Source organism: Calonectris borealis, chromosome 1, assembly GCF_964195595.1.
Source record: "Calonectris borealis chromosome 1, bCalBor7.hap1.2, whole genome shotgun sequence".
NCBI lineage: Eukaryota > Metazoa > Chordata > Aves > Procellariiformes > Procellariidae > Calonectris > Calonectris borealis.
In genome coordinates, this window is record NC_134312.1 from 45781356 (window position 1) to 45925534 (window position 144179).

General features: G+C 37.7%; 2 protein-coding genes across 6 annotated transcripts; one reads left to right on the forward strand and one right to left on the reverse strand.

Annotated features, from left to right (window-relative positions):
- Positions 1 to 38712: 38712 nt before the first annotated feature.
- On the reverse strand, positions 38713 to 45750 carry CCDC59 (coiled-coil domain containing 59). Its single transcript, XM_075150586.1, has 4 exons — positions 45421 to 45750; positions 43797 to 44019; positions 41726 to 41825; positions 38713 to 39096 (listed from the first exon to the last, which is right to left on the reverse strand). Exons 1-4 carry the CDS (start codon positions 45548 to 45550, stop codon positions 38935 to 38937), a joined length of 615 nt encoding a protein of 204 aa, XP_075006687.1. The 5' UTR covers positions 45551 to 45750; the 3' UTR covers positions 38713 to 38934.
- On the forward strand, positions 45683 to 108402 carry METTL25 (methyltransferase like 25). 5 transcript variants are annotated; one of them, XM_075150546.1, is made up of 12 exons: positions 45683 to 45956; positions 52666 to 52830; positions 57636 to 57736; positions 63291 to 63923; positions 66816 to 66960; positions 85586 to 85680; positions 88204 to 88233; positions 89338 to 89411; positions 91927 to 92020; positions 105790 to 105864; positions 106484 to 106555; positions 108133 to 108402. In XM_075150546.1, exons 1-12 carry the CDS (start codon positions 45698 to 45700, stop codon positions 108229 to 108231), a joined length of 1842 nt encoding a protein of 613 aa, XP_075006647.1. In that variant the 5' UTR covers positions 45683 to 45697; the 3' UTR covers positions 108232 to 108402. The 5 variants fall into 5 exon arrangements, with proteins under 5 accessions (XP_075006647.1, XP_075006654.1, XP_075006660.1 ...); XM_075150566.1 differs by lacking the exon at positions 45683 to 45956 and adding an exon at positions 45983 to 46969; XM_075150553.1 differs by lacking the exon at positions 105790 to 105864 and having other exon boundaries at positions 45698 to 45956.
- Positions 108403 to 144179: the final 35777 nt, after the last annotated feature.

Here is a 144179-nt window from a genome sequence, read left to right on the forward strand (position 1 = left end):
TTGCAGGACTATGTTCCAATGTAATGGTCTCAGTGGTTTACTTAGCATGCTACATTAGTAGGAAGAAAGCAGTATGAGCTGTCTTCAGAGAGGTGGAACTGGCTAGAATGATCCCAGGTGGATTAGAGATAAGGAGCTACCAAAATCAAGATCCTAAGGCTAAATCAGATGTCAAAACTCAAGGCATCAAGTGAGACCTGTGCTCCGCAATCAAAACCGGAAGGAGCCACACCTATTAGCTGGAGGTAATGTTCATAGCAATAGACATTTTACAGCAATAATAAAGGGAAAAAATTGAAAAGAGTATTAAGTGCTGTAGAAAACCAACCCATTAAATAGAATATAATTCATTATTGAACAGACAATTTTCATTTTAGTTTTCACTCTAGATTTAAGGAACTGTAACAAAACATTAATCTTCAGCCTCAGAGTTACCACTTTGAATATTTAGATTTATACAAATGCATCTTTGAAATTTTTTCAGCTTACATATCCATAAGTGCACAGTTAATTTTGTGTCTTCTGAGTATAGGAAAAAAAAAAAAAACCAATGCTTTTAAGACAACTAGGACTCTCATTCCTTCAAGCTACTTCCCGAAGCGATCAAAAGGGACTTCAGGGCACTGGGGCGACTGGTGGAAGGATCAGGAGCACAGGTAGTGTTTTCCTCGATCCCTTCAGTGGCAGGGAGGAACACTGAAGGGAACAGGAAAACTCATTGGATCAACACGTGGCTCAGGGGCTGGTGCCATCGGCGGAATTTTGGCTTCTTTGACCACGGGGAGGTTTACACGGCACCGGGCCTGCTGGCGACGGACGGAGTTCAGCTGTCTCACAGGGGGAAAAGGATTCTCGCGTATGAGTTGGCGGGGCTCATCGAGAGGGCTTTAAACTAGGTTCAAAGGGGGAAGAGGATAAACCCAGGCTCACTAAAGAAGAGCCTAGGGACCGCACGCCAATGTCGGGGGAGAAATCGGCAGCCCAGCTCAAGTGCATCTACACCAATGCACGCAGCATGAGAGGCAAACAGGAGGAGCTGGAAGCCATTGTGCAGCGGGGTAGCTATGACTTAGTCGCCATCACAGAAACATGGTGGGATGAGTCGCACGATTGGAGTGCTGCAATGGATGGCTGTAAGCTCTTCAGAAGGGACAGGCGAGGAAGGAGAGGCAGAGGGGTAGCCCTGTATGTTAGGGAGTGCTTTGTCTGTCTAGAGCTCAATGGTAGTGATGATGAGGTTGAGTGCTTGTGGGTAAGGATGAGTGCTTGTGGGGAAGGCCAACAAGGCAGATATCCTGCTGGGAGTCTGTTATAGACCACCTAGCCAGGACGAGGAAGCAGACGAAATATTCTGCAAAAGGCTGGCAGATGTCTCACAATCGCTAGCCCTTGTTCTCGTGGGGGACTTCAACTTTCCGGACGTCTGCTGGAAATACCACACGGCAGAGAGGAAACAGTCGAGGAGGTTCCTGGAGTGTGTGGAGGATAACTTCCTGATGCAGCTGGTAAGCGAGCCTGCCAGGGGAGGCGCCTCGCTTGACCTGCTGTTCACGAACAGAGAAGGACTGGTGGGACATGTGGTGGTTGGAGGCTGGCATGGGCTTAGCAACCATGAGATGGTAGAATACTCAATACTTGGTGAAGTAAGGAGGGGGGCCAGCAAAACCGCTACCATGGACTTCCGGAGGGCGGACTTTGGCCTGCTCAGGACACTGGTCGAGAGGGTCCCCTAGGAGACAGTCCTGAAGGGCAAAGGGGTCCAGGAAGGCTGGACGTTCTTCAAGAAGGAAGTCTTAAAGGTGCAGGAGCGGGCTGTCCCCATGTGCCGTAAGAACGGTCGGGGAAGACGACCGGCCTGGCTGAACGAGGATCTCTGGCTGGGACTCAGGAAAAAAAGGAGAGTTTATCACCTTGGAAGAAGGGGCAGGCAACTCAAGAAGAGTACAGGGATCTTGTTAGGGCGTGCAGAGAGGAAATTAGAAAAGCAAAAGCCCAGCTAGAACTCAGCCTGGCCGCTGTCGTGAGAGACAACAAAACATGTTTTTACAAGTATATTAATGACAAAAGGAGAGCCAAGGAGAATCTCCATCCTCTATTGGATGCGGGGGGGAAAGTTGCCACCAAGGACGAGGATAAGGCTGAGGTACTCAGCGCCTTCTTTGCCTCAGTCTTTAGTAGTCAGAGTGGTTATCCTCAGGGTACTCAGCCCCCTGAGCTGAAAGACAGGGACGGCGAGCAGGATGAACCCCCCATAATCCAAGAGGAAGCAATTAATGACCTGCTATGCCACCTGGATGCTCACAAGTCTATGGGCCGGATGGGATCCACCTGAGGGTACTGAGGGAGCTGGCGGAGGAGCTTGCCAAGCCGCTCTCCATCATTTACCAGCAGTCCTGGTTAACTGGGGAGGTCCTGGACAACTGGAGGCTTGCCAATGTGACGCCCGTCTACAAGAGGGGCCGGAAGGAGGATCTGGGGAAGTACAGGCCAGTCAGCCTGGCCTTGGTGCCAGGGAAGATCATGGAGCGGTTCGTTTTCAGGGCGCTCACGAGCCATGTCTGGGACAACCAGGGGATCAGGCCCAGCCAGCACGGGTTCATGGAAGGCAGGTCCTGCTTGACCAACCTGATCTCCTTCTATGACCAGGTGACCTGCCTAGTGGATGAGGGAAAGGCTGTCAATGTGGTCTACCTGGACTTCAGTAAAGCCTTTGACACTGTCTCCCACAGCATTCTCCTAGAGAAACTGGCGGCTCACGGCCTAGACAGGTGCACTCTTCGCTGGGTAAAAAACTGGCTGGACGGCCGGGCCCAGAGAGTTGTGGTCAACGGAGTTAAATCCAGTTGGCGGCCATTCCCCACAAGCGGTGTTCCCCAGGGCTCAGTTTTGGGGCCAGTCTTGTTCAGTATCTTTATCAATGATCTGGATGAGGGGATCGAGTGCTCCCTCAGTAAGTTTGCAGACGACACCAAGCTGGGCTGGAGTGTTGATCTGCTCGAGGGTAGGAAGGCTCTGCAGAGGGACCTGGACAGGCTGGATTGATGGGCTGAGGCCAACTGTATGAGGTTCAACAAGGCCAAGTGCCGGGTCCTGCACTTCAGCCACAACAACCCCAGGCAACGCTACAGGCTTGGGGAAGAGTGGCTGGAAAGGCTGCCCAGAGGAAAAGGACCTGGGGGTGCTGGCTGACAGCCGGCTGAACATGAGCCGGCAGTGTGCCCAGGTGGCCAAGAAGGCCAACGGCATCCTGGCCTGTATCAGAAATAGTGTGGCCAGCAGGAGCAGGGAGGTGATCGTGCCCCTGTACTCGGCACTGGTGAGGCTGCACCTCGAATACTGTGTTCAGTTTTGGGGCCCTCCCTACAAGAAGGACATTGAGGTGCTGGAGCGTGTCCAGAGAAGGGCAACGAAGCTGGTGAAGGGCCTGGAGCACAAGTCTTATGAGGAGCAGCTGAGGGAACTGGGACTGTTTAGCCTGGAGAAGAGGAGGCTGAGGGGAGACCTCATCACTCTCTACAATTACCTGAAAGGAGGTTGTAGCGAGGTGGGTGTTGGTCTCTTCTCCCAAGTAACTAGCGATAGGACAGGAGGAAATGGCCTCAAGTTGCGCCAAGGGAGGTTTAGACTGGACATTAGGAGAAATTTCTTTACTGAAAGAGTGGTCAAGCCTTGGGAGAGGCTGCCCAGGGAAGTGGTTGAGTCACCATCCCTGGAAGTATTTAAAAGACGTGTAGATGAGGCCCTTAGGGACATGGTTTAGTGGGCATAGTTTGTTGGGTTGACTCAATGATCTTAGAGGTCTTTTCCAACCTTAATGATTCTATGATTCTATGAAAAGATGGCAAACCAGATTTAAAAGAAAAAAACCAAAACATAGCTGGTATCGTATTCCTTGAATGTTCAGTATAGAATTACTCCCCAGAACTCAGTCCCTTTCTCCTGTGCACCAGTTGTATAATTCCAGCGTCCTCAAGGGAGTTTTTTGTGGTATACACACATTTATGGGAGCAAAGAGAATTCTGATTTCAGAGTACTTGCTATTACAAGACAGATTGGTTTGTAATTGTTTTTGTACTTCAAACACACACTTCTCTCCACATACTGAGAATTCACTGTAAACAGGAAAATAACCATTAGGTTAGGTTTGGGATTTACAATAAACTTTTCAGAATTTTGAAACTTTCAATCATCTAACGTGGTTAAATGAGCTTGCGTGCGACATAGGAGAGCTAACTGTTTTACTGCAATATCTACTACCTGAATTAATACACTACTGAATGTATATATGCATTGTTTTCCAGCACATCCACTTTCTTTGTGGACATTAAAGGAAGACATATTTTCACATAAAACCATATTTTGCATTGTCGTTTAACACCTTAACACCTCATAAAGTGGGGAGTAATGAAAATTAACTGCTAACACTCAAAGAACTATAACCAAAAATGGTCATTTATTTCCTAAATATATGTTATATATTTAAGCTCGTATCTTTAAGACAACATTGAGCTCAGTCTTATCTGACCATAGTCCGGTCATCTCTCTACAGATGTTTAAGGAACTATTAATAGCCCAAGAGCCAGCTATCTAAAGACCAAAGCTCAGTCTGTGAATTAGGGAGCCAGTTCTGCTCTCCTATGACACTTGCAATCACAAAGTCCATATGATGGTTGCTAATAAAATGTTCTTGACTGAGAGGACAGATTCAACTAGGTCAAAGCAGATCAAAACTGAAAGAGTTCAGTGATTACTTACATCACAGGATTCTGCAAAAATATGGTCTGTGAGGTCTACTGACTTTAACTGGAGTTTAACTAGAAAGCACAAAATGTTAAAGAGAGGGAAGAAAAATAATATGACAGTCATTAACTTAATACCCTGTAGTCTGATTTCAATTTTATGAAAGATATTAGAACAAATTATGACAGCAGGAAAAAATAATACCTGGAGAAAAATAAAACAACATGCAGCAGATGATATGCAGAATTAAATTATGCCAAATTAATCTGAGAGAGAACTGTTTTTTTAAAACAAAAGAAATGCAGTGAATCCCTTCTGTCTGAAGTAAACCATGGAAAAGATTTCACATCACTTTTAAGATCTGAAATGTACATTGTATTGTAAAAGTCATGCACTAGTTAAGGAACTACCTTAAGAGGTGACTGCAAATAGTGCTGAAAGGAGAATTTTCTTGGTAGATTGAATGTTAAGAGGATACAACACCTTAAATTCACAAGTCCCATTGAGTGTGATGTCCTGAGTTTCTAAGATTGAGGTAAAGGGAGAAACTTTCAAATGAAAGAAAGTAAATCTAAAGCACTGTGCTTTGCAGAAAAAGCTACAAAATCTTCCTTGAGAAAGCTTTTCAAACACAGCAAGACATAGTCTTCACAACATGAAAATCTTCTATATGCTACCCGCTATCTGAAAAACTAGCAATAAAAAGATAGTAAATCAGTCAAACTAAACATGCAATCCTAATATAGCAAGAGTATACCTTGAAAAAGAGGCAAGCTCAAATACAAGTATAGAGCAAATACTGATAGAGGTACAGCAAACCAATTTGCAGTGGGAGATATAGGCAAAATCTGGTAGCATAGAAAAGTAAAATCAATCCATTACTATTTATAGTTTTCAGGTCTAAACATGAAAGAGTAGAAAAATTCCTTTACATTCATTTCTGAAGGAACAAAACACTCTCTTTCCTCTCCAGAATGACTGGAACAAGAAATGGATATTTTTCTACACTGTACACCATGATAATAGTCAAACGAAATGTAATAAATGCAAGTTGAAAAAAAAGAAGTCTAAAACCTTGTCATTTTACCTTTTCCACCTCCACTAATAGCAGTAACCCATTTCAGAGCTGCATAAAGCTTAATGATTTAGGACTATCTACAGCATAGAAACATTCTGCTCATGTGCATCTTTACCTCAGCCATATTCCCTTTCCCATGCTCTGACAGATGAAGTAGATTTGTGTGTTTCAATATTGGCTTTGAACTATCAGAACAGAATTGATTTGAAAGTGAGGTCTTTCTGCCAATGATCAGTTTTGTCCCTGGCCAGATTCAAGAGGCAGCTTAGCGCACAAGAACAGGACCTTGGCTTCTTGCATACAAACACACTTAACTCACTATTAAACAGAACTACATCACCTTCAGGAAGCCGCTGAAAGGAATTTTGCCTCTAGCAGTTATTTATTCAAGAATTACTATAAACTGCCCTTGCCTGTATGGCATGTTCCTCCCAGTGACAGCATGTCTCACTGCCCCATTTGAGGAAGTTACTGCGCTAAAATATACATGCATGATAAAATGTGTGGTAAAAGTGTACAGACCTGTGCTGAACAAGTTTTAAAGCAAGGAAAATACAAAAAATGAATCATATAAATGGTTCTATTTGATCAATCATTTCTTCATTATTTTCCTGGAGTTTCATCCATTTTTTAAATAACATGTTTGTGTTAAAACTGTAATAATCAAGAATTGGTCACTAAAATTCTAAAACCTCATCACTGGAGAATATTAAGCACTGAAATACTTTAGCACTCTGTTAACTTTATAACTGTGAAGAACCAAGATTAAAAAAATAGGTCCTAATAACTATAAAAAATCCACCAGCAGCAACAGCCAACAATGAAAAACCAAAGCAAAAGTATCCTTTTGAGAGCTACATATTTCCAAGAAACCACTCAAAATACAAATGGGAAGAAATGGTGTCAGTATGCAATACCTGTTTGTAGCCAAGGTAAAGAGAATAAAAATCACATTAGATGATCATCCAGAAACTGACAGGGCTACTCACAATGAGAAGACTGCAATGTGTTCTTTCAGCTGATTAAGGAATGCTTTGCATACACTTTTACGTAGAAGCTATTACATTTCATTGCACCATATGGCAGTAAGGCAGAGTACAACATATGGAAATCCAGTCAGGCAAAGAGAAACATTAAAGAAGGAATAATAAGTGTACGGTAGCATTGTAAATATCTGTACGTAACGAATAATTTTGAATCACTTGCTGTCCGTGCCAACAGTACACAGGCAGGTTAGCACTGCTCTTACATTTGATGGATTTTTTTGTACTTCTGTCAAGTTCCAGTTTCTTGTGGCGCTCGGCACAGGCCATTCATTATCACTGCTCTGAGGATGCCAATGGAAAATTGATTGGTTGGGATATTTTGTCTTCCTTTTCTCCTCTCCCATCTTTTCTCTCTGATCTCTCCCTTTTCCCCTCCACTGGTAGCAGCTGCCTTTCCTGCACCAGCCTTGTACCCAGTCCCTACCCCCACACTCACATGCACACTAAAGAGATGAGGCATTTCAAGCAGACATGTTTTAATGAATGTTTTATACATGTGATAATGCCATGTTATACTTTAAAGAATTTCAGCTTTCAAAGTGAACTGGTTAGATATTTTGCAGGTCTTCCCTGCTCAGTCACTGTCCAAATAATATTGAACAAGAGTTATTTTAAAATTACACTTGCAAATATTGAAGTCTCCACATCCAAAGGCTGCTATTTGAATACCTGTGAATATGAATTTTATTGATGAAAATGGCAGCATTTTAATTGATAGTATTAAGAACGTTTACTAAGATATTAGATATAATCTGTATTTGGGTCCAGTTCTTCCAGCTATTCTTATTGAAATGGAACTTCATACAGCTGCAAAAACCCAGTTAGTAGACCCCTGTGTAAGGTAAAAGTTCTTTTTCTGTGCAGCGGCATTCTCTGTTGGGGACAGTGTAATGAATAAATATATTATTCATATTATGATAGCGTTGAAAAGCAAAAAGTCCATCCACAGCCAACAAAGCTTCCGTTCCTGCTGAAGGATTTAATCATGCTCACTCACATGAAGGATGAAATATGGGAAAAAATATAAGCAAAGTGTCAGTAGTGTCAAATGGAATGTATTTTCTCTATTTTCATATTTCTCCAATTCCTTTAAATACAGTTTTAACAAGAAAATAAAGAAAAATAGGAAGAATTAGGAAGTAAGGAAAAATTATGTTGAAAAAGAACAAGTTTGATAAATTGAACATAGGAAATTTTAGCATAAAGTAATCAGAGGAGAGATATATATACATAAAATCAAGGAAATGTTCTACTGGACTTACTTCGGCAATGAAAACTATGCCCCTGATTCATTCAAACATGTAAACATTTGAACAGCAGAAATCATCCCACCATGTGTTATAAAATAGAGAAACCTGGGTAACAGAAAGTGGATAGGAAGGAGGGAAGGGATTGAGGGAGTGAGGAAGAGGAGAGAGGAGGGAGCGGGGAGGAGGAAGGAAGAAAGAATGGGAGGAACTGACAACAGGAGGGAGGGAGCGAAACAGATAGCAAAGTATGGATCATTGGTCCTGATAAATAGTCCTTTTAGATTTGACTACTTTAAAAGCAAAACATGTACGTGGGGCAAATCTTGACCAGATTTTTTAGTCATAAAACTATCCATAGGTGGCAGAATCCATATTTTTCCCATGTAAGATTTACAGGAACAAATTTTCAAAGCCTATTTCAACAGCCCAACCTATTCATTTTTACAGTTTGGAGATTAGCCATTTCCTAAGATTGAGCACTATATGTAGGGATTACCTCACCAATGTTGACAAGCAGCCAGCACTGTTGGTAAGAAGCCACTTCATGACTGCAAAATATTTTTAAGATGGGGAAGGAGAGTAACTTTAAATCTGACACAAGCAATTCCTTTTCTGTATTGGCAGCACATAAGTACCTTAGTTTGAAATTTGGCCATGACATTTGTGGCTCCAAAGGAGAAATTAATTGTTGTTGCCAGGTCCATATTAAAGAAATGAGGGAGAAAAATATCCAGGATTTATCGATTATTTCTGTACACTTCTCGTATTCCACAAGCATTCAAAGAGCTCTTTTTCAGGATCAGGGGAAAATATGTACACACAGCAGTCACCAGTATGACTGCCACACATGTATATATAGGAAAGCTCATTTTGAATAGAGGAAGCAATAACACTGATAACAAGGACTTCACCATATCTCGAACTGTGAAATAAGAACTCAGGATCTGTGATGGCTTTTTACTGCCCTCTCTTCAGAATCCTCATCTTTCATTTATTTTGGTGTACAAATTAGTTAGATGAAAAGTAGTCCAGTTATATCAACTCAGGCTACAATTACAATTCCCATGTCTATAAAAGGGTTTGAGCTTCTGACTGGCAATTATTAAAAAAAAAAAAAAAATTAGTTCATGGAGTAGTGGTATTTGGGGGACGGGAAGAAGTGAGACAGCTACAGCCCAAGAGAATGTTTATTTGCTCTCAAATCTCTGATGGGTTGCATTAGAGTCTGGAGGTAGCCTCCAAAGAGTGATTGCTCCTGGCTTTCTGAAGCTGGTGTGTCAGCTTCGCCTGGCTGGGTTCTGGCCAACCATCTGTCAACAGAGCTTGCCTTGTTTAGCCTAGCAAAACAAAAGCTGAGAGGCAATACAGTCATTCTCTATAAACACTTTGGGGGTAAACAAGGGAGAGGAATAAGCACTATTTAATCTAAGGGACAATACTGGCATAAAAACAAATAGAAACAAACTGGCCATGAATAAATTTTGGTTAGAATTAAGAAGGCCTCCCGCAGAAGTACAGTTCCAGAATAACCTTCCTACGGCTGTAATGGGAGTTAAATAACTTCAGGATTTTCAAACTTGGAGTTTACTCCATTAATGAAGAGAATTTTTTAATATTGTCTCCAAAACCAAAGTAAAATGAAGGGGCTTCCTTCTAGACTATTCCTTCAATAACATTGATTACAAACACAAGCTTATAAAAAAAGTGTAAGTTCTTAAAATAATCATGCCTACTCTGTATCAAAATATTCACCACTGATCATTACTTCCATTCACACTGCCACAAAACAGTTGGCTTTGCAAAGCCATATGAGTATTAGTTTCATAAGACCATTAACTGGATGCATTTCTGAACATACAGCTTTGAACTTTGCATAATCTATTTGTTTTAGTACAAATTCTGGGGAGCAGCTGAAGCAAATTAAAATGACTTTGGCTGCAAGTATGAATTGTGTCAGGTATGTGGCATTCCAGTTCTCCTTGCAAAATTGGTGATGCTGTCACAAGTAACTAAATACCACCTTTAATGCAGATCCTGTGGGGCTTTAGAGGAGCTTCTATGTCATATGACCAAGAAATATATGCAGCATGATCCAAAATAATGACTATGAGGGACTGGAGCGAAGATGTACACTCCATTAACTTTCTAAGTAAATCCTAACTCAACTATATGAAACCTTGATATAACTCAGTAGGTAAATCCATGCTCGGATAAATCTACTGTTAAGGTAGAACTCCAGCACACTCTTCACAGAAGTTGGCTTCGGCAAGGCTGCTGGTAGATTCACATTGCAAAACTGAATGCATCTATTAGTCTTGTGCTTAGCAATAATGTTGCTGTGGTAAAGGTTGCTGCTGCCTCTAAGATTTAACAAGGATTTGAGATTATTTCAGCTAAAAAAAATTGTTTCATCATTATTAATATTGATTTATACCATTTGTATTATTTGTATGATATCTGTATCCCTGTTACTTTCTGTTCTTCTCCAGACCTTTCTCTTGCTGTTTAGTGCTTAGTGTTGAAGAAAGGAACTCGGTACGCAGGTAACTGCACACAAAATCACTGTGAAAAAATCAGAGGATGAGACCAACACATCAACTTAAGAAATGATGTTATTAATTCAGCAGCCATACCCTTTTCCTTCAGCAATATTTTGTTATAATATTAATCTGAGTTATCTAGGATCAGCCTTATGTCCATATTTTATTTTCACTATGCATGATTTGTTATATTTCTCTAATAGAAATATAAAAGTACCAGTTGGCTTATTGTTACTGGGAGTTTCAACCTACCAACCCCAAAGCTTAATTTCCTAATGTGTCCCATCCAGTTATGCTTTCCTGTATTTATTACAGAGTAGAATCACTGCTGTTGAATCATCTATATTAATAATTTATATTAACAGGGCATGACTATAATAGATTAGCTATGGTGACACTACCTTAATTCAAAGCTTATGATGAAACCTTCTTATGAAGCCAGTTATTTCCAGACCGTGACTGAATCATCATATGTGTCACATACATACACATACATGTATATATAAATCCAATACATATGCAGACTATATTTGTGTATAAGTATAGCTAAGAACATAACACCCTTGACACTAAGAAATGCAATCAAAAGCCAAAATGGCCAGGGAATAAAATGTTGTACCAAGTTCTTCCACTTGATAAGCTGTGCCATTTCTCCTACACATCTCGCCACCATTCTGGGAGACCCTGAATGCAGAATTGCTTAGGTGAACAGGAATGGACGTTTATAAACGTCTTATAATATGCCTGCACTTATTCTACAATATGCCACCTATGTTAGAAGAAATAAAAAGGAAAACCACAACACTTTTTGGGGGGAAATGTAAATAGGAATATTTAGAGTCATTTTGACATACCTGTTTTCATACTCCTCGCTGAAAAAATCCGATTTCCTTAAAATTTAGGAATTCAAGCAGTATGCATTCAAATAGAACAATAACATTCCTTAAAGTAACATAAAATGGCTTCCACACACAGGACCGTCACCATCCTGGGCGAAAACATGGACGTTACTGGGTAGTTTGGAATCTCCACTTCCAGTTACCAGCCTCCTCCAGAAGACAGTCAGGGTGTGCTTTCTTTGCCTTGGAGAAAATAGTAACAGATGCAGACCTAAATCTTACCTGTTCTTGGCATTGGGCTAGAACAGGAGGGAAGGAATTTTTACAATTAGTGATGAATGTCTGAAACAGTTCAAAGATTTGGGGTGCTGTGATACATCCAAAGAAGGTATATTTGTGTCCAGAGAGGGGCTGAGAAAGTCAGATGTACATAATTGACTTATTTGTGATAAGTTTCTGTGATCTTTCATATAGAAATCATCTTCATGCATGAGCATATGAGAAATTCTTTCATATCCTTTTTATTTACTCAGTATAGAGGTATGGAAGAACGGAAGACTTGCAGCTTTCATAAAATTAAAAAATAAAGTGTTCTTCATATGTGTAAACATTGTTTTGTACCTATCTTTTGCAATCTCTTGTTCTGATCCTGAAAAGGCATTTTCGTAGAAAAACCTTGCAGCTGACTAGATTTCTTCTCTTACTTTACTTACTGTGACAGTCGTCTTGTAAAGTTGCATTTCATGTACGCATAACACTATTCTTGAAGGAGACAGCAGCCACCGGTTAGATACTGGTGCAGACAGCACTGAATGTAGGGAGAAAATGATGGCCAGCATTTCCGGGGCCAACCTGACCTCTTAATGGAAATCTGTAATAGCTCTTCAGAATTTAAGTTTAAGCCAATGTTTCTATTTAGTTATCAAATCAGATATACTTTAGAAAAGTCTTCATCTGCTGTACTACTACTAATTACTTTTACAGCTGGCAGGCAAAAGTTACATTGCTAATACCAGTAAGACTCCAGTTAGAACTGCTAGAATAAAAAAGATGAATTAGAGTTTGACCAAAACACTTTCAGATATGAGTAACTCAATCCAGCATGACTATTCCTCATCACACTTAACACGTTTGCTGTTGACCTTCATCGGTGAGTCACAAAAATGCTCTAATTAAGCACTGTGGAACTCATAGGAGCTAAAAGAGTTGGAAGCTGGGTTCAGTGATGTCGTCATACTCGAACATAAGTGAACTTGAATTTACCTATAGGTTTCCCGTTTGGAAATACAAGGGAAATCACTTTTTGTTGTATTAATTAACATGCAGCTATTTGAACTCATTATTAAAATTTGAAATATCATATAGAAAACAGGTGCTTAATGGAGCTAAAGGTGCTGTGTGGAGTCAGTTGAAAACATCTGACATTTCAAAGTGACTGATGAAAAGGTCAAAATAATCTTTAGCACTGTCATGTGCATCCCACTTTTACATATCTGATCTGATCTCACAAAGATGCTCTCATTTTCCCGTGGTGATGAGATGCTGCTGACAATCCAAGCTTTGGAGAACATGCTCATTGTTAATGAATACTATTTTTTTTGCTTGCACAGTCATTATGGAATGAAAAAAATGCAAACACTGCATAAAGTGTAGTAAAAGGTCTTTACTTTTTGTCCAGAAATTCAGTATTATAAAATAATCCAGACACAGCAGTGAGAACATGTGACTCTCACTAAAGATGTTTACCAACACCACTGTCAGGGAATTGGGGGGACCAGGGCTCCCTCACCCTGCCCATGGCCCAGGACCTCATGTCAGCCCCCTGGGGCTCCCCCCACCCTGCCCACGGCCCAGGACCCCATGACAGCACCCCAGGGCCATCAGCACCTGCCCCAGCGACGCCACAACAGGGCCGGTCTCCAGCTCCCCATAGCCCTGCCCGCCTGGCCATGGGCCCTGCCGAGCTGGGCCTGGCCTGGCCTCAGCCCATCGCCACCCCCATGTCCTTGCCCAACCACCCTGGGGCCATGTCTGCCCCTGGCCTGATGTCCTGGCTGGACCTTGGACCCACCCCATCACCATGATACTGCCTTATGATCTGGGCCCTTGGTTGGGCCTGGCCATGATGTCTGGGTCTGCCCCACTCCCCCGCTCGGCTGTGGGGCTGAGCCCTGGCTTCAAGCCCCTGCCCGGCCGGCACAGGGAGTCCTGGGCTCCCCTGCTTCCCATCCCTGCTCTGGCTGCTCCCTGACGGCCATGTCCTCTCTCTGGCCAAGCTGTGTAGGAAAATCCAGAAAATTTACTACTTGGCAGCTCTTACCTTTTAAACAGAGGAGATATTTTATTTGGTCATTAAATAGTTAAGATAATAGTTTTCATTCTACATTCAGTTTAATCCATATGTACAAGCTACATACACACAAGAAACTGGAAAGGACAAATGCCGTTGCTCAGCAACAAGAAACTGGCAAAAGCTCAAATACTCCACATTTTCAGCAGACAATGGCTCTCTGAGCTCAGCAATCAATAGCATTTAATGCAAAGGAAATGCCCAGTTTATCACACTTGCCATCTAATAACACCTCAAGTGTATTTGTGGCTGACATACATAAAAACATATCTGAACTCCAGCTGTTTGAATAATGTATTGAAAATTTCACCCTTTTATTGCTTGAAAGCCAGTTACAACAAATGAGTTTGTTATTTGTAGGTATTCAGTGAATAATTTATAGAAACAAATGTCACTCTATAGGTTATTCAAGAGATTCAGTTTAACTATTCACAAGCCAGGCTGTTCAAAGATGACTTAAGTCCATCATAAAAGTAAAATCTGAAATATGTCTCCTTCTTTGTTCCAACAAGCCTCTTCCTCCATGGTTCTTTGTATATCACCTTGTTTTCATGCATACACAAACAAGTCCCACATTTTTTTTCTTATGTTACAGCTGTCCTTTTCCTGTTTCTCCATTTCCCTTCAGGTTTTTTCCTTCAAGTTCTCTCTTGGCCCTTCCAGAATTTCTCCTCTCCCCTTAGGGACTACTGATATCTGCTTAGAAGCCAACTTTGTGTTATCCCACCCCCATATGCAGCAGGTTGCTCCTTTGAGGCAGCGAGTTCCTCACTTGGCACCTGGCAGAGGCAGGCATGGCCCCACAAGCTGCGGCAGAGGTGGAGCTGGGAGCTGCCGGACTGCAAGGAGGAGAGGGGGTAGCAGCACCAGCAGAGAGGAGCTATGGAGCTAGGAAAGGTGCCCCTCCAGTGCCGGGATACAGCACAGAAGCATGACTTACAGAATCTGAATTTCCTGGTGTTGAAATACTATGGTGATGAGAACTTAGTTACAGAATGAGATTCATTGCCCTGCATTTTACTGATAAAAACTTACTGATCATCTGCTTAATGCTCATCATCCAGATACCACCACAGCCAATTGCGGGAGAAAGGGAGCCGTATTGCTAGGAAGCACACTATCTGTTCTGCCTTAGACACCTAACTTAAAGCAGGAGGACCCAGTGTCTGGCACCACCTGTTTTCTTCATGGGATATAGAGGGATCCTAAACACTTAACTTAGACTAGGTGCCTAAATTTAAAAAATTGAAAGTTGGAAGAGATTAATCACCTCCAATTTTCAGAATTGCGCTAACAGTCCACAGGGTTTAATTAATTTTTCCATCATATCACATAGTAGTATTTGAACGAGAGCATACACTTTAAAAAAAAAATCTTGAATTCAGAATGTTAGTTAGTGATGAACCAGAATTGCAGGTGTTGAAAAAGATATTAGATACAGGGCTAATTCTTTCAGGGATCCTCCTGGAAACTTACAATGGTGGAGAATGAGCTTTTGTAAAATGCTCCAGTGGTTAAACATAGCTTCTTCATCTGATCTGAGATATGCTGACATTGCGAAGATACGTTTATGTTTAGATGTATCGGTATATATTTAATTTAATTTCACCCCAGAATAGTGGAAAAAGTTATGTCAATGAAAGAAGAAACATGGGAGAGTAGAAGGTTGGCTTTGTGGGGATTATATTTTAACGTTGTGTGTATAATGGTCTTAACAAACATGTTAATGTTTAAAAGCCCCCTTGTTCCTTTTATCTCTAAAAAATGTAAGATTTCCAAGCTATTCAACTTTTGGTTATTAAATTATCAATATTAGTGATAATATTATCCTGTCAAAAATAATTATATGCGGTCATAAGTCAAGCACATTTTGCGTTGTGGATAAACAGACTGCCTAAGGTAAAAGAGTATCTTTTAAAATTTGCTACCTTCATAAATTGTCTGGAAAGTGCAAATTATATGCAGGATGTAACCTAAGTTAGCACTTCTCATGTCTTCATTCTTCCTAAGGTTAAACAAAAGTCTTGTTTCCTTGCTTTTATAATGAAAAAAACATTCATATGCAAGATCCAGGGAGTTTTTGGTTTCCTTTCACTGAAACAAAATTATATATGTCTTGAAACACATAGTTGTTCCCTACATGTGTCTTGAGATTTTGATCCTATATCACTGAAGGTATAACCTCAAAGAGGCTAGGTCACAAAGAACAACTATAAAAAGAACCCTTTGAGGTTAATTTTATTTGATTTCTGCAATGTGCCTTTATGGGCTTTTTAAGTCATATTTTCTAGTTTTTATCTGCTTCTATAATGACAGGATGCTTAATAAAGAAGACACACAGAAAAACCTTGCAGCTGAAACTCTTACTTAACTACACAAATCCAGGAGATGGTTCTGGAAAAACAATGTGATTAAACCAGGAGATTTGGCAAAGGTATGATTTAAGGAAAGCACTCAAACATGTCCTTCAAGTAATCCTGGCTTTAGGTTTCAATGACAAAGAGTTAAAGTTGAGCATGATTTGAATACGGATGAACAACCCTGAATAAAGTCAAAGTGAAGTCAAAGAAGAACCTCACAAAGCAAAATCCTGACTTCTCTGAAAGCAACACAAAACTCTTATTGATATTAACTGATTTTTCTTTTGCACTTCGTATATTTTTAATTCATTTCTAAATAACCTATCCTTTTTACAAAGAATGAATGGAATGGTTTTATTTTTGTGCTATTGTTCCTATATTTTATCTGCTAATACTACCATTTGTATTTTCATATGAAATACTATTTTCTTGGACTGCATGAGAATACCTTTTAATGGATTTTTAGTTTATGCAAGTTATTTTTAAGATTCAGAAATTGAAACGATACATTTTATTGTATTGTTGTATCTATTCTTATCTACTTCATTTTTATGGCAATCATTAATTTAGTACTTGAGCAAGTCACAAGTTATAGGCTTTTTCTAACAGTATCTTTGTGATAGCAGTGAAATATAACAGTAATATCATCACTTAACAGTGCAAAACTAAAGCAGAAAAAAATGAGGGTCATATTCAATAACAGATTTAGGTACATTAAACAGACACTATTGATATTTGAAAATAATAAAAAAAAAGCTTTGAATTAAGCACTTTGCTTATAGAGTTTCTAGGACGAGTCAGACACCTGAGATGGCCAGTGCAAACCTGCCAGCACAGTCAGGAGACAGCTCCCCAGACTCATTGGGAGGCAGAAGGCACAGACCCTAGCACAGCAACCAGAAAACAGAGGCGTGCCTTGTGGCTAGAACCCTCCTCTCAGAAATGCTTCTGCCATGTATTCAAAATCTTTTTAATGAAAAGTGCAATCAGTCATAGGAGTAGAGGGTAAAAATCTTTGATTACTCATTCACATGGGAACACCCAAACCATCGTGGTCCATCACAGTCCTGCTGTCCATTCACTATTAAGAGAAGAATAAGTTAATTGCTGCAGAATGCACAGCTTCAACAGAAAAACTGGAGGGTATTTTCACCCAGCCTCTAAACAAGGAGTTAAATGACTTGCACAGAATGTATCTTAGTTTAGATTTGAATTGCTTTAAGTGGAAGAGGAGAATTAACCCAAGATGTTAGCTATGTATCCAGTGCTCTAACCATTAATTTACTATATAGAAAGGGGTATCACATGCTGGTATGTTGTAAAAGGTGGGGTTCATCATGATTTTTAAGTACTAACTGTATCAGTTATCAGTTTGCAAGGTAGTGAAAATACGTAAAATTAAATTTGTGGAAAGAACTGTCACTACCAACTTCAGAAAGCCAGTGGTTATGCCTGGATTTCTATTCCCTCTCTTTTTTCCTTTGTTTTTTTTTTTTGTTTTTTTTTTTTTTGAGCTGTACATAACTATTTAAGTAGTAGTTTTCAGAATAATTGAAAAGAATCCATGGATAAATCCCAGATCCTTTAAGATTATTAAAATAGCAATTGTAATAAACTAGATTTTGCTGGTAGTCTTGGTGAGAAGTCTATGAGGGTTGGGGGCTGGTTTTCATTGAAGAAAACAGAAATGGGATGTCCAATATTTGCTTACAAAGTTTCCTGTGACCAACAAAAGAGAATAATTGTCAAATCAACAAGAAAAGATAAACCAGAGTTAGGATTTGGATTGATGCCCAACAAACATCTGTATATTTCAGGTGCAAAGTACCTCTGATTTGGTGATTCTCTGATGATACAAGATACCTTCTTAATAAAGAAGTTGATCTAGATGATTACCAAAGTAAAATACCCATGTTAATGAACTGTGGGAGTACTCCAAAGTACAGGATTTTTTTCAGAAGCCAGTTATAGATATAATTAAGACCATAGCTATAAACTGGCTATACCAATTGACCCAGAGGATTTTGCTGGGCTGATCCCACAAGACGGCTCTTTTAAACAAAATACATGCTTGATTTTGTTCAGGTGATTCGTGTTGTAGGAGACTGCATTGCTTTTTTTTGGAAGAGTTTTGTACACTAACCTTGTGGAAACAACAGTTGAAGAATGTTGTAGTCCTAGAATAACTGCCAGTTAACCTTTAGAAAGAGATTAATTCCCAATGGTGGAAACTCCCAGGGACTTGTGGAACAATAATTCCTCATCACTTGGATCAAATTCTGTGGCTACTGCTTTCACTGGTAAATTTTGACTAACTTCACTGGGATTACAATTTGTAATATTCTTCTGTAGTGTATTGATTAACAAGCATTAGTATGCTCCAGTTATGCACGTAAATATTCAGTTACTTTTCAACAAAACTCCGTATTGTTCCATCTTTTGCTCCGAAGTATTTAGAAATAATTATCTGTGTTAAGGAACATTAACAACTCCAAGAGTTATAGGAAAACTATGGGAGACATCATCGGCTTCTTTCATTCAATTTTTCATAACTTACTTTCATAACTAGTTTCCATGACAACAAAGAAGGCAATTCCACAAATCCAGCAGCTCATTTTTTGAGACAGTTTGCTATTTTCTCTGGAGAAGTGAGACACTGTTTTTTTAAGTCTCTTGTAAGAAATTCATAATTCAATGGATGAAATCTGAAGCAAAAATAATTAAAGTGAAGCCCCTCTTTGGAAACAGGGTATATTTTGTGAAGAACACTTGCTGAGCCTTATATTGGTTCTTTCTTCACTCCCAACTCACTGACTTATGTTACAAATATTTCTTCTATTGGTTTTCTGTGACAAAATCTGACATAATTTGAACTCTCACTAAAAAAGAAATACTTGTAAGGTCAGGAAGAAATTGTTTTCTATTTTTTTTGCCTAAAACACAGCATCCAGAAGAACTCTGCAGTTTCCCAGTCAGTGACTGAAAGCACTGTTGATCTCAGTCATGTGTGAACTGTCACTGTGTTAGGAAATATAACCTTTTAAAAATGCAACATTTTATTACTAAGCAAGGTTCCAAGTTCTGCTAAGAATCGTTTATACTTACGTGTTACATTTGAGGAATCCATGTAAAGGAAAGCAATTGTCTAAAGAAGGCCCAAATCAGGTTTGTTATAAAAATATAGACAGTAAAACAAGGTTTCTTTGTCAGTTCTATCACTGGAAAAATATCCTCTTAGGAAGGGCGTAATTGCAGTGAAGAATATAGCATGCCTTCCATATTTTTCACTAATTTTCTAAATGTTCCACATGCAGGCAAGGCAAGAGAGAATATAAACCAACATGAACATTTGAATCATGAAATGTAAGCAGAAAATCCTTTAGGAAGAAGCATTTCTTGCTATTATCAGCATTTAAAATGCAATACCGTAATACATGATATCCAATTTCAGGATTTGGTTCCAAACAAATTCTTCCATGGGTTTTAGAATGTCACACTAGCAGTGATCCTGATGGAATCAGATCTTGTAGGAAATTGTTATATTCTTCACAGTCTTCATACATGATTATTGAACAACCCTTTTTATAGCATGAAGATAGCCTTATTATGACAACTTTACAAATGTTGAAAGCCTGACACTATTGTTGAGCAGTAAATGTATTGCTTGCAATGTAGCCTGCATTTCCTAGTTTAAAATAAAATCGGATTAGTTGCGCAAGTTCAGGTCTGTTAAATCTGAATTCATCAACAGCTTGTGTTTCCTGATATTGCATGACGTTCTTGGATCCTGGAAGTTTTAGCCAGAAAAAGGAAATCGAAAGCTTCACCAAAGGAGAGGAAGTGTCAAGTATCATATAGTGGCACAGCAAGGTCTTTCAATCAAAAAAACATTTGGTAAAGAGGAACGGCCCATGCAAATGGCGGGACGGTCTTAGGTAAAGCAGTGCAGAGGGATGTATGAGGGAACCAACTCTTCCCCTTCTTCAGCAAAAAAATACATGATGTTCCCCTGCAGACTTCCCAGACTATTTTCTGATGTGATGAAGGACTCCTAAAGCATATCCAGCTGTCTGGTTTTGGCTGGGATAGAGTTAACTTTCTTCATAGTAGCTAGTACGGGGCTGTGTTTTGCGTTTGTGCTGAAAACAGTGTTGATAATACAGAGATGTTTTCGTTATTGCTGAGCAGTGCTTACACAGAGTCAAGGCCTTTTCTGCTTCTCACACCACCCCACCAGCGAGTAGGCTGGGGCTGCACAAGAAGTTGGGAGGGGACACAGCTGGGACAGCTGACCCCAACTGACCAAAGGGATATTCCATACATATGACGCCATGCTCAGCATATAAATCTGGGGGAAGAAGAAGGAAGGGAGGACGTTCAGAGTGATGGCGTTTGTCTTCCCAAGTCACCGTTACGCGTGATGGAGCCCTGCTTTCCTGGGGATGGCTGAACACCTGCCTGCCGAGGGGAAGTGGTGAATGAATTCCTTGTTTTGCTTTGCTTGTGCGTGCGGCTTTTGCTTTACTTATTAAACTGTCCTTATCTCAACCAGTGAGTTTTCTCACTTTTACTCTTCTGATTCTCTCCCCACCCCACCGGGGGGGAGTGAGCGAGCGGCTGGGTGGTGCTTGGTTGCTGGCTGGGGTTAAACCACACCACCAGCTCTTCTTCTTTAGACTCTGTTCCTTATCATCGTCATGTGAATGCCCATAAATAAATCCTCCTACCTGGAAGTGACTTTCCCTACTCTAGGTGACCTGAATGGCCTCTCCTTAGAAAATTCTGACTACTGTATTAGGGCAAAATGTTGTTTATGAAACCACTACATTAAGAAAAGGCTGATTTAAAAGGGATCCATCTGGAAAGACTTCTAGTCAAAAGATGTAGCTAAAAGTCTGATATACTGCCCTGACTCTTTATTTTCTCTCCTTCCTGAATGTGATTGGTAGCTGCTGGTTTCCAACCCTCAGCTGGTCCTGACTGGACTTTAGCATCCAGACCCCAGTTATGAGGAGGATTGCTCAATAGCAAAGACTGCTTTTTGGCTTGTGATCCACCCATTCCTGAGGTTCCATTAACTACTTCTAGGGAACTAACAAAACATGACTTAAAAAACCAGAGGGCCATATATTGTTATGCAGCAATCTGTGTGTCTGGGCAGGTTTTCTAAAGTATTCTACACCATCACTGGAAAAATTCATGTAGTCCACAAGTGGACACAAGAACACACCCCTTACACCTCCCATAATGCAATGGTATGCTATAGTAGCATTGTAATAAATGAAAACTGATGACATTAGAGGATATAAATAACCTAGACATATTATTATTTTTGACTGAACTTATGCTTCATTTTACACTAGCATGAAATCCACTGGTGAATTTAAATCCATGAGGTAAAATTACAAAATACATAAGTATTGAGCTTCCTCTGTAGAAGTTTGCAGTTTGTTTTTATAACTGAGTTTTGTAAATGTTTTATTGATCTAGTGGTTGAATGCAGAGACCCGTGTTTATTCGGACTACACATTTGTTAACAGTGCTTTGAAATGTCATTTTGGCTTTCTCTCAAGAAAATGTTGTTTGGAATGCGCAAAGGAAATCTTGAACCATACGATTTCTGCTAAGATTGTACTTTATAGTTTCTGTAAAGGATACAAGAAAGTTTCATTCATCTGCCTCTGAAGTGAACTGGGAGTTGTTGGAATTTACTTTCTTTCCGAAATGCCCTGAAATGCCCTCTGCGTGCTGCATGAAAGCAGCAGGTTCTGCAAAACGCTTTCCTGTGCCGTTGTCACACCACCAAACAGATTTGCCTTTCAAAGACATGGCCCTGGGTGCACATCTGAGATGAGGCATTTGTTCCTCGACAGCAGCGCGAAGGTGACTTGTGCTTGTTACAGGATGTACTACTCCCCGTGCACTGATACATGGTATTTCCAAGCAGAGGAAGAAGTCTCTGGCTGTAGCTCTTCGAAAAGGCGGGGAGTAGTGAGAAATCAGTGGTTTGACAGGAATTGACTGCATTTTTCTTTGAGGTCATAAAAATCTGTGTGTTCTCTATCACAGAGACAGCAAGGTCTTGAGGCACTGTGTTGGTGTTACTATCCTCAGACACTAGCAAAAAGAAATAAAATATGTTCATCTGGAGATCTGGCAAGCTTGCTTTTACAGCTTGAAAATTACTGACACATGAAATTAAGGGCTATGGTCCACAAGATCTATCAGGTCTTGTGATCAGATCTTTGAACTCTATCATTTCAAGAAATGAAAGACTGGAATGGGGGCAAAAAAGGTTAAAGAAACAGAGGGGAGAAAATTTGGCATGCTGGAAACACAAGATGAAAATCTGATTGCCTTCAATAGATCAAAATTTTACTCAAGGAATAAATTAAATACAATAAAGTTAATACAAGCTGCTTCAATTATGACTAATCATCACACCTAAGCGTATGCCTATTTTTTAAATATTGAAGTATCTGGATAATTTTACTATTACTACTACTACTATGTCTTTATGACAGAAATTTAATTTTTTTTAGCAAAACAAACTTTGAAAAAATCTGACATTTCTCATTAGAATAGTTCTAATGAGTTTAAGGACAATAGAATTATTTTTTGTTACTTTATTTTCTGGGAGATATCATAATTGTTATACTATGTTAACATATAATGTGATAAACAAGATGCCGACTCCACAGGGCATTGCTACCTACTATGACTTTTACAGTGTCTGAAGTCTACCCGTTACAAGTGATGTCCTGATCTCACATTGAGACTGCAGCCACTACAGACTCCTCCCTTGATCCATGTGTCTGTACAGAGGAGCGCTGGTGGGTCCGGCAGTGGAGACTGAAGCCAGGGAGGTTACTTCACAGCACTGTTTTTTCAGTCTTTTTTTTTTTTGCAAGGATCAGGCTGCACACCAGTAAATTGCAAAGCTAAAATTGTAACAGGGATCGATTTCATATGAGTCTGCTTCATTACTTAGAGATTTCTCTTTATTCCATGTTGAAAAAAGGCAGAGGCCAAGAAGGCAGGCTTTGCTGACTTGAAGAGGAACCAGGAAGAAAGCTGTTCAGTCTGGAAAAGACGTATTGTTTTCAGTCTCTCTGGGGAAAATATTGTTGCAAAGCTCTGTGGGAAAGAGCTATTAATAGGAAAAGTAGAAAAACGTTGGTGTTCCTTCTCTTTTACCTTGGAGGCCAGGTAAAACCCCAAATCAAGAAGCATGATCAAGATATTGACTTGGAAAGAATACTCTATTCACTCAAGAAAATTGGCCAGCTATCAGAAACATCACATAAAATTATTGGTTTCTTTTTCCGTTCCCCAGGGGCTAGCCTTTGTTTGACAGTTACTTTTCCTTTGAGACAGGCTAAGAAAAGGTTCAAAATAGTTCTTCACAAGATGGTCAGAGTGTAAAAGCAGTATCTTCAGTCTTGAACATCAGTTTTCCTGATTTCCAACAGAACAATTCCAGGCTATGACAAGCCCAGCTGAAGCAATCTTACCTCCAATTTTCACATAGTGAAACAAATCACCAGTATAGTATTAGAGGAAAAGGAAAAATATCCAAATATTATTAGTATCGAGTATTGCAACAAAAATAACAACAGCCTTCAAAATAGATGGGCAAAGAAGGAGATCAAGTACTTCAGTGATACGGCTTCAACTCTATCGCAGTTTCTCAATATCTGTTTTAAAACTTTATTTTATCCCTTTGTGTAAAGAACACGATTACTTCCCTGGAATTGATCATTCTTAAAACAGATTAATTACTTTATGGATCCAGGGTAAAATCAGACAGTGGCAGGTATGTAACAATGCTGAGTATGTTAACATTCACATTTCACATTTTAAACATGTACACACACACACACATACACGCACACACACAGTGCCTTTTTAGTCTCTCTCTCTGCAGGTCAAAACTGCAGAGATGTTGAAGGCTGTAGAACATGTAATGCTACAGATAATCCTAAAATACTCATATTCATTTTATGAAGGTACACCAGGAAAAAAAATCACTGCTACCTATTACTTATCGATCTTTCTGCTATTGCAAATGTTTTGGTAGAACAATCAGAATATAAATATATAATATGAGATTCAATTGCACCATGAATGGAAGAAGATGTGCATAACGTGCAGGCTGAATTGTGTTTCCATAAAGCATTTGGTAAACAGTGATGAATAACTGATAACACAAAAAGCAGAAGAGTCACTTATTATTTGCCCCACTGTCTCCTGCTGCCCACTAAAGGACAGGTACTGCTGGATGCTGTTCAAAGACAAAAGGAGTATCTACACCACGCAGGGGAGAGCGGTGCCAAGTCAGCGTCATTCCTACCTATTATGTTCACCCCTTAATGTTAGCAGGTAGGTACTATCTTTCAGGGAGGAGTTTGCAGAAAGGAGCTGAGATGGCAACTACCTTACCCTCTCCCCTGTTCAAACTGAGATGACCCTTCAAGCTTCACATGACAGACACCACACTGCCGGGTTGGGTGGGCCCTCTTCACCATGCCTCTCTCCAGCTCTGCATGAATTGCTACTTTACTTCTTCAGGTATGGCTCTAGCCTACGGATTCCCACCACAAATAAGCATAACTATTCTGAGTGGTTCAAAGAAATCGCAATCCCTAGAATTCAAATTAAATGGTCTACCAGGATTGTGTTTTCAAAAGCCATCTGGAACGAAACCTGACATTTTAAAAATGCTCCCCATTGTATAAAATATTCCCTGTTGTACATACACAGTTGTTGTTAGAATACTGCTAGAGCTCCAACACACAAAATAATCCCTTCAATTATGCTTTTCCCCAGGAATCTTTTCACGGTATGTGAGTAATTGTACTGAGGTGTTTGTCAATCAAATTATGTAAACAAGCTCTTGGTGATGAGTTCACTTGGAAAACATCCATTTACCCATAAAACTCATGAGAAAAATCAAATTTGTAAGTTCCCACCGTTTATATATACTATACATTTTGTCTCAGGAGAAGAAGAGTCAGGAAAAAATCTGCATAAATGCACAAGGGCACTTTTTCTTGTAAATTTCTGGATTGGCTTAGTTCATCGTAAATCTACAAGATAAAAGTATCAGAAATTATAAATAAGCTATCTAGTTATTTTACAACCTTATATTACAATAACCTTATATTATTTTGCTAGAATTGAGAGATCGTTGAATAGGAAGTGTAGTCAGGGTAGTACTTTATCTTTTGAAGTATTATAAGCTTACTGCTTCCTCAGCACGTAATTTGCACATAACAAATATAATCAAGTCATGATCACTGAAACTAAGCTACAAAAAGTTATAATTCTGGGATGTAACTCATCATTTGTCAGGATGAAGGAGAAGACCTAATATTACTGAGCTGAATGAAATTATTTCCAAATTAATTATATAAGATTTTTAGAATAATCTTGGCAGAGCAGATAACATTGGTTTTAAAATCTTCAGTGGAAAGGCCTTTTTTTCCCCCCTAGGTACTATATGTTTAAAGCTCTCCAGGGTGACATAGTGGATTTTAGAAAACAGTAAAAAATTCTCTTGAAAATATTCTTGTACTTTAGGTTTGTTAGGTGTTACAAGTATAGCAGCTATTACTATTTTTATGTGGAGTATCACTGCCTCTTTTATGATGCTCATTATTTTCAGTAATACTAAATGGGCTGAATTTATGCACATAAATTAGTACTTGTACATTTTCATTTTTATTACATATATACATCACAGAGTTGTACAGATTAATAAAAAAATCCTTTTTATGTTCAAGAGAGCAGAAGAAAAGAAGGATAGTGAAATGAATATCAATAAGAAATCGTAGAAAATCAATAGAGGAAATTAAAGGATAGAAAGGAAGCTCTATAGCTGGCACTAAGAAAAATAAAACTAATTTAAGGTCTATTTAGGACAAAAGGAATCCTATCAATGCTATTTCAGGAACAAATGGATTAAAAAAAAATCATAAAGGGCCTAAATTTTCAATAAATATTTCTACTCAGTACCTGGGGAAAAAGCAAAATGAGATACACATTGCATATTTCCCATTCAAAAAATGACTACTAAACAGGTTACTAGATGGGTAAAAAGCTGCTGAATGGCTGCACTCAGAGGGTCGTGGGATGCTACCTGGAGCCGGTGACAGTGGAGTACCACAAGGGTCTGTCCTGGCACCCGTCATATCTAATACCTTTATTAGTGACCTGGACACCAAATTGGGGATAGCAACAGACACACTCAAAGGCAGGGCTGCGATTCCGACCTAGGCAGGCCGGAGGAATGGGCAAATAGGAACGTTAGGGGCAAGGATAAATGGGATTTCTGGACCCGGGCTGGAAGAACCTGATACCACACCACATGATCCACTCCCAAACTTGAAGGCAGAGCACCCTGACCTGGATGAAGATGCTGCTTCCATGATCCAGAGTGACTTCAAGCAACAAGAAATTCGCAGTCTTTTTGTAATTTACACTGGGCTCTGAAGAGCAGCAGCAGAGTAGAACCAGTAATACGATTAATTTAATTCTCCAGAGGAATGAACTCCTGCCCACCTTTCCCTGGGTCAGTGCACAGGCTGAAACCCTCCCTCCCTAATCCCATCCGAAGGCTGCCCCCACTCTCCCCATGGACCTGGCATGCAAGACCCAGCTCTCATGTGACGCAGCAGAATGACCTGGGCTGAAAGTGCTGTGAGAAGGTCTATAAAGAGACAGAAAAGACAAAAGCCTCACCCAGGGGTAGGATTGTTGAGACAGCATCTTTAGTAGCTCAAAGATACAAGAGAGAAAACACCAGCACGGAAAGGTTTAAAGTCCTAATGGGAAAAAAGCAGGGAGGCTGGTCAGGCTGGTCTGTTCAGCTGGGAACAGCTGGGAACTTCAGCTGTGAAGCATTGGGTCAAATTGCCAGCATCGTCAGGGTTGATGCAGCTGGTGGCAGACAGCAACTTGAAGCATGAAGGATGTGTGGTGGTGTCCAACCCTTCCCCCTCCTGACTGATGCCAGCCTCTCAACAAAGATTCTTCATACCAGAGGTAGTGGGCACACTGATGCTTAGACTAACAGCTCATTAACTCCTAGCTCTCTCCTATATGTTAACCAATAAATTTTTGCTTTGTATTTTAAAGGTGCATATATGCTGACTGCAGACTGCCTTTGTGCCTGGCTGAAGATGTATGAGTGAACCAACTCAAAGAAGGGCCATAACAATACTGCAGTAGCACAGCAGTCACTTGGGTTAACCTCGGGGCACTGACTTGTCTCACAGAGGGGTCAATATTTGCCAAGACTCCACTTACTAATTGGAATTCCTCTGGAGACCTTCTCCAAGCATTTTCCAGGAAAAAGGAGCACAGAATAGGCTAGAGACAACATTACGAAATCTGACCTTGCAGTACTTGTGCCTCCATTAACTAGAGCTGACTATGAGGACATTTGTCAAACCTCTAACTAGGTCTCATTTGACTTTGTTTTTTCTTCCCACACAGTTCCACAGAGAAAACCTCATACAAAGTTGCTTTGAGATACGTCAACAGAGAAACAGTCAATGGCAGATGTCACTGTCATTACAGCTGACACAGGTCCTGGGCTGAAACTGTGTCCAAGGCTCAGGAAAACAGATTAGGCAGAGATTAGCAAATGCCAGTACCTCACAGCGCTCCATTAAAAATCCTTGTATATGTATGAAATGGATGTCAATAGACTGCTTCTGGCCCTCCACCCCCAGTTCTGTCTGCGAGGTCACCAGCCCTGTTGAAAACTCCTCCAGCTGAACTACTGCAGCAGGATGCAGGCACACCCTCTGTGTCATTTCAGGTTGGTCCCCAGGAGCAGAGGCTCACCTAGCTAAGAGCATTTCAGCTGCCTGTGACACCAGGGCCACCGGAATGTGCAGCCACAGCTGGCAGCAGCTGCAGGAGAAAGCTGAGCCCAGGGAAGCTGTGGAGTTGTGGTTATCGTCTGGTACTGCTCTCAGTTTCTGTTGCAAGAAGGGTTGTTTGTTGATACTATTAGCCGGGCAGCAAGTTCAGATGAGAAATTGAGGGCCAAGTCTCTTACTTAGCATGGGATAAGTGTATAACGGAGTGGAAAATAAGGTGTTGTGCAACCTATAATGGCTTGTGGAACAGTTAGCCTTGCTCAGCTTTGATGCCCCGGTTAAGAGAAAAGTGTTGATAAACTAGCAATTAGCTCTCAGAAGAGCCAAAAAGTTACTAAAGTAGACACTAACCTGCAAGACTTCAGGGTTTCCTTCCATGTAGATTAGGAAGTGTAATTACATATGTAACTGTTACGGTATTGTTCAACCAGCAAAGCTAGAGCAGGATACGGCCAAAGTTGTAACTGGAGAGCATAACATTAAAAATAAGGGATACATCTGGGTGGTTCACAAAAGTTTTCCATGGATCCTCTAATGCCAGAAATAATTTCAAATTGCGATTGGTGAGTTTTAAGGAAGGTGCGCCCAACTTCAACTAACGATCAAGTCTTACAGACTTCGTTAAACAAGTCTACCAGTTTTTGATCTTAGTGTCCCTTCCTTTTTTTTACGTTTATTAATCTATGAATTGCTGTCTCCTGATGAAATTCAGCTCCATGACTCCACCCAGTGGGCTTTTCTTAACCAAGAACAAAAAGAGCCCCTGGAAAGTGCTTGCACACATGCAGTACCAGTGGAAGCATGGGTGCCGCAAATTATTTTTCTCCATCTTTTCTGTGGAGTGGCTCAGCTGAAATGTAGACAGGCATTTGATATTACCTTCTGAAGCTAGATAACCACAAATGTGAGATGTTTAAAAATGTTTTAAAGTTATCTTCATAATATGTTTGCTGTTGCTATAGAAACAGTCATTGGGAAACATCCAAAGCCAGTTGGCACCAGGGAAAACTTAAATTTCAGAGTGTTGTGTTTTTTTTTTTTTAAATCTAAAAACCTGAAATTAGTTTCACGTTTTAAAATAAATACAAAACAGATTACAACACTGGCTTTTGGTAATAAATAACCCTTTGCTTTGTAGTACATATTTTCCACACTCAAACAAAGGAAAAGCATTTTCCAAATTTTTTTTTCCAATTAAGATTATTTAGCTACTTGCAATGGCATCCCTATTTTAAACTGAAAGAAATATCCTGGATATATACCCTAAAATGCTTAAGTTCTGTAAATGTAAACTTATCTGTTAAATTATGTGAGTTCTTTCATTTCATATATGCACTGGTTTTGTAAAACAGTGGTTCACCTGAACCCGTATTCTGAATATTGTTTACATTAAGAAACACACACAGTTGTTATCAGTTCTCCCATCTGTGTGCGCCTTCCACCCCTTTCTCTTCTGTTGGGCCCCCAACTTTACTGTGATGTGTCACTTCTGTTAAAAAACATAGGCTTATGAGGAAGTGCACTCTTAATACATCAAAGAAGAAAATACAGTTTAGGGAAATGCTTTTTTCCCAAGCCAGGAAGAAGAACAAGATCTTGTCCTCCACACCGGCTAGAGAAGTAGAAAATACACTTCTCTGATCGCCCATCACTTTAAGGATGGCATCTTCCTTACATCTAATACCAAACCCACTCCAGAATAAATCTCCTCTTTCACATACAATAGCCCTGCTACTATCTGCAAAGAACTGTTTACAATTTAGTAATACTGCCATAGTATTGAAACTAAAAGACAATGAAATTAAAGGATAATGGAAAGCTTTTCAGCCTGTAATTAATCTGCAACTGTTAACAGATGCAAAAGTCTGCAGCCTTCAGTACAAATTAGATTTTGGAATAATACCCCGAACATATTAGATAATAATTCAAACTGCAAATAAGTCATACACTAATCACCCACTCTGACTTTTTTTTATAGCACAGGTCAAAGCATAATTTCTGTATCAAGTTCATAATTTTTAGGAGACTACACCTTTTTGAGAGACATCTAATGCAAACTGACTGACAGAGATGCTTCAAGCTGTTCCTGCTTTTTGGTTTTTCTTTTTGTTGTTGTTGTTGTTTTGTTTTGTGGTGTTGTGGGTTTTTTTACAGCTGCCTAAGGTCCAAGGTAGCCTAATTTCACACTTGCCAAATGACATTCTGAGGAAGTAAAAAACTATGACAGTCTTACCTGCACGTTATAGTTTCAGGTTAAGCTCACTTCTGATTACTTTTTTCCTTTGTTTTTGCTTTTCAGTTACAAGTTTTTCCTTAAATAGTAAATATTCAAACTTCACCATACCCATGTTTTTGTTTTGTGAATCCAAATCCAAGGAAGGTGATAACCTGTTGTAAAAAAGTTTACAATACAGCCCAAGAATCTTCAGAAAGTTAAAAATATTAAAAAATTAAGGGTGCTACTCTGAAAGTTGTGCCTATATATTAACTTTACAAAATACCTCTACCTTTCAGACTGAAGGAAGTTGGCAAACAATCTTCATTTTCATAATATATAGAGTATTAAATGTAGGTCCACCTTCTATTCAAAAAACTTTAGGATTTCATCAGTTGTGAAGGTTGAATGTATGAGCAATATTCAGAATTTACTTGAAATTTAAAAAAATTCATGAAAATTCCTCCTGCATGCTATTTACTGCCTGTGCTAGCTCAGGATCCCCACAGAAATATGCTTAATTCTGACATCTTCTGACAATGCACTCAAAAATCTGGTGTTTCAGAAAGCTTCCCACATGGTACTGCCCTTAATGAGCTCCCGCTGTGCCTGCCTACCACCGCGCAACTGCTCAGTTGCTTCTATAGTGCAGCCAGGTGTGATGTAATGAGAAGTACTCTGCCAGAAATAAATACAAATCATAAGACTTAGGTTCCAACTTAAGGGAAAAAAAAAAAAAACAAACAACATAAGATGTCAGAGGATGGACGAGGTAGCCTTTTATTTTCCTTTTTAGTTTCTCTTACCTTGTATGATTAACTTCAAGCATGTGCTTAAGCCCCACTGATTTAAGATGAAGCCCACTCCTAAGTGTGCTTGTTCTGAGCAGAGATGGGAAGTGAGGACGTGGGTTGGAAGAGCTGTCCTGCCCCCATTTACGCAGCTGAAAATTTGACAACTTGCTCTGCTACTAAGTACGAGGCAGAAGTGGAAGATGTTCCTGTGTACGTTGTAACTGTGTTTTGTCCTCTTTGTGCACTCCCAAGGAAATGTTTGTTAAGTACAAAGTGTTTGCCGTTTTTGGCATGATTTATTGCTCTTAGTGCAAAGGCAATTTATCAGTATACCTCCACACATTATCTCCGTGCATTAAAGAACAGATTGCCGTCAGAGCAGAACACTGTAAAAAAGGATCAAGGAGCAACAGCTCATATACTTGCAGGTTCAGAAAGTGAAAGCACCACAAAATGATGTATATAATTGGTTTTAAAATAACACTGACAACAGCAATCACTACCACCTGGACAACAAGACATAGCTTACAATAAAAAATTACCATCTTAAGGAACCGCCTGAAAATCAGACCAGTGTTTACAGATACCTATGTGTGGGTATGGATGTATAATTTATATCCTCTTTTCTTTGTTTAATCTTGAGCACAGTGCATATGAAATACTGTTTCGCATTTTAAAATCAGCAGTGCAATTCAATATGTTGACACCTATATGACAATTATAAAAATCATACTTGGAATAAATTGATATTTTAATGTGCATTTGTTTATCAACCACTACATGTATTTTAATGCATACCAGATTATTTTAAAAGGAACTCTGTCTACCTCATTAAACCCAAATACCATTTTCCACCTAAGGCACCAGTTTTATTTATACTATCAATCAGGAAAAAAAATAGAAAAAACCCCAAACTTAAATAAGTAGCAGAAAAAATCATAAATATCAGTAGAAATTGTGACACAGCATGAATTCATGTTTTTTATAGCTATGATTTCTACAGATGAACCATTATTGGAAGAAATCAAAACAGCATAAAAAAAGCTTTCGCTGCATTGTCTTTGGAGAATAAAATGTATGTGCTGTATTCAAAAGCAGAAATTCTATTATAGCATATTTCTCTGACATGACAAAAATGCACATTAATGATTATAGTGGAATATAAAATATCATATATTACAGCTTTATATCTGAGAGGAGACGTCCTACCTCCAGCAGATATATGTTCCATGATCCTAAGTGCAGAATGTTGCTTTTTTTTAGCTATCATCAGAAAATAAGATGCAAACTGAAAAAGGACACTGAAGCAAAAGCAACGGCACTTATGAAAAATAAGCTTGGCTTTAATTTATTGACAGATAGGGTTATGAAATATTTGGTGTTAGTGGACTTTTTGAATCCAGTAACGTTGTCAGATGAAGTTTGATCACCTACTTTTTCACATAACTTTTAAATACCCAGTAGCGTGGATGCAGACTTGAACACTGTGTTGCCAACTGTCAGGGATGCTGAGCAAGCTTGTTTTGTGCCATGTATGTAAACATGCAGTAAAATTTCTAGAAGCTGCAAATGCTCAATATCTGTACAGATCAGCTGTAAAGCTTCCTGCCATAAATCTGATGAGTCTGGGCCAGATCAGACATACTGTGTGTGCACTGAATGCAGAGTTTGTATGTGCACAGCATATCCTACATGCTGAGACCAGATGAATTTCCTGCCAGTGAGACAGCCATCTGTGGAGGGCAGCTACTTCCATCCCTCCCTGGAAAATCCTCAACAAAAATACAGCAGTCCTGTCATCAGGCAGCAAACCCAAAACTGGTGTAGGTAGGAAACATAAATTATATCAGCCTGAAGACTCTTTTAATTAAAAACACTCAATTGGTGTATGCAGCTCTTGGGGAAAGAACACTTAACAGCACCAGCCTGACTACTCTGGTAGATAGTTCTACATACAAAACTACAACCGGTCCTTGAAACTAAGAACAAATTAAAAAACTAATTGTTAAGTATTCAATTTAGGATTCTGTTCTGAAAAAAAGTGTATTTATTTATTTTACTTTATATTTGATCTAACTTAACTGGACAATAAAAGACATTGAACATAAATATTAACAACTAAATGATAAAACATGAAGGCCTTACCATAGTCTAGCATTATCTTGCTACTGTACAGGTTTTACCACCTGGGTCTCCTTAAAGCAATCTAAGCCATATGTGTAACTGATTCGAGTTGGCCGTTGACCTAAAACATACTACATATTACGGTAGAGTTTTAATTTTTTTAAGTGTTAAATAGGAGGAGAATTATTTCTAGTTTCATGCCAGCACATCTTTGACTTTCAGATTAGAATAACATGTCAGCAATTGTAGGACATGTACTTTCCATCTACTGTTGGCAGTTAAATTAAGTCCTAGTACTTTATTATATCACATAAGGAACAAAAAGGAAAGGGAGGAAAGGGAGGAAAGGGAGGAAAGGGAGGAAAGGGAGGAAAGGGAGGAAAGGGAGGAAAGGGAGGAAAGGGAGGAAAGGGAGGAAAGGGAGGAAAGGGAGGAAAGGGAGGAAAGGGAGGAAAGGGAGGAAAGGGAGGAAAGGGAGGAAAGGGAGGAAAGGGAGGAAAGGGAGGAAAGGGAGGAAAGGGAGGAAAGGGAGGAAAGGGAGGAAAGGGAGGAAAGGGAGGAAAGGGAGGAAAGGGAGGAAAGGGAGGAAAGGGAGGAAAGAGAGAACCTGCCTTGTAGCAAATCATTACTGTTTAAATAAAAAAAAAAAATCTAGGGAGAAAGAGAGAAACTACCATAAGAAAATCAACAGCTCCCTGCCCAAAGGGAGCTGAGGTACCCTGCTGCCCTGTCCTGGCCAGCTGTGTGTGATACATTCAGGACTGTTTTTCTGTTATATTGCTCAGAAAGCACTTTTCACTCTGTGTCTAAATTTTAAGAGAACTGCACAGTGAATCATGGACTTCTAATTAAGTGCTGTTGCCAAATGACCCTTGCAAAGACTTCTTCAAGACACAAGACGGAATTCAGCTCACCTACCTCTAGAAGTCTAGATGTTAGAACTAGTCACTATAAACTCCCTATGGATATGTATGTGTCTCTAGGAGTTATGTTCAGATGAGGTTATTTGTCCCTTGATAGTATCCTCACTGAATACAAAAAACCTTAAGAACATTAGAGTTAGAATGTTACATTTATATTCTTAAAATGGGACAAATAAAACTACCTTCAGTTTGTCAAAAAATATTTCAGGAGTTCCCTGATTGTTGTCTTTACTTACTAGTTTTCGTGGCTCAGAACACCTTTCACTACATGGCTGAGTCACCAGATGTAAAACTGTGATCTCTAAAATACACAAAAATAATAAACAACATTCTTGTAGCTCCCTTACGTGTTTTTTTTTTTTTCCCCAAGTAACAACCACAGGAACAATGAAAAAAGTGCATCAATGTCATAGGGCAACCCAAGCCCATACTGCACCATACTCCTGTTTTTGAGACCTCCCATGGAGTTAAACCTTCAATGCACGAGACTACGACATTACAGTCACCCCTGTATGCTGTATGTCTCAACACTTGTACTGTTCATGGGTATTACAGAAGAATTAGCATCCATAGTTCCTGAAGGCACATACCTGCATTTATTTCCATAACGCTTTTATTTGTTCACTGCTTGCCAAATTATTAGTGACAGCTACTTCAAAGTGAAATCCTGCTGGTGGCTACAGAACCACTACTCTTATTCATACCCATTTTGTAGTTTCTATCATCTTCAGCGTTGTCTGAAGTCACTTCAGATTTAACAGATTATTACCTTTCTGTGCACTTCTGTGGACTCCCAATTAAAAACACGAGCTGTATGATTTCATGACACAGGGCACATTTACTACTAAAAATTTCTAACTACTGCATAGCTCTCAGGAAGAAAAAGGTTTAGTCACCATGGCCACAATAAATATAAGCACAGGACCTAAATGAAAAGATTCCAACTACTAATCTCTAGAACTCTCCTTAATCCCCTGTGCTATCCAAACATTATTGATAAAAGCAATCACCATGCTAAAAAGTACATAAAAGAACCAGTTAGCTGTAGCCTGCTGTTACTTTTGACTACAGGTTTCCAGTAACGCAGAGGAAAACAAACTAAATGACTTGATAAAATAACTTTATCCAGATGAACTTATCATTTCTCCTCTATAAGGCACTGTCCTTATAGCTAGGTATCTGTGTTCAATGCTGTGTATGTGTGTATGTACATATGTGTATGTATGTACATATGTATGTATTCTGTGTGTATGTATGTAACAAATAGTACTCTTCTTTTTTTTGTTTCAAGATAAATTGTTTCTTAGATTAGAGGGACAGTCTTAAAACACGGTATCAGCTCTCATAACCTGGCAACCATCAAGGGTCAAAACTAGAGATATTTGTTTCTCGCTCCGTTCCAAAGAACAGCATTTATGCAGCGAGGAGCACATCAATGGGGAGTTGAGCCCACTCTGACGCCCCATAAGTAGATCAGTGCAGCAGAGCCGTAACGATTTAATCTGCAGATCCTGGATTCCAGCACCAGAGCACCACGAGCAGAAACTTTAGCACTTTAGCAAGTCCTTTTAGCACTTGGGGTTTTGTAACACAAATTGTCTCATGGCAGTTAGAAGACAAAATAAAATTCAGCATTTTTTCATATAGATAGTTTAAATCTATTTGCCACTTCTTATCATGTTATCTAGTGAGCAGGCGTGGAATAAAATTTCAAACTGTGTGTTCCTATCCCTTCCTCAAAACATTTCTTCCCTCCCTTCTCCACACTTTTCTCCATAAAAAGATGATGGGTCAGTTGTTACAGGGCTACTCTGTAAATGAAAGCAAAGGTTCAATGCCCTTCTCTGCCTGTATGCCCTTGATGCACCCAGCAATACACGGCTGTATCACTGCCTTCCAGCGGTACTGAATTAATTTAAGAGGCTCGACAGCGCAGGAGTGCGGGTTCAGGAAGCCGCTGAGACACTGGACTGCACCGGCTTCTCATGACTGCCGTCCTGGGCTGCTACTTCGTGGTAATCGCCAAAGGACGGCGTAAGGAAATACGTTATTTTAACGTCTTCCTTTTAGAACTGTTGTATCAAGAATTAACTTCTGGTGGAAAAAAAGGTGTCTCGTATGAGAGTCTGTGAGAAGCTGGGCTTAGTCATAGCCCCCTTTCATCTCCAAATCAGATAAAGCTATGGAGGAGAGAAAGCGATGGGGAGGAATGACAGAAACTCCCTCTCCTCCTTGAAACCAGCAATGCTGGGGCTAAGGTCAGACATCACACTGGTTTTTGATTCAGTGCTCTGCCTGACCAGGTTATATGAAACACTGGGGGAAGAGGGAAGCATTTTCAGGTGCCTCTTCAGGAAAATCAGATAAACCTGCTCTGTTTCACATTAACTGTCACCAAAACATGGAATAAAGAGAAGGGCAACAACTAAAGTTAGAATGAGGCAAGATTAAATTTTACTGACCGATACTGTGAATCCTGAATTTCTCTCAAAATTTTAATTCTTAAATAAACCCGGAGAATAATGCAAGTAAAAAAAAAATTGAGATTTCTTTTTAGAGCAGAATTCTGTTCTTTTCCACTAATCAACAACTGAGACTTCTTGTTGCTAGGGAGGAATGAAAAAACAAAAGGGTAATTAACTTACTAGCTCAAATTCCCTAGCCTATTCTCCAGGAAGAATCAAGCATATGGAATATTTTGATAGTAAAGTTTTCACTCAATTTAACGCAACAGAAAAAAAATCTGTATTTCAAATGCATCATTCAAACTTCATCCAAATGCTTTACAGATAAACACCATATCTAAAAGTGTACTGGTATTTAGACTGTATACCAGTATCTATAGCGATACCAGTAACCCAGGATGGCCACTGACCAATGGAATTACTGGTCTAAGACTTACTGTTTTCCAAAGTCTTTCCAGACAGCTGACATCACGGCAAACATCTGCCCAGTAGGTATATAAGTGAACTGATGGCAAACCGAGGTCTTTCTAAGATGACAATTCAGGATACTTGTGTTTAACATTTCCTTAGCCAAAGAACAGTAAAAGATCATATAGAGTAGCAGACACACGCAAACAAAAAATGGAAGAACTTCAACACTGAATTCACATGGGAGATGTTTCATGTCAATTCACAAGTTACATGAAGCTAACATTTTAAGTCTTTTGCGCTACTGATAAAAAAAACCTAGTAATTGCAAATAGTTGGAGTGTGCATTTCTTAAAATAAAAGCTGACAGCCTAGAATGACAAGAATCGAAACAGACTGTGTATGCCAAAACTTGCCTTCCCACTTTCTGGGCACTTTGCAGATTTCTGCTCTTTAATGTTTCAGCGTGGAACCATTCAAAATTGGCAATTACAGCAATTATCAGAAAAAAATATAGAAGGAAAAGTATAAAACAGAATAAGCATGTCAAATTTACACTCCCTTTCTCTCCTAGAATGGACATGCCCATTTCAAGAAAAGCTCCCACATTTTCTGTTGGTGCACTACCTAATGACTTGCGTTGAGTTTTTCCTAAACGACATCACAGCACAAGGATTCAAAGCCTTGCAAAAAGTATAACAAGATGAGGTTGAAAAAGCCTCAGGATACTGACACAAGAAACATTTTAGACAGCTCAAACTCCTAAACTATTCCTCATTTAAGAGCACTTGTCATACGGTCCAAAACTATTTATTTTTCCCATGTATTTTGAATAAGGGTTTTTTTGCAGTTGACATCAACTTCTAAATGAGATAATTTAATACTGTAAACCATTTAAAATTGCAAATCTTACAGACCACGTCCTGAGAAATTTATTCCAAGACACCCCTTACTTTGATGTCTAAACAGTCTTTACTATATGCAGAAAAAAACCTTAGTATTATTTCTTGGCTGCCAAAGTAGACCGAGCTAAAGGCAAAAGTAAAATAGTATTCTCCTGTATAAACTTAAGGAAAATAGTTAACTTGCTTTATTGCAAACTTATTAATCTTACTAAGAATGCTTTCATTTTATTAGGCCAAAGATCACTAATTGCATCTCCAAATCAAGATTGAAAAGAATTCTTTTTCTAAAATGTTCCAAAGAACAAAGATTAGAAACTTGATATACTCAGCATACCAAAACCTCAACCCACCTACTTGATCCATCATAACTAGAAAGTCATACTTAGTTTATCAACAAAATAAATCACTGAAGTATAAACCACCAAGCACAAAGTATATATTAAGTCTACATGATCTTTACATTCAAACCATTTTTGGACCTTTGGTAAGTTTTATTCTTTGTGGAGAATGATAAATAATAGCCATCTGAGTATAGTTTATGTTCTTTGTTTTCATGTGCCAAACCCTATCCAATAGCACACAAAACACACTCCTAGCCTTGGCAGTTCAAGAGATATCAATTATGTCACATGTATCATTTTACTCAAGTAAACGTAATTTTAGTAGTCACAATTGCAGGAAGTGTTAGAGCTAGAAAACAAATGCTTCACACTGTGTATATTTATGTTCAGATGGTACTAGGCTCTAATGATTTGGAATTCAGGATATTACATAGCTAATAGAATTTAAGTTTAGAAATACAGACCATTTATTTCCAAGGTACCAGATCTCTCTCACGCTCAGCATAGAATACATATTTTCAGGATGAATATCCTCCACTATTGGACTGATGAGATAAATCAAGCCAATGACAAAAGTCATATAGAAGCAAAAAGACATTATTTATTAAAATTAATAAAATGTCCACAGGTAACTCCAGACCTGTAATTAAGATGTATGCAGAGGTCTATGTATTCTGCTGTATTTTCTGAAGAAGAAACTCCATTTGTAAGTTTAGATTTGGCTGTCCTCTTTTCGTCTTCTTACTCAATATTTTATAAGCTTCCATTTTCTTTTGCTTGTACAACTGCTGAGCTGCTTCTCTTTGTTGTTTTCTTTTTTCTGCTTCCTGAAATTAAATAGATATGATTATGAAATAATTACATACCTTCTATAACTATGAAGCTATCTATAAGCAATGAAATTTCTTTTTGTAAATATACTGACAATTAGGTATTGTACTGACACTAGAAACACCATTACTCTTAAAAGCTTAATCAGGACTCTCTTTCCGCGCATACTGCAATCAAAACATATTCTATTGCCTAAAGCTTTGAGAGAAGAGCCAAGTATTCTTCAGTAGAACATCCGACAGTAAGGTTTGTCACTAAAATATGTACTACTTCCTTTCTGTGAAATGAGCTCCTTGACTTTTTTCCTTAAATGACAAAGTGGCAAAAATTTCCCATTTTACCCTCTTGAGTGCAAGAAAGAAAGAGTTTGATGCAGAGGCCCCCATGTAAATGTCTTGCCAACCCAGATGTGCTAGGATACTGGCCACATCTGCATGGGACTGGCACATAGGATATGAGACATGTCTGGAGCTGGAAGTTGAGCACATTTGTGATACTCGGACAACATCACAAGCACTACCTAGGGCAATTTAATCAGGACTAAACTACTAGTGACCTGTCCTCTTTGAAGCAACACAGACTCCTGTCTTTACTAAGAGACAGGAAAAAAACAAAAACCTAACCAATTTTTCAACTGTACAAACTTTCCGTGTTGAGGGGACAGCACACATGCGACCAAACCACTAATGGAGGCACTTACATATATGGATAATTATCATGATACTATGTTCAGTTTTTATCAAACAGCTTACACTCCCTTCTCTAGTGTTGTGATTTAGCAAGTAAGTTGGGCACACACCCACAACAAGCAAGCTAACTAGCTTGCTTCACTTATATCATGTCCTACCAAAATATGCAAGACATCACAAATCAGACTGAAGGATCGCTTCAGTTAATTTGGATGATTTCTTCTCATAAAGCTTATTCTTTGAAATGCAGTGCCATGCTGACCACAAAGGCAGATGTTTCTGCAGAATGCTCAAACAGATGATAATTTATCAATTTCGTTATTGTTTTCCATGACATAGCTAGCTTCTGAGATGTTCAAAAATTAGCAAGAATGCTCTGTGATGTACAATATAAAATTAACTAGAAATGACTCAAGAAAATACTTCTAAATATAAATCTAAGAGGTTTTTGGGGGGCAAAAAAGATCAAACCAACCTGCAAATACAACATCTCTCCATTCAGAATGCTTCACGTATTTTAGCATAACAATGATTAATACCATTCATTCCTTTTTTTTTTAAAAACCAGAGTAGCATCGACTAACTTACCTGTAATTCACTTCCTATCCAATAATTTTACTGCTGTTCAGTATACTGTTGTAAACAACATTCATTTAAGCTACCAACCAAATGCTTACTCAAAGCAAGAACATTCATTTTACTTAGGCAGTAAGTTACTGTTACTTGAGTTCGTATTTTTTCTGGTCTCTACTAAATCCTAGCTTTTTTATATAATGTGGAGGCCAAAACTGTGCCTTTAAGCTTATTTCTTTTCCCAAAATAAATAACAGCAAATCCAGTGTTTGCTAACATACGCAAGGGTAAAGTATGTGATCATCATACCAGGATTCCACATAAATGATTACTGTTATTGTGGCACTTGGCTACTGTTTGTTTTGCTTAAGTATCTTGAATAAGACCAAAAATGCTAACACCTCCCCTCAGGCAACTCTTATGTGCTGCTCAAAGAAAATTCCTTGCAGCCTTGTTCCCATCTTCTCTAAATAACCTGGTCATAGCATTCATTTACTTTAGCATGATCTGTACCTAATATTCAAAAAAGCAGCTCTCAGCTGAACAACTATGTAAGTCGCCCAGAATCGTGATCAGCTTGCACAAAACTACTCTAGTTTTCAAAACAGCTAAACTGAAGAAATAATATATTTTATCCAGCTATGTATTTATGTAACATTTATACAGCAGTTACTGAAATTTAGTTTGCGAGCAGCAAATTACACAACTTGTACATTACAGTGTGTGCCATTATACAGTGCAATGAACAGCGTACTGGGAGAGAACAAAACTAATAAAATAAGGATGTCTCAAATGAATAAATCAACTGAGTTATTCAACAATGATAATATTAAGATACACCCTGTAAGAATAAGTCCCATTAAATTAGAATGAGGGAAAAAATTACTAAATATTTTGGTCGTGGATACAATTACATTTAATTGTTTCACTGTTGGTCAAAGCACATAAAAAGGTAAAATGAAGACTGCATTATGATCACACCATAAGAAATAGGATGGATATTTCATTTTTCAACACAAGATGACGGTATTATTATTACTCCCCCTTCTACAATATTTAAGAGGTCTAGCATAATCCACTGGGATACGCAGGTCAAGCTCTAAGTTTTTCTTGAGGTACCAACTGACATAATAAAATCCCGCTAACGGCAACTGCAAGACAAAAATAGTAAGAACAAAGACAATGATAACTTTGAACCCCTGCATGCCTGAATATTACTGTGAAGTTGAAAAAGACTGAAAGAATACCAATACTTGTGTTCCTCTCCTATGGTCCTAATTGAGTCCAGATGGAAGACTGACAGGTAGAAATGGTATTAATCTAGTCTTCATCTACAATCAAGAAATATCTGTTTAAGATTTACCTCTTTCCTTCTAGCACGCTCAGCCTTTATTTTCTCATATTCTTCTTTTGCCTTCTGATTGGACGTCTTCTTCTTAAACTTCCCTTCAGTCCTAACCGACCTGTAAGAAAAAGTACATGTACTTCAGATACGGACTATTACTGTGCAGACATAACCACCTATCCCATAGCCATTGCAGAATCTTCCACTGTTTTTTGCATATTTGAGGAAGTTAATTAGAAATACAGATTTACAGATGATGTAAGTGACAAGCAAGGCTCATCCTTCTATACTGAACGGACACCTATTTGCACTACTCTTACATGATACCCAACACCACTACATGTCATGTAATGAGCATCTAGCATGAAAACACCGCAAACTGAACTCCTCCACCACCGAGTGTACTGAAGACTGGACTGCACAGAACTTTTAGTAACACGTATACCTTACCTGCTGGATCTTCACATGGATGGTGTTTCACAAAGTTTAAAGAGTGCCTAAAAGAGGTTTTTTCCCATCATACTAGCTCTTCAGAGCTAGAAAAACTGAATGCACTAGCTTAGAGCTGTATTATCTCTTTCTAGTTCTGACACATGGATGCAACTGCAGACATATGAGGACAGCCAGCTCTTAGCAGGTTGCCTGCCAGAGAAATCAGGCTGACGTGGCCAGGTGAAAAAGCACAGTAATAGCATTGCCTTTCTAAAAGTTTCTTCTTGAAGGAGATGGTATATTATTGTCCTTAATGCTCTGAAATTAGGAACTGAATTTTCCTTCCCAATTTCAATATAAAAAACTGCCCAGGTATCTTTCAAAGAAAACAGTAAAAGAAAACCAGTGCCATTTGTCTGGCATTTACTGTCACACTACATTGAGTGGATTTTTCTGGTTATTTAGTTCTAAATTTTTTTCTGATTTACAATAAAGCCATTACATAAACAGTGACATTTCACACTTGAAAAACACAAGCTTTGCTAGACAGTTAACAGCTGTTCACAAAGTGTTCGATTACTCTACTACTCACACTACAAAAAATTGAGAACTAGCCATCATCATCTAGGACATTTCAGGCAGATGATGAAAAAGGAAAGTGAAGCTATTTACTGATACTTTCATTTAGAAATACCACACTCTTCAGGAGAAAAACAAAACCAAAAAAAATCTTTGCTTTATTCTCATCTCCATCTTGTGGCAATACTGTGCAATGACACCTCATATTCTCAGAAGCACAAAACTACTTAAATTGCAATATATGCTAAAATAGAATTACCTAACCAAAGTCTTATTTTACATCCCCACAGAACACCGAAGTCTCTAGACTCTACGTATCACCCCACCTCACAGATTAGCAGTCACATTTTTGCAGAATTATTAATTCTGGTTTACAATCACAATGACCATAGTTTAAGCAAAACTAAAAAACTCTCTGGTTTAAATAAAAACAGTCCTATTTCAGACATCCCCACGAATTAGCTGCCTATTCCAGACAAAACTCTACCTTTCTCCCACTGCTGGGCTTAGATCTGACTGCCTTCCCCCCCTCTCCTGAGCATTCTTCCAAGGAAAGTTTAGATGTAGATACACCTTGGAATTAAAGGAATTAGCAGAAAAACAGTGCAATATGAAAAAACAACTTATCAAACTGGGAACAGAAAGATGATGCAAAAAATGTTCCCGAAAAGTGACACTAATTTAAAAATACTGAGAATCAATTCAAAGGAAAACTCTGTAGACTCAAAAGCAGACTACCTGAAATGCAGGCTCTTCTCTTTGTAGGCATGGTAAGAAATTGGCCAAACACTTACTGCTCTTGGGCTGAGCACTATCCTTAAAGTACAATGGTAACTGTCATACTATTTCTCTGGAATCAAGCCCTAATCATCATCAATTTTGTTTTCTGATTCTGATGCAAACATAACAAAGCTATATGTTTAAATTTTCTAACAATTAGAAAAACATTAAAGACTTACGGCATTTTTTTAGTAAAGCAAATCACCATACTGAAGTCCATGTAAAGTATAAGATCTAAACTATTTCTTTAATGATGGAAACGGTTACTTGTTTTTAGACACGTATTTCAAAAACTTACTCCACTGCTTTATTAAGTTTTTCTTCTGATAAAACTGAATCATCTGGAGCCCTGCGCCGTTTCTTAAGCATTTCTTCCTCAGCTAGGTAAAGATGTTTCAAGTGCTCTGGATAAGTATCGGTAAACTGATCATCCTGTTGTGAATGGATCTTTCTTCCCTTTTTCAACAATTTCCTGTATTGTCTTTCGATCTTTTGTTTTCTCCGAAATGCAAATCCTCGTCCTGAAAACGTTAAGAAAAAGGGTTAAATACACCTGCACTGAAGTAGTACCAAACCATTCAATTGTTGCCAGGACCATTTCAATCCATTTTCTTTCCAAAATAGAAAAAAAACCTGTTTGTGCTAATTTTAATAAGGACCAGTCAAAAATTCAAGGAAAAAAACACTGTTATAAATCTGTTCCCTACCATCGCATTGCAGCGTGTACGGATTTACTGAAAATTATGGCCTAAATCCTCGACAGAACATGCCGTTGCAAACATACTACTTAATGCACACTCAACATTATACACCTTTGTCGATGCTTTTCGAATCCAGTGAAAAGACGTATTAGCATTTCACTTCTCTCCTACTTTTGACAGCTTCATAAGCAACATCAAAAGAGATTCCTAAAGATAGTCTCAAAAAGACAATGATAATGGTAATATTGGCTGCTTAAGTAGTCTGCAGCTGCAATGCCACAGGAAAAAAAGTCACTAAATCACTGTATTATAGTATATTAATATTCCATTGCATCTTTTCACACAAATAGTATTTTTATTGCTACTACCTTCTTTCTACACTTGTCTAGGAAGAGATTTTCTACAACTTCAAAAGTATGCTATGTCATAGAATGATTTAGCCTTAAAGGAAACATCAGATAATGGTTGTTTCAGTCTCAATCATTATATAACCACTTATCAATCTTAAGTTAAACATGTTTTTTTCCTAATATGTTATTTTTTTACTGCATTAGTCTTAAGAGCTATTGACTTTTATAATATTCATTAACAAAACAGTTTCTGAAGGCAGCAAGTCCAAATTAGTCCCAACTTTCCGTTTGATTCTTTACCCAAAGTTGAAGATTCAGAAAAGTGCTGCAAAAGCCAATGCTCTTTTTCCTATCAGTTTATTTTCACACTCGCATAACTACCTGTCAATAGTTTGAATTTACGTCCGAACACACTCCGATTTTAAATATACAGCTTCACAGAGAAGTGAAGATGAGTCCAAAGTCGGAGGGCCACCACTACCCAGCCCGAGCACCACCAAGAACGCGCAGGCTCTGCCATCCCGAGGCCCGGGAGCTGCAGCCGGACACAGCCTGTCCCCGCCCAGCCTTGCGGCCGCCGACCCGAGCCGCCACGGAGCCCCCTCGCCTGACGTGCGTTGGCCCGCCCCTCGGGCAGCGGCGAGGACGGGACTCCGGCCTCCGCTAGACGCACCCCTCGCTAAGGCAGCAGGCCTGGCCGCGGCCCGGACCGCCAGGGCCGAGCCAGCTCAGCGGCACGGCGGGAGGCCAAGGGCCGCGGCCAGCGGGGCCGGGCCGGGCCGGGCCGGGCCTCCCTCGGCCCCTCTGCCCCACCACGCCGCCACCTCAGGCCCGCCGCCGCCAGCCGCGGCTGCCCCCGCCCTCCACTCACCCTCCTGGACGCTGCCCATGACGTCGCGCAGCAGGACGGGCCGCCGCAGCCGCTTTCGGCGGGGTCCGCGGGCGCCAGCGCCCGCATTTTCCGCCGCCGGCCCCGGCCCGCTGCCCCGCGCCGCCGCCATCGCTCTCCCGGCGTCGCGCAGCGAAACACCTCACCGGGCTGCGCCGCCGCCACTCGGCGCTCGATTCACCCGCCTGCCTAGCGGACGGCGGCGGCCCGGCCAGCAGCCCCGACGAGCCGAGCGCAGTCCCCAGCCCTGCGCGGCGCCATGTCGCGGCCGCCCGGCGCGCTGCCGCCCCAGCTGCCTCCGGCGGCGGCGGCGGGGACGCTGCGGCGCGTGGCGCGGTTCCTGGCGCGCGCGCTGCCGCTGTGCCGCGCCCACACGGTGGAGTTCTACACGCGCGGGCTGTGGGACCGGCTGGTGGCGCCGCGGCCCGCCGCCGTGCTGGAGGCGCTGCGCGCCGCCGGGCCGCTGGCGCTGCGGCGCCCCCTGGGGGAGGCCTCCGCCGCCGCGGCGGCGCTGTGGGGTGAGTCGGGGCGGGGCCGGGGCTCGGGGGTCCGCAAGCCCCGCGGGAAGGCCGCGCTGTGGCGCGGGAGCCTCGGGGCACGGTGCCTGTGGCGTTCACGGCGCCGTCGCTCAGGGAGGTGTAACGGCCCACAGAGCACAGCGGCCTCCTGTTGTGCGTGGGCTGCTGGGGCCGCCTGTGGGCCTCTCGGTGGGCTCCCCCTTCCAGCCGCCCCTTGCTCCACAGGTGGCATCGGTTTCTTTTCTCGCTCTTAAGACCTCCTCATCGTCCTCCTATCTACGTTTAAAATTATCTTCCTTGCTTTAATAAAACAGGAGAATTTCACACCGCTCTGCTGAGCTGCTTTTTTTTTCCTACGTCTCTACCCGCTGCCTTCCTGCGGCCATTCCCCTGTTGTTGTGCCTTCAGTCCGCCTTCAGCCGAAGCTGCGTTTTCCTGCCTGTGTGTGCCCCGGCAGCGCCCGTCCTTTCCAGGGCAACGGGGTGTGCTCGGAACCGTCACGGTTGGGGTAGCATAGCCGTGGTGGGAGGGACTGCGCTTTAGGAGGCTGTCGGTAGTGACAGCTGTGATGATGGTCTCCTTTTCTAGGTTTCATCCTGTTCGTTTAGCAATGAAATGAAACTCCTAACTGTCAGACTTCTTCGCTCTGACTAATTTCTGAAGAACAGAAGTAAAATGAACCAAAAAAGACCCCTCCACATGAGTGGAAAGGTGTAACGGTTAAAAGTCTTCATAATGTTGAGACTCTGGAAATGTGGAGGACAGCTGGAAAAGGCTTAAACACCGCTTTCCTATGTATCTGTAATAACGAGTGTCTGGCAAAGGAAGACAGAAAGCAGTTTTATTTCTGACAAGACCTATTTTTTAGGTATTTTTAGTAATTTTCAAGTAACTCAAGAGGAGGCCAGCTATGAAACTGTATTACTGAATTTACTGGAGTCCAAGTAGAAGGGAAGCATACCAGTAATACGCTTTCAGGCAGAGCACAGAAATGAAGATAAAGTATCTGAAAGGTATGTTATTTGGGGGGACTGAGCCCCAGCAAAGAGATCGGTTTCAAAACTAAGGTAAAATCTTTGACAAAGAACTTAGCCGAGAAAAGCCTGCATCATGCCAAAGCTTATGGAGCGTAGATAGCTCTCGCGTAGCGTTAGCTCTGGAATGCTACATGAAACGACTCGTGAGACAGGAAAGCACACTGAGTGTAATGGAAGGGCCCACAGAAAGTAGCATGTGGAGCTGTCTGCTTTTTGGCATAGAAGACAAGCTAAGATAATGGTTTGGATTTGGAAGGAGATTGAAGAGCTGTGAATTGCTACATCGCTTGTAACATTTCTCTCTTGGATCTAAAGACCTTCAAAATATTAACTGTAAGATTCATTTTTAAAGGGTTGAGGTATCTGGGATTTATTTGTATGTGAAAAAGACACTGGATTATGAATTAACTTCGAGAGCCAGGTGGAAACAAGACAGCGGTCCAGTCAGCAAGCAAAAGTGTTGGGAAGCAGTGAGGAAAAACTTAGTGTTTTTGACAGGTAATGACAGTCAGAACTGATTCAGAGCAACGGGACATAAAATTAAATGCAAATAGAGGCTGGAACAAAACTAATCATTAGATGAAGTCATCAAAAAGAAAACATTACAGGAAAATTAGCCTGATCTTACCTGTTTCTGTGGAAAAGCCCATGAAATGATTCAGACACTGAAGTGGTGGCCTGTAGAGTAGAAAGAGAATCAAGAAGGCAGAGTATTGTTTTGTAGATTTTTGAAATCGGAAAATCATTTAATGATCTATATTCTATATATTACAGAATCCGATACAGAAATCACTGGAACAAAAGACACAATTTATGGCTAAAATGAAGCACGTGTTTTCGAAGGGTATGAAGCCTTCATGCTGTGGCTAAAATATAACATTTCTTTGGTTTCTGCAGGGATTATTTCTGCTCATTACAAAAAAAGAATTGCTCCTTTTTTCTAGCCTCAAAACTATAGTATGCTATTTAACATTTGGAAGGTTTTGAGACACTCTCAAAATTTCTCCAGTATCGTGACGAAATTGGAGGCACTGTAATGGAATGGGCATGTGTGTGCTGATTTGGTGGTTCATGCCTGACTCGTTTGACTGCATGGTATCTGTCCATCCAGTCACATGATGAAAACACCTCGTAGTAGAATATGAGTTTCTCAGTGAAGATACCTGCAAACACCTACCTATACTTGAAAATGAATGCAGTGTTAGCCTGTATCAAAATTAGGATTGAGAAACTTAATATCGCAGCTTATTTGAGAGCTTTAGTACAACTTAATAACATTAGAGATCAGAAACCAACCGTTAGAGATCTAATGGAAACCCAGTGTAAACAGAAATTACTCTTCCTTATATTCCCCTAAACTATTAACTGTATATGTGGTTGTTCTTCAAAATTATCAGATATTTAAATGTTAGTTCTTTATATTTACCTTGAAATGGGTACTAAAAGGCTCTCATAACATGCTATCATTCATAGAACTACCGGTTTTTGGAGCGCAGCTATGAGAATAGATTTATTTGGCATGCTCAGATGACATTGTGGTCATGTACCCCAAATACCTTACTCAAAATATGTGTAAAACGACATTTTGATTTCACATGATAAAACCTGTGCTTCCTAAGAGTTTGCGAAGTGTTACATTTATACATTCACAATCCCCAAACTATTATGAGAAGTTTTCTAAAATCTGTTCTAATAGGGATCCCAAATTAAATTATAGGGAGACAAGCTACATTTGGCAGAATTGATCTGAAAATGTGAAGTTGTCAGTTCATACATAGCTCTGCAAACTAAAAGGTAACATGATTGCAGATTGGCAAAAACTGTGCACAATATTTTATGTTACTTTAGGGATTTTGACAAATACATATGCTGAATTGTAGTTTTAGAAGCTAGCAAGCAAGAAATTATAATTCTGTTGTACAGTATTATATGGAAGAAGATAATCATGTTACAGAACATTACATTACATGTTCTATAAATCAGTTTCAAAGAATATTTTCAGATACTCATCAGATGATATTTCATTATAATGACCATATAAAGGGTGGAACCCTTGTTTTCACTTGTACCGTACAGAAAAATTTCAGATCCATTTTTAGATATAGAAAACTGGTTTATATTTTTATACATCAAAAAGCTGACATTTGCCATATTGCATCTTGTTTATCACGTCATTGCTGTAAATTGGACACAGGCACAGAAAAATCTGTGTTTAAGTATTTTCATATTTTACTGTAAATTACTGTTTGTACTATAATTCCAATTTTTTGGCATATGTTTCTTTCCTCTGAAGATTTATTTGCGAATGTATAGACTGACTGGTTAAAAGACATACGAGGTGTCATCTTGTGAGCAACCAAAGTAGAAACATTTTGAGAAAACTAACATTTTTAATATTCATAAATAATATGTAGTCCAACAACTGCCATTCCATAACTTGAAGTCATGCTTCAGATACCTTAATATAGTTGTTTTTTTTCTTTTAGCTGGCAGGCTGGGACAACAATTTAAATTTGGTAGGAGTGTTATTACAGACAGTATACTAGTGATCTTGTATGAGATCCTACTAGTTCTGTTCGTGTTCTTCCATCAGATAACCAAATTCAGGGAAGTTATAGAACATGGGTATTACTACGTTTAATTTCAGTTAAGTGAGATTTGTAAGGAGAGTTAATGTATTTTATGTCGGGTGCTGAAAAAGTGAAAGCAGGCAAGTGGTGGGCTTATAAGCTTTTCACGAGTTCTGACAAAGAAGCAGAAAACTCCAGATTTCAATTATCAGTCTTTAACCTAGGAAAGTTATGAAGTTTCAAGATAAGTTGTATTTGTGCGATACAGTGGGATCAGCAGGAAGTAAGGTGAAAGGAAGATTGGGTTGCTAAATATTGTGAACTCTAATCTGCAGAGTGCTTATGCTGTTGATCTTGGTGAGCTATTTGAAAGTTAGATGGGAAAAGTAAGGATAAATTTCTTCAAGGGTGTAGGTTTAATGATTTTCAGTATCGGTGTCAGGTAGTGTGGTGCAAGATGGGTATGTGCATCGTTGATGATAGTTTTCTTTTTGTACTGTAGCAAGTTTGTATATGTAATCCACGTGATGTTTATTTCCACAGTCATTGTTGGGTGAAAGTTGCCAGTGAGGTATATAATACGCGTTCCTTACAGAGGAGATGAGGGATACTGTTTTTTGCTGTGTTTTGGATGATGACTGGTGGTGTAGAAGCGAGGTGTCTTAGGTCAATGGCATTCTTGCATTTAGTCATTTGGTAGATGTTGCGGGTATGGCCATTACGGTATCCAAGAAGCTGCTGTTGATTCAGTTTGAAAAACGGTGACTATAGACCTTGCAGTAGAAATTGATGAGGGAGCCCTAGCTTTGACTCCAGATATAGCTTCAGTACAGTATTGATGTAATTACCTAAACAAAATATTTAACTCGTGGTAGCTTGTGCAGGCGTGTCATCGCTGTGTGCGTATTTGTGCCCAATTTTTAATTAATTGTCCGCTCAGAATGACTTTTCTGGATGAAGAGATACATATGCTGGCCTAGACCTTGTAGAAAGTTCCGTTGGACTGGGATGCCGTTCTGGGCTGAGATGGTAGGCAAGTCTGACGCTTTGAAACAAACCTTTTCCAGCATCTCTTTCGGTACCATGCATAGGAGGGCTGGTGTTAACATTGGCATAGTGAGTTTATTTCCAATAAAGGAAACCAATGTACTTAACAGTACAGCGAAACAAACATGTCTCAAGTGTCCAAACAGATCATGTTTATAAACAACATATAGGTACCTAATTTGTCAGTTACATTTGCATTCATTTCTGCCTTTTGAACTAAAGCAAATACATAAATGTGATACACCTACAGGATATTTCATGTTGGTTTATATTTTTTCTGTTTATTTCTACTAATACCACTAGAAAGTTTACATTAAGAATAATTCTAAGCTGGTTAATATTACTGAAAGAACGCATATATTAGTACACTTGGAGTCAACAAAAGCATCTTCTAATAGACTTGTTATGTGACAGTGACCTGTTTTCATGAATTTTATTGCTATCGTGTTATACAGGAAGAATGGCAGTATTTCTTCTTGCACCCCCAAGTATCTGATGTCACTGTAATGATAGAAAGCATTTTTTTTCAGTAGTGATACAGTTCAGTGTATTTAAAATATAAAGGTCAATTAAAACCACCCAATATCTAGCGAGACATTTTGAAAAAATACTGCTTATAAACCAAAATACATTTAATAGGTATGTAATACACATGTATAAGAATGAAAATTACAAAAATAAAATTTTATTCAGATGTTTCTCGTGCATCTCACATATGTTAAAGAAATGTTTTGTAACATATGTTAAAGAAGTATTTTGTAACAGGACGACATTCCAATGTACTTTCAAATCTCCTTTATTTCATATAATGTTATGTCATGAAGAAAAGTGAATTCTGGGGGAAAGTTTTTTGCTTGACTGATTTTTGTTTTGTTTTGTCATACAAGGTTGGCCAGTATATTTAAAAATGTGTGCCAGTTGCTAAAAAGATTATATGTTTCAGTGTTAGGTGCCTCAGTTTTCTAAAATGAAAAAAAACCCCAAACCATACTGGTCACTGAGGAAATAAAATTTGGAGGTAAAGAACAAGAGAAATGCATATTAGAATGGGCCTGACTTTTCTCCAGTGTGTTATACTAAATACAATACTAATTCAAAGAGGTCATAATATGCATGAAACAATGTGGAACACCCACTTCTCATCAAGAAAATTAGATTTCTTCTTCACCTGGCAAAACTGCTGAACAGCTGGTCAAAATATCCCTCTGCACCTTTTGACTTAATGTCTCATCTCTATCGCATTCTCAATAATTGTTGGCATATAATTGCTTGTTGAGTCTCTTAAACCTTGTTCTCTTTCTTGACAGATCAGTGATTTCTTCCTGCTGCATCAGACCTAAAGATTTCTATGCATTGTTACTGATTCAGACTACATTCACAATAGTTTTAGCTAAAATAGGGAGGAATGAGACAATAAAAAACAATCGCAGAATTAATAAATTATTCATACCAATATGTTTCACTTAAAAATAAATGTACATTTTTGAAACTAAGAACCAAGTAATACCAAACAAGCATTTCGTCTTGAGTCAAACAAAATATGCATTGGAATCTAACTTTGGCTCACACCTGATTGGTAATAAAAATTAATGTAATTCTCCCAGCAGATTCACCAGTTACAAAGCAACTTGGAAAGTATGTGAATATAGTGATTGTAAATCAAAATATTTCGTATATTGAACAGCTGTATTTCTTAAAAAAATCTGGTAGTATATATTGTCAGATGGGAGTAACTGGGAAATGCATAATGAGCAAGTTTGTAAACAAAGAAAGTGATAAAGTTGACTGAATTCTCTTGTTGATTATACTAAAGTAGCTCTGCTAAAATAATAGGTTTTTCCATATTTACACTAGTTAAACTAAGAGCAAAATTTGACCTCGGTTCTGAAGGGGAATACAGCTCAATAAAAATAATGAATTTTCCCACTTATGCGAGTGAAAAAAATTGTTACTTCTGTCTGATACTACGTATTTATTGCATGTAGTTCTGTCAGCACTATTACAGAGACGTTAAGCCCTGTTAACAGAAGTATTTTCTTTTTCTTTTCCATACAGATGATGACATGTTTTCCAATGTGTTTTGTGAAAACTCTAAGAAGCTTATCAATGTACATTTATTTGCCCTGGCTGCTAAGTATTATTCTTTGTCTAACGTTGGAGTCTGTACCCCATTAGAAGATGTACTTGTAGCACTGAGAGGAGACAATCAAGGAACAGCAGGTATATTTACATTTGTATTTAAATTTTTATTTTTCACTATAGGACCTGCAGAGTTTTGGTTTTGGAGGGTGGTTTGGTGGGTTTTTTGTTTCCTACACGCTTCTCACTTCAATTTTCATTTATTGCTAGATAGTTTCTTCATTGCCTTTGTTTGGAAAATGGATTCTCCTGCTAAAATTTGAGCAGAGGGGTCACAGCATTCAGTACCTATAGACCCTTCCTGAGATTCAGTTTTAAAGGGGATGAGATAGGCAAGCGGGCACATCATTATTTGAGATGTCGTGTTAATTCTCTTTGTTTTTCTTCTCCCTAAGCAGCAGGAATCATGGTTGCTATTCTTGCTTTTTTTTAGAAGTCTCACCCTAAAATCTGGCAAATGTTTTTTTTTTGTTACACCTTTTATTTAATGTTAAATATGTGCTTTGGCGTTTAGCTGAATACGGCCCAATAAGTGTCTGATGTCTCAAAAAAAAAAAAGACAGTTTTATTCATTCTGTATGTTTTGGACCAGTACCAAATATGTGTCATAAAACTAGAGTAATTTCATTTTCTGTAGTTAAAGAAATTGGATTAAAACACTCTCAAGTTGGCATCAAGTTGGACACTGCAAGTCTTGCCCCTGATTATATTTTTTGTATCAGATGATAAACTGGCATTTATACTTACTTTGCTATAATTTTCACTAAAAATGTGCTTTTCATTGAATCCTCAGTCATTATAGATTTGTCACTGTCTTTCAGATTTCTCATTAGTTTTTCAGAGACAGACTGAGCAGTTCTCTGCCTTTGCTTTCTAGTGCGTTTTATCTCTATAATACGTTAAAACTCTGATGTTTCTTATCCTAAGTGATAACACCATTATATATGTTGGGCATGTCTCCCATTTTCTACAGTTATCTTCTCTTTCCAATTTTGCCATTTTCCATGGTTGACTCCCCAGTTTTCCATTTCTTCAGAATTGCTAAAATGCCATAGCTAAGATAGTCTTAATGGTTTGTTGTGCATTAGTCTTACTGTAAGTTTATTTTCTGGCTTCTTTCCTTCTGCTATTAGTTCATCTGAAGCCCTTTTTTCTTGTTTAGCAACTGTATGCTGCTTTTCTTTCACTTGCTTTTTAGCTCTTTTCATTTTCATTATGCTCTCATTCCCTGCTTAATTCTCTGTAATTCTGTAGTTCTACCTTGTTATACTCATATTTGAGTTCATACCTGGATTAGCTTTCTTAGACAAAAATGCAAGGATTCTTTCATCTTTTTGTCATACAGAATGGAGCATCAAGAATAAGACAATTGCTGAGTATTTTATTCTGTGTCTTGCAGGAGTGCTGCTCGGTTGGGTAACTGGGTTTGTGATGCAGTAATTCTAAATTGTACTTCCTAGAAAAAGTAAAACTTGTTCCAAATGTATACAATGGTATTATAATTCAAAACCTTTGTGTTGAATTGGCAGTAAGTATCAGTTAAATTAACTTAATTGAAGTTCCTGGTAATCATTTGGCAGAAGCAAAATACCAAATTATGGATTCATAACGTGCGAGTTGCCAAATGAAAGTTGTGATCTTTTAACTTTAAGCTATTTTAGATATTTTGGACTTAATTCTGTATTTCAGAAAACATATTTGTTTCCTGACATACTAAAGCTTGCAAGTCAAGAGAAGTGTAAGTCTGAGAAAACTGGCAACTTTACGATAGCCTTGCTTATATTCTGAAAAGTATGCATCAGGATAATTCCATTTATGTTTCAGATGTTTTTAATACATTTCCTTGTTCTAAGACAAACATGCTTATGAGCCTGTTCCCACAGTTTGCATACTTGCATAGTTCTCTAACTTCTTCACCATCTTAATGTAGACATGCTATCCTTCCTTGGAATAATTGGTAAGCACAAACATTTTAAGCATATTGTGGACACAGCTACTCAGGATGGAGTTCTGAGTCTAAAGGGCTTTCTCCATTGCTCCCTAACGAAGGTCACTGTGGTCCTTGCTGCACCATCAGGTTGCTTGCACGGAGCACACGGGGTCTGGAAGAGCCTGGCCCAAGGGGAGGAAGCCAGCAGGGAGAATTTCTCTTGTTACAGGGTTCATATCTGATATAAGAGGCGAGGGTTGCTAGAGTATTGGATTAAGAGTACTCTCCACCTTTGCAGTGTGTTTATGGCCAAGGTAGTAGTCATGCAGTGACTCTTAACGAATCCGTCTTTAAATTCCATGTACTGGAATATCACTCAGCCTTAATGTTTTTTCAGTATATGGTTATCCCAGTCCCTCACTCTGGCTTATGGAATTAAATCATAGTAGTGTAGCTTCTGTATAGGTGGTGTCTTGTGTGGACTGTGAATTTCTTTTTTTTATCTGTCTGGTGTATCTGAATTTCCACAGGTAGCTGGGGTATAAAACCCTTAGGAAGATCTGCATTAGCCCTCTATAAAAGACCGTCTCTCCTCAATTTGTTCGGCTTCACAACTAAAGATGTAGCTGTAAATGGCGTTATAGAGTTGAAACGGTTTTTCAAATGGAAAACAGCTACCTGTGCTAGGGGTTGTTTCAACATTTCAGTACCAGCTAAAACTAGTAACATTAAGCTTTCGGTTATTCTATTATATCCAGGGTACTATTGTGAAGTATTCGAACGCCACTTTCTTTCTTCATCACAAAAGGAGATGGATCTCTAAGTTTCTTATGGTTTTTGAAATTAGTATTTGTTCTGCTTGCTTAAGTTGTATACATAATAAGGAAATCTATATGTATAATTATTTGTTTCCAGGAAGTAATTTTGTGATAGCAGAATGAATTTACACAGCTTGTTTAAAACACCTGTATATATTTTTTTTAAAATTTGCAGTTCTGTTGGCAATATAAAACAGTCCCCAAATACAGTTTTTCTATTGGATTGTAATATGTCTGCTTGTTTTTTCAAAATAATGTAAAAAAATCTATCAGAATGTTGCAGAAAATGCAGCAACAACAAAATTGATAAAAAATCTATAATTTTCTGCAAACAGTATCATTCTCCCTGAGCTGAAATATAAGCAGAGTGTTCATTCTGCAAAAGGAAGGAAAAGAAGTCTAAAAATGGTTAAGAAACTTTAGTAGCTAAGGTGATAAATACTTTATGTATGTAAGTATAAGCAAACTATGATTTTTCTACCTGGAACCTCAGCTTTTGTAAGTTGGGTCTTATTTCTGGATTTCTTCCATGTTTGAAATACTTAATTTGTCTTAAGTGCTCTCTGAAATGGTACTTCACACAGCGTTACACAATTCAGTCTTTTGAGTTCATACTATAGCAAAGAGTAAAAGGTGCAATACGTGGTGATAGTTCAAAGTGACAGTGCTGCTTTGGAGAACAGTCAAACAACTTTTATTTCTGTCAAGAAGTTAAATGTCTGTTTCTTCCTGTTCCCATTTTGCGTCTTCTTCTGATGAGCCTATCCAGACACTAAAATGTTCAAATATAAACAAAAAAAGAGACTTTTTTTTTTAAATTTTTCATCTTTTTTTCTTTCATTTGAAATGCTTACAAATTAAGAGGATTTTAGGACACCGTGTAGATCTTCACAGTTTTAAAGTTAAGCAGAATCTTTAGTGAAAGATTACTTGTTTCTGCTATTTGTTTTAACAGTATTTTAGTCTATTTTTTCTTTTGTCAGTTCATAGAGTCTATATTAGATTTTAAGTATTGTCATAACAGTTTATTATAAAAAACCAGATGTTTAAGAAATAGACAGATCCTGTGGGTTTGGGGAAAAATAGAGAAAACACTAGGTTTCTCATGAGCTCAGTTCAATTCCCCACTCTCTTTTAAAGAAGTAACACTCTTGGCTCTGTTCCCAGCATGATCTGATCAAGGAATGAACATAGTTTTTGCCTAATGATCGGTTTCTGGACAGATGAACACATACTGTGCAAAAAGCAGAGAATGGGAAAGTATATTAATCTGCCTAGTCATGTAGAAAAGTCTTGTTTTCTAGGAGCATGCTCATCAGTAATGGTCCAGTTTCTTCTGCCATCACTCAGACTTACAAAAATTTCCACCAATTTAACTAGAGCCAAGTGTACTGGAGTGTTGGTCGCCTAAGAGAAATGTGTGGGTTTCTCCCAAGGGAGCAACTTCTGAGCTCCTCCTTTGCTTGGGGGATGTAGAGATTAGCGAGTGGGTGCTTGGTATTCTCCACAAGCAGTAACCCTATGGTAGAAATTGACTCCATCTCATTAACACGTTCTCCAGCAACACTGTAATGAGTGATTTTCTACCATAAAGATGTAACAGTTCTATAATCCATCTATAGGGTAAATAAGGAAAATAAAAGTGCATCTTCCTTTGAATTTCCCCAGCATCGCTCATAACTTTTATTTGAGATATCTCCCGCTTGATATTGTGAGCAAATCTGCAGAATTAACAAGCCATACTGTGTGATTATTAATTTTCCCTGCCCTTATATTTCATATATATAAAGGTAAATGTGATAAACAACACAAAAATACATACTTTTTAATGAACAGGAAGAAATAGTACAGTTTTATAATAGTAGCTATTGTCTAATATCCAGTCAGGTATTAGATATGCTACATCTTAAAAAAACTACATTAACAGTACTCAGTTTTACAGTGTGTTGAATTTTACTAATTCATCTGTAATTCAGAAGATTAGTCTTGTGATAATTTAGTGAGTTTTTAATTAAAAATTACTATCCTTAAAATATAAAAATACTATAGCATATTTTTAGACTGGTATTTTTTCTCACCACAAATATTTATTATTATGGGTTGTGTTAATGTGTATTTATTGTCTTAATCTGATCCAGGTATCAAAACTGATGAGTTTATGAATAATAAGAAATCACATGAAGTGCAGGTGATGTCAGAGTTGGTAGACAACATGGCGAATTATTGTGGTATAAAGCAGGTAAGAAAGCATTTCTTACTGTATGTTACCGTGTACCTTCCAAATTATTCTCCTTATTGTGTTCGGATACATAATTTTGATATTCTATCAATGCTGTTCTTATTTTTCCTGTAAATAATTGTAGCTAATGAAGAGCCGTTAGGGTCAAAATGAAGGACAATTTTGTTGAAAAATGTATCATTCCAAAGGAGCTGCCTTTCACTGAGTCATAATCATTTTATGACTCATGACAAATTTTAAGAAATTATAATCATCCTCTATATGTTGAGCAGCTAAAAATTGTACTGCTTTTTGCTATGTGTGGGCACTGCCATGTTTATCAGTATTATATTGCTGGCAATTTACCATAAGCATCAGCAGGAGAGCAAAACTTCGTTCTTTTCCTTCTGTCAAGCACACAAGCGTGCCACATAGAGATCAAAGCAGAAAATCTGAGAAAGTTTGAAAGCTCATCTTATTCTGGCACAAGAGATTTAAATTGTTTCCTATTGTTTAATGTTGTTCACCTTTATTTAACATGGATTGAGATCTATCAATTAGGAATTTAGTTATGACCTTTTTAGTTTGAAGAGAGACCAGATTAAGCAGAGATTTATGTAGCAGAGTGTGCGTGAAGTACCTTTGGTAGAACACGTATGAGATCTGGATACCCAACACCATTATCACCCAGTGATTACTCTAAGAATTGGCCGTTTCATACATCAGATCGCAAGTTCATCCTTGGATGGCGAAGAATTGCAAGATTCCTTTCTCAAATTTGATTGTGACTTACCCTTTTTTTTTAAACATGTAATTATGATTGCACAGTGCAAGTCACTATTGCATTAAAACCTTGTAGATGTTTACTTATGGATCCGTTGACAAAACACAAGCGTCACAACAATACTTGACTTTTCTGAGTACTGTATTTCACATTCTATTAGACAAAAGTACACCAATACCATTTCCTCAGTTTACATACATGTAATTTTACTGTAAGCTTTTTCAATGTTAAACTTTCTGTTACATTCCACATCTTAGGTCTTTGTTGCGGTAAGACTAAATTTTTAAGTATCTGGGTGAACTGAGTTGGTTTAATCTTTTTAATCTCTAATGCTAGTAACTGGCTAATGTAGCTTCATCCTCGCTTTAAACTGTAGATGACTACTGGCTCTGGACACTGCATTTGATTCCTTTCTACATCTGAGCTGCACTTGCGTTCTGTGCAAGGGGCTGTAAGTGTAAATGGAGACTAACTTCCTCCAGCCTAATGTTCATTCCCACAAAGATTTGTGGAGGACAAACTGTATTTGTTTAAAACCAAAGATTAGTAAGGTATCTGCCCAGATTTTATGCTGAACATACTCTCTTTCAGCCTTTTTTTTTCCTAAGTAAATGCGTCTGAGTATAGTTTAAAATGAATGTATCAGGTGTGGGTAAGGGGGACGAGACAGCTGCAGCTGGGCGGGCCAAGTCTGTATTACTGCGGTCTCGGGTGTTATCTTGTCCCCCATATCGTGCCTGGCCTTTGTAATGGGAGAGCGCTGGTTGGCCTCCCTCATACCCGCACCAGGGGGGTGCTAAAAATTAATGCCAGTCGTGTGCCGGGGGTAGAGTACATGGCCGTGCTCTGTTCAGTTTAGCGGTAGAGATGTAACTGCAGCGTCCCGAGTGGCTGCTGCTGCCGCCATAGACCGAAGGGCAGGCCCCAAAACTTGGGTTCAGCTCGGAGTTGCTGAAGCTGAACTTTGATGAGGAGGTTACTTGGCTCAGACTGCGTTTACTTTAGGTAATGTAAATGATGCAGCACTCTTGATAGGTTTGGGCCAGGCCTGTGGCATCCTTGGAAAGAGAGATGAAAACTCTGAATCCTGACCATCTGTTTTGTGAGGAACGACTGATGAAGGCAAAGTTCTAGGCGGTCTTCTCCTTACAACGGGGATTACCAAGTAAACAGAGAGCTGCAGTTAAGGCCAACTATTACTGGATGAGATGCAATCAATTTGCGAGCATCTGTGATCCCTTACGGCGACGGAAGGCGATCTCTCCAGCAGCTCTGTCAGGAGCCAGCCGCGGTGACAAGCGTGGGTGCCCTCAGCAGCTGTAAGGAGGATGCGCTCTGTAAAGAATAGAAGTACGGTAGCAGCAGATCTGTGAAAGTAATTTCTTCTATCATTAGCATGTCTTTTGCCTTGCTTACCTTTTGCTTCAGGCAAGTATTAGTTGTTCAAGTGTTGAAGACTTTCACGTACTGAAAAAGCTGTAGGAGAGTGAAGTTTGCTGATAATGCACTACTAAATGTTCTCTGCGTTTGCTGGAAGGTGGTGTTTCATATAGCATTTTCTTTTAGATATTAAATAGTTCCTGTGAGATTCAGGAATGAAAGGAAAGGAAAACCCATATTCAAAGAGTAAAAAAGTAGAGCCACCTTAATAACCTAACCTAAGTCCCGATGTAGCTGGTTACTAATAAAATCTCAAACCAATCATTATTAAGTATCTGTCAATATGCTGCAATCTCATGCAGTGATTATGCACTTTTATCAGATGGCTTGGAGTATCTTTAGGCAAAGGATTATTTTCTGTTTATTTTTTGAAAAAATTGTAACATTTAATGAAAAATATTGTTGCAGTATATCACTGAATATGAAATGCTGACTACTCTATATTAACTTTTTTCCATTTTAGTCATGCACTGTAACAAAATTTATTTGTGCAAAGTTACAAATCCCTAATATATGAAAAGAGCTTTGCAGTTACATTTAAAAAAAAAAGAAAAGCCTCCTTCTCAGTTATTAAAAAAGCGACTCCTTTTGTTTTGGTTACCTTTCAACTTAAAAAAAATATAGGAATTGTAAAGTTTTAGGAGAGTTTGTTCCTTATTGATTTTTTTCTATCCTTCTCGCAAAACAAAATATATGCGGCATTTAATTAAAAAATCTAGAGCTATGAAAACACAACACGTGTTTTACAACAGCACGTGTCCTCAGGGTGTTTCTTTCAGGTATTATAGATCACTGACGGCTTGAAAAATGCCCTCCATTTCACCTCCATACCCATAATGTATAATGGGTGGTAGAGGATATTACTGTCTTGTGGTATTTTATAATGTAGTATAATAAGTAGTAAAATGAAAATAAAAGCAAACATTTTATTAACTACTGTAATCACTTGTAGGTTAATGATTTGAATTAAAACGTTAAAGCAAACTAACTAAAGGTTTTTTTTCAGTTGTTTACTGCCCCCTTTAAACATTGTTCCTATTGTCCAAGTGGAACTTTATTTTATAAAGAAGTTCTTAATTAAACTCTGCAAAGAAGCCAGTGATTATTCTTCTTTGTTTAAATGCACATTTGTTTTCTTTAATGCATTTGTGAAAGTTTTCCTTGGAATTTGTAGCATGTGCAGCAAGAGTTGCAATGTGTAATGCAAGTATGATATAATTCTGCATTCAGCATCCATTAAATTTGTGATTTGGTGCTGAGAAATGTTGGAATCCTTCTGGAAATGAAGTTCTTGATTGCACTGTGCCAGAAATTGTGTTTAAACATAGTACCCAACTCGCTATGGACAAGACCTTTGGACTTCATTATATCATGGAAATTCATTTTAAAAGTTCATGCTTGGCAGATACGCTATGGATTGCTGATTACCTTTCCTTATGTAATCAAGGGAAGGTAAAACAGGGATTAATTTAATGCCGTCTGTTTGTTTAGCACAAGATCATTGCCTGCTTATTTTTAGTCAAATTTTCCTTTCGTTTTAAAACTATTCTCCCAGTGCTAATTTAACAATATATTACTGTTTTCTTTTTACTTGGAAACAACTGAAAAAAACTTATGCAAACAGCAGTTTGTCTTTACAGCCACTAGAGGTCACACGTAGGAGTTAGGAATAATTCACTAGCTGACTCTTGTGTCCAAATGCTGCCTTTCACAGAAATAATTAAAAACCTTCTAGGAGTGGAGGTGTGCATATTCTGCATAATAGTAATATCCGTTACATAAAATAGTGGGTAAAGTGTTCCTTGAACGCTTTTCTTTCCTTAACTTTTAAATAATCTAGGCGAATATTGGTGATAAATGTGACAAATAAATGACATTTTCAAAAAGTATGCTTAGATCATATCAATTTTATTTCAACAAATCCACTCCTGTACTGATTTCATTCAAGAAATTTGAGGATTGTAGCGTACCTAGACGGCAAATATGTAGCAATATCACATGACAAGTGTAGATGAGAAAGCCATGTGCAGCCTGGGTAAACAATTTTTACCTAATTGTGCGTTCTCCACTGTTTTACCTAGTCTTTAGTGATATTGGTTCAAATTTTTCTTTCTAATTCCATGGCTGTACAAATCTTTAGCTTTCTTAGAATAAGGAATAAATCTTTCTTTTTCATTTCAGTAAGAATATTGCTGTACTGAGTATTCTTACCTGGTAAAAAACTATGCGGTTGAAAGATGGATCCGTGTAGTGTATGCTGCTATTTGGACTCTCAAATATCAGTGTAAGCTTTCTTACGAACGTGTGACAGACCAAGAACGAGACATAGATGTTCTTGAATCAAACACTTTCAGGAATATCTACAAAGAAGTCATTATATCTAGTCAATATAATTTTTGGTAGATACCTGAACAGTACTGAACGTTATCATTTTCTTTCCTTAGAGAAATGCCACTCTGCCTATTCTTGTAAGATATTTTGTTATGTATTTATTACAAATTAAAACACACATGATATAAAGCTGTGATTATGTACTTAATGGTCTTAGGTTACCCTTGTTTCTGCTACTACTCTGTGTAGTGTTTTCCTTCCTGTGTTATATCAGTCACTCAGCTAGCACATGCTATCAACTATGAGACAAAGTAAACTGTCAGCTGGTTATCCCTTCTATTCATTCCTCCTTCCAGAAGAGCCAGTGGAAAGCACATGTGACATATGAGCCCCTTTGTTTTATGACAAAAGCATCCTCATGTTAATCGAAGTTATATGGATCATTTTCACAGAATGGGAAAGCAGTATAAATAAGCATTCTGACATAAAAGGGGGTATAATTATCACCTAACTTTAGGTCACAACTGAAGTGATTAAGCTGGGCACTGAATCTGAAGGTGCTTATTTCTCTACACCTCGTGGTAGTAGACTCCTCAGTATGGGAGCTAGGTGCCTGAAGCTAAATACTGTGAACACTTCGTTTGCTAACTGTATATCCTGACCCAGTTTAGCAAGGGCAGGTGGTGGTGGTTTATGGTTATTTTCTTTAGCAGAAGGAAGTTCTGTGTCAAAAAATATACTGAAAGTCTTTCCCAGAAGAGTCAGGACATGTGCATTGCTAAGCATTGCCGTGTCTGTTTTCTGGAGCAAATCAGTTAAGACTTAATTCTGTGTTTTAAAGTCAGAAGGTGGACCAACAAAGCAAAAGAACTAAGTGTGTTAGGAGGGGTGATACTACTGATAAAGTAGCTATTAAATACATGCTTAAATTTTTAGGGAATTATTTTGCATTTGATTGAAGTATGTCTTGTTGCTCATTAATATAGCAAATTTTATTTTCTTTTTTTCCCCACTATCTAGGTGATTGATATAGGTTCTGGAAAAGGCTACCTGAGTTCATTTTTGTCCATGCAATATAACTTAAAAGTTTATGGAATTGACTCCTCAAACACCAACACTAATGGTGCTCATGAAAGGAACAGAAAATTGAAGAAACACTGGAGAGCATATCAGAGTCGAGGAAGAGCAAACCTCAAAAGCCAGAGGTTGGAAAAGGCAAATGACAGGCCAGTGGAAAGTGAAATTAAATGTAAAGCAATCAATGAAAAGCCCTTAAATAATGACAGCAGTCTTCAAAATCAGGACCAAGTGACTATCCAAGATTTAGTTCCTTCTTGTGGTTTCACAGAAATAGCTACGTCTGAAACCAGCAGGCAAACTGAAGTTGATTTGGTGGCTCGGACACAATCTGATGAGAGCAAACTTTCTGAAGAAGTTCTTGCTATTCTAAACATTCTGCCTGCTGATGCCGTAGAAGTTTTTTCTTCATCTCAGTGTAACTGTGGGGAACTCTGTGAAGAGGAAAAGGTGCAAAGAAAAATGGCATCTCTCAAGGCTAAAGCAAGCAAGTCGAGTGAATCAAACCTGTATTTTCCATTGACCTCTTGCATCACTGCAGAAACAGAACTCGGTGACATCATAACAGATCTGGAGGTTATTTTACTAATACTGGAAGTAGATTGTCCATTGTCTTTATATTGCCATTTTCATATGTGCATAATGTTTGCTGAGTGTACGGAGAGTGCTGTCAGTGGTGTAAATGAATATTCTGGCCCAATAATGTTTTTCATCCAGTTAGCTGAAGTATGTCTAGCAGATACAGATTGTTCTTCTATTTTAATATTTGTGTTGGGATTATTTTGAATATGTAAAGCAGCCTTTAGAATTTATGGACTAGATAATAACGAGCTGTCAAACTTAACAGCATACATATTAGCACATTCAGGTATTTTGCAATTGTGGGTATAGATAACATCTAATTATTATGAAAAGAGTTATATTTACCACGTAGATGGATATATTAAGCACTGGAATTTCAATTTTCCTGAAATTTCTTATTTTTTAAGTTTTATATTTTGGTAATTTCACTTAAACTTTGAAGGCATAGGAGAATTTATTGTGTATAGTACTCAACATAAAGAGTTTGTAAAGAGCCCTATTTGCAAATAATGTTTTTGTATTTTGACTTTCCAGAGTTACTTTAAGTTCATTTAGTAATTTACTAGCTGGCAGGGATTGCATCTACACAAACAAGCCCAAGCTCAGCTGCCCAAAGACAGTGACACAAGCTGTATGGCTGTTTAGTTCCTATGCCTGAGCTAACGTAAATTCAGTCTTTTATGGAAAGATAAAAGCTTGTCTGTGTTCAGTAGTAACTGAACTAATATATTCAGGTGTGTAATTAATCTCTGATTCAAGACCATAGTTTTGTGCTGATGGCCCTGTAACTTGTGCTAATAAATCCTACTGAGTATCTGAGAACGTGTGGAGCAAGCTCATGTCTGTCTGCAAAAGACACTCTGAGCAGCAGGGTTTGTTGATGAAGCATATGCCTTTACATTTGCACTGTTGGATTTTGTATCCCTTTAGCATGTAATTTGTGTAATGTAAAAGGTAGAAGAAATCCTATATTACTGCCTTTCTTTATAAAAAAAAATTACTGTCAGAAAAGGTAAAAGCTTCATTGTGTTAAAAAATAGTAATAACCAAACTGCACATTATGTGTGATGAATGTGTGTAATTAAGAAGCTTTAAAATGTGCAATCATTTACATGTTTTAAAGGTATTTTGAGAATTTTTAGAAATAAAATATTTTTTAGAAATAGTTTTACAAATATTTACAATTTTTTATTGTAACCATAATTTGATTTTTTTTCTCAAATTTTCCTAAGCTGGGAACAAATGGGGAATGGGTAAAATTAGCATTTACTGATTCATACTGTAAGTTCTGAAATTAATCTGCTGATGAAACATGGGTATAAGAATGCATGTTTGTATATAGCCCAGGACTAATATTGAGATACCAAATTTTGCTACACTTAAGCCAACGATCCAGAAAGTACTTTCAGTTATACCCAGGCAACCTCACTGAAGTCAATGATGGTCCAAAAGGGTACCTGACACAGACAGACTGCCCTCGTATTGTTCAGGAGTTTTGAGCATTGCAGTGCGTTTCCTCTATCTTGCATGTGGTAGGCATCTTCCACTAGCTTCCTCCTGAAAGAATCTCTCTAACTTTCCTGTCCTGGGGTCCTGTCCTGCCCTCACAAGTGCACATCTTCCCTTAGCTTCCAAACTTTAGTCTTGTTCCACTGTTTCTGTAATTAGAAGTGGGAAAAGCTTTGTGGAATGGTGAGCTGAAGCTGACTGATAGGAAAAAAGTCTTTAAAAACTAAGCTGGACTGAAAGTGAATTTTTGCCACCTAAAAATTTTGGATCCTAAGGCAAGGAGAGGGCAAGCACAGAGAAGCAGCACAAAGTAGAAGGTGAGAAGGGGGACAGGAAGAATTAAAAAAACAGAGGAAAGGGGAGGTTTTACTCTTTCGCACATACATATGCTATGTAATACTGATGGGTGAGCAAATCAGATACAGAGCAGCAAAAATAGATGTGCATATAAAGTCAGAATGATTATAGAAAAGTATCCCAGTTTAACATCTCTGGACTAATTTCTTGTTGATAACCTTGTTAATAAATAAGGCTGAAATTCAAAGCAACACCATGTTTACCATGTAGATTCCAACTAATAATGCCGGCAGAGAAATATCTTGTTACAAATGGTGAGAAGAGGGATAATTTGGATGGAGAAATAGAGGCAAAATGGAAATAGAGGAAAAAGGAAAGCAGGAAATAGAATGGACAGAAGAACAGAGCGTCTGAAGCAAAAGTTCTTACTTTGTGCTATGGAAGAAAATGCCCATTTGTTGTTGAATAGTAGTAGGCACACTGCAAAGCTCTGGCAGTACTACAGTTTTGGAAATAACAAAGCCTGCTCTTCACATTACATTTATATTTAGGAAATGGTTTTGATTTCAGCAACTTAACGTAGCAGAAATGCCATAGATAGGTCCAGCCAAATTTACAGCAGTAAATCTGAAGTAAGAAAAGGAAGTAGCAGTGGTAGTATAACAATAACAGGAAACCTAGGAAGGACAAGAGAAAATGGCCCATGTCCAGTCACCACGTAGATGTTCCCTTCCATGCAGGTAAACCTGCTGCTATTCATAGTCTTGGACTTCTGCTTCCTCATGGCCGGTGAAGGTAGCATGCAGAGATGCGCAGTTCCTTACCTGAACAAAGCGATGAGCAGTCTGTCTCTCCACAGCGGCAACGCACCATGTCTTCTTAGCACGGAAGAGCTTTTATTATGCATTGAAAAATTCTAGAACAGAACAGCAGAAGTCCTCATGGAGTTGTATGTTTAAACTTACAGCTCAATAACCATTTGCAGCATGTTTGGGTTTTGGTGTTTGTTGTTGTTATTCGTGCTCTTTCAGTTGAAGAGGGAGATGTTTTATTGCTGCTTTTTTTTCTTTTTCTTCTTAGGACTGTGTGATGGTGGGTCTACATACATGTGGCGATCTTGCTGCAAATACACTACGAATTTTTACTGCCAAGCCTGAAATCAAAGCAGTTTGCAGTGTAGGCTGCTGCTACCATCTGTTGTCAGAACAGTTTGAAAACCAAGAAGGTAATTCTTCTGAGCTTAACTTGTGGCTGCCAGTTTGCATGTTGAGAGTATTATACCTTTTAATTAATAACCTCCTTGTGTTTGTTCCTTTCCAGTGGCTTATTTAGTACTGGTTTTAATTACATTATGTGGGTCATTCACTCCCAAATGCCCTGTAGCTTTTCTGTTACGCCAATATTCCTAATATTCTTACTGAAATTAGGGACATTAATGCAGAATGTTTTTATATGGCTATGAATACAGCTGGTTTTATTCCATTACTTCACTTGTAAAATGTGGAGGCTTTTTTAGTCCAATATGTTTTCATCCTTTTGAAATATTTTGTACCAGATTTTGCCCTTGGCTGTCTGCATGCAACATCCGTTTATGTTGAGTTGTACATGTACGACTATGAGCAGAATTAAGTCCTTGTAATGTAAGTTATTAGTCCAAAAAACACTCATCTGAGTGCTGTGCTCTGGGGCATTGCCAGTTTAGAACATTATGGGACAGTACCTATATAACAGTTTTTCTTGGGAAGACAACCTGAAAATTATTTGGGGATTCACACTATAGGCAAATTTTCCTTCAAATGTGGGTTTTTTTCATTTTTGATAGAAAGTTGGTATCTTTACTTGAAAGGTAAATTCTGCATAATGAAAAACATTAAGTAGCTGGCTTTCCTGAGGCAAGTGCTATGTAGCTGAGCTGTCTAAATGACCGTCTGCCGAAGTCCTAGAACCCGATCATCATATCAACCAAATCTGAGAGGGGGTGGATTGGCAAAGTTTATTTCAGGTCTTTCAGGGAACTTCAGGGACAGAAATGCAGGTGGAACCCAGCTGCTGCTCTTTACCGGTTGGCTGCTCAGGCAGCTAAGGCACAGCCCCAGACTGACCATGACACATGCTAGCTCTTGCTTGCTTTAATGATCTTTTAATGTTGTTTTTATCTTGCTCTGCAACAATTTTAAGAGTTTTTGCAGTGTATTAGTTTCAGTTATTTCACAATACTTCAGATCACCCCAAAAACAAAGAAAGTAGAATCGAAATTTCTAAGTTATAGAAATGCGATTAGTAAAAAACATACAATTCCTTTTACATCAGAGTTTTAAAAAATGATAAACTTTTCAGGCACTTGTCATTAAGTTTGTGTGTCTGAAACATTTGGTTGTTTCTTATTATTACAAAGCGGACACAACTTCCTGTTCTAGCCGTAGGATTACTTCTTCCAGACCAGTGCATAAGGCTTTACTAAATTATTGTTACTCAAACACCACCGAAGGACCAGGTGTGATAACCTATTCTAAGTTCAAACAAGCAGATGTACATACACGGTGGTAAGAGATACTGCAGTTTCATAGCAGTATGGAAATGAAGCCAAATTGCATGTTGGAATTTCTAGCTGTTTGATTTTTCTCAGCTTGAAGGATAAAAATTATTCTCAAAGAATAAGCTTTAGACAGAATAAAAGGAAATTACAGTATTCTTTTTTTGGGAAAGAACACATAAGTAGTTCCAGTGATGCTCAAAAAAATGGATTTTTTTTTACTATTACTGTGAGGGTACATACTCTAAAATCTATAATGCTGTTGTATTCCCCTGGAAAAGTCATCTACTGTATGTCTTGTTCGTAAATGCGCAGTGGAGGGGTAAGAGCACAAGGACCAACAATATCTAAGAGCTAAAATTTCTTCAAAGGGAAAAGGGGAAAGAATTAGCACTATGGCTTGTGTCTACACTTCCTATGCATGGATTTCAAACTGACAAAGGATTCTAGAGGATGCTAGAGGACTCTAACTAATCAGATGGTATGGATCCAACAATTCACTTGTACAGGAAGTAAACTAATTCCTCTTATCGCTGTCTGAGGCAAGTGAATTTTGGTACTGCTTCCAAAATCATAGAATCGTGATGAAATAATTTAACTTGGAAGTGGCTTCTGGAGGTCATCTGGTCCAGAGCGCGGTGCAAGGCAGGGCCAACTTAGATCAGGTTGTTCAGGGCCTTGTCCAGTCATGTTTTGAATATCTCCAAGGGCAGTGATTCAGCAGCCCATTCCAATGTTTGCCCTCACCATGAAGTTTTTTTCCTCGTATCTATTCAGAATTTGCAGCTCTTGTGCATTATTCTATTGTCTTTTCACTGTGCACTTCCAAGAAGAGTCCAGCCTAATCTTTTCTGTTCCCTTTCCTTTAGGTAGTCGAAGACAGCAGTTAGATCCCTCCTTGACCTTCTCTGCAGCCCTGTAGTCCTCTTGCCACCACTGAACTCGTTCCAGTAAGTCAGTGTGGTGGGCTGGAGAGCCCAAAGAAGCACTCTAGATACTCTCACTCTCCCAAGTGCTAAGAAGGGGAAATAATCACATCCCTTAACCTGCAGGCTTCGCTGTTAAGCTTCAGAGTCCTATCAATTTTCTACCCACTTTAGAGTCCATCTGTCTGAGTCATATCTTTCCAATTTATCTATAAAGATACTAAGGAAACCTTGCTGAAAGCCTTGCTAAAGTCAAGGTAAATGATGACTATGCTCTCCCCTAGTTCATGGAGCCAGTCACTGCATCACAGAAGGCAATAAAGTTTGTCCATCCCTGGTAACTTCCTGCCAGCTATTCTCAATCTCCTCCTTTTTCTTCATGGGCCTGGGCATGGTTTTCAGGAAAATTGGCTCCATAAGCTTACTGAGGACTGAGGTTAGACTGAAGATGGGTGTGATGTTTGCCTTTTTCCTGTCATCAGGAACTTCCTGTGATGGATATGGCCTTTCAAAGATGATAGAGTGTGGCCTTCGTGTGACACCAACCAGTTGCCTCAGCTTCCTGAAATGCATCCCATCTGGTCACATGCTCTTGTGTATTTCCAGTTTGCTTGTGTGGTCCCTGAGCCAATATAATCTCTACTGTAGGTAGTGCTTCACTTGCCCAGGCTCTGACACTAAGCTTAGGGAAGCTACTGGCTAATCTAGGCATCAACAAGAGATTGCAGAGACCTGTAGAAGCCTTTCATGGAGAGACTAGTTTGAGTATTAGGATTGAGTATTAGACGTAGAGCTAGATCTCTGCGGTGGTGGATAGAAGATTTTCCTAAGAGAGGGAAATTGGGTAGAATTTGCTGCAACACAGGAAGTCACTTGCTTGTTTGAAATCAGTCCAGTAAGCACGGTCTTGCCTGTGAGGACACAGTGGGAAGTTCTGTTATAAAGCATTCTATACTAATTTTATCTTAACTTAGTAGCTTTGAGGCTTCTCTGTTTTAATGTCATTGCTCTATTTTATAGTTATATTCATTTTTTGCCCAGTTTAAAAGCTTTTTTATCTTCTCGAGGACAACGTTGAGGCAAGTCCACCTCAAAGCTCCTTCCCCCAAAGTAGCACGTTTTCCATCTTTGCTGTTTCTTTTTCTTTAATGTAAATGCAGATGGTTGTTCTCATAAGCCTAGCTGAAGCAGATGTGCCAGCCCACAAAAAAGCATCTGGCGGTTACCATAACTTGAGATGGCTAGGCTGATGTTGTTTGGCAGTTAAATTTTATTAATACCAAGATCAGTCTTGTTTGAGGCCAGTAAAAAATTGCTTTTTCACTTCATATTAATTGGAATTAATTGATATTCATGGGAAGAAATTTTACCTGTTTTGATGTCTAATGTAGTGTTTATAAGTCTGAGGTGGTGAGTTGACAAAATATCAACAAAATGTTACTATGCTATTTTTGGCGGGCTATTGAATCACCTTGGTTATCGCAAGTTTGGGTTTTTTGTCTCTGAGGAGTCTCGTGACTATGAGGAAAATAATGCCTTACATTTCTCATATATTCTAAAAATAGTAAAGATATTGCAAGATTGTCTGATTCAGTTTGCTATTGGACCTGCTGTGAATACTTTGGGAACATTTCTGGTGAAAGTAGGTGCCAGTAGTCACAGTCTTGAATATTGCAATCAGTATACAATGTCCTCCTATGTGTCTATAAATAAGCTCAATTCATCTGGAAATTTTTGTAATGGGATCACATTTCCAATTATGCTGGGAATAATTTTGAACTCTTAAGATCATGAAAGCCTTTGTTTTGATTTATTAGTAACTACAACAACCAAGAAGTGCTGTGTAATGTCAAATTTCAATTCAATTTAAAAGAGTTGAAGCCAGTGACTTTTAACACCTGTCTTTAAATTTCACTGCTGTTATAAGGAGTACCAAATACTAGATTTCAGTTAATAAGGAATATTATGACAGTTCTTGGAAAATTCTAAGTAGTTTTACTTTGGCTTTCTCTAAGGAGAATTGGCTGTTTATACAGAGATTCTTCTATGGATAAAATGCACTTAGCCATTAGTGTAATTGATTCCTTTGGGGTTTTTCTTCACTGTTACTGCAGCGGATAGTCAATTACAGCAGAGTAATAAGGATTTTACTATTTATTAGAGACTTTTTACATAAGTCTATTTACGTAGTGAGCCATTATGGCAGTTTTTTCTGGAAAAAATCAGTTTGCTAATGATTTTTAGGTTAAAACAAACTCTATGCCTCTGTTCAGGAGCTATTCTTAGGATTTTTGGGAGCTGTTTTATCGTACATTCAGCTAATACATTTCTGGGGCAATGTCCCAGCTGGACTATGATTATCCTTTAACAGACAGTAACTGCAAATTTAAGATATTTTCAAAAAGATTTGACTTTCCTTAAAAAGGAATTGATGTGTTTCTGTATTCTAATTCTCTTCTTTCCATCCTTCGTACCACCAAACACATCAGTACCAGTCTAGAAACCAGTGAAATTCTTCAATATGATATCTTCTGTTTTCCGGAAAGAACACATGAACATGAGTCTTGCTAAGGAGCTACTTCTTTATAAATATTTCATAATTTGAAATAAGACATAGGTGTAGTTGTATAGGTAGTTTCAATGATAGCTGTCTGATAGAAACCCTTTTTGACATTAGCTTGAGTACTGCAAATCATGAACTCCAGTTTTTGTAAGGATTTCCAACGTCAGGTCACTGCTCTAGGAAGTAGAAGATAGGTGCTGGGCAGAGGAGTTCTAGAGCCATCCTGGAAGCTGTGATGAGTAGCTTGTCGCTAAGGCACTCTGGAAGAAGTCAGCAAACCTTTTCCAGAAGAGTAAGAGCCTTGGACTCTCAAGTTACGTAAATATAAACTTTGGCTACATTTGTTATGCTCTAACTTTTAAAAGCTAGTGAACATAATTAAGGGAACCGAAAGGGATGCAAAGGGTAGTCAAAATTCACTTACAGAATTTTATCAGATTTGTGAAAACTGAAAAGGCCTTGAATAAGGTGGATTCAGCAGACAAAAACTTCAAAACTGAATTTTCTAAAGGATTCCTTACACAAACATAATGGCGCCATATCACTCTGTTCCACTGAAATATAGAAAGATTAGTCACTGTTTTAGAAGTATTAGAGTACAGGTGATTTATGTGTTGCCTAGGTATATTTTCAAAGATTTTCCACAGCCAGTGTCTTAAAATAGCTGTCACTGATACCATGGCAACACAGGAAAACACTTCCAAGCAAAAGATCAAAAAGCTTGATTTCCTTTCCAAGGCATCTTTAGATATTGCTGCACAGGGCACATTTCCATGAATTTGTGACAGAGCTAACTAGTCACTAAAATCCAGATGTTTTCTGTCAAAATTTATCCTGAAAAAAATATGAAACTTGGAAAAATATTAACTAGGTAAGTTTTACAGATGTTAAATGACAGCATTACCTATTTAAGTTACTAAATCATTTTTCATTAATAAATGTATCAAAAATATATTAAAACCTGAAACTATCTTACATTTATAATTTTGTGTGTGTACACAGTAAGAGATTATAATTGAGAAAGCCAAGGTTTCTATAGTGCACAGTAACTAAAGCATACCCTAGGTTTGGGTTTTGAAAATTATTTCGATGACAGCTGATTCTATTTCCTGAAATGGAAGAACATTTTTCTTCGCCCCTGCTCCCCCCAGCAAAATCCCATTTAGTGATGGGATTTTTAGGAAAAATACAAACTCAGGGAACTGTGAAGTCTTTGGCCAAGGAAGATTTAGTCTTTCCCATGAAGGAAAAAGGCAGTTTAAGTAGTTCCTCTGCTTTCTTTGGAATCCTAGAAGTAGACTGAGATACTTCTATGTCATGGAAGATAGATGCCATGGAAGACCCAAAACAGGTTGGGTTATTTGTGTTTCAGTACTGCCTTGACTGAGTTTGGCAGTGTATACAAAGAGACAAAGTAGGCTGTGCGTGAAGGATTTTGATGAGGGTAATAAAGATTACTTTCCACTGAAAAATCTCAGGGGAAGGAAAAATTACATTTAATTCCATTTAATTACAATCTCAGAAGATGCTATCGAGAATTTTATATCATTGTTTGGAATTACTTATTCATCTTAAATAAACTTTACTCAATAATTACTCTGCCTTTGTCCTAGTACTGGAAAATGCGTGCAAGATTTTGGTATCACTTCGTAATATGAATCCTCAAGGATTTCAGAATCACTAAAGATAAATAACTGTCCCTTGGTTATGATCCAAGCTTAACACTTTTGAATACAGATTTGTTGTAATTTCATATTAATGGTGTTTATTAAAGGAATGAAAAAATTGAGTGACATAATTTCTGTGTTATTTTTATGATTGAAACACACTATGAAACAGATCCTTGATTAGTTTAAGTTGGCATAAATCCACTGAGATAATCCCAATTTTAAAATAAGCACCAAACTTTTATCGTATTCATGGTGTTATATTAGAAACATCTTTAGTTGTGTTTTTCAAGATTCTTAAATACTTGAAATAGCTGAGAATTTTGCAAACTTCTTTCTGTTTCCACTTCCACAGGTAATGAACAGCTGTAATTCTTTGCTTTGCTGTCGAAGTACAATTTCATGTGTTAATGAATTAGCTTGCTTTCACACTCTGTCTGCTACATTGATAGACCTGAGAGTATAGTTTGAATGTATACATTGCTTATATCACATTCTCAGGCCTTTTTGACAGATGTAGCATCAGTATATGAAATAAGACTAATCCATTTTTATATAAAATAATATTTTGATAACAAAATGGAATGAAGATACAAAATAAACATACAGCCTGGCTTCAGCCTCCATAACAGAGACGTGGAAATTGTGCAATATGTTAACATCAAAGGTTCCTCTATTCCAGTATCTTGTCTTCCATAGAGGCCAATAGCAGGCATGTATAGAAGAGTATAAAATCATAGGGAGTACATAGCAATGCTTCCTCCAAATACCCTCTCATCCTTCCAGCATGTTTTGGGTCATGAGCTTCTTTGAACAAAGTGATATATTTGCATTAAATAGCCCTTGATGGATTTTTATTCCTTGAATCCTTCAGATTACTTTTGAACATAATGTAAACTTTTAGCATCTATAGCATGCTACAGTAAGAAATCAACTGCTTGTTGCATGAAGCAGCATTTCCTTTTAATTGTTTTAGGGCCACTAACTGCATGTTTCATTTTTATGCCCCTTAAATTTGGGTGTAAAAGCCAATACATATCTGTCCCTGTTTATTTTCATTGTCGCATTCATGATTTTACAGATTTTTCATTCCCCCATCATCTGTTTTACAGGTTTAATTTTTCATATTACTTGCTCCTGTTATAAAATAGTCCTTACTTGCGACAATCCTGTTTCTCTTCTCTGCACCTTTTTGGGTGGTATTACTTGTTATCTGAGGTGAGAAAAACAAACCCAAACACAGTATTCAAGATTCAGGTGCAGCATGGATTTATATAGTAGCATAATAGTATTTTCTGGGTTTTTTCCTTAATAATTCTTAATTTCTTTTCCTCTTCTTAGTACTGGGCTGATCTTTTCATCAAACTGTCAGCTCTCAGTTCAAAGCCATTCATTGTATGTTTAAAGTTAACATTTTTCCCAATTTGAATCACTTTCATCTACATTGAATTTTATATGCCATTTCATCTCTAATTTTTATTAGAAATGGTTCTATTTTTTATTACGCTTAGGATCATCAGCAAACTTTGTCCAACTCTTCATTAACTTTTCCAGATCATTTATGAATTTGATCAACAACCTGCTCCAGCACAAGTCTCCTTAGGCCTTTGCTTGTGACCTCTGTCCTCTGTGAAAAATGATATTTTATTCCCGTCCTTTGTTTCTGTCAATTACTTACCCACAGGAATACTTTTTATCTTGTTCTGTGTTTTGATAGTTTCTCTAATGGTCTTGTTGAATGCCATTTGGAAATCCACTCTGTCTTTCTTGTCAAAGTGTTATTTTAAGCCTTCAAAAAAATTCCAATGTTTGTGAGATATGATTTCCCTTTAAGAAAGTCATGTTGACTCTTCCCAAATATGTTATGTTTGCTCATACATCCAATGACTCTATTCTTTAAAATACTTTCTCTCCATATGAGTGTGAGGCTTCGTGTTTGGAAGCTCCCTTGACCTTCCCTTGAGCTCTTCACAGCATTAATATTACATTACCTGCTTTTCAGATCTCTAGAACCAAAGAGTTTTAATCAAGAAGTTGCACACTGCAGTTTGCAATTTCATCCTTGTTTTAGTTTTCGGATGAATGCCATATAGCCTTGGCAATTTTTTAATGTTTACAACTTCTGTTTTTCTGTAACTTCTTCTGGGGATCCTTCAATTTTAGATATTTCATCTGATGATTTCCTTCTATGAAGTAGGACTGTGGCTTAAGAACTGCATTTAGCTTTTCTTCCATGCTTTGTTTCCTTGAGCAATCCATTATAGCTTTATCACAATGATAGTCCTATAACTACTATCTATTTATAAGAAATTCTGTAGACACTCAGATATCTGAGTCGAATGAGAATGTCGAAGAGATTTGAGATTAAAGAAAAACTGAGGGCTATACAAATTATTATCAAAAGAACATACAGATTTTTTTTTTTTTGCTTTTATAACTATTGAAAGAAAAATGTTTTGTTTGCTTGTGCCAATTACACTACTGACCTAAGAAAGTTATCTGTTAGTAACCTTTTTTCTTCTGTCACATGCAGAACACACATAGCTTGTGCTCTCTCAAGGAGACTCAGAATAATACCCTAACAATTTCATTCTCTGAAATGGAGTCAGAATATTTAGAACATAATAAAAATTACATAGCTGAGAAGAAAAAAAAAAAGGTCACTTTTTTTTATAATGACTGTTATTGAGATCAAGTGCAAAAAGACTAATTATACTGATAGCAGAAGAATTACCAAACCTATGAATCCTTGGTAAGCAAGATTACTCTCCTGTTTGGATGGTAGTATTTATAGCATTGTTGAGGCACAATGTTGCTGTGTATTTTCTGCTGGTCTGAATAGGGTAATTCCTTCCCGGACTTCTGTAAGAATAGTCTGTGCATAGTGACAGCCTTTGTTTGTCATGAGCAAAGAGCTTATGGTATGCGAACTAATGCCTGTTTCTCCAGCAGTCATTAAGGATTTTAACATGAATTCTCTGGAAACAAAATATCATGAGAATTATGAACTACACATGTTCAATATACCACTTATTTCAGCAACATCTGCAGGAATGTAATAATAGTATTTTGAAAAAATGAAGTATCAAATAATTGTCTATTTACCTTTTTTGAAACAGAAAAAAATGGATTGTTTCAACATAAAATCTCTTACATTTTATACCAAACTAGGTAAATAAACACGTTATCATATTTGACAAGGAAGAACAAATACAAAAAATGTTTCAAACTGAAATAATAAAAAGAGAAAGCTTTCTTTTGAAAGCAAAGGCCATTTTCAAATAGAGAACTTCAGAAAACTTTTTCTTGTCTTGAAATATAGTTTCTGTGAAGTCATTTAATATATCTGCCACAGTTTTAGTGACGATTGATTTTTACAAGTCTTAGGATATTGCCTTTTTACACATCTTTGTAGCATGTCAACATAAATAGACAATTGTACATGTTCTAATCCTTCAGTCTACAGCATATAAGTAGGCTAAACAATTTGTAGGATTTGAATGACTTCAGCATAGTATTGAATGACTTTTAAGCATAGTATTCTGCACTGAGTATTGCAATTTCAGGGCCTTGGTGAGAAAAATCTAATGTACCTTTGTGTGACCTTTGAGTGTTAATTCCAACTTGGATGTTACAGGGTTTGTTGTGCAGAAGACTTCTGATGTATTATAATAATGGTATATCCACTCCTACAGATTTACATAGGCATATCTTGTGTTTGTTACAGAAGACCTATTTCCACTAAGATAAGACATAAATTTGCCAGCTAATGATGACTGGGATGAGGAGAATTAGAAGTAGGAGGAATAAAATATAGTTCTGTTAATATTACTGATTACATTAAAGGATATATAAGGGTAGCTACATATTGTGTCTATGCATATGTTATACCTCTTTCTCCTACTTTGCAAATGGGATGTGTCTGATTTCACAAGTAAAGGATATAAATGTGTCTGATTTCACAAGTAAAGGATATAAATTCCTTTACTTTTTAAAATTTGTGTCACGCCTTGCTAACTGAGTGCTATGAGAGATGTCCGGTAGTACGAAAAGGTGGTAATTGGCTTCAGTGGGAGTTTTCGCTAAGTGAAAGAGGTAGACAAGTCTAGTGTATAAAACAGCCTTTGCCAGTGTTGAAATTCATCTCCCTTTTGTTTGCAGTTTATTAAAAGCAAGTGCAGAATGTTCCATTGTCCAGTCTAAGAAAATTAATTTTTATACATAAGAAAATTGAGAAAAATATTTTATCACTATATAAAGAGTTTATATAAAAATACTCTTCCTTTAGCTTATATATTTTTAGGGCAGTTTATGAATTTTGTATCCTATAATTCCATTTTATTTTTGCACTAAAGAGAGTTTATACATTTACCATGTTTACCAGTAAAATGAGATTTTTTCCAGGTAATTTAACTTAGAAATTAGGGGTCATTTTCCTTTCCGGTTAATACAGTTGTAATTAGCACTTTGCAAAAATGTAATTTTTTAATACTATATTTACAATTTTGAGTACCAGAATATAATATTCTTTTTACTAGTAAATATTTTGGTTTCTGCATTTGGAAAATGACTACTATCTTTTGAATCGTCATATAAGTGGAAATGGAATAGTATTTGATACACTATATTATGTCGTATTTATTTCTTATTCACTGGGTGTTTGAGTTGGAGTTTCATTTTTCTGTTGTTGATTTTTAATATGACTAGTGCTAACTTCCTAGAATTAGGTAACAGGTCTAAAAAGCAATATTTTAATACAGTGCTAGCAAAGAATTTATTTTAATTTCCTGTCACAGCTACTAACCTCAATTTTTATGGCAGTCCCTGGGTTTGTTGGTAGTAGTAGAATGAACTCTGTTTTCTCCTGGGAGACCAGGCTTCTTCCTCCATGAGATACTTTCGCGCCTGAGCTTGTCATCTTCATCCTCGCTCTGCTTCTTTGATTTGTCTAGATTGTAAGTCATTCAAGGCCTTCCAAGAGTCTAGAAGAATGGGGGTCCCTCCCTACCTTACTGTGGCCCTTACTGAAATGGCAGTACTGACATAAAACTGTCAGTATCCGTTTATTCATCTTTCACTTGGTGTTGCCCTTCTAGGTTTCCTTTTAGTTTTCAGTAATATGTTTCTGTTATTAATCATGTGTTATTGTGTCAGAGTAATAGATACAAAAATCCCTTTCTCTACAAAGATCATTTTAATAAGAATATTTTTAAAGAATCTGATTAATTTAAAAAAAGAACAAAAAATTAAAGAGAAGAAGGGAAATGGATTTACATTTATAATGCCATTTACAGTTCTCAAATGTGCCTTGCTTTTTTTTTTTCCTTTAGTTTTGCACTTCTAGAAATGCTGGCTATATTCTTTGGAAAAAGGAAGGCTCTAGTTAGAGAGAAGGAGATCTTCCCAAGGCTTTTTAGAGCACAGCTTTTTATATAGGTAAAGATGCAATTTGACCATTTGACCGTCTTAAGAATTCATTGATTTTCTAACAACTTCAAATGCTAAAATAGGAATGATGGGACAGAGGATAATTAGGAACGAGGGGAAAGGGAATAATTTAGTCCTATTTATTGTAGCTTTTTTTTTATCTTGACCATCAATATGTCAGGAACTATCCAAGCAAGGACATGATTCCTATGGTTGTTACCTCTCAGGTATTGCTCTTTGAATTAAATAGCTGAAGAGCAGAAGTGCCAGCCTTGCAGATTCAACCATGTACAGATTTTAGGTGCCATGTGATGTTAGCCTTATCTACATGTCTTTGGCAAGAATCCCAAAGCATTGTTGGCCAACAATATGATTAATACAGAGATTTTTCAATGTCCTTGGCAGTCCTTGTACAATTACCTCACACGGACAGCTGTGTCTGATCTTCAGTCAGTTGTGCTTTTTCTGTACAATTGGCACTCCTTTTATTTTTGCCTTGAGTATTCTCTAGCTGCCCAGAAGTGGTTCAAAATGGAGCCTTCACATAGTCTTGTATTTCTTTTATTTTCATCTTTTTCTTTTTTTTCTTTCATGATCACAGATAGAGATCATAGACACGCAAGTGCACTGGATGTGAAGTACAAAAATGCAACTGAAGTTAACTAATAAGTATCTAAACTCCAGGTTTCTCATGCTTTGAAATTGAGAAAATGAAAAAAAATCAATGAAACCTTTGAAAAACAGCTCCATTAATCAGTGGGAATTAAGCATTTTAAAAACCTAGATCATACACTGAAGCAGAGAGGCAAATTGGGGAATTATACTTCATAAACGTAGTGGAGTTTGGAAATTGGGGATACAGACTGTGAGGATGGACAAAGAAGACACATTAAGACATCAGAAGGAATCAGCTGAAATAGATGTTAATATCAAAATAATAGCAAATGAGTAGGAGATGTGAATATTTTAATGTAATAAAAAAAGGTAAGAAAATATAAAAAGGAAATTGAAGTTCTCTTAGGAGTACTTCTACATTAACTGATTACATTGCTACATGCAATATTTTACATGGGCTGATATTGATCACACTTCATAAATAAATGTAGATGTAGGTGTTTTTATCCAATGCGTTTTTTAAGTGTCAAGAGACAAAGATATATGTAAACATTTAGAACTGACAAGATTATACTACAGTGATAACTCACTGAATGGTATTATTAGGAACTACTGATAATACTTACACCATTTTGAAATACATTTCAGAATCTTAATATTAACATTTTATTACTATCATTTCAAATCATTAATACAGTTCTGTATTAAATAAATGGCAAAAAATGATAGGTGAAGTTCAATATGGAAACTGATTTCAGTCTTAAGGGTAATTTTTAAAGGAAATTTAAGATATCTGTCACTATAACCTATTGTGTGAGTGGTTTCATACAGCACTAGCTGTGGGCGTACAATCAGCATAACTGTACTAAATTAGAACAAGCTCTCTTTCTCTTGAAGTTATGTTCTCATGCTGAAACACTTCAAGAGACTGGTGTTTCACAACATTTCCATAATAAATTGCCTAAGTAAAGATAAAGTTTAGGAATTAAATAAGCAATGCTTGTTTTTCTAAGGATAATATGATTTCTTAAACAAAATACAATGAGTAGAATGGGAACTTCAGCCTGTATACTAAAAGGATATTCTGCCTTCTCTTTGCCACATGCTATTTACAATGATGATGAACTGATGAACTTCATTACTAGAAAATAAATCTCTTCTGTTGTCGTTATGTATATACTAGAAAATCTTAAAATCTTAAAAACAGAATAGAAAGATAAAGTGCATTTCCAGAAAATCGGAATCCTCTATTTTATGTAGTGCTTTGCCATTTTTAATAACTTATTTGTGTTACTTTGTTTTTAAAGAGCAGATGAAGAATTTCAAGGCATTATAATCATCTGTAATGTACCACAAAAGTGAAACAAAACCCTGATTTTTTTTTTCTTTTTTAATAAATTATCCATTAACCATTGGGATAGGCATTGTTTCGTGACAAAACTTGGGTTGTTTCTGCTAGGGTGAGTTTAACAAATACTGTTCAATACATTATCTCAATAAAACTATCTCTTCCAGAAGGTATAGTAGAAAACATAACAAATTACTTGTTATATTGGGAACTGCAGTTCGGAACAGTTGGGAATTGCAAGAAAGTAAAAAGATGAGAAGCATAAATGCAAACACGTTTTCATGAAAAGTGAGCAAAGGAAGATAAACAAGAAACTGCAAGACAACATGGAACCCTAGTTAAGCTTATTTGTCTAGTAACAATAAAACCCGTTGGTCCTGTTGTTTCATAGAAGCTATATAGTGCCATAAAGCTGTGCAAAGTAAATTTTAAATGTTAACACACTAGAATTTGTAGTATCTTACTTAGAGTTGAAGAACTATGGAAGGCCTAATATTAAAGACAGTGGAGAAGCTTATCCCGTTCTCTTGAACTTTCTTGGAAACCTCTGTGCACATAGAGAAGGATTAGCTAGTAAAATCCTTTCATCTTACTTCTACTGCCAGATATTTTTTCTATAACTACCCAAAAAGGAAGCATAAATAAAAAACATTCAGTGTTCTGTATTTTGGAAATCCTGTTTCCTAGCTACACTTAATTGTTTTGTTAGTTAAACAACTCTCTTAAAAAATTTCTTTGAAACACTGCTGAGCCAGTAAGAGTCTTAATGGATCTGTGAATAGGATGGTAACAACAATAAGGCTTGCCTGAAGCTTTTCTCTGTATCCACACAGAATTAAATCATGATGAGGGAAGTTGTAGTTGATCTAATTATAAATATAGAATATATTTGTTGTGATTTATACTTTTTTACTACGCAGTATAATATTTTCAGTGTACCAGATGTCCATATGTATTGCCATTTTTTTCATTTGGAAGTTAAATAGAAAGGGAGAAAATCCTTTACAAAGTTCAAAATAGTACAGGTGCTCCAAATGGTATATGCCACTACTATTGCAGTATTACAAAAATTACACACAATGGAAGTCCAGTTCCTCTACAAAACTTAAGAGCAATTTACTGAAGGTCTTACAAAAAGGTCTAAATAATTAGAGGACAGGAAATAACATATGACTTCCAGGACTAAGTTAAGAAATAAGAACGTCATTCTGACAAAATATTAAAAAACAGTAGTGGTATTGGGTTCCCAGAAGAAGTGGAAAGGTAATCTGACCTATTTTATAGAAAATTTAGTCTTGTTCAGTTGGTGATAAAGTATGAGACTTTACATTTACTCAAATTTAAAATGTTTTACCAATATGGACTTGAGGCTTTGTATTCTCCTTTGCTAGACAGCGTTGAGTGAAAAATTCTATGACTATTTTTCAGTTGTGGCTGGCACCTGGATGTATTTGCACATGTTTCCCAAAGTGTTAATCTGCTCCGCAGGATTTCAAGTGTATAATAAACCAAGAAGCTGTCAAGACAGCTTCTCCATATAGCATTTCGGCCTGTTAGAAGAGTGAGAAATTAGCTGCTGAAGTTAGTCAGTTAGTCATGAGACATCCCTGTGGTCACAAGAAGAGTTAGTAAATCTATTGAAGTATGCGAATATTTAAAAGGATTCTCTCACCTATGTTTGAAGAGCCTAAAGTTCCTTTGTTTTTCAAAGAGATGAAAAAAATTTTAATTGAAAAATGTGGTGAAAATTTGGAAAGTTCCTATTAAAATCTTTTTCTAGGAGAGGAGATGTTATGATTATCAGAAAAATGTTCTTTACTGTCAAAAAAGAATGGTAAGGACAGGAATTGTGTGTTTAAACATATGCATTTAAACAACTCTTTCATGAAACTATGAATGTTACTAAACTCAGTCAGAGGGAAATAATGGGAATTTTTTCTGTGGCTAATGGCTGGAATTGTTCTTTTCTGTTTTATTCAGTGTTATATGTTTCTGTGTAATCTATGCTTTGTCTTACCCTGCTATGTGTAACTGAGTGATTTTGTTGAGTATGTTTCCTCACTTCAACCAGATATATCCCATTTATGGGGACAGTGAAAAATAACAGCAAGTATCTTCAAGCTACCTTAATCAGTATTTTATCTGTGTAGGTTTCCAGTGAACCATCCTGTTCCACAAAGCTGAACTAGGATACAACTTTTCATGTTGTTCATGATGCTGCTTTAACTCTATCATGTTTCCTATGTTCTTTTCCTCTTTAAGTGATTCACATTAAGATTATAGTGTGGTTTATAGATTTTGTTCTAGAACATAACAGAATTACTATTTTTTTGCAATGATTTATTTTGGTGCAATATTTGCAGCAATTCGTTTTATTAAATGTGTGATCTAGTCTTTTTAAGAGGTTAGCTTAGACGTAAAGTAATAGCTATTTAACTAATAGGTTCCAGGATTATACCCCAGCATAGCTTCAATTCAGCTGATCAAATGATTACCTAGAATTCCCCATTTTGTCAGCTTCTCATGGGGAGGAGAATTCTGTCTGATTGGCTCCTCTATACTGAATTATAACATGATTGCTTCACGCGCTGTTGAGCACTTAACCTGTTTGCTGTGAAATCTTCCATAGAATACCCATACTTAAAATGTTGGTTGAATGTTTTTGGGCATTTATACAGTTTAGAACAGCTGCTGTGTTGTCAGATAGAAGCATAATATGGTAATTAATGAGCTATATAATATCAAGAATATCTGAAAATAGTTGCAGGCATTAACAGAATTTCCAGGGTTTTAAAATGTAGCTGATAAATATATGAACTTCATAGCAACATATTCACTCTACGGATTTTTTTTTTTTAATCAGCAGTGTGCTTGAGAGTGGACTGGATATGGAAAAATAAGTGGAACTCAAGGCAATATTGTAGATATGTGGTCAACTTTGGACACACACAAAAAGTTCTAAGTTAGAGCATTAGTTTCCCTCTCTTTTTCTCCTGCTTTGCAGTTTCACTAATTTAAATGAAGATGGTGCTTTGTCTGATTATCTTTTCCAAAGGTGTCATAAATTCTTCAGAAATATGCATGAGTACAGTGCACTAATATTGAGATTGTAGCTCAGCGAGTAGCAACTTTAACTTGCATGGATGATTAGTTTGCCTAGAAGACAGGGTGTAAATTAGAAGGGATAACTTGAAAAGATCAATGATTTAATCTTTCTAACTCAGTTAGCAAATTTTTATTTTGAAATATTTTAACATATGTATTAGAAGGACTTATTAGTGTGAATCACACAATGGGAACCATGGCAGTCGTTGTTTCCTTTGCAAAAAATACATTTAATAAGTTCTTATTACCATCCTTGCAGTAGAAATACTCAGTTTTATTCCATGTACTCAATAATTAGACTTGAAGTTCATTAATGATTTATATCTTGTCATGAGGCACTTATAAATTCTTAGTAGATTCCTAGTGCTGAAATCAGTTGCAATCTGCTTTGTCAAATTTCATCTTTATCTCTAAAGGAACTTTCTTTCTCCTTATGTTAATTATCCAGAACTAACCTCCTTTTCTTAAATTGTGGTCCTCAAACCAGTAGTCATTCCCTAAAAGCCTCTGACATTTCTCAGGGCTAAAAGGAGAGCAAAGTGTGAGGTTGCCTGCAGAAGATTACCTGCTTGCTGCTACTCTCTAGAGATCAGCAAAGGCTGGGGACTAATGCTAGAAAACCCAGGGCTTTTGCTGTGGGAAGGAGAGTCGTATCCTTTATGGTTTCCTATTTCCCTTTTTTCTTTGCTTAACTTTCACAAAATGAATTCTACTTACGTGTTTGTATCCCAGACTTTTGGTAAATTTGAAGAGTCATATTTCTGCTGTCCTTTTTTTAACCCTGTTACATCGATTTATCTTTAAATATGCCCAAGTCATCTTTCTATGTTAAAAAGCCAGGATCCTAGCCAATTTGTTGTTTTTTTTTTTTAAAGAAAGTAGTAATTCTTATTCAGCAATCTAAAAAATCAGCTGACAAATGTGCTGATGAAAAGTCAAAACATTGTAGAGTTCATCTACATTTAAAACTGGCTATTATACACATCTATAAAGTAATCCCCGTACTTCGGTTTTCCCACATTTGCATGGGTGTTAAACATGAAGAATTGCGTTGTTATTCAAAATATTAATGATTCTGAAACAAACTGAGCACAGATTGTGATGCAAATGCTTCTTGGTGTTATGAAGAAACAGCAAGAGCCTTTGCAGCTGCTCTTTTCTGGAAAACAAACATTCTGCCTCGCAGCAAAGCGCGGGCCTTCAGAACTGAAATAAACAAATACACATTGTTCTGTGTGGTGTTTAAAAGATGTTTATGGTAGAAGAAAAAGCCAATGAGACGCGATACTGAAGTCCTGCTACATTGAACAACTGCTGGGCTTACATCTTGTGACTCATGGCATGGCATGGGGTGCCATGAGTATTTGCAAACTCTTCTCTTGTCCCTTGGAATGTTTTTTTCAGTGGATTTTCATAAAAACCACTCAATTAAAGTTGTTTTGGAAAATGTGATATTATCAGAAATACAGCATAAACCAAAAACATCTGGTACGGGAAAATACGTTTTTTATAACACTACCACAGTTTTTGGTACTGGCCTAGAACAGTTAAGCATTTCTGCTACCATTAACTACTGTTCAGCTTGCTCAATACATTGTGTATTCTGTAAGTACAAGAAAAATGGCCCATGAAAGCCGTGCCTATTTTTTTTTTCTCCATTTTGCAGATTGCCCAGAGGAAGCATGGGGATTTCCCATGTGTCAGTACTTGAAGGACATGGGCTGGTGCTGTGGTCGCAATGCTAGAATGTCAGCATGCTTGGTATGATTCTCCTTCTTTTCTTTTTCCTACTGAGAGCTTTATCCAGATGTTACAGGATTCATTGGTTTTGGCTTCTAATCCTAGAGCCAGAACTTCAATCCAAGACGCTCAGAATAACATCATTAATGTTGTAAGCATGATGAATTATATCTAAAAAAAATAGTATTGACCTTCCAGCTTTATATATTTTATACTTGCTGAAGGCATGAAAAAATGAGTATTGACAGAAATGTATTTTAAGAGTGGACAGAAAGGCCAAACCTTTGTTGAAACCTAAACAAGGTAACCCCTCAGGGTAATAGTTCCTGGCCAAGGACTTAGGGGGGAACAATTCTAATTGTAGAAGGATTGCAATCAGTAACTCTCCCAATACCTTCGTGATTCATAATATTGAATGTTCTGACTGTTTAAAACCTAAACAAACCTGCCTATTCCAAAAACTAGAAGAGCTCTAAAATCCATGTGGCTTAAGAGACTGGAAACATCTTTTTAACATTGCACCAAGAGATGAAGTGCTTTTAAAGACCTAACCTCATCAAGACAGGATGATGAACTGTTGTCTAATATGAAAAAACAGATATGTACTGAAAATTTCAACCACTGTTGCAGTTAGAAGACCATTATTCCTTTCCTCTATTAATTTTTAATTTCTGGTATCAAGCTGAATCACATCAGGTTCTGGCTAGCCTCTGCTGCTAGCTCTGTACCCCCGTTGCGGAGAACAATGTGGACTAAAGACTCAGTATAGGCTAATGTATCAAGGTTATGTAAACTTGAACTAACATGGTAATTAAACGCTATCAGGAGAAGGTATAGGAGGACAGTTGTTTAGTATTCATAAGGCTTAAATGTGTTACCCTTGGCAAGGTACAAGAAAAAAATTGTTCCTTTTAGAGGTGTTGCTGTAAAATTTATCACAAAAAGTACTTTCTCAAAGGGATTTGCCTTTTCTCTTTTTCTTGTCAGTGTCACACAATACCAATTCTTCCTCATCTGGCACATTAGCTATTTCCTTTCCCATTCCATTTCTTTTGGAAAGGAAAAGTTTGGGCTGTTTTTCAGCAATGATAGAAAGATAAATTTTTTAACCAAATGACCCCCAAGAGACAGTACTGATTGTGCCATATATATCTATTTTAGATTTCACAGAAATCACAGAAATTTGGCAGTTAAAAACTTGTTTTGTTTAAACATTCCGGAAAGGCAAAGAGTTCTCCTGTGTCTCTAGATACTTCTACTGTTATTATGTTTGTAATTCTCTCTATGCTTTTTTCACGACTAGGATTTTCCTTGCCTTCTAGGAGGTACAAGGGAGACAGCGCAGTGCAGCTAGGCAGCCGTCTTCCTAGGGCTGATGGCTGGCTAGGAGAAACTGAGTCTGCTGAGCAATGACACTCAGCATTATTGCTGATGTTCATTATTACATGTCATTCAAATCGGTTAAAGTGCTAAGGGCCAAAGTTTCTGGACGACAGTTTCAGTTTCAGACCCTTACGACACATGTTAGAACCCACATCCATCTTCTAAGCAGCAGCAGATATATGCTGGTATGAGAGCTATAGCTTACACAGCAGAAGTCAAACCTGATAGTCAGCCAAAGCCATGAATGGAGGAACTGCAACTACTTGGACCATGTTTGAAGAACAGTCTGAAAGACACGATCAGTTCTAAAACTAGGAGAAGGAGAAGTGGGTGATTCAGAGACAAGCAGTCTTATTTACTGTAGTGGAGTTTGGGGACTAAAGGTGACGATGACCCATAAGTGGTGAGGCATTTTTGGTTTGCTATCTAATTTGTTGTAGTGTCAGATAATTTACTGAATTTTTGTCTTCATTTCTACTACGATCTGTAATACTCCATTGAAATTTTCATAGGCACAGTATCTTTTCAACTGTGGAAAAATATTCCACGCTTCTAATTATTTGTTATTATTTGTCACTATGGATCATAAAAATCAAGTACTCTCACATCTGCATCAGGATTTATGGCATGAAGAATCTAGTGAAATACAATGCACAGCATTTTAAACTGCAGTGCCTCTGAAGTTTTTATTTTATTTAACTTTATATACAGAAGTTCAATTTATCTGAATACTAGGGACTACAAGTATTTAAAGACATTGTACATTGAACTAATATTTATTTTAAAATAGTTGAATATGAAAGTGAATTATTTGTATTTCGGTAGGAACAGACTCAAGAAAAATGCATTTCTTTTTAGCACTTTCACAGAAAGTAATCCTCTGAAATTCTTTTACAATATTAAGAAAAACAAACAAATTTTGCATGTATCTATTTCCATGCAGTTGGTTGTCATTGCTTCTCCTATAAATAAACCAAAATAACAGGAGTGAGCTGATTATGAGTCCCTAAAGGTATTAACACTTTAAAGTGTGCAAGCTCGTGTTATGTCACACCATTAATCTTTTAAAATGTCATCTCCTCTGACTTTTATACAATGTGTTTATAAAATGTTCTGATAAAGAATAAACATACCAGCAATTTAATTCCTTCACTCTTAAAGGCTTTGGAGCGAGTTGCAGTTGGCCAAATGGTAAGTAATATTGTTTATTTTAGCCATTCTAAGATAAAATGTGTTTTTCCCCCTTGAATGCTCTTAATCCATGAACTTTTATTGAACTTCTGCATTTCTGGAATCTAAAATACTAGCATACACTATATCAAATCCTGATAGATAGCATGTGTCATCATGAAATCACATTTTTATTGCTGTGATTGTAATTAGTGAATCTGTTTTCTTATGGCAAGTAAGAGTCTGGGAAAAAAGCACAGCTTAAAATTTAAGACATTAAACTACCCATCTTAACTTCTTTCGCTATCTTTCAGCTAATACATAAATTCACTACAAATGTCCTTCTGATATCCCTGGTTTGGATCACTCTATCCCAGTGTTTTATCAACTAATGTAAAAATAGAAATTGTTATGACAAAAGCTTGAACCTCATTTTTAATCCCTGTATATTTTTTTCCCTGTGAATACTTTCAATTATTGTTGTGCAAGTTATCCTTTTGGGGATGGTGGACACCAACTGTGCAAATATTTAAAAGGCAAGGCTGAGAGACCGCTTCTTTCCATATGTAAGCCCACTGACCCCAGTAGTCTTTTACTGTAAATGCATTTTGCCATGAATTTTTAATTGGCAAGCATTAACTATTTTTATTCAAACAGATCTTTCATACACAAAGATACAAAGTTTTCAGTGTATTCTGTTTTTATGAGCATGGAACTTTCTGCATGGTTCAGACTACAGTGTATGATGGTTCAGCTGGGGAATTACTCCTTTTGTCTTTAAAACAGTTTAGGTAAATTGTTATATTTATTTTGTATAGCAGAATTTGGATCATGATCAGTACATTTTTCCTCTGTTCTTTTTCCCTCTGCCAGCCTTTGAACTTTTACTTCAGTGTTTGGGTTTCTGTTTTTTTCTTGCATTCATGGTTATGTTAGAATCTGACGCAAAAACGTAATTTTAGCTGGATGCAAGAATATTAGTAAATTGTCCTCTTAAACCTGTTATGACTGATTGTAACGAATGCAAGCCAATAAGTAGTTAAGGAAACCAATACTGGTTTTGTTACTCTGATCTTAATTTCAATGCCAATTTTAAATCCTTGCTGTTGTAAAAATTTTTTGCAGCTGCCTACAGAATCATTGTTTTATCGAGCTGTTCTTCAGGTTATTATAGAAGAAATTTATGGTGTCACCAAAAGGTAGGGAGTTCTGAATTCACAGAATACGAACCAAAGATCTGATTCTCTCCCACCTTTATTCTGTAGAGAAAGTATTTCTTATAAAGAAGAATCTGTAAGATTCTGCAGAAGAATCTGAAGAATCTGTAAGATTCTTCTTCTGTAAGAATCAGTCTTATCATACTGCATGTACATATTGGCATTAAAATGCAGGATATGTTTGTTCATCCTAAATCCACGTCACAAATGTATTGCCCTTCCTTTACCCATAGCTGAAAGAGGTCCTCTTTGGTACTGGATACATGGGTAAAACATATCTTCACCAGAGAACCGACAGCAAATTCACTAAAAAGTCAACGCGGTCCTGGGCTACCCTGTTATGCAGAGGTCCTGGCAGCTTTAATACTGCAGAAGACAGAAAGACATTTCCATTTGTCCTGAGAAAAACTGCTGAAAGCCCAATGGCCAGCATGGCTGTAAAGAGCTATTTACTGCCTACGCCTACTTTACCAAGTACTGTGCCCTTGTAGGGTGGGATTTGGAGAGCTGGTGCTGAGGACCTGACATCTGCACTATACTCTCTATACGTCATAGTGGGATTAGGTTTTATCTAATTCTGTGGGATGTATGTCTGTTAGCACTTGGAGCACATCCAAAAGCACACCTTCCAGTTTAATTTAATTTGAAAATAATCCATTTTTTGAGCTCTGATCCTATTCCACGGTGTGAACCAAGGCATGGGAGGTGGGCAAAACCAGAAAATTCACTTCAGAAGTATACTCTAAAATAAGTGCTAATGCAGATACCCCCAAATGTTTTGCTAAATGTAGAGCCAGACAGCTTACCCTTCAGCAGGTCAAACTCCTGAAAGAAGAAATGCTTTTTTTATTTTTAAAATACGTAAAATATAACACATAAAACCATGGCTACTAAATTGTAAAAAAAAAGAAAAAGTGTGAGCTAGATGATAATATGTTTCATTTGTTGAAGGAAGCATAATGTGGAGGAAGTAATTAAGATCATATTTTTGAAATAAAAGCAATGGCTACCTTGGAAAGGCTCCCTCCTCCCGCACCTCCCCCAAGCTTCATTGCAGAGCATGATGTTACATGGTGTGGAATATCCCTATGGTCCATTTGGGTCAGCTGTCCCGACCACCTCCCCCCACACTTCTTGTGCACCCCCAGCCTGCTCCCTGTGGGGCAGAGGGAGGAACAGAGAAGGCCTTGATGCTGTGCGGTCACCGTTTGGCCATAGCTGAAACATTGGGTGTTACCAGCACCGTCTCAGCCACAAGCCCAAAGCAGAGCAGTGGAGTTAGCTCCCTCCCAGCCAGACCCAGTATCTCTCCCCCTGTAGCTTGTGCTTAGGAGGGCAGGTGCCCGTCGTGCAAAGAATGACATAACAGCACCATCATTAACTGATTTTCAGGCTGCATCAGCCTGAATGTTTAAGTGCATCTGAATGTTAAACATGACTGCAGAAATTCATTCTTTCTTTAAAAATGAATGTGACTGTTGATTCTCAGTGAGTGGGGATCTTTGCCAGCTAAGCAGCGTTACAACTGCCACTGAGTAAAGTCTTTCTGTTGACCTCAATAGATGTTAACCCTGATCTTTAAATAAGGAGAAGGGTGTTTTACTAAGAATAAAGAGGGGAAAAAGTTTTAAATGAAGATACTTGTATTTAGTTTTTCACGGGGGGGAAGTGTATTTCCTCTTAAGTAATTGAATACTCACAAACAGCTGCTGTAGCTGAAAATGTAACTCCTGCACTGCACAGCTGGAAGAGGAATTACATTAAGACACAGTCAAGAAAGCAAATTCAGACTAACAAAAACTTTGCGTGTTGTTTCTCCAAGATATTTTAAACACAGAGAAGAGAACAAATGTAAATGACTTGTTAGGATTCAGTCTTCCTACATGTTTTTTAAGTTTTCGTGCATTATTTTAACATGTTTTTTGAAACAACCCACGTTTTTGGCTGGCTTCAAAAGTAGGTCATCGAGTTGTAAACAGGAGAAAATTCTGGCATCACTTAGTGAAATAAAAATTGTGAGGATAAGAACGCAAGGTAACAAGCGAAAGTGAAATTTTACTCCAACTTGACATTTGCTCAGTCCAGTGGTTGATGGTAAATAAATTACAGCAGCATTATAGTAAATTATAGAAGTATTATAGAAGTATAGAAGAAAGTATCTGTCAGCGGAAATAAGAATTTTGTCATTCATGTAGGGAAATAAAAATATTAGGGAGAAATTAAAAAGAAATCTTCAACTCTCCAATTTTTACATAAAATAGTAACTGCACTATAACCATAATACAATTGTACAGTTGCTGTATCTAGAAATTTCTCCAAGTACTAGCTAGCTTGTTTTGTTTTAAGTAAAAGGGGGAGAAAGGAAAATTGTTACTAACTTTGCAGTAGTAGCCGATTTATTTTTCCTGAATTAAAAATTTATTTCAAATGAATTAAAAATGTATAGATTTCTGTTGTTGGATGTGTAAAAGCCTGCATCTCAATGCTGTATTTCCAGTGATCGACATGTTGGAAAAACTTTCTCCAAATCAGCCTCCTTCGTAGATTATGTCAGAAAGTCTCTGAAAAAGCTGGAACTGGATGATTCAAAGGTGAGTCACTAAACAGAGACTGCATGAAATCCTCATATCCATGTAAGTTCTTGAAGTCAGCACCATAATGCGATGTTTGAGCCATTGAGTTGATTTAGTTTGTATATTGCTGGATAAATACAAAGTATTCTCATTTTTATTAATATTAATAGAGCCAATCCATACTTATTTTTCTGTATTAAAAAAACACATATCAAAGTTGGGGTTTTTAATGTTTTTTGGGAATAGGCTTCCATGTATAAATTCTTGAAAAGATTTTGTTTAAAAATTACTTTATTGTAATGACTTTATATAAAATGAATCCTATTTTATACATGGTGCTTATGATCAGAATTTTTTAAAGCCTTTCCGGTATTTATGAAGTTAATCCTACAAATCTCCTTTGAGGCAAAAAAATGTAATACGTACTCTATTTTATACGTGTTGTCATTTAGTGTTAAGTATACTTTTCAGGTGCCAAGTGAAGCAGGCATGAAGAACTTCTTGCCTGTGCTGATTCTATACATCCTGATAAAGTAACTCTTGCACCCTTTTAAACCCAGCTGAAATACTATCCTATGCAAACATGTTGCTTTTTCATCTGTACTTAAGTTTAAACTGAAAGTGATCCAAAAAAACATGAATAATGAATCACATAGTAAACTCTTTGACCCTTTTTATTTTCATTTTTTCTGCAGCAATGTTATCTTGATCCCTTTGGACACCTTTTGAAACTGAAAAATGTAACATTATAGCAAGATAGGCAATTCCATCCATGCAGTTTGTTTCTCTCACAATTTACTTCCCAAAGTATTTCCAATTTATTTTAGCCTTTAGACAGCCTCCTTAAGTAGCCTTTGGAGATCATCTCTGCTGCAGCTTCTGTGTATGGAAGGGCCTAATACTTTTTTCTTTAAATTAACAAATGTTAAGGGCAAATATTAAGATTTTTAAATAACTTGCCTAGATAGAGAAAAAGAAGTAAATACAAAATTGAGATTTAAACTGATAAAATCTTTTGGAGATTTTTTTTACGTTCTTGAGTGTCTTGTCTTAGTACTACAACTGCTAAATTGGTCAACAGATGGCAACATAGCATTAGGCATGGAATATGACTGTGTGAAGATCACAACCACTCTGTGAGAACAAGTTGTGCAGTGGAGACACGAGAGAGTATTAGACTGATTATTAAAAAAATCAGTACAAATTAAAGAAAAAAGTAGGAGTGGCAAGTACGTAAAATATTTAAGGTAAATATTGTAGTCTTTGGTAAAGCAATGCTTAAAATCTGTAGTCAAAATGTCAAATCACTTAAAATTTGCCAGGCTCATCAAACCATGAGCTAGGAGGAAAATACAAAACCAAATAAAGAAGTAAATGCAAATGGCAGTTTAAGAAAAAGACTTATGCCAGAAGTTCACTGTGTTTTAGAAGGATTATATTTAATTCTGTTTGCAAATTGAGTTACCTGTTTGCTTTTCTGGATAAATAGGCACTAGCATCATGCATTTGCCCCAGCTGAAAGTAACTACTTCAAATGGTGTCGTCCTCAGGATGCGTGCAATCACCCAAAAGCAATAGTGGATTGTTTGTGCAATAGTCGGTTTACTAAATCGTTGGTTAAACCCTGCTGGTAGAGAGTTATACATTCTTTCCTTTAAAACCAGTAAGCACAGAAACTTTGTGTCAGTGTGTCTGATTTTAGACACGCTGCCTTTGCCAGAAAGGGTCTGGACAAATGCAAGTTGCCCTGAGAGAAAGATGTCTGTCAACACTACTTCAGGCTGCACGTGTTTGTGTGGTTGCTAAAGACCTGATTCAAGTAAATGCTCGTTTTTGCTTATATTTCGCCTCATTTTTGTGTACAGCTGGCTGCATGCTGAAGACTGAATTTTATGCTGATCTAAACAATATTATTTTTTATTTCCCAGCTATGTTGAAATTTGCAGCAGCACAAAACGGTGCTATTTTGATACTACTGAGAGGAAAGTTGTTACTGCTCCCTCAGCAGTGGTTCTGACACTGCACTTTTCATGGTGGAGTCAGCACTATATCTACACAATATTGGAGAATGTGTTAAATTCCTCTCTTCAGAAAAAAAATACTTACATAGCTAAAAATGTGATGAAGCCTAAACATTTGCTCTCAAAGACAACAAAAATCAAAGAGAAATTTATGCAGAATTTGTTTTCTAGCTCTGTTTTTAAAAATGAACAAAAGAGCAGCTGTACTGTGTAGACCAAATGTCTACTCTGTCTCCGGCAGTGGCCAAAAACTGATGCCTTGGGAAGAATAAAAGGCGAGAGTAAGCATATATGAAGGATACTTCCAGAATAATCCAAAATGTGCCTGTCACTCACAAAAAAGGAGGCAATCGTTGTCTTCATGCATAAATTTATTTAGGTGGTGTTTAAAAAAGAGCTAAAACTTAGTAACGCTGTGTAGTACAGAGAACTGTGAGAAAAAATTGCATACAAGTGTCTGTTTTACAAGTGCAAAAATATTTTTTAAAAAACATAAGTCAGAAAACTGCAAGTTTCAGGTTTTTTACTATGCTTATCAGAAAATTGAAGAGAGTTTAATCTCTGCATGGTAATAAATGTACTGGGAAGTAGAGGGGAGCGGCACTAAGTTTTTAGGAGTCACTGCCAGGGTTTGGTGGCTTGGCATGTCTGGTAAAGTCATGGATGTTTTTGACCACTGTGGCTGAATCTGGACTGTGGGACATAACCATCTTTCCAAACTCGTGGTTCATGAGGAGCACCACAGTTGCTTCCTCTATAGACACCAATGCCTCTGTTCCTGATCAAGGAGTAGCCCTGGTGCAATCCAGTCATTTTCCAGTCTGGACAAACGTGGAGGCAGGATAAAGAGAGCAAGTGCATAAGACACCTAACCTGCCTTGATACTCATTTATGTACTTGTATGCCTTTTGCTAAATATAGAACTGATGAAGACTCTTATCAGGTATGAATATCCAAACAGTAGGATAATTTTTGCTATTGTTTTTCAGTAAAGATAAGTTCTTTAATCCTGCCAGTTCTTCATGTGAACGAGCCCCTCTGCCTCTTTCATTTGTGAAATAGATGTGAAGATCTTTGCTTATTTGAAATAAGAACCAGACCCCATATGAAAAGATTGTCAATCAGAAGTGAGTTAGAGTGAGACAAAATAGTAAAATAGTTTTTCTACCAAAAAAATAGCATTTATCAATCACCTAGGACCATTCATTGTTACAGGTTACTGTTCAGGGACTGAAGTTTCCTATCACCTTAGGGAAAATAATTTCCTCCATTGTGTTTCTTTTCAATGCGGAAGAGCCTATCGAGTCCAGATTAAACACTGAGATGCAAATGAACTATTTTTTTCTGCCTTTTGGTACAGGATCATTCCTTTCACACATCTCTCCACCTCAGTAGTAAAACTGAGACACGCACCATGACTACTGAATGTCTGACAAAATATTCTCATTTTGTGAGGGCAGAGAGAGGTCTTTTAGCGTGAACTTGATGCTTCGCAGGTATGGTTATATTGCTTTTAGCTTCAGGACTAATGGAATTGCTTTGTGGGCCATGGATACCTGCACAGGGCTTTAGTAATTGGTCTGGATACACACCAAGGCAATATTTTACTCCTGGTTGTTTTCTTTGTCATAGCTCACTCTGTTCCTATACACTCCATGTTGTATGGGCAGTGTGTTCAGTGTGGCATAGGTATGGGAGAAATTCTTTCTATCAGAAGATTTCTTTTCCTTTTTATTCACTGTTTTACCTAATTAAGCATGAATGTGGGACTCTCACTTGAGAGAATGAAGCATTCATCCCTGTTCTTGCTCCTAGAGGAGCTGGCCACTCTTCGCTTGTTAGCCTTTCTTCTTTCAAACAGCAAGAGCAATCGCTCCGTCCTCTTCAGCAGAACATGTTTCAGCTCTGTTTGTAGCCACCTTGCAGATGGATTTAAAACAAAGCCTCTTTATTAATACATTTGGTTGCTGCTTAAGACAATAAGTGCTACAAATGGCATTGCCACAGGAAAAAGTCCTTGTATAAGTATTTATGTATTTCTAGAGTCTTCGAAGAAAAAAACCCAAACTTTCTTAAATTGCCTGGTGTCCTGTACTTAGTGGGGTAGATTAGCAAAAGGTCTTTCATAGGGCCTGGCTTCAAGGTGATTAAAGAGAGAAAGTGCTTACAGGGCTAAGGCCTGGATGTGTGTCTGGCAGACTTTGTGATCTATGCCCCAGCTAGGATCCATTTCTGCTAGCAAGTGAGAGCCTCAGCGGGTGGAGCTGTTTAACAAAGAAAAGCTGGCCAGGATTCACGTGAAGTGCAGTCTGGGAATAAGGAGAGAATGCTATTTAATGCCACGTCCGACTGCAGGAAGATATACAGGGCTGGAAACACTCCTGACATATCCACAAAGAAAAGCTATTAGTCACATTGATTTCATCTCCTGCCATATTCACACTATAGTTACTGCTGTGGGCTAATAGCATATAAGGTAGTTACTTTGTCTTAGTCAAAATACTTCACAAATCACTTAACCCTTTCAGATGTAGACATGTGCTGGGGAGATACAATAGCAATTTTAGAGGTAGGGTCACCTTAAGCTTTCACACACAAAGAAGTTTATGGGCCTGTCAGTGAATGCGTCGTTGCAGATTTACTCGGTTTTGTTTAACTGAGCTTCCAAGTCTCCTGTGAGTGGTGTTTTTCAGTTTCAAACAGTCTATAGTGTCTGCACATAACCTGAAGTTGCTGGTCTCTTCCCCCGGAAAAAGTCATTTATTTGGCGGGTGCCCCATCTAACAACCTGAGATGAGATCTGCGACAATAAACAGGTGGTTAATGCTCAATTTCCACCATCCCCGTTTGCTTTAACCCTGACCAGACTTCTTAAAAACAGCTGCTGCCCATTTGTCTTTTTCTGATCCTGTGCTTCAGGTAGAGCATCCCAAAAAGATTTTCAGCTGTCAGGTCTCAACCGGCGGCTCAGCAAAGGGCACTAGACCCTTCTGTGAGGCGTTGTACCCATCACAGTAGCATTTACATTAATAACACAGTAAGAGAAACTCATGTCCTGTAAAAAGCTCCTTTATCGTCTTAAGTAATCTAAACAACTTTGATATTGGATATATTATGTCTAGCAATGTTAGACTCAAAATATTTCAAAGCCTTGATGTAGCTATGTAGCTAAATTTACATACAAGACATATTGTCCTGTATATTCTGCAAAGGTTATGTATTTAGAAGTAGATTTAATTAAATAAACATGTAACATGTGCTTGCTTTCTCTACAATAACCAAGACTTTTAGGTTTATTTATGATTAATAATTAATTAAGAATTGATTTTATATAATTTTGTCTTATTTTTATGAGAATCTCTGAAATTATTACATATCATTCATTTATACAGTAATCTTTTTCCTATAGTAATTATGTTTGCATTTTTCATGTAATTAAATAAGTCCAAATATATCTGAAATACATTGGGCTTGCTAGTTCAGTTTTACTAGAATTCCTAAATGACTTCCCTTTGTTACATTGACTTCATGTTTTTGCGAACTCAAGAGTTTTTAATTTTGAGTGGTAAAACTGGTAGATAATACTGAAATCAGAATTTATGTGAAAATATTGGGTTTTTTCACTAATTGGTCATTTTTTGTCAAACAAATTTCTTTTTCTTATGACTTTGGACACTTTTTATATAGTTAGTGTAAACAGTTGATAAATGTTTCATGTAGCAGTAATGATTTTTTTAAAACAGTGATACTTTTTAAGAAAACACAAAAGCATGCATATGTGACTTTTTGCTTTCATTTTGATGAAGCAAACACCTAACAATAACATTAGCATACATGTAAAGCCTGAAAACTAAGTAGCTGAGCTGAGTGATCTCTTAGTCTATAACTATCAAGTAAAAAATAAAGTCAAAGGTCTGAGATTTTTAAGACAGTAATAAAAAAACTGATTCTGTTGATTTTTTAAAAAATAAAATAAGGATATGTTAATTTTAAAAATAACGGGTTACTCTTGGAGCATAAATATGGTTGTATTAAAGGTTTCAGTGATTTACCACTGGTTTAGAACTGCAGTTTTAATATATGTTTCCTTTTTATAATTGCTTAGATGGCAGAGTAAGCATGGATTAAGGAGATGTCTTCTCTTATTTTAAGATGAGGCAATTATTCATGTTAGCTAAATCTATATTTAATATATTGGGCTCAGTCCTGAATAAATTTTTAGCAGACATAAATTATGCTGTGCTTGCTTGCATTTATTTATATGATAATAGTGCTCTTTTTAAAATTAATACAAAAATAGTTCCAATTTGCTGTGTTCAGATTCCTATAGTATTAGATGGAAACACTTTAGTTAAAGCACTGCAAAGCCAAGAACTTGAAGATGGGACTTTTAAAGACTCCTGCTAAGAGAATTAGGTGTCCTGATCACATAAATGCTTTGTGAAAAAGTGGTGGTAAATGCACCTTGCAGATAGCTTCACAGTGAGTGGCTAGGAAAATGTTTGGAAACACTTCTTGAGTTTCCTGGGATTCATCCCTAGGGTCATCTATTCCTCCTTTCCAGGCTAAACCAGGAGCCATCTGACAAGCCTTTACAAACTTTGTAGTCCCTCTGAGAAACATGCAGGTGAAAGCCCTGTCCCCCCGTGTTGGCTCTCAGTCTGACCTGTGTCATGAGCTGTCCTGGTTTCGGTCCCTAATCATGTTCTACTCATGTAATGGGAGTAGGCTTTGAGGATATTCCTTCCCATTTCCACATCTGTGCTTCTCGTACAACACCATTTGCAATTTATCACATATATTTCCTAGTTTGGTCCTACACCAGCTGTGCTTCAGATGTTCTAATGATCTTCTGATCCATTGAACTTGAACACAACTGTGTCAAAATATGTTGAACAGAATGTTCTGCATGTTTTTTCATAATTTTAAACCGTATAATTAAGAGACACTGTGCTCTGTACACATCACTGACAAGCAGCGTTGTAATTAAATGAACAGGTGAGCCTGGGACAAGATAAAAAACCTCTGTCCTTATGGTGCTTGTCAGAATAAGTTGCATTACAGTATTTAGAAAACTGCACTTTTTTAAAACTATGTGTTTGGGCAGTTCCATCCTTCCTAGAAAATGCTTAATAAGGTTTCCACGGCCATGTGAGAACATTCTAAAGTAATAGAGTGATCTTTACTTCTTCCACCTTTAATATAAATGATATATTCAATTTTTTGCAGGCAAAAATAGTTTTTCTTATGAATTTCTGATTTACTGTCTTTACAAGATTTTGACCAAAGGAGCATGGCATTCTCTAAACCTATCCCAAAGGACTAGTTGAGTGAAGAATTTCTGAGTTTAAATTCAGCACCAATATGAACTCTTTAATCAAGTAGATTTCTTACACTTCCTAAATTCAAATGGCTGAATATGTTATTCATTTCTCATCTATAATGTTTCTCAGTTTCTGAAAATTGAGTCTTAACTACAGAATTACTGGTGGCAAATTCATAATTTAAGTTTTAGTGTGGTGTGCTATTTGAGATATCAATGGGCTAAACCAATTTTGTTTTCAAATAGATTTCTTGGAAGAACGCTAAATGCCACCAAAATGTTTTCTGAGAACTTGGTGGATTTTGTGACGGTCTCTTTTTTTTTTTTTTTTTCATTTCTGTCAGCTAAATTGCATTGAAAGAAGCTACTTTCTTGAAAGTGAAATATTATTAAGATAGACGACACTGTTGCTCCTGTGAAAAGAGTGTGACTGGCTCTTTTGCTGTGACAAAACATTTAAGAGTTCCTTCCCCCCTTTTTTGGCATTTGTCAGTGTCTTTTAAAAACATCATTGCACTGTGTTCCCTTATGAAGTTAATAAAATGCCCACCTTGACTTAATATGTTACAACCCTCACCGCTTTAATCCTCCCAAAGTACAGTGCTTATAGTAAGTCAGCCAGGGGCGATACTGAAAGAGATAAAAATGCATCTTGTGACCAGTGATGCAATAAGATTGTGCCACCTATCCTGTGGGATCTGCACTGGATCTTTCTGAGCTTCTGGAGATCACGTAATGCATCCTGTTTCCATGCTTGCCTGAAAACTTGGATATTGATAGAATGTGAACCAATGATCAATGTGCTGAATGAGAAAAAATGCAGCCATCATTTTGGTCAGTGTTTCATACAGGACAATTATTTACAACGACTTATTTCAATAAGACAGAGAAGAGGACATTGGGTAGATGGAGAGAATGTGCTTCTCTTAGCTTACCATAGAGTGTCCCTTGACTTATAATATCTCCTCAGCAATGACTAGGGGAATATCATAAAATGCAGTTGGCAAATGAAGGGAAGTAAGAGGAAGGATATCATTGTGTGGCTTAATTTTACTGTTGTTTTAAAAAACTGTTGAAAAACCGCATACTTAAGACTGGGGAATTGTCAGCAGTGGAACTGTGTTAAGACATGAACTAACCTGAGTATATACAACTATACTGGGAACTAAAAAGGAGAATTTTTGCGGAAATTGGGAAAGAGAGGGACTTCTAACCCGAGATTTCTGATCTACCCCGCACCAAATTCAGTGTTGATATCTTTAAATGACAGTGAATACCTCATACTGGTCCGGTCTTTGCTAGGATTATTTCTAATATTGATGCGTTTTATTGCGTACAGACATTGGGCAAACATGGAGCCAAAACCAAAACAATAATCTCTGTTTTCCCATGAATTCTAACATGGCAATTAACTGAGTCTAAACAGTCAAAAAATGAAGGCACAAAAAATGAATTTACACACTAAATGCATTAATACAACATTTAATACAATTGTTGAAGAGTTGACTTTCTCAACTTTTTTCTTGGACAGAAGGAATTTCAGCTCACAGATTTCCCAGTTCAGTTGTCAGTTAGGGAAATACTGGACAAAGGCTCAGGTAACACTTGTATTACAGCCTATAAAGTATATGTGCATAATGCTGTTTTCAAGTATAATTGTTTTTCAAACAGACAAAATACTATCCCAATTATGGTAGCATAACATTTTAGTCTGACAAGGAATCTTAAGAGATGTGACTTTTACTTCAATTAGATATAATTCTAAATAATATAGATTGCATTTGTTTGAAATGCATTTTAAACGAAGTTCTAAATACACTTAAGTTTCTCACTAATTACATTATCCGTTTTGTATTATTTTACACTACATGACATTACATTGCATTACATTACATTGCATTGCATTACATTACATTATTTTCAACTACCTTAGTCATGGGAAAATTGTAAAAAGTTGCTGTACGGTTTGGTCTCCCAAGTGTTTTGAACTGATCTAAGACACTGCTCTGCTAAAAGAGTTGCCTTACTGCTTTCTTGTACTCTTGCTAGCGTTCGTGATAATGCTAGTACAAGAAGAGAGAGGAAACATGGAAATGCGCAGGCAGTGCAGGGGAAAGCAGTCCCTCTGAGGCAGCAAAGAGGAATTACATCTGTTTAACCAGACGGTGGAACAGCATCCTTAGGCTCTGGCTCTCCTCTGTAGGGCGTGTGCAGCACTGGACAGTAAAAGAGACTTTCATTCAGCCAAAATACTCTTAGTCTAGGGAAAGACGCAACTCTGAAGAGAAAAACTGGAGAAATTTTGAGTGTGGTATCACTAATTGTCACCCACCTTGTGCCTGAATGTTTTCTTTTCAGCCTGTGCTCAATCAGCATGTTTGTGGGACTGCAGCCTAACTCGGGTGTGCTCTGACGTGCTCTCAGGGCTCTGTTGACAATCTCCTGGTGTTCACAACAGATGAGACTGGCCTATGGTATAGTTTTTGTGCCACCTCCAGCATATGGTACAGTTATAACTAGGTCAATGGAGACCTTGCTGCCTTCTAGTTCCTTTTGGCTGTTTCAGCTGTTTGAGCCACCACACCAATCCACAAAGACATTAGTTTAAAAAGAAAGCATGCACCACCATCCCAGTGCAAAGAGACGAGGTGCTGTTGTTCACAACCTGATAAAGACCAGGAGACATTGTAGCTAAATCAGCAAAGAAATACTGGCCAAAACCTCTCTGTATGTACTGAAGCTTACTTGAATGTCAGTAGCATAGATTTTTGAGAGCAGAATCATTATTAAGACAAGTGCATGATATATGTATTTGGTTTTTTTCGTGCATTTTCACTCAGGCCATAAATTCACAGTATCAACATCATAATGTAAGAAAACAGTTCAGTGCATGGATTTAAAGATTTGTTTCTGGACACACAAAGCTGTGGCAAGCCTGCATAGAGAACAGTTGCATGCACAACTCCAGTGGCTAAATGGGGCTTGCTTTGCATGTGTAAGTACAATTCTGTTCCTGAAAATGCAAACAATAATTTACTCCTACTTCACGTTGGAAGGATAGGTGAAGATCGTATTGGGTACCTTTTGAGAACTGAAGCCAGCTGGCAAGCTGTTGCAGTTTCAGGCAAAGCCAGTGTTGTCTGGGTTTTGGTTGTCTTCCAATAAATTGACCACAGAGCTCGCCACCAGGTACCCCTTTCATGCCCTTTTCTATCAATGCTCTGTGGTGGACACTTTCTCTCTTTTCCAGCTGGACTGTTGCATTGAATTGGTTCACCCACCAAACTTTTAGTTGAGGTACAGTTTGGAATAGTACCTAATCAATCCATGACAGCAGGATGCATTCAGTCGGAATGTGTAGTAAGCAAGGAGGGAGTGGAAAAGCATTTGGGCTCAGTACTCGAGTATGGCAACATCCAAGAGACATTTTTGACCCAGCTTATTATTTGCCAAACATTTCACAGCTTGTTTTCTTTTAATTTGAATGCTTCATGTTGAAAAATGGAGAACATAAAGGAAGCAAAAGCCAAAAGGTTTTATGATCACATTTTTACAAATACAGATCTTTGTTTTTTAATTCCAAATAGCCTGTAATTTCAAAAATCCATTATACTAAAACCCTTTTAATTCTCAGTTGAAATGAAAAGCTTATAGGGCAGAGGTTAAATAAACTATTTTATTTATCTCATGACTGATATATTTTAGTTGGTTTGGCTCTTTAGAGGGGAAGAGAAAAACAAACCCTTAGATATTTGCACAGCTTTACTGAAAATAAAATAGCAACAAGACCAAAAAAGTCCTGTTAGTCCACATTAGTACTGCCAGATCAGCGACTCAACCTTGCCTCTGTAGCTGGGAAAAAGTACTTTCTAAATTAAAAAAATAAGACTGAAAGACTACAAAAGTTCTTCTAACCCATCCCATTTTAAGGGGATTTTTTTTAGGCAGAGTTTTAAGGCAGAGTTAGAATTTTATGTCATTCCTGAAAAATATTTGTCTAATTTTCTTAAAGCTTCTTGTGAAGGAGACTGACAACCTCCCCAATCCTTAATTAACCTCAAAGAGAGAAAGTTTCTTCAAGTTTTTGGCTGAATTTTTTTTGCTGCAATGCAAGCCCACTAGTTCTTATCTTACCCACTGTAGAGAGAGTGAACGAACTGTTCCCTGCTTCTTCGTGATAGCCTCGTAAAACCTGTTATTATGCCCACTCTCAATTTTCTCTAATTTAGCCTGATCAGTTCCAGTTCTCTCAGTCTTTCTTCATAGGTCATGTTTTCTAGATCTCTGATCTCTTTCCTCTTTCAGGGCTTTTTCAGACAGTTCATTTCTTTCTTTGAAATCTGATGCCCAAAAATGGATGCAGTGTCCCAGCTAGAGCTTTGCCACTGCCAAGCAGAGTTGAAGGATTACTTCCTGCGCCTTGCAGGCTGCTCTCCCATACATGTCGCAGAATGGCGATTGCTTTTTTTTGCAGTAGCACAACTGTGACTCTGGCTTAGCTTGCCTTGCTATATCTCCCAGATTGTCATTTGGTGTTCCCCATCCTGAACAGCTGATTATTTCTGCCTGAGCGTAGTCCCTTCTGCTTTTCTGTACAGCATTTCAAACTTCTTTTCTAAGCAGCGCTCCAATTTCTGAAAATTATTTTAAGTTCTTGCAATGCCTTCCTGTTGCACATTTGCAGACTTAGTTAATGTGGTTTCTGTTCTGTCGTCTGAGTTCTTACTGAAAACATTGCATTTTGTAATGGACCTCCAGCCAGCAGGTCTCTTCAGTTGTTCAAAGACTCATTAATAACTACTCTCTGGTTATGGTCATTCAAGCAGTTTTCACTCGCTTTATAATACTTTAATCTAAACCTTGTTTCTTAAATTTGCTTATGAAATTGTTACGTGAAATGGTGTCAAAAATCTTGCTGAAATCAAAATATATGACAACCACTTGTTTTTTGCTGTCATGAATCCTTTCACCCTCCTTACAAGCAAAGTATAGTGACTTGTGATTTGTTCTTGACAAATTCCTGTTGACTATTACTCATCTGCTTATCTCTCAGTGTTTTTAAATTCTTCATTTGTTCCATTTTTTTCAGTGCATTGAATTTGAATTGACTATTCTATAATAAGACATACATCTACTAGCTGTCTGACTTTGAGAACTTCTCAGTGACAATGAGTAATAATTCTGAGGTCACTTCATTCCCTTCTTGGCTGTCCTAGGATGAAGTTCATAATACATACTTGATTTGAAAACTTGAAATTTGTGGAAATGTTCTCTAGTTTGTTTCCTATTTTAGGCTGAGATTTTACTTCTTTGCAACTGGATTAGCCATATACTCTCAGATGACTCTTCTGATAAAAGTGTGCGAAAATGTATTAAACACTTCAGCTTTCCTAGTTTTTTGTCAGTACCATTACTTTTCTGCTAAGTTGTGGACTAGCTCTTTCCGTAGCCACAGTAGAGTAGCCGTACTGCAAACTCCCAATACTGAAGAATTACATCGGGCTCTTTCAGCTTTACTCTTTCCAGCAGCCTCCATCACCAGTAACGTTGCAAACCTACTTCCCACTCCTCTGACAGGGTCCTTAAGTTGCCAGCTCAACTGTCGTCTTTAGCATCCAGGACTGTCGACAGCAGAAGAGTAGAGACATCACGACCTTTGAAACCTCGAAAATGTTATGGTCTGGCTGCCCTGTAGAGAACATGCTTTGTGAAGAGCAGTTATGGTCATAGCTCTAGCTACCTGCGGTGGTGCAGTGGCCGCTAAGGGCTGAAAAGGGAAGGGGTATTTGGCTTAGTCGAGTTCTTGAGCTGCCTTTGTATCAAATTCAGCCCCAAATCACAGCATTTACAGTCATAGTGGCAGTGCTGGCAATGTTGCATCAGATGATTGGGAAAAGAAGAGGGTAACATGCAGTAGTTCAAAGTAAATAGAGAAAGTTTTATTTTAAAGATGGGTAACTTGAGGCCCAGAGAAACAAAGTATTATTTGCAGAATCTGATAGTAGGTTTTGTAATGTGAAATACCATCCATGACTGAAGTATGTTACTCTCACACCAGAATCCACTCCTCAGCTGTCTAAATAAGTCTCTTGGGAATAGGGGTGAGGAGGGGATAAGATATATGGGAAAGGAAATGAGAATGTTATCTCCACTTTACTGTGTAATACTCATTTAAGAATGGCTAGAGCTTTCTGAATAATGAATGTATCTCAGTATTTCATGTCAGTGCAAAATGCTTCTGAAGAACAGTTATGGTAAATGAGAACTGAGCAACTGCTATTAGAAAATTATTATAAACCTTAGGAAAGTGCTAATTTCAAAAACAAAACACAGATTTCATTTTGTAGTGTGACTTTCAATTAGGAAAAAAATATTTCATTTTAAAGTTCTCTTGAAAAAGTAACTAGAATAACTCTTACATCTTTTTTTTTAATCTCTTGCAGCTCCCAGACAGCTGTATAATGGATTACTATGAAAAATACAAGCACAGAATGAATGAGCTTGAAGCATTTAATATGGTAAAAGTTATAGGATTAATACTATTACCTTTTATATGTGTGCTAGTCTAGAACAAAGCCCTGTTAAGTTTTATGCCGAGGTGGACTGTCTTACGCTGTGGTATGTAATCGCAAAAACAAAGCAGCTCCCCCTTCCAAACTTCGGAGCATATCCTATTCCAAAACTATATTAGGTGTCAGTAAAATAATAAAGCGAACACATGGAAGATTCTTTTTCAAGAGGGACTATTACCCTGGAAAATGAAATGTCATTCTCCTTTTAAACCTAGACTGGTCTCCATGCAGTTATTTCATAAAAATTCTTTTTATTAAAATTCATTATTTCCCTCTTTAAAATTGTTCTGCTTCATATAATATCATTTTCTTGTTGGACAATGTCTCAAAACCAACTAAATAATATAATTTCCTGGCTTTATGGCATTCCATGTATTTTTGATCTTCAATATAATCTGTTTTGAAGATGTCCATCCCACAGGGAAAATTGGCAAGGTGACATTTCTACAACAGAACCACTAGAAAATGACTGACTTTCCTGGAATTGTTCTGTGGAAGTGTAACCATTCGGAAGTGTATTAGCTCTCTTTCCCAAAATCGTTATAGTATCTAACCTTTCTTTTAGTTGAAGGTTGTTCTGGCTCCCTGCATAGAAGTTTTGATACTTCTGGATCGTCTTTGTTACCTCAAGGAGCAGGTATTTTTGCATTATATTTTATGATACCTAAAGGCTACATCGGTGAAATGAGACTATTTCAGCCAATTTATTGCTGTGCAGACCAAAAGTCTCTGTTGCAGAATTATTATTCTCATCATATTTGCAAAAGTATAAGCATTCATTCAATTTATATAAACATATGCCCAGCAGATGTTTTTATTTTCAGCAAAGCAGCAACAGTAAAGTTTATGTTCTTTTAATTGTATGGTAATTACTAGTCAATAGGTAGTAAAAAATAAATTAATTAAATATGCAACAAATCTCATTTTATACAACATATTGAGATATTTAATAATTAAAAAGAATATTGGAAATGCTAAACAAACATTGTGCTGTACATGCTAGAGCTTCCAATGGATATGTTTTAGAACATATAATTCAAGAAATTTTGAATTAGGTCCAAAATGTTTATGATTTCCTTTTATTGTTTCTTAATTAAGATCAATGATGAGAGAGGGTGCACTTTTTCCAACTGTATGGGTCAACTGAGGTACATTTGACTAACGTACAGCCTGGATATATTTCACAAGTATAGACCTGGGATATAATAAGCAAATGCTCCTACATTGACTCCATAATGATTTATATTACAGTGTTTCTTCTAACACTAATTTTGAGCTTGGCCTGATTAACTCAGAAGCAGCAATCGTACTTTCTCTGCACCAGTAAATGTTTTTCGGACAAATAATAATTTGCTAGGAGGAAATGGTAGCGTCTTCCAGCTTCTGCTCTGGGCCATGGTCAAAATAAAATTTTAAAATAAAGTTTCAACCCATTCATGTGAATAGCTCTGTTTTTCCACCATAAACCTTTCATTTTAACAGCTCCATTTTATCATAAGTAAAAATTCACTTTATTCTCTGCCACAGTGTACTTGGAACAACTGAGTTATAGTAAATGTATGCTTTTGTTCTAACTGGTATTTTTATAGAGAGGCAATTTGAAATATTTAAATAAAAATGTATTTTCCCAAATGCCAACCAGTTATAAATCACATACAGATCTGTATGATTTCCAAGACAGAAGATCAGACTTGCTGCATTTAGCACTAATTTACCTTTTCTAAATGTAATATATGCATTGATTTGATCGTGTACTGGTTGATTCACAAAATGTGTTTAGAAAGAAAAAATAGAAATGATAAAAGCCATATGCAACATGAAGACCAGATCCAGCTGGCCTTATTCATTTGAAAAGTCAGTTAATTAGCTTCAGTAGTAGAATGTGCTGCATAAAATGAGTAGGACTTGATCCTTAATTTCTTTGCTCTAGTTCAACCGAAAAAAAGCTTTATTGACGAAGTGGGTGGTAAGCTGTCATTTGATAGTGCCAGAAATAATTTAATGTCTTTAAAATACATCCTGTTTGGGATATCCTTTTTTCTCAACAAACTTTCCGTGATTTTCTTGTTAGGTAAATGTTCTTTCTGCTTTGCGTTAAGGATAATTTTTAATTTTTTTTTGCAATTTCCTATTTCAAAATGTGGACCTCTTACCGTATCTAAGCTTTTAAGTCAAACACATTTTTAGGTACTTCAATCATATATCATTTTACAGGACAACATTGCCTGGTCTGGACTTGTGAAGTTATTTGATCCTGTGAAATCCCCCAGATGCTATGCAGTTATTGCTCTGAAGAAACAGTCATGTTTTTAAGTGGAAGCAAATTGCAGATAGGTTGGAAGCTCTGAACTGATACTGCTGTTCCCTCACTTTTATTCTGTTATTTTTAATTGATTCCTCAAGGACACTGACTGTTTGCTTTTTAGCTGCAAAAGTGCAATGCCTTTTTGAATCATGAGAAATAAAGATCTCCTTTATAAATACCATTGCTTCCTTATGTCAGTTATTAAACAATGTTGAACATCTGGCTTTATTATAAAAGTTATGACCCATATTATGTGATTATTATTTTAAACTCATTTTTATGTTTCTTCTTTTTAAGGCATTATACTATGTATCAATACCCTTTCTTTTGATATTTCTAATCATAAGATCATACCTTCTTAATTTTTACCAGTGGCTGGCATTAGCAATCTCAGACTAGGCTCGCCTTTTTCTTTCCTGGATTCAGATGGTGCATAGTATAAACAGAAAAATAACCTGCACTGTAAACAAGAGGTAAACTAAATAGGATCTTTGTACTTTCCTGTTCTCCAGGTCATCAGGACCAGCTTATTTCTAGAGCAACCTAGAAAAGCCTAGATAGTAACTACCTGCAAAGAGCAATTTTGTATTAACCCTTTCTTCCTTCAGGCATGTTCCTGGCATGCACTTGTTCGCCTGTCACTCTGAAAGAAAAAAATGTGGGAGATCTCTCCAGTGGGAGATTTCCCAGTGCTTAAGAATCAGCTGCCCTGCTGGAGTTCAGTCTGTAATCCTTGGTTTATATCAGAAAGCTATTATCTGGCCCAAATGTGTTGGGTATAAATACTTTGGTACCCAAGTGAATTGAAACTTGCTAGGCAGTTTCTCGTTGGCTGTACTGCATTCATGAGTGGGAAATTTATTTGTTGATGCATTTATCTCAATGGATTGCCTAATTAAACTTACAGATTTTCCATCAATTAAAAAAGAGGAAAGTTTCTATTCTAAGTCTTAGTGCTTTTATTAGAATTTTCCAGCATATATAAAACCTAATTAACTACCAGCGCACAGAAAAAAGGAAAAAAATAAATATTAAAATACAGCATTAAAGAAAAAAAGGGGAGAATGCAATTTTGGTGGGCAGAAGATGAGAATAACAGAAAATATTGTTATGTTAACTATATAGTGACGGTAATAGTCATGGGAATCAGACTGAGATTCAGATGTGAGTAGGAACAAATCTTACTCTGTTTCAGTCTGCAAAATATAATGAGAGCTTGAGAACATGGCCATTCAAGAAAAGAGAAGTAAGGTATTTTTCTAACAAGTCACATCTTGCTTGATGTGTTCAGTTGGAAGAAATACGTTTTTCTGGTGGTGTAAGTTCTATTTTAGGACTTTTATTTAGGACTATTTTAGGACAATCCATATTAGCTCCATGCATCCAGTATGAGCTTCTGTTTATCCCAGTATGTTCAGTCCTTAGAGCTGCTGAACACCTGCAATACCCAAGGAAATTAACAGAAGTTGTAAGTTCTCACAGCATCTTTGGAGTGGAGCTAAGAAAAGAAAATGAGGCCTTCCATATATGCCACTTTTTATTATATAAGGAGTACTGAGGAAACTAACAAGCTGGTAGATTCTTTTCCCAGGAGAGGAATCAAAAGAAATAAAATCCTTTCCTAACCTCTAAGCATCTGGAAGGAAAAAACCCCAATAATATCTGATATAAAGAGGCAATCTAAAGTACATGACGTTAAAAAGAAAAAAGATGAAGAAAAATGTTAGAAAAATAGGGTTTATATATTATATTCTACTAAGACATGATGACTAATTATTACTGAAGTGTTAGTGTTGTCATCCCAATCTTATGAGCTGTTGGAAAAATTTACTTGGGAATGAAATTGCCTTTTTTGTGTTATAAATTGATTCTTCTTTTTCACATCAAAACTAAAAACCGGACATATATATGATGTCCAAACAAAGAAAGAACAGTTTCTTACTGAAAGCAAGTGCTTAAAAGTACCCTGTTATGGCCCAAAAATATCCATTTCAACAAGCCCCACCTGGTTTAATTTGAACACAGTCGAAATTGCATAGGGTATACAGACTATTGCTAATTTTGTGTGGTATTTTAATGTGTGTAATGCTATCTAAATTCAAAGTTAAATTCTTATTACTATCTTAAGAGAACATTTCATAGAATCATAGAAGCATAGAATCATAGAATCATTAAGGTTGGAAAAGACCTCTAAGATCATCGAGTCCAACCATCAACCCAACACTACCATGCCCACTACACCATGTCCCTAAGGGCCTCATCTACACGTCTTTTAAATACTTCCAGGGATGGTGACTCAACCACTTCCCTGGGCAGCCTCTTCCAAGGCCTGACTATTCTTTCAGTAAAGAAATTTTTCCTAATGTCCAGTCTAAACCTCCCTTGGCGCAACTTGAGGCCATTTCCTCTCGTCCTATCGCTAGTTACTTGGGAGAAGAGACCAACACCCGCCTCGCTACAACCTCCTTTCAGGTAGTTGTGGAGCGTGATGAGGTCTCCCCTCAGCCTCCTCTTCTCCAGACTAAACAACCCCAGTTCCCTCAGCTGCTCCTCATAAGACTTGTGCTCCAGGCCCTTCACCAGCTTCGTTGCCCTTCTCTGGACACGCTCCAGCACCTCCATGGCTTCCTGTAGTGAGGGGCCCAAAACTGAACACAGTATTCGAGGTGCGGCCTCACCAGTGCCGAGTACAGGGGCACGATCACCTCCCTACTCCTGCTGGCCACACTATTTCTGATACAGGCCAGGATGCCATTGGCCGCCTTGGCCACCTGGGCACACTGCCGGCTCATGTTCAGCCGGCTGTCAACCAGCACCCCCAGGTCCTTTTCCTCTGGGCAGCTTTCCAGCCACTCTTCCCCAAGCCTGTAGCGTTGCCTGGGGTTGTTGTGGCCAAAGTGCAGGACCCGGCACTTGGCCTTGTTAAAGCTCATACAATTGGCCTCGGCCCATCGATCCAACCTCTCCAGGTCCCTCTGCAGAGCCTTCCTACCCTCAAGCAGATCAACGCTCCCGCCCAACTTGGTGTCATCTGCAAACTTACTGAGGGAGCACTCGATCCCCTCATCCGGATCATTGATAAAGATATTGAACAGGAGCAGCTCCAAAACCGAGCCCTGGGGAACACCGCTCGTGACCGGCCGCCAACTGGATTTAACTCCGTTGACCACAACTCTCTGGGCCCGGCTGTCCAGCCAGTTTTTTACCCAGCGAAGAGTGCACCTGTCTAAGCCGTGAGCCGCCAGTTTCTCTAGGAGAATGCCATGGGAGACAGTGTCAAAGGCTTTACTGAAGTCCAGGTAGACTATATCCACAGCCTTTCCCTCATCCACGAGGCGGGTCACCTGGTCATAGAAGGAGATCAGGTTGATCAAGCAGGACCTGCCTTCCATGAACCCGTGCTGGCTGGGCCTGATCCCCTGGTTGTCCCGGACATGGCTTGTGAGCGCCCTCAAAACGAACCGCTCCATGATCTTTCCCGGCACCAAGGCCAGGCTGACCGGCCTGTACTTCCCCGGATCCTCCTTCCAGCCCTTCTTATAGATGGGCGTCACATTGGCAAGCCTCCAGTCGTCCGGGACCTCCCCAGTTAACCAGGACTGCTGGTAAATGATGGAGGGTGGCTTGGCAAGCTCCTCCGCCAGCTCCCTCAGTACCTTCGGGTGGATCCCATCCAGCCCCATAGACTTGTGAGCATCCAGGTGGCGTAGCAGGTTGTTAACTGCTTCCTCTTGGATTATGGGGGTTTATCCTGCTCTCCGTCCCTGTCTTCCAGCTCAGGGGGCTGAGTACCCTGAGGATAACTGCTCTGACTATTAAAGACTGTGGCAAAGAAGGCGTTAAGTACCTCAGCCTTATCCTCCTCCTTGGTGGCAACATTCCCCGCCCCCCACATCCAATAAAGGATTTGCAACAGTTTAGAATAAAAAGGACATCTCTAGGATTAGGCCAAGTGCTTTTTCACTGAATAAATTTGCATCCCCCCCCAGCAACTTCTCAGGCTCTTTCAGTACTTTTCACGCACTTTGTAGTCTATGCAGGCAAAGACAGAGGCGGTGTGCTTCCTAGAATAATAACTGTCAAGAGGTTTATATGACGAGTTTGCATTCAGCAAAGTCAGTTGCTGTCTGCTCTCAAAGCTGTTTCGAAGCTTTGGATGCCTGAATACCTATGAGCTATTGTTTACATAATGGAAAAATCCCTGACAGTGATCAAGATGAATAAAATTATTTTTCTTCATGGTTAGTGCCAAAAGTTCTTCCATAATGTAAACCGTATCCTAAATATGATTAAGTCTTTTGATAGAAAAGAATCTCTATTTTCTTTCAGTGTGACAGAGAGCTATCTATCTTGATACGCTCCTTAAGAAATAGTGGATATGCCTGCTTTCCCTCAGATGTTTGCCTGATTCTGTTCGTGGCACACCTATACATCTGTAGCATTTTCTTAGGGCTGGAACCTGTTCTTGGATGGAGGAACAAGAATATATGCAGGGTACGTGTGCAACCTTAATATCCAAGAGTATGTTGTAGCCCTAAGATCTCCAGGCTTGCATTTGTGACAATAAACTTTAATTCTGCAGTTCTGATTCATGCCTTAGAACATCACACCACAAAAAAATTTTGCACTGTTTTAGTTTCAAGTTTTTTTCTGATTAAATATTAAGTATTTTTATTACAAATTATCTTCTTCATTGAAATTATTTGTTAATTTACTATTAAAACAACAACTATCTGCTTAGAGTTAAAATGCTTTTGCTATGTCATGGTGGAGTTAAAATCTTGAGACTCAAAATCCATGTGTCCTATGATGCCTTAAAATCTGCACAGGGGAAGCATGCTAAATGTATTTGGCTTGCTGGCAGCTATATGTCTTTTTGATGATTGGAGTATTCTTTCCTATCAGTACTTATTGGTTCAGATTTACTTTTTTCCTAAAAAACATCCTAGGTGTGTTATTATATTGCCAGAGATCACTGATACTAATGGCAAGTAGTAAAATAGGACCGGCACCACGAAAGTCTTCTCTGTGAAACAGCCAACTTAGTATGGTGCTTCAGACTTCCTTTTCTCTGGAAAGTAGCTGAATCTTTGTTAGCACCTTTAAATCTCTTTTATCCCATGCATCTTATCGTTTTTACTGATATATGTCCTCCTTCTTGCTGATATAATCCTAGTGCTCTGAAAGGAGAGGAATCCATGCTAGGCTATGAGCCATGAAGAATTTTTAATGTCCGTAATCAAATCAGAACTGAAATATAGTTGCCCAGACATTTAAATTGGTCACCCAACCCTTAGAACTGTGACTTTGGCTTCCTTAGTTTCTGAGATCCATTGAAATTTTGCAGTTTCCAAGATTCCTATATTTCCTACCAGGTGGGAGCATGGCCTGATTCTCTGGGATCTGGCTGCAGTTCCATCACCATGTTCATCTGAAATAACCAACTCAGTTTGGTGGCTCTATATTCTTTATCTCCAAGCAACTGCTGAGTAAGTTGGTTTATTTGGATTTGCTTATCCCTGGTTGTTATCTTTGTCAATGTTATATTTCAGAGTAGTCTTAAGAAAAGAAGTAAAATCCTTCTGAGGTTTAGGAAGCCTCAGTGAAGTTGCACCGCAGTTATACTTCTTGTTGCTTTCTCCCTTAAAGCCTTGAAATTAATTCCTGATGATCAGACAGATTAATAAGCACCAGACAGCCTGAGAGGCATAGGTTATTAAAAAATACTATGTACAATATCTTCTCTGCAGGAGTCTTTTTTGATTCAAGAGCTCTGAGGCATTTTCTTCACAGAAATTCCAGTGCACATTATCATTAAACTCAAACATCCAAGGAAACCCACCAAGGTAATGAAGATTTGTCTCCAACTGTTAGAACATGCTGTTGTACACCAATCTTCCCAGTATACACCTGCATCCTCCTCAAGGCTGTCTGCAATGTCTGTATCAAACCGAAGAGGAATAGACACTTGTCTCACCATCCCAGTAATGCTGTTCATGAAATCTACAAGAGAATGACACTCTACTCTCTGCTTTGCGTTAAAAGGCAACAGAACTCTTAGAATGGGTATGTCCGACATCCAGAGACTTCTCCAGATATCATTTTTGAAATCCATTTAACAGACTTCTTCAGTCAGTTCAGTCTGTTAGTTACTTCAGTCAATACTGACTATCATTAATAGGTCTACAAAATTTTGTGCTGTGGTTTATGTTCCACAGACGGACCTTTCTCATAATACAGAACTGTGGATTCAAAGGAAATCAGAAAATGGTTTCTAGATTACCAATGAAATTTAGAAGAAATTGAAATTGTACTGCATAAGTGTGTCCTTGGGAAAGCACAGTATATGTACAGGTAGCATCATGACGCACACTGGTGGCCAGAATTTGTTAAACTCACAAATAGAAAACACATAGACAAGATTATATGGACAAAAAATCTCAAAGATTTGCAGTTACTGTAAAGTATATTACTATTCTTTATAAACTGTAAGAAGAAATGTAATTATCTTATGCAATGGAAATACAGGAAAGCATGAACTTTCAGCACGTAAACAGGAGATTCAGATTTTAAACTTGCCTACAATCTAGGAACTAGCTGCGAAAGTGAAAAGAATTTTTAGGGCAACAACCTGATACACTGTTCACCCCAGGAAGTCAAGCTATTTTCTACACAACATTTATTTTGTACCTGTTGTATAATCCATAGTTTTGGTCTATGCTTACTTTTTGTTTGTTTTTTAATAGTTTATCATTAAATTATCTCTTTTCAGTTTTTTGCAATTACAGCCACAGTGGCTATGTATAGTAAGCGAGGACTTTCCATTTACTCTTGTATGTAACACATGCTAACAAGATACGATTATTTAATATCTTTGTTTCAAATTAATAAAGACTGTCCAAAAGCAAAATATCACTTCTAAATTTAAGTGTAGTTTATCTGTGGATTAAAAAATTCTGCATGTGAAACCTGTGCAAACTTTTAACTTTTCATTACAAAAATCTTGGGTTTAGGTAACTCTTTTTCTCTTTGCATCTGGACCAATATGAATTTATTCATGTAGATAAAGATGTTGTCAGGGCAGCTGGTATTGAGTTTCACATGGAATTTATCAAGAAAATCAAGATGCAGTAAATCTACTGAGCCAACAAATCAGATTGTTAGACTGAAGCTCAGATTGCCTTAACACACAAACTGTCAACTCTTTCATGAATCACTGATGAAAAGAGCGAAGCTGTTTGCTTACTGAATAACGCGGTAGTGTCTGGCACCAAAAGAGAAAATTCCAAATAAGAAGGAGCAGTGATCACCTCTCCTGTTTACATAAACCTTCAGAAACAATAATTAAAATGTACAGTTGTAAATCTATGTTGTTTATTACACCTCCTATTATTAGAGTAATGAATAAAGACTGACAGCAGAAGCAGCCATGCTGTTTCTCAACTATAAATCCTAAATTCACTTGTTAGTCTTAGAAAGGCTGAAGTCATCAAGAGGACACACAGATGTTAAAAAGGGTAGAATGAGCTGTACATTACTTGGATAAATGTGCTATTTGCTAACCTTTTTATACTCTAAGGCATGGGTATCCATTCAAAGAACACAACTCACAGTACTCAATGGACAGCATATAAACCAAGTTTTATCAATTTTAAGCTCTTCAGTGTGTATTTATTGGCAGACTATTAGCTAGCAAGGGTTATAAGGGTGATTTCAGCAAAATTGTTGCTATGCTGTTTATGATTAAAAAATTCAAATAAAAGCAAATAAAAAAAAGTAAACCCTTACTTTCCTGGAAATTTCAGTTTTAATTTGAGAATATGAATAGTGGTACAGAGTCATCTAGTGAAAATGCATATCATTAAGATTACCCATAGACAGATTCTTGATTTAAGTAAAAAATGTCTGGCCAACAAGAGCTTTAGAGAATTGCTCATTTGCTTTTTTAAAAATTCACACTTCTTTTTAAAGTCACACTTCTGTAGTGACGTTGAACTTTTTTTTTTAGTAAAGAGAATTTGATTAAGTTGATTTAGAAAAATAAGGTATTCAACAAAAAAACATTGAGAAGCACCACTTTGTTCCTGTGCTTATCCTCAAACAGTATTGCAGAAGTGAGAGAAAATGTAACAAGTGTATCTAAGAGGTGATTTTTTGGATAACCATTCTGTTTGCACTGGTTAATCATGTGACTCAAGTTTAATGTCATCTATCCAAACACCAGTTATTGAAATCATGAGTTACAGAGAAAAGATAATTTCCTAAATCAGACATTTAAATAGCATTGAAATTGAAATCATCACTTTTCTGAAGTCATCCATGTCCTTTGACTGGTTGTAATTTGTCTATATAGAAAAGAAGGACAATTCCAAGCATTCAGCATTATACAAAAAATCCATAGATAAAACATTAACAGATATTAATACGAAACAATCCATTATGTGCACTTAAGTAGTGAAGACCTGGGTTGTCTTCATTTGAGTCACTAGCAAATTTCTGTTGATTTCCATGGGAGCAGGCTTGGATACAAAAGCATCTGCTGAAGACAAACAGTGTGGATGATCAAATATCTTTTGTACAAAGACAGTTCCAAATTTACATCTGTGAAGGCAAAGAGATTGTGTACACTTCCTTTATCTATATGTATTCAAGTTGAACAGTATAGAAACTATTGTGAACAGTGGTTCATCATTGAAATCTTCCTGACATATAGTAAGAGAAGTTTCAAATGACTTTTTGCTTATTTTTTATTTCAGATAATATGTTTTTAATGCATTAAAACTCTCAGGATTTTCTTTTCTCCACTCACTGGTCCTTTAACAATGAGAGCACTGATTACAGTAATACAGGGTTAAATGGCACTTATTGTTCCTAAGAATAACTCAAGTGTCACAGCCTGTACTTTCTTTGAAGCCAATGGTAAAATTCCCATGAACTCTGTTATAACTGTTTTTATGAATATGGAAAGTAAGAGTTAGCCTTAATCCTTCAAAAAGCAACATTTGTTACAGTACTTTAACAGAATATCTTCACAGCAAGATTTCACTGTAAACCTGTATTTCCCTTCCTTCCCTTCCTCTGTGCAGAAATTTTATAGAACATTGTAAAACAAAGAATTGAATTTATGTAAATGGTATGTTTTCCCAATTAGCCACCTCTATCAGCACTTTGCAGGCAGTGCATCCCTTATTCATGAACTATGTGTTAAAGAAAGTAATGCTAATTAATAACTCTTTCTGCACAGCCCATGAATTCAATACAGAACCTATAAATGTATACTGTGAGACATAAATATTGATTGATTTTTACAATTCCATTTAAGATATATTTTCAGAATGGATTTCCATGGAAAACATTTTTTAAAGGTAATTTTATTGAAAATATTTTGCAGTAGGGCTTGCAAATTATGTAACTGGAGGTAGGATCTCAGTGAAGAGTGGAAATAATATTTCAGGTTATCAGTGGGAATATTTTTTTTAAATTTTCCTGTTTGTTATGGTTTAGCATTTAACTTCAAGACAACATAAATTAATTAAGTGTAAAATGTATCACAATTATTCATTCACTTCTAGTGTATTATTGAAATATTGCAGTTTCATATGTTGCTAATTTATTTTTCCTTGGCAAACTGTACCTAAGTTTCCAGAAGAGCAAATCTAGAATCATTCATGTTTTTACGCATTAGTGTTCCACAATTTTATTGAATGAAATAGGAGTGTTGTGGTATGATAAATAATGTAGTGTTTCTCCATTAAAACAGCTGCCAAAACAAATCTGAACACATGCAAGAGAAGATTACGGTTCACAAGTAAGCACTTAGTTTCTTTACCAGTTTGTCAACAGAAATTAATGTCAACTTAATTCAGTGCTTTTTAGTGAGTTAAGACTAAAAATAAAGAAAGTTAGGTCAGTTTGAGACCAGCTTTAGGTTCTGATTCTCCAGCTCAGGAAAGCAAAGATAGATCCGCTTTACACCATGTAAAGCTGCAATATTATTACCTTAGGTCCCAGAAGCCACATAAGCCTGTTAGAATGGTAGTACCCCAAATTAATTCTATGCTTTGCAGCATTGCCAGTTGACTCTGGTAAGTGATGCCCTGATATGGCTGTACTCCTGCATAGTCCAGGGGAGGAGCAGATGTATTCTCTGAGCATCAAGTCTGAGTTTTTGAGACAGGAGCATGGTCTAGAGGAATAAAGAAGGAAGAGCTTTACTTTTACTCCCACCCATTGCTTGTGTTATGTCTTCAAGCACTTTGGGCTAAGAGTTTTCTGTTTAAGGGTAGCAATGAACAGCTCTCACGATGCGTGTGGCTCATGATAAGCAGGTCAAGCATGGCACCTGTAGAGCTGTTTCATGTAATTAGTGCCACAACACGCTGCCACCAAATGCTGGGTAATTCCAGTTGTGGAAGTCAGCCTGATTTGTACCTGACATGTCCAGTCATTGCAGTGAGTAGCCTTATTAATGCAAGTGGAGTGGTTAGTCATTTAGGGAACTGTTGTCATCTTCCACTGTGAACTTCTCCAAGCTATGCCTGACCTCAGCTCATGTCGAGGATGGTTTGGTTTTTGTGTGTCTCAGCTCCAGGAATGTTTTGGCATGCAGTTGTTAAGGTCCTGAAAGTTGAGCACCTCACTTGCCAATATATTTTTTTCTATACTTTCTCTATATACATGCAGGTGATTGGGTCCAGCTGGTGAGAGAAACTGTAGACAGAAACACAAATACACCGTAATCAAAAAATCTGGTGATCTAAAGGCTCCTTGTCTTACTCAAATACCTTCAGTTAGAACACTTTCCAGGTCTGAGTATCAGATCTCTTTTCCATCCTTAAAACTAAAACAAAGTGTTATATCAGAAAACAATTCTGTTCTTGGAACAAATGGGTGGGATTCAGATTGAATACACATGCTTTGGTGTATCCATTGGAAAATATGGGTCTAAGAACCCTTACTCCAGTTTTCATTTTGGAGATTGTTTCACATTAATTCTCCTCTTCTTGCTTCCTTCATATTTCTTCTACTTACTCTTCTCATGGAAGGCTGGGGAAGGATATGAGAACTATTGTATATCAGCAGTGACAGCTAGAGCTCAGTATGCAAAATACAATGATGTTTTCTAGAAAGGCACATGTATGATTTATTATCCAAACTAAAGTACGTGCATGAACCTCTTCCAGGAGCTAAATTAAAATACTGTCTAAAATCTGCTAACTTTTCACTGCAAAGAATGGATGATTTTTCATTTTCTCTAATTGTCTTTTTCTTTCACAAGAATATTGTTGCAGGACTTACTTTGTCTTCTAGGAGAAGTGACACTGTGCTTTGCTATGCAGCGGGGCATACTATTCCAGGTTGTTCCGAGTGTTTTTTTATTGAACTAGAGTGCTTCCCTTTAACAGTGGATTCACAGGCTTGCCATTGAACATGGCAATGCATATTATCGTTACCAGTTGCTTAGAGGGCATTATTAAAAAGAACCAAAAAAAAAAAAAAAACCCAACCCAATTTCTGTTCAGACAGGTGAGTATTATTATGTGTGATAAATCATAAACATCCCCCTTTGTTGGGAGAAAAGCACCTTGGACGTACGCTATCTGCATTATCACTACATTTGCATTCTGACAGTCCTCTTCAAAATGAAATGTTCTTTAAAGTGCTTTTCAAAAACTGACCTTCACTCTTGAAACATCTCCTCAGGGAAACTATCCTTTTGTATTAGAAACATCATTTTTATCTTTAATATTTAACTTCCATGGACTTCTCACCTGTTCTTTTTGGTTTTTTTTTCAGTTGTGTGACAATGGAGTGTTGAAGAGAAGTACCATTTTCCAGTTGAAGTAAAAGTTTGCAATATATATTTTCAAGTAACCTAAATAAGTTTTCATATAGAAAAAAAATCTGAGATTTGTTTTGTAGATGCTGAGAATGACTGTGCCTATTACAGTTTTAGACTTACAAAGTTCCAATGCAATATAGGCAGTCACTTTCTTCCGTTTGTATGGCCTACAAAAAAAGAACAGTGATGTGCTGAGCAACATGAATTCCAGCAGTCCGCTCTCCCAAAAAACAAGGAAAATTATTCTAGACAGGCAGTTTTATGTAAGACACAACTTATCAATGAAAACTTGAAATCGCTGATGTTTGCTATGAAAGTTAGCTGCAGATTTATTAATATTTTAAAGTCCTTTTTCATTCTTTTTGTGTCTAATCAATGTATCTTCTGTTGAAAGTGATCTTAGAAATGTTTACATTTGGTTCCTGAAAAATTCTGTATTTGGCTGTGGTCTTAAAATGCCAGGGTTTTTACTTCTGCAATTTATTGCTCAGAAAATGCCCTAAAATGCACACAGGTAATAAATTACTTCCCATAACAAAACAAGCATGCTTCAGTAAACACTATCAGAAGAATACTACAAAGCGTTCCCATTTTCTGGAATGAATGTCATCTTTCTTTGTAAGAAGAATATTTTTCATTGAGTGTGTATGTGCTACATAGAAGAATAGAAAAACATTGTGACAGCTTAATTGGTTAATTTAACTTTTTACTTGGTTTATGTGAATTGTGGTCCTAGGTGTAAAATACATGAACTACTTATATCTAATTTAAACCTTATTTGAAGAGCTAAAAATCAGCCTGCAAGATGCCTGCCTGATTCTGTCTCATTGCTCACTGCTGAATTCACCCTGATGTGATTTGTACTAGCAGATCATATTTATCTTTCATATTTCTTGTCTTGAAATATACATTAATTTCTTCAGGGAAAAACTGTTGGCCTGCAGATGGTTCACAAATGGTATGGAATTATTGTTTACATTTTCCACTGCTTTGTTTTCTGACTGGATAATTTCTGCAGCAAAGCAAGATCTGTTTCTGCAGACATTGGCTCATGTGCTTAACCTCACTACTCTAGTCCTGTTTAGGTCATGAGGCACTTCATTGTAGTAAAAATAGGTGGGGAATATCTTAGAGGATCATGAGCTAGAACAGCAAGAATGGTAAATTGAAGGGGAGGATTAATGATGGAATATAAATTATGAACTATATTTCTGGCAGCTATTAGAGCATCTGATCAAAATTAGCAGTTGTAACTACTCATTTAATGAAGATCATTTACAAAAGTCTTTATGGAACGTGTACAGAAAATAGGGACAAAAAAAGCCAAAGAAATATGTTTTAAAAATCTAATCGATAGTTAAAGTAAACATTTCGGAAACATATTTACCCCAGACTTCTCTGCAAGATAAAGTTGGTATGCGTAATATACACATTTAATATTTATATTCATATCATATCATAATCAAATTAGTATACCATGAACCAATAACAGAGAGGCTAGGAAGGAAATTCAGACATTTGATGCCAGAAAGAACATTGCATGATATGCAGACTGAACATTCAAAACAAGCACACGAAAAATAGCCAAATATATCGTGAATCGGACATACCACAGGATGTTTTGGAAACACAGCAACAGCAACAATGGAAACTTTTTAGACTTTGTTTAGCTATAACAGAAAACAAAAGCAAGACCAATTTAATTAATTAATGAAAAAAAGATGTTGACCATTTGGAACATAGCAAATGTAAACCAAAATAATTGAACAGAATGGAAAGGAGAATTGTTTCCAGTTAGTGTATCTATTTTTACACATTGTGTGCTCAACACACACAAAGTTTTATAAATAATTATCTCTAATGGGAAAACTCTAAGCCAACTCAGTGGGTGTTAAACATGTGAGGCAACATGTTTAACTCAAATCTGCTTGAATATAACTATTTGATTTACAAAAATTGTTGTGTTTGTACTGTCATGGTGTATGAAGACATACCTTGTAACATGGTGCTTTGAACAGCACAGAATGATGAATTTCTGTCACTGATTCTACTGCGTTTAGATGTGTATTTCACGGTTTTTATAAATATGTCAGGATTTGATGAAAGTTGCAATTTAAGCAAAGTCATAGTAATGTTTCCATTAAGTTTTCCCATGTTTCTCTATTTTCATTTTCAATTTCATTTTTTCATTTCTGGAAAAGAAAGTTACCTTGTCTTTTTGTATTGTTTTAGTAAATATTCCCACTACTCTCTATTGTATGTGAGATGAGGTAATACTGCCATGCTAGGAATATCTTCTCAATTTCAATCCATTATATCAATCATTAATATGAATCTAAAAGTCATTACATAGTAACCCAGGAGCCTTTTCTTCCCATTTCCCACCCCCTTATGCAAGCCTATTTTAATACTGGAACATTCAGGGAAGGAGCAGTGTTGAAAATCCTTGTTGGGTTTTCTTACAATGCATTTTCTGTCTGCTGTTTTTCCTAATAACTCCTGTGACAAATCCAGGGCTAGTGTCTGAGCATGCTTTTTTAGTATTTATTGGGCATGAGAGAGTCCTTTCATATTGCCCTTCTGCACTAACAATGTGAAACACCTAAGGAGGAGCTGTTCCCACTCTCATCTGAACAGAGACTGGTTCATCCTATCTACTTTTCTGACTATCAGGCATTCAGGAGTCAGTATTTTTAATGGTGAGAACAAAAAAGTTATTTATTTATTTGTTTATTCTAATGTATCTTCTGCTTTCTGAACTGCATGGTTCACTGTTTAAGTAGGGTAATACTTGTTAAAAAAGTAGAAGAGATTCTCCTGTAACCACTTGACTCCAAGTACGGGCATTTCAAGGAAAACTGCCAAACGTGATTTCACAGTGCTGCACATTAATGCAGAAAATACTGGCAGAGGAAGAAAGGTATGGAGTTCACAAGGTCTATGGCTCTATCTTCTCCTGCACTAAACAACTTCCATGCACCAGGAAAGTCACCTTGACTTTCCTGATGTATGAAGTGTTGCATGTTAGCAAGTTGTAGACAAGAACGTTTGTGGTGATATTTTATAACGACTTCTACCAAGGATGCATGAAGGATACACATTAGTTTCAAATTTTTGACCAGTTACAAAGATTTTTGTAATTTTTTGGGAAACAGAGATAATGGTTGAATTCCTCAGTTCAGGTTCTTCCTGCAGTTAGGTAACTGTTGAAAGGAGATTTTCTGAACCTTATGAAAGATGTTTGTTTCATGTAGTTCTGTGTGCATGCTCTTCTTCAAGAATTTGTTAGAGTTTTCTTGAAAAATTTTTAGATTAACCTTTGTTGGTATGAAAATTAATCACCAGCCAAATAATCAGCATTCCTACCTGTATTCCTACCAGTCCAGGATTTCCTGCACAGCCTATGCAAAAAGGAAAAAGTGAATCGATGAGGACATAGTTCTTTTCTGTGTGACCTATAAACAAAACCTCCTTTACTCAGTGGAAAATATAACAAATTTTCCTGATCTTAATACCTTTTACATGGCATGTAGCAAGGACACCAGTACATTTTCTATTACAAACAACTACCAACAATCTAGTCTAGTTCTCACACATTTTTCCCAGGAAGTTAAATTAAGGATTTTTTTTAATACAAATGCTCCTTTTATTGTCGTAATCAGTAGAAAAAAGTAGAAAATCAACCCATTGGCACAGTATCTTTTTCACCATATAAAACAAATTTTGAATGTCAGAGTATCAAGCCTTCAAGGCATCAACTTTTAAAGTCACCCCCCCACATTAACTAAAGAATGTTACAGTTATCTTAAAAGAAAACTAAAATCCTTACCTCTGCCAAGAAAAGAAGCTTAGATTCTGTCTGCTAGGTTTCCCTTCTTTCAGACTTCACATTTGTGCCTATGTATGCGTAACCATGTGTGGTATTATTATATATTTTTAAAGTCCTACCTGGACTTTAAAAGTCTTACTGGAAAAGAAAGCTATGAATTCAAAGTGTTGAACTAGAGGTTGCTCTTGGTCCACTGGAATTTGTTCAGCTATGGTCTCAGGTTCCACGGAGCCCTCTGTTAACCTCATGGCTTACTCCAGTTCAAAGCACTGTCTATACTGTAGCGTTGCAAAAATGGAAGTGCTTGACAGAGGCTTATTGTACAAGCTCAGTATGGATTGTTTTCCCCTCAAGAAAACTTAGGTTATGTTATACCACAGTAATTGCAGAATGGTGACGACGTCACCTTGCCAGGTTTCTGGCAATTTTCCAGTCTTCTAAGCTTGCAGACCTCGGAAATCTATTTAGCTCCCCATAGAATATAAATTTTAGCATTTGCACATGGATTTAGTTCACAACTGAAAGTTTCCTGTTCAAAATCCACGAATTCTCTCCCCCAAATCCAGGCAGAGTACCTGTGAAGGTTCAGAGAAAATCTGCAGAGCTCTCCTCTGAGAGTAAGGAAGGGAGATGTTACAGGATCATCTAACAAGGGATGAAAAGAATAATTTTTATAGTGATGTGTGCAGTAGATCATTGATCATTACAGATAATCAGCTTTTTCTATCCTACCGCCTGGGCCTCCCATGTCTCTATATACAATCTGGCTCCAAAGGCGCAGGGTTCCACATCTCCGATCCCATATTTTGTAAGATTGTCTTCCAGCCCTGTCTACAGTAACTCACAGCATACAGCCTTTTAATGAATACAGTAATGAGCATAAAAATGGGAAGATGAGCATTAATATGGGATGACTGTTCACTTCAGCCTATTCCAGTTCAGCGTTGCCTCTGCATCCTGCTTGCCACTTTACCTCCACGCATGGGACTGCCACTCCTTCATCCTCGTCCCCCACTGAATCCATTGCCTATGCATCCAAGGGCACTCAGGCTCCACTGCATTAGGATGCTCTTAGGCAAAAATGATGGCACTGAACGTGGTAAGCTGGCACAGAGCCAACACAACTCTGGGGAAGCTTGATATCCAATCTAATAGGTGACCTTCACCCACTAGAAACAAATGGGCTAAATGATCCCTTCAGAGCCTTTTCAGACCCATATTTTTATGTCTCTCTCCCAGCGTATCATCTTCCAAAAGTTTTACTTTCCTTGTCAAAGTTGGAAGCAGCAATTTTCACAATGTCAGGTTTCAAATCTTCCCAATCCCCCAATCAACCACTAAGGACTTTCACAAATTATGAAATAAGGTTGGTACTGGAATTCATAGTGACATAAAGAATTTGCTCACAGGTGTTTCCTCCCAGATTCTGACCCTAAGCATATTCAAATACATTTCCACACCTGTTTTGTAAACGAGAGAATGGATACAAATATAATAAATTGTGCTTTGCAGAAGAGATGAAGAAATAGACGGTCTCCTCCTATATGTCAGCTTGCTCACTTTGAGGACAATTACGTTGACCTTTTCCTGACAGGATTTCTGAAGTAAAATGTTCTTTGGTTAACCTGCAACCTTCTCCCCATCTACAACAATGACTTCATAGATTAAAACTACAATATAAGTTAAAGGCATACCTCACAGGAAAGCGTAAATCGGTAATATTTAAAGATCATTTTAATTATTTGGTTTTGAAAGTCAATTTAAATATATACTGACATTCATTAAATGTATATTTAAATTGGCATTCAGACCCAAAGCTTATTGTGATGATGCGATTCTGGACTCTGAAACATGTAGGCAGGGAAAAAATTGTCAGACTAATGAGAAACATAATAAAAAATCCAAAAATTTAAAAAAGGTTTAAATTTAGTATCAAGAGGCGCTGTATCATTGTGTATGGACAAAAATATGCTGTTACACATCTTCATCTTTGACCATAGTTCCTTTGTGTAACTTGCCTAGACTAGTGGGGAGTTACACACTTCAGATATTCTTGCAAAAGCCGCAGGGAATGCATTACGTTCTGCTGAGGCTCACATTACGCGGTGTTGTTAGCTTACGACTCAGGCACTAAGGTCATGGTCTGACTACACATTAAAGTCAGGTTTAGAGCCTATAGTGCAAGATCAAAAATCCTGCAGTGTAAAGACAGCATTAACACCATATTGTGTGCTCTTAATTTTACGAAACAGTGTTTGCATGCCCACACCTGATCTGGATCTAAAATATATCACTGGCTGATCTGGAAATGCATTGATCAAGTGTTAATGACCGGCATATTACAGCCTAAACCAGACATTTGTCAAGCACTTTGATTCTTATGATTCCTAATCAATGCAGGATGCCAGGAGGGAAGCAAACTAAAAAAAAATACTTGAGTAATAAATAGAAATATCTGAAATTCTGGAGACGTGGAGTACTTTGAGCAAAACTTGACTGTCTTCACAAACACTGGGACAGAGAAGGCAGGCTCTGAAACTCTTTCACAGAAATGGAGGAATACTCTGTTCCGTGTTACGTGAATGAGAGAGGCGTTCTTAATCACATAATGAAAAGAGAAGTTAGTTACAAAACTTTCTGATTTACAGAGGACTGAAACACCTCACATCTTGGAGGCTAAGTTTCTGTATAGCAAATCATGTTTGAAATCTGAATTAGAAGACAATAATTGACAGGACATCCAGTTCCAATTCTTTAAAAATTTACTTAAATTTTCACTTCCACAGATCATGCAAAGCTATCATCCAGTCTGGCTGAGCTGCATGAAGGGGTGGAGACAATTTTGACACAGAAGATGCAAAAGAAGATGAATTACTGCAATGAGGGATAAGGAAAGCATATGGAGATGAAAATCAGCATACATGAAACAGTTCCATGCCTTGCAATAAACATAATGCCTGGTCTTCAGAAGAAAATGCGGAAACTGTAAGTAATTACATCACTTTCTAAGAGTTCACCAGTGCCAGGAGAGTCTGAAGAGAGAATGAAGAAACAGGAATTTTTGGACATCATTGCAACAGAAGATGAATTAACCACTAGTCCAAAAGCAAATGAAACATTTATTCATTTTAAGTTGGACACAGGTGCACAAGCCTGTGTGCTGCCAGAAACCATGATATTATCACTGAAAGAAAAGCCACAGCTAGTAGAAGGTAAATGGTTAAATTCAGGGTTTTATGGGAGTGATCTTTCCCGTATTAAAAAAGGAAGAAAACTAAGTATGTGGGTAAAAATAACTTGGAAACTTCACAATTTCTGAAAAAAAAAACAGTTTTTCCTTTTTTTAAATGATCTTTTCAAGGAGAGAAACAAAATATTGAGGAAGAGTTTAAGGATGTTTTCCAGGAGATAATGTAATTCTCAAAGGAGTACGTGCCAGGCCTGGGAGAACTGACAGTTCACACCTCCAGCAAAGTTCTGCTTACTGTTAGGGATCCACGCAAGACATCTTAGCTGGCAGAAATAAACATATGAGCAAGACCACATGTGAGAAGTTTTGTATTGTTCCAGACAGTACCAAAGATACAGATCTAAAACCTCCCAATTTAAATTGAGCAGAAGAAACAGAAGCAAGGAATGAACACGGTAAAGCACACAGGCAGCCCCTTGCAAGGCTTCTAAAAACTGTTAGAAGGCCCAGGCCTAAGGTGCTATGAGACTAAGGGCAAAAACCTTTGGATTGCCCAAAGATTACTGAGAGAAGATCATTTGTTCATATGTATGAGAGGATAAACTTACAACAGGCCACAGCTGTTGTCATGGGACATGTCCACGTGGTATATCTCAACTACGTCTGTTTATTTTTCATTCTAGTGAAAAGGGAAAGCTCAGGCCTGGGGAGAAGAAGGTTTGCAAAGCCTGTAGCCAAAGGCTAACTTCTCTTCTGCCCCGAAAGAAAAGCCTCATCCATCCTTTCCTATTTGGAGTGGCCTATGGCCCTGTCTCAGGGTCCTGAGGGCACCAGGGTCCTCAGGGCCCTGACCCCCTCCCCAGGGCTCCCCCCCACCCACCCACGCCCCAGGACCCCACATCAGCCCCCCCCGGGGCCATCAGCCCCTGCCCCAGCGACATGGCAGCAGGGCCGGTCTCCAGCTCCCCACAGCCCTGCCCTGCCCGGCCATGGGCCCCACTGAGCTGGGCCCACCCACCGGCCCATGTCTTGGCCTCAGACCCATCCCCAGGGAGCTGCCGATGCCCGGGGCTGGGGCTGCCCCCGGCTGCCTTGCTCCTGGCTGGGGCGGTGGGATGGGGCCTGGTGCCAGGCCCTGTCCTGCTGCCCCTGGGAGCCCGGGCATCCCGCTGCACCCTGGCACCCTGAAACCATGACAGTTGGCACAGTCCAACACCACTCCAGGGCTGCTCCATTAAGAGTTTAGCTTGAACCTATGTCCTCTTACTCCTGCCTATTAGCACAGACGTGGTCTCAAGTTGCACTCTGCTGATAGCTTACAAATAGGCTGGACAATAAGTTGAAATTTGCTGCTGCATTAACATGATTTTCAGTTGTTGATTTTCAGTTTATGTTCAACTGGGGAAGAAGAGGGGTGAGGAATTAAAACTTCAGTTAACTCTTTTATAACCAGAACCATAAACTCTGGGCACGGGGACTTGGTTCATGGCTTGCTGCTCGGCTCAAAACGGGGCAGGAGTGAAAGCGAAGAGCTCTCTGCCAGACTTTTCCTCTGCAAAATCAGAAAAGGACTTGCTGAATAATGGATCTCTGTGAGAAACTGAGCTGCATTAGCTGGTACCAGAGCAGCTGGAGTTGGAGTTCCCTTTCCCCATAGGCAATTCTGTTGGTGTCACGTCTGAATTTTAGGGACTGAAATTTTGGCTCATGAGCAAATTTAGGAGGTTTGGGTGCCTAAGCAGTACTGAGATGTGTACACCCATATGCACAGCGAGCCATCTACAGCTCACCAGTGTGAAAACTCCATGGACAGGATTTACTTTCCTTATTCATTCTTATTCTTTATTCATATTTACCCCTTATTCATTCCGGATACACCTCACAAAATAGGTCTATAGTTTTTGTTGCAGAAAATTAGCAAGGGCTACTGCTGTTTTTTAAAATGCGAATAGCAGATGATACAATCATGTAATAATTTAGGCTGGAAGGGACTTCTGGAGGTCTGTCTCCAAAGCAGGGCTAGCGCCAAATTCAGATAAAAACTAAAATGAAGAAGACGCAGCAGTCTCCTTTTATAATGTGAGTGAGTGGCCAGAATGCTTGAGTTCCGCAGGAGGTGGCGGGAATTCAGTCTAGCCTTCCTCACACCTGCCGGGCTGCGACAACCGCCAAACAACGGCAAACGGAGAAGAGGAGGGAGAGACAATCAAACACTTCTTTCTCCTGGCCATATTCTGAAGGGGTTTCCTGCTTCGCCTGTGTGCTGTGTGGAGTGGAGGCCTTTCAGATGTGCTCTGAGAATGCCTCCCAGACCAGTGCCGGAGCCTAGGGCAGGGGCTCCGAATCCCATCCCTCTAATCCTGATTTAGAGTAGCACCAGGCACAGGCAATGCTGCTCAGCCCTGCCAAAATGAAATATATATGCACATGCCAAGAATAAGAGCTACAGATATCGATGGAAAGTCTGTGTTGAAAACAAGAGTGCCTACAGAGCTTAAGCAAGTCCAAGGTCTGTTAGCAGCTGTGCAGAGATTTACAGGATTATATTTTTGTATATTGGCACTTACAAGTGACCTAAATTTCACTTGAAACAGTGCCCTTTTTTGGTGCCTGTGGTGCTGCATTGTTACTGCATGTAAGAGCAGAGCCCTGTGTTTGTGCAGGTTTGTCTCTGCAGGTCACTAGCAACACTTGAACGCTGCACTTGCCCTTTCAAATTCTGTTTTCAAAACATAACTTACAGAATATCTTTCTGATCTAGTACATGCTGAATCACACCTGTCAATTACTACAAATAAAGACTGCGTTTTTTCTTATAATTGTCAAATTGCTTGAGGAAGATGTTCTCCATTTCTCTCAATTATTTTACCATTGCAAAAAATTATGTCAGTCTTTATTGGAAAACCACTAGTTAAAATCTTCTAAATTGCTTCTGCAAAGGAATTGTGTATTGCTTTCTACACCTCTAGCACCTGATTTGTGTGCCCAGAACACATGCTTCATTAGCCCCTTTCACAAGCTAAGTATCTGCTCTTCCAAATGTAATGCAAATCACTTTTTAATGGTCACATTGACTAGATAGGAAATGCTTTTGTTGGAGCTATGACTTGTAGTTAATTAAGCCAATTAGCATGTGATATAAGCACTTCTGGAAAGATAAAGCCCAAGAATAGCTCTCAAGAGATGGTGGAAGACTTTCACGCAGATAGAAATATTACAGAAGGGAAGGGGAATGAAGCAAGAGGAGGTTTAAAAATAAATTCTAAATGAATTCGCTACTTTTTCTAGTTTACAGCAGTCTCAGCTGGACTTCTGTGAGAAATGTGTTTGTGAGAGGGAGAATCTACTTACTATGTCTTTGTGTAAGGAGATAAAACTGGACTTTTTACTCAGCAGAGAAGATTGGCCATAACATTTCTAGCGAGATTCTGCTTATATCATGAAATTATCTGATTTATCCATTGCACTTCCTTCCAAGAGAAAATTTTTGACTGCTTGACACCAGAAGAGACAGCAACTCATTCCTTGCAGACTGGGTGTCACAGTCTCTTCTGTTCGCTGTGGGGTGAGGACCATGCTCTCAGCAAAGTAAAAAACCAAAGAGATTCTCGAGCCTTTAAAATGGAATGTATCACATTCCCTCTAGCACTGTTTCTCAAAGAGATGGGTAACGCCGAGACATTTTATAATTTAACCACGTGCTACCCTAGAAATGTGTACATAAAGTCACAGGAAGAAGTTGTTTCAGTCTTTCAGAAATTCTAGTAAATTGGCTCCATCCATGGTTTGAAACTGGCCGAGAGGTATAAGTTATGATCCATTTGTTTTAGTGTGCATGATACTTGTCTTTCATTTGGTGGGAACTTCTCAATGCTTTTGAGAAAATGTCATTGCTCAATGTAAAACAACACATCGTTTACAGTCCATCCTAATACATTTTGAAACTTGTTATTTCTTGCCACTTGTGTCTTCTGTTATATTCTGGAATATTCTCAAACAAAAAAAAATCTCATTCCCACAGATAAAGTAGAACTCGTTTAGGATGCTAAACTGTTTAATTGGTAGTCTATTTTTTCCTTTTAATTAAATTAATAAGAGGAAAAGTTTCAAATCAGCTGGGAGGATTTTGAACAAAGGAAATGGAATTTTATGTCTATGTTACACTCTTACACTTACACTGGAAATTTGCTAACTTCTGTTGCAAACTTCAGGCCCATTCTGTATTGCTGCCCATTCAGTATTCCCCCCCATGCAATTTTGTTGCATCCTTCTTCTTTTTTTGTATTTGTACTGCCTCTCCGTCCCAACCTGAATATACACGTTACAGTTTAGCTTAATTAATCATAAGCTTGCAATTGGCTTTATGAGACTGGAGCTGACGCTCCTGACTGCTGTAAGATTTCATACAAATACAAATGTTTGTTTGTGTGACAGACATCTTTTGCAAGAGAAAACCTTGGACGATTCTAGTTCTTCAGGCTTCATTTCAAAAAGAAATAGACTCTGCTGTGGTTCTTTCACATATGTAAAGATGCTTGCAAAGACATTTTTTGGCTCATTTATCACACCATGCTCCATGGTTGCTTCTCTATTTCTTTATATAAGGATACCAGAGTGGCCATAATCTTTTGATCCATAATCTTACAGTACTCAGGAGCAATGGCTAAAAGAGTTGCTGTTCCTCACCCTTCATTTGGATTTAGGAAAGGGGTTTTTCTATTTCTCTGACAGTAAATAAAGATTTTTTTATAGGAATATGTCCTAATCAAAGGGATTATGGTGAAGATGCAAGGTGGTCTTGAGTCTTCTTGAAAAGACTTAGGAGTTTTAAACCCCTAAAACTCCTATATGTTTATTATGCAACAGTTAATTTTCTTTCCTCATAGAATAATCCTTCATCTTATCATTCAGTTCTGCGAAGAGCTAAATACTCTTGACTTACATTAACTTGAATGAAAATGGAGGTGACTCACTGCATTACAGAAACGTGACCAATATTTGGTAATTCACAGTTGGTCTCTCAAACCTTGCCTATACACACAGTTAAATTGGATTTAACTTTAACACAAGTTAAATTCACTAGCTGACAAGGTTCCATCCATCAGTGTGATTTATTGATGTTCTAATGTACTTTCTATTACCAAGTCATCTACTAGATAAAGTCTTTTCATTTTTAGAAAGTCTACAAAATACTGAGCTGAACTTCTGTTCTTCACTAAAGGATCACACAGTGCAAATAAGTTTGGAGATTATTCTCATGGTACAATGCTGGTTGCAAACCAGGATGTTAAGAAATATTGTACTTATAGCTGTTCTGTTACCTATTGACAATGCTACTGTACAAGCAAAGATATTTGAGAATACTAATGCAGTGCATGAAATGACATTAAGGAAAAAATCACTTTCTTTTAGCATCAGCTTCAATTAGAAACAGACTTATATGATTAAGGAGAAAGACAGTCTGGAAGAATATATTTCAACCTGCTGAGTGGGAAATTAAAATCAGCACAATGTAAACATCACCACCAAAATAGCTCACAATATTCAAAACTACTAACATTTATATTAACACTATTGCATATCCACACTTGAATTTTGCAGCAACCAATGCCAGCTATTGCCATAGTGCAGCAGCTGCACATCCAGATGAGATATGCTGTAGGATTGGTGTCGGGCAGGAGTGGGGAGTAGATGTGGGCCATCCCTATGGAAGCGGTGCTGCTGGTTTCCTCCCTGTCCCTCTCTGGCCCTGTATTGCTGCAAGAGGCTGAGCAAGAAGGGGCTTATGCAGGTGACAGAGATCGTCAGCCAGACAGAAGAGGTTCAAGGATTGTGTGAGTGATGACGTGTATTTACCCCTGGGAACTGGGTGCTCTGACAGCTCAGCACACCCAGCACCTGCTGTTTTGGAGAGTTTGCAAACTAAATTGGATGGCTCTTCTGCACAGCAGACCTTACATAAACAAATGTGTGCCATTAGATTGTTGGCTCTCTTTCCCTATTGATTGGCTTTTGAGTCTAAAGGTTGAATTAAACAAATGTTATATTCCACTGTGGCTTACACCACTATGATATCTTTACTTCCAGATGTCTGTGTTTTCTAAAGCTTCCTATTTGCCATTAATCTTTCTTTTACAGGCTTTCCAGAAGAGGAGGTTTGAGTCAATCTGAAATGTGGACACAGTAGGATAACTGGAGCCATTTGACTGTTCATAGCATGTAGTTATATCTAGCAAAGAATCTGTATTTTGTATGTAGCAACACTTAAGGACCAGAAAAAGGTGTAATATGTTCCACTCAAGCCTACCTATCTTATCTATACAGAGGCTGAGATGGACTGTTTTCATGCTGACTGAGAAGTCTGAATGTGACAATTTCTCAGATTAAGATTTAGGAATATGACAGATGAAATTTTTAATGGCCTTTTTCAGCACATTGGCAACAGCCCTCATCCCAGAAGAGGAATGCTTCAGCTACCAATTAAAGATTAATGCTCAATAAAATATTCTCCTCGCAAAGAAATTGGATAGACTATTGGATATGCTGACTGCAGAATCACATAGTACACCACAATAACACAAGGCACAGTTTGGTTTAAAAAAGTCAAACAAAACAACCACAGGAAGACGCTTTTTATCTCACGGACATACATTTGCAGTAAAACTTCAAATCACCCATGGAAGCCTTTTGGTGCATCACAGACTATATTTCATTCTATGCAGGCAAGTGATAAAAAGTGTTTAACTATTCTGTAATCCTGTGCCTTCTGCCATCAGTATTTTATAACTCCATATATTTCCATTTCCATGAATCCTGAATTTGTGAGTTCTCTCTCGCTTCTGAGTCAGGAAAGATTGCTTTCAGTCAGAGTGACTGACCTTTAATTACCAACTCACTTCACGTTAGCAATTGAACTGCTAAAAGTCAATAGACAAATTAGAGCTTCTTTTGAACTGCTGGGTGACCTACATGTAAAGAATTCTGTATAGGGTAGGAATATCTGAGACATGCAGCTCGCTCAGGACCAGTTTAACTTCCTTTTATGAAACTTGGTTGTTGCACGAATATGCAATTCTTTGCTTTCTATTTTAGCCCAGAGGAAAAAAAAAGGAAGTGCTAAGTTGGAGGAAAAGATTTATCAAAATTATTTATGTTCTTACACGCAAACAGCGCAGAGGGACACAATTACAAAGTGATCAGAAGGCAAGAAAGTGTGTTGAAGCCACTGAGCAAGATGCTGTTCTGCTGTTCTGGACAGGTAGCTTTAGATAACATATCAGCAGATGACACGTTCAGGTATGTGTATGCACACCTACGTTTGGGGAGGATGTTATCTAGCTGACAAAATTTTCTAAGAGGTTTAGCTGGGAACCAGATGCCCAGAAAGTTACTGTCATGAGGTCACAGGTGGTTATTTTCTTAGTCTTTATTAGAAGAACATCACAGAACACTTCTCACACGGTGAAGTGTTTTACTTCCTACTATTGTAACTAATTGGTTTAGATTAGATTTCTACCTCAAGGAACTTTCCATTTAGATAAACTCCTAGTTTAACTGAAAGTACAAATTTAAACCTGTGGGGACCTGTCACAAAAGGGTAGGCATTAATTTAAAATGGTGAATTAAGTTCACAATTTTGAGTTAATTTAAGACGAACCAAAACAAGGAGTGGGAAGTTGAAATAATAGACTTCACATGGGTTACAAGTGATTCTTAAAGAAAGAATGGTTGAGTAAATCAGTGTGACTTTCTCATGTGACAAGCCCCACCACCTCATCTAACTCAGCTGGGCTAAATAATAAAGAATATGGAATAAAGAAATGCCATAAAGGAGGGGAATTTTAACGCAGAAGAGGGGTTTTTGTGTGTACTGACAAACCCAGATGCAGTCTACTTTTTTTTTACTTTTTTTTTTTTTTTAAGAGGAGTGAAGGCTGCTAAAGGGATTCACAGACTAAACTTTTATTTCTGTTTTCTGGCAAGGTAGAAAGGTTTGGCTGTGGCTGAGAGACACTCTGCTTCCATTTCTGTTCCTGCAGAATCATATGATATACATTATAATTTTTTAAGGCCAGACTTTGGACTGTGAAATCATCTCTGGAGAAGATCACAAGGGAAAGTTTCTCTTTTTGTATACATGCATATATCCCAAACAAAGGAGTGTAAATGTCTTGCTAACATTCTACCACTGGTATACAGATGTTACAAATCATGTTTATGTTCATGAATATTCATTGCCTAAACAGTAGCAAGCATGAGAAAGTCTGAACGGGAAGCTTAACAGGAACAGTCTTGCTATCTTTTTTTTTTTTAATTATTATTTAAAAAGTGTTCTTATTTAAAAAGTGACTTAAAATTCTCTTTAAGAAAATCTTTGTTGAGTTTAACTATGAGTATTTGTATTATAATTGTATGTTCCCAATATTTTTTTTTTCCTGATCCAAGTGCAGACTATTAATCAAAAGTAACTGCAGTGTCTTAGAGCAGTGCTTTTGCACTGACTTGTACAATTTTTCATGGAAAGCCCTAAAGAACTTTGACTTGTATTCTGAAAGACAGAAACAATAAAAATGATACACAATTTTGCTTAGTATCCTGGTTAAACTATCTATTCTTTTGTTGTGATACTGTACATTTGTAATAGGTTTGAATAAAACAAGTTTTCTTGGTCAGTTTTCATTTACAGTTGTTGCTCAGAGGGAATCTTGATGTGAGCAGTTTCTTCCCAGTTATACTTCTGTACCAGTGCAACATACCTTTTTTCCCCTATACCTCTCACAATGCAATATACCCTGTGCATACCCAAACTGTGGGCCAAAAGAAGTGCTGCAAAAACACTCCTTTCTTCCACTAAAGCCTCCTTACAGGTTCTGTAAAGGAAATATTTCCTTATCTCTCCCCTACCGTGAATGTTTTCTTTTTAAAAAAAAAAAACAAACTAACCAACCAACCAAAAAAAAGCCCCACAAGCAAATTCTAAGGACAGTACATACCTTGAAATTTTGTCTTGTGCTCTCAACCCTGGGTCACTCATTATGCCATAGGACACACAGCACCAGGGCTCCTGGGCCAGTCATTCTCATGAACCATGGTGCAGCCTGGAATCATCTGTGGGATGCAACTTTGTCCCAGACACCTTTATTAGCTCTTTAGAGGTGCTGCACAATTGAAATCTCCTTTGGGGTCTTACAAGGATCTCGAGGTGCCCTTGTTGTAACCCTTGAGCTTTATTTTATACTGGATGAAATGGGGCTGGAGTTAAAGCACAGATGAAGGACTAAGTTGTGGAAATCTTAATGCACCTCAAGCTCTTAGCCAGGCTAGGAGTTTCAGAGTTAGAAATGTTCTCGTCTTTTTCCCTTTCTTTTCCTGGCTCTGTTGATTTTCTATTTTGTCACTTGAAAAGGGGAAGGAACAGGTAGAAGAAGAAAGCTGGCAAATGTCAAAGCTGGGAATTTAAAGGCAACATCAATCTTCACAATATTTTGATTTGAACCAAATTTTATCCAATTCTTTTTGTATCTGGGGTTCTACCAAAAGACATTGTCCAGGCCTTGCATGACATGGAAAAGCTACAACATGTGAGAAGATGTTTTTAATCTTGAATCTATCAAAGGGTCCTAGACAAATGTCACAGTCCCAGCTATTGAATCTGGCTCAACATTGGGTGGTGTCATGCCTTCTGGGAAAGGATATAAATAGCTTTACTGATTGGACAAGAAAACAGAAAAGTAGCCTGGGAAAAGCCTTTTGTTCCAGGAAGAGGGTGAAAATGGTAGCACTGTTTATATTGATAAAGGTACTCCCATCTTCTAACACAGCTGTCACTTCAGGTTTAAAAAAAAAAAGTCTGGAAGTTGCAAAAGAACATATGTGAGTGCAAGTCATGGATTTGTCAAGCATCACCTTACTTTGTGTCAGACTTTGTATTAGTCCTTGGTGTCCTAATTTTGTACTGACACAGTTATCTTTTATCATGTAATATTGTGAAGTGAGAGTGAGGGTTGTATGGAGGATCTGCGGATTGCCGTTAAGGTGTTGATAGCATTTTGCACAGAGAAAATACTTTCCAGCATGCTTCTATATCTTATTGCATGCTAAATCTTGGCATTTATAATTTAGAAATTAAGAATAAATGTAAATTTTTTGCACAAAATGAAATGACAGATAGTATATTTCAATTAATGTGCACAATGTTCATCCTGGTAAACAGTAGATGCAGCCAAACATCTGGAGTTACAAAAAATAGCATTTCAGCTGAAATTATATAGCGCCATTATAAATCTGTGAGACACACACCCTTTGATATGCGCTGTTTTTTCTAGACTCAAGTGGCTTACTGTGCAGCTGGTTATCTGAGACTGTCTCAAAGTAGTCCAAGCTAGCATTGCAGCAAGAATATTCTGCCTGTGTTTCTACCATGAAACACATACAGTTGTTGCGGTGCTCTGCTTTTGTTGAGCTTTCTACGACTATAGCACTGCACAAGCAGCAGAGGTCACCACGCACCAAGCTCCACCAGCCTCCAACGCTTCAGCTACGAACTGGGCTGGGCATCAATTCCCGTAACATTGGCTCAAATTGATCTAAAACTGGAAAAGTTCTAGACAGCAAATGGCCGCATATGGTAGGAGGAACGTTATAAGTGCTGCAGCAATAACTGACTTCAGGAAAAAGAATACAAACGTTACAGTGATTGTAATTAATAATCATTTCAAGATGCTTGCCATGAATTTGAAACTGCTTAACTAATCATCCTATACCTGTCCCTGTAATTTGTCCAGTGCCTCTGAAAGAAATTGTAAAATAACTGATCCATGCCCTTTAAAACTCATTAATAATAAAGTGAAATCCAAATGTGTTCATTTTAGCTCTGAAGTAAAGCTCAAGCTCCATGCTGAGCACAATTACAAATAATATATGAACTAGCATGATGCTAAGTACAGATGTCCAGCTGGTGAATAGGAGGGTAATCTATGTTTACTAGCACATACGCTGACAGAGTTTAAAACATATGACTTCTCCTATTGTATCTTGCCTTCTGAACAGTGTACAAATTCCTGCTGATACCATGAGGTACTCAGCTGTGTTTGGATATTTCCATGGATAGTCTGTAGAAGGAATGTTCTCAGGCTAAGAACAACAGCAACCAACTTTAATATATCTACAAATTATAGGGAAAATTCATGCCTTCATACCTTCCTTTGTAAATTGTGCTTTGATGCTGTCACATCCATAACAATGGCAAAAGCATGTAGGTTTATTTATAAAATGAATAGGATGGCATCTTGAGCTCCTCTGAAGTCAATAGAAGCCATATTGACTTAACAGAACTGCAATTTCAACCTTATTCTTTGCATAGATGATGCATTGTATTAAACCTTTATTATTCTCCTTTCAGAGTCATTATTTCAACATTAGAACATTTTTTGTGGTACCATGTAAATGGACTGAAAAACATACTTAATAGTTTTGAGTAACTTTGAGCAAGTTTGAGCACAGAAAGAATTTTCCCCCTAAAATTAGGTAAAATTATTTTAGCAATTTTAAGAAACTGTGAGTAGAAAAGGAAGGTTAAATCATTGTAGCTGCACTTTATTTCCTTTAGTCTTACATTATATAAAAATTCCTGATTTTGATGTTATGCCAGTTGTCAAGGTATAATGTCCAATATATTGTTTTCATTATGTTTTGTTTAAAAAGGGGAACTCAATAATTTAAATGCAATAACCATGAAAATGTTGTTAACATTAAGTTGTCCAATGATTTCTGAAAATACTGGAGTGAAGCATTTAGTATGTAATCTCTTCTAATTCTTTTGATTGAAAAGGCTTCTCCATTTGTTTTTTAAAAAAGCGTAAGATGAAAGATCAAGCTTTAGACTGAAATCAAGGTGTGGCTTCATCTCATAAAGATGAGGAAATTGCAAGTACAGCTGAAATTCTGTCCTTAGGTTATGTTGTGCTTTGACACTGGCGCAGAAGCACAGCAGTCAGGCTGAAGAAGAGGGAGTGACCAAGCACGTGTCAGTGAGGAGCCTTGAGGGAGCAGTTGCAGAGACACAGAGATTAACTTTGAGATTTGTAGCCACGGCTAATTTACGAAAGTTATTTTAGAAACGGTTTGTGAGTGAAGTGTTTTAACAAAGACAGTGACTGCTTCGTATCTATTTTGTGGCTGAGAGCAGAAGGATGCAAAACCTAATGGCTGGTAACAGTTTGGTTCCACCCTCTCTGAACTCCTGTCTCCAGTGTTTTTTGTTTGGCTGTTGCAGTAACCCCAGGTTGCACGCCGCTGAAACATTCCTTTAAATGAAGGTAAAGCTGGGATCAGAGCAAAGTCTGTTAACAATCAGTTCAGACTTGTAGAAATTAGCTAGTGGGATCTCTCTCCTAAAAAAGAAAGCGGGGGGGGAACATGTCTGTTTTTCCACTGAAAAACTCTGATTGGATACCTACCGTATGCACGTGGGATCTCCACACAGAGGTTTTCTTCTTTAAGTGATAGGTTGTCCTACACACTCATTTGATGACAGGGTTGACGGGAGGAGACATGGTTCCTACATGGGGATTAAAGAAAGATAGGACACACTAAAGGAGAAGTGAATTGGATGGGGCTTAGGGAAATGGCAAGCATCCATGCTAGCCAAAATTGCTTTAGGGTTCTGGTATTATTATTTCTGCTTTGCCTCTTTGGGCTTTTATTAGGGTCAGGCAGAGCCAGAGGAAATCCCATACAGCGCAGGTACAATACAGCAACGTTGCCAATAAGCCAGAAGGCTTGCCTGAGGCCAAAGCAAGCAGAAATAGACAAAGTCAGCTGCTTAAGAATTTGGACAAATTAATAGTGCAGTGCCCTTTTTGGACAGAGGAAAACCTGGGCCCTCCAGTGGGAGAGCATGCATCTCTACAAAGAGGTCCTCATCAAGTCGTCTTCTTCTAGAACTCTCTTCTGAGGATTGTAGCACAGAAGGGGATAACATGGTCCAGCTGTTGTAAAACATAATTAAAAAAAAAAAAAAGATAATGAATCTAATGAGACAAATGCCGTGGAATGCCATGGAAATTAAATTACTCTTTCTGATAAAATTGGTATTTTAAAAGATTATAGAACAAATTTTTAAAAATATCTAAAATCAATCTAATGAATTTAATGGAGAAATATGCCCATTTTGCTAAAAGTGTATATGCTAATTCCATACTGACTGTAACAGGACTTTTCTATAAATAGAGAAAAAGGTTAATTCACATCTTAAATGATCCTTCATCCTTATGACAGTTCTTGTAGCTGCTTAAAATTTCCTACAGTTTCACCCTTTCTCCCCAAACTAGACAATATTAATGCATTCTGCATTCATTTACTATACATTCCCTCTAGCCCATATATACATAATAATATTTGCAGGCAGAACATTCTATTTAACTAGCAATCTAAAGTATCACAGCTCGCCAAGAAAACGAAAGGTTTTTGAGTAGCAGAGATTAAAAAGAAGAAGAAATCCCAGCACTGTAAATTGTAAAACTTTACACCTTACAGCTGCCAGCTGTAATCCACAAGGAGACAGCGTTCTTAGGCTCCTAGGAACATAGACTGGGCTTTTGTTTAGCAAATACTCTTCTTGTTCCTTCAGAAAGGGAAGGAAAGGGAAGACAGAAGTCCCAAACCCCAAAAGAACCCCTTACATATAAAGAACATAACATTGATGAGAAGTTTTTTTGTCCTTGAGTGTGGAAGGATTGTGGTGATTTGATAAGATCTGTTAAGGTTACATTTTGCTTGTTATTATAGTTGAAATATAACAGCTGAAATATTACACAGGCTAAGTCAGACTAAGCCTGAGAAGATTTTCACAATGTAGCATTTACATAAGATAAGGACATGGTGGTTTCTGGTTCTTTTTAACTGAAATACCTTCATCTTAATATTATCACGTTATCTTTATCTTAAACCAACTTTTTCTGTTAGATTAAACGTATTTGCTTACTTTAATAACCCAATTTCTTAATAATTTTAATAAATTAGCATCAGACAGAAACCGCAGTGCAGTTAAGATTCCTGAAGTTACAGCTAACTTGCAGAAGTGAAGCAATGCATTCAGCGCTGAGGGATGCTGGGCAGCACATTGCTATGCTGAGACCTTCAGGAAGGAAAACTACGTCCTCTTCTGAGTAAATGAGAGGCCCAAGAGCTGCCTCTTTTTTTCTCTAACAAAAGAAGAAACAGTGGAAAACTATTTTGGGCAGGTCCAGGAGAGCCTGCATTTAAGAAGTGTGGGAAGGGGAGGGAGAGAAGGGAGAGACACAGGACAGGTTACAACTCTGTGTACCTGTTTGTCACGTGTTTGTCTGCCTGTGTCTTTGTGATGAGAGAGAAAAAGGGAAGAAAGAAGCATAAGAAATACCAAATAATCAGTTGAAGGTCAAATCTGAAGATGAAATAGGCTCAAGTGCAGAGCTCTGAGGAAAAACTCGAAGTGGAGATAGAAAAAAACCTTTTGAGCAAACCTAGGTGAGAGCATGTTCCTTGCTACAGGCTATTATTTATAAAGAAATATCTGGATCCATCATGAGTTTGTTTTCCTAATGAAAATATCCCAGAGAAGCCTCTATATGATCTAGCTACTCAAGGCACGTGTGAACCTAGTCTGGTAACCCTTGCAGTTCATTAGACCTTGGGAAAAAAATCTGTATTCTTGACAACACTAAATATGTGCATTAGACAGGAAAGGGGCTTATTTATCTATGTGTTCACTTGTTTAAAAACAGGGGCTATTTATTCAACTATTTCTTGATTGTGTCTTTTAATTGCATTCTTGTCGTCAACTGATTTTGATTTTGTTGGAGATTTCTTCCATGTCCATTTTTATGGGACATACTTAGATCATCTCTTTAGTCCTATACAGATGAACAGAATCACAAAGATAATCGTTGATGTTTGCTATGTTTGGGCTAAGTTTGCATGCACTACAGTGCTCCTCTCTTTCACACTTCCTTTCTTTTTGATTGGTACTATAAAACACTTCTGCAAAATGAAATAGAAAACAAATCCCTTGTATTATGGAAGAACCCCATCAAGTCCCTGGACTTAGTCTGCTTTAATTCAGATTCGCATAGGTAGGATTAGTGCTAGGCAAGTCTGTCAGTAGAATGAGAAGAGAGATACTTCCTTAAACCACACTTAAAAAATTATCATCTCTTCATCTGTGGTTTTCCACATGACTGTCACTTTATGATGTTTTCTTCTAGTTAGGAAAGGGAGGCAAGAGTCATGTGGAAATCTACTCTTTCTCTGTGGTTCTTCTGGTCTGAAGCAAGCCACAGGAAGTAGTAGACACAAGAGAAGTTGGTGTCTGGAAGTTAGGCTTGTGTTAAGCTGCAGTTACTTGGTTTGACTCAGGGATAAGCACATGAAATGTAAGATCCAAAGGAGACTTGACTAGATAGTTCTGGAGTTTCCTTTTTGGCCTGAAATCCTGTGGACCCTTCACAGCGCTTTGGAGACAGGTCATTAAAAAGAACAAACCTCTTCACTGGGTAGCACGGAAGGTGCCTTTTCCCTTTTAGCAGCCCATATGGCGTGGCTGAAAAAAGGTGACTCCACCACCAGGAAGCCTGGCTATCCATAGGGCCAGCATTTGGTAAAAAATGTTTTCCTTGTAGAGAGTGAACAAACCTGCCAGCAATGTTCTAATGCTGGAATGCAATACTTTCCAGAAGTCAGATTTTTATACTAATTTCCCATCAGTATTACTCTAAGAGAAGGTACACTGCATTTATTGTGAGCCCTAAAAATCATGAGCCAAAGTATCATTTGTATCCCATGTCAAAGCCAGCTACTCAGTGAGGAAGTATCTCCTGGCAACAGTAAAAAGAAATCTAAGAGAGATCCAGATTTCAAAAGACTTTGGGATAGTTATGCTTTTCACATTTTAATCATTTCTGACACAACAGAACCACCCTCCCTGCCATCACATTTCATCATTGAGTTTGTATGGCAGGAAAACTGCATACAGAAAAGCTCTTATCCTCCAGCTGAAATCATGGATAAAGGGGCTTAAGTTGGAATCTCTTAGACTATAAGTATTTTTCTACTTAGATATTGAGGAAAGCTCCAGAGAATGCATTCACTTTGAAATAATTTTGATAAGGAGCTATACGTGTTTTATAGAAAGCATTTTTAACAAGTTAACTAGATTTGTGAGGGTTTGGGAAAATATGCTTTTCTTAAAGTTTGCCAGGCTTACTAGTTCAGCAAGAGCTGTTGAACATGTTGCTTTAATAAGTGACCACTCCTACTCAGCTCAGTAAAAAAGAAAGTCATTATTTCTCCATTTATCTTTTGTCTCTCAAATGCAAAATTCTACCCAAGTTTAAAAGATTAATTAATTATAATTTCTCTCTATTAATAATTAATAATTTATTCATAAATAATAATTAATTTATAATAATTATTATTACTCTTGTTGTGACTATTATTTACAGTGGCTACACAGAGAACTTATACACTATTGAGGTTTATAGTGTGGAAAACTGCTGTCAGTTGAGATACCTACAGTACTTTGAGTGATGAAGAGCTAGAAGAAAAGAAGTGTGACACAAAAGCATGGTCGAAGGAAAGAGACTGATACACTCTTTCTGATTTATGCAGTCAATACAATTTAAGGGTTAATTTGCTCATGTAACAACAGTTTTTGCATATTTTTCAAAAACAGCCTTATTAAAAATATTTTCAATTTGTCAGTAACTATGCTTCTGTTTCATTTGCTTGATCCCCACAAACTGATATCATATAGCTACATTTTAGAAGTGACCCTGTTATCAATTCTTCTTCTTTTCAATAAGAGCAAATAAAAAATGCTATATATACATTCTGGAGAATTTCAGTGTGACACACCAAAAAGACAGGTGACTGTGGAAAGAATAGCCTCACAGCTGGCTCTCTGTTTAATAATCTTTTATTAGGGTTTCCAGTATGTGAATATATCTTATTTTATTCAAATGAAGCATGTTGTCGTGCTGATTTCTTTTAACTTTTCATTGTTAAGGTTTCTTCGTTAAGTTTTCTGGGGTCATGTGTTTCCTCTTTTCCTACAATT

Coding starts and splice junctions, on each gene's coding strand:
- METTL25 (XM_075150546.1), top strand. CDS start 45,698: ATGTCGCGGCCGCCCGGCGCGCTGCCGCCCCAGCTGCCTCCGGCGGCG. Junction 45,957..52,665: donor CGCCGCGGCGGCGCTGTGGG/GTGAGTCGGGGC, acceptor TTTTCCATACAG/ATGATGACATGTTTTCCAAT. Junction 89,412..91,926: donor ATTTATGGTGTCACCAAAAG/GTAGGGAGTTCT, acceptor CTGTATTTCCAG/TGATCGACATGTTGGAAAAA.
- CCDC59 (XM_075150586.1), bottom strand. CDS start 45,550: ATGGCGGCGGCGCGGGGCAGCGGGCCGGGGCCGGCGGCGGAAAATGCG. Junction 44,020..45,420: donor CATGGGCAGCGTCCAGGAGG/GTGAGTGGAGGG, acceptor TAACGTTTTCAG/GACGAGGATTTGCATTTCGG. Junction 39,097..41,725: donor AGCGTGCTAGAAGGAAAGAG/GTAAATCTTAAA, acceptor ATTTAATTTCAG/GAAGCAGAAAAAAGAAAACA.